The following is a 106,019-nucleotide window of genomic DNA, read 5'->3' on the forward strand; positions in this document are numbered from 1 at the left end:
CAAGGGAGAAGTCTTGCTCACATGGCTGTGAGGACCTGAGTTGGAACTCCCAGAATCTAGACCAGAAAGTCACACATGTAACTCCAGTGATGGGAAGGCATAGACAGGAGGATCCCTGGGACTTTCTGGCTAGTCAGTATAGCCAAATCATCAGGCTCCAGATTCAGTGAGAGGCCCTATCTGAAAAAGTGAGGTGGAGAGTGATTGAGTAAGACACATACACACACACACATACACACACACACATACACACACAGCAAACATACAAACATACACATAAAACGTAAAACATGAAACTCTTTTTGGACTAACACAGTTTATTCTGAAAACTTAATTTGCTTAAGAGGATCTTGCAATAGGGGAAATATGACCTTCGCTTGTCCTACCCACCTATTGGTTATAGTCTACCTGGGTAGGATAGCCTAGTCATTTCTTGAGACTAAAACCCAGCCAGCACTATGGACAATCCAGTGCAAAGTCTTAGCCTTCAAAGGACCATAAAGGGAGGCATAGTTTTTCTGAACTGTGTTCTATTTTCTAATGATAGTTTTAAATATGAAGAGATGTATACAGTGACTAGCTGCAGAGGTAAAGGCAGACATTATGTACTGGAAATACATCCTGAAAGCCTCAGCACTCTCATCCTCATACACATTTATTGAATCATTTACTGCATGTCTTAACAACTTTCTATAAATACTTAGAGTACACAGATGAATCACAGCCAGACAGAGGACAGAGGTGAGTTACAGCTGGAAGCTATTCTGGTTTCAGTCTGAGACAAGGTGATATTTATATCACACTTAATTAAAATTAGTCACACAGGTGTTTGAAACACATAGGCTTAATATCGATGTACTTACCCTTTTCTGTGTCCCTAAAGAGTCAAAGTTCAATTGTAGATAACAGCAAAGAAAGTATTAGACTTAGAAATAAATACAATCTTGCTATTGATCTGATACCAGCTTTAGTGCAAAAGTTTGGGCTCTGAGAATCCCAACAGCATAGGCTGAACCAACCATCTGTATGTGATAATTAAAGAGATGATTAGAGGCAAAGGACAAAGAGGGGAGGTTTGATCAAGGAAGCTATGATGAAAAAACAGACAAAGGGGTTCATTGACAAGTCTGTTAACAGTAGCTTTGAGATCATATGAATGTGTTGTTCACATGTGTGTGTGTGTGGGTGCCCTTACCTTTGTGAATGCATGTAGGTTACAGGTCAACACCAGGTGTCTTCAGCTATGGCTCTCCACCTTAGTCTTTGAGGCAGGGTCTCTCACCAATTGGCTACACTGGCTAAACAGCAAGCCCAGGGATTCTCCTGTCTCTTTTTACATGGGTGCTGGGGAAGTGATTCATGTCTTCATCCTTTCACAGCAAACACTTTACTCAGTGAATCATCTCCTCTGCTCCTGGGCCTTGAGATTTTATAGAAAGAAAATCAAAGGATGATGGGTTTAGGGGATTGTGCTGGCTAGTTTTTAATGACAACTTGACACAAGCTAGGATCATCTGGAAAGAAGGGACCTTAATGGAGAACACTGCTGCCAAAGGATTGGCCTGTAGGCAAGCCTGTAGTACATTTTCTTAATGAGTGATGTGGGAGCATCCAACTCACTTTGAGTGGTGTTACCTCTGGGAAGGTGGTTCTGAGTTGTATAAGAAAGGCTGAGCAAGCCATGAGGAGCAGGAAAGTAAGCAGTGTTCCTCCACGGCCTCTGCTCCATTTCCTGCCTCTGGATTCCTGCCTTGTATTCTTGTTCTGACTTCTTTGGATGGTGGAAATACTCTAAGCTGTGAGATGAAACTCCTCCCCAAGTTGCATTTGCTCATTGTGCTTTATCACAAGCAATAGAAACCCTAAGGCGGATATGCATGATAGGCAGAAGGGTAATCTTGGCCAAACCAGTGATGTAAATAATCCTATTTTAGTTCTGCAGGGGCTCTAGAAAAGCTGTTGTTGTCGTCATCATTTGCATTCCCAAGAGATGATTGCTCCTACTCTGAGATACAGCCTCACCATCAGAGATTCTCTCTCTCTCTCTCTCTCTCTCTCTCTCTCTCTCTCTCTCATGTGTTTGCATCTGTGATCTGTCCTGTAGATTTCATTGCTGTTTGAATGTAGCTTTGTTATTTCATGCTTATCAACCCATCACATCCTTCTTATATTCCAAGGTAAATGCATGGGAGAGTAACTCAGAAGGAAAAAGTTAAAAGGCACAAACTGGACAAAATGGAGTTGGTTAGGCCAGTACCCAGTGCTCTCCCTTAGATCCTTCTGATCCTTGCATCTGGTGACATAAGCATTGCAATCAGCATGCTATTGCTTCTCATTTAAATTGATACCTTCTGTGCTATGTGACCCATGGGAAGCATTGACTTCCACTGGCTGAGTGAATTGCCTTCAGTATGGCAGGGGAAGCATTACTCTGAACAATCTGCATGTTACATCCAAATCCCAGAAGTTACAATCTTTTAAATATTTTTTTTTTACCTCTGTATGCATGCATGTTGTGTGCACCAATGCATGTGTGGTGACACACATGTTGGTAAGAGCATGTACACATGTGTTCAGGGTGCTTGTGGAAGTTCAAAGTTGACAAAGTCTCCCTCAGTCCCTCTGCACTTTAGTGAGGCATAGAGATCACCAAATGAACGGTCTAGCCAGTCAGTTTGCCCAGGGGATTCCCTGTCCATGCCTCTCTAGTGTTGGGATTATGGGTGGCCATCATGCCTGCTCATCTTCTAATTTCATTTTGGGGCTCTGAATTCTGGCTCTTAAGTTTGCACAGTGAGTGCTTTGTCCACACAGCCTTGTCCTCGTCCCATACATCCCAACTGTGCAAAAATATCCAAATAAGAGCAGGATGGTTATCTCACGAATACAACCGTCCAGTTCTTCTGTGAGGTAACAGCTTAGCGGGGCATGCTAGTGAAGGATGATAAACTCAGCACTTGGAAGGCAGTATCAGGGATTCCAGGATATCCACTGCCATCTAGTGAGCTTGAGGCCAGCCTGGGGTATATGTGGGTATATGTGGCACTGTTTTAAAAACAACCAACTCGCCAACCCAACCCAAAAGTGAAACAAACAAAAACACACACATACACACATAAATACTCTTGCTTTTGTCTATTTTGGGAAATGATTTTTGAACTTTGGTGGATAGAGGAGAAAGAGCATTTTGATGATTTCACAGAGACCCCCATACATGAAGACAATCAATGCCATCTTGATTTCTACATTTTCTTCACCAAATCAATTGGCTTCTGGCATCACGGGACACAGACTCCTAATGTGCTTCATATCATGCTCCACTTATGGTTTCATCTCTTGATACAGCCCTTAGAATGATGGGTTTTTCTGGCTGAAAAAATCCTTTCTTTTTCAGTTTTAAAGGGATCTGCAACAGTTACACAAACACAGTGAGAGCCAAGCAACGAAGCATCACCAAGCACAGAAGCAAGGAAGAGATTCATCAAGGACAAATTTGCTTTATGTGCACATGAAAATGACCTTTTCCCCAGTTGTTATTCCATAGGAACCAAGATTTTAAATACTTGGGGTCTGGGGATAAAACTCTGGTCTTCATGCTTATAATGCAGGCATTCTTGTGAATGAACCACTCTTCAGCCTCTGCATTTAGAATATATACATATACATACATATATATAGTCTATATATAGAGAAAAAATATAAATATATTTATATTTAAAGCAAAAGATACAGTGTCCCAAAGTGGAGGCTGTAAACCTCAACAGTTATCACAAAAGAAATTACTTGGCTCATGGAGTAAATTAAAAAGTGAGCAAGCATATACTTCTCTGCATATAAATGGCCCAAATTAAAAAAAAAAAAACCAAGCTGTATGTAACTTAGTGAGGAAGCACACTGACCTGAGTTTGCTCACAAGGTTGGAAGGAGAAATTCTGCAGGACTCTGACAAGAGCGACTTTCACATTCAGGAGCGCAAACCTCATGCCAATGCAGTTCCTGGGTCCACTCCCAAAGGGCTGGTATGTGTAAGGATTGATTCTGTCCTGGTTCTTCTTGCTGAACCTGGTCCCATAGGAGTAGATGAAGACAAGTTAACAAATCATAAAACCCCACAACAGTTCCTGTTTGATATTTCTTAGATAACCACAAGCAATAGTAGGCAGGGTGCTTGCCTGGGCTGCTTGTCAAAATTCTGCTGGGGCTTTTAAAGGTTATTTTTGACAGCTTCTTAGTTGTATACAATACACTGTGATCCCACTTCTTTCATTCCATTCTTCCCAACTAGTCCCCTCCTACTTTCCTGCCTCTTTGTGTGTGTGTGTGTGTGTGTGTGTGTGTGTGTGTGTGTGTGTGTGTATGCTTGCATGTGTGCACATGTGCAAGTCTTTTATAGGAAGTCATGGATGCTGTGTGTTTAATTCTATAGCACACCTCCCCACCCTCTAGCCACCACAATCTGTCCTCCTTGTCTTCCATGATGTTTCTTAGGCATTGGAGTGAGTGATATACTGTAGAAATTGTAGGCTACAGGCCTCTCCCTTTGTCTTTACCATGGAGAAGCTTTAAGTCACGTTGAGATGATGTCAATGCTGTTCAAAAGAACATTTATTTATTATTTAATTTTTGAGATAAGGTCTCACTATGTGGCTAGTCTGAAACTATGTAGCCCAGGCTGGCCTCAAACTCACAGAGATCCACCTGCCTCTGCCTCCTGAGTGCTGGGATTGAAGGTGTGCGTCACCACACCCAGTTTAAGAAAATTTATCTTGAAACAAGAGGGGTGCATTTGGCCCAGTGATGTGCGCATATTCTGACACAAAAGAAATGAGACCAGTAGAACGAAAGCATGTTCTTGCCTCTACTAACACTTCTGGTCACGTGTTCTTTGGGCTCCGAGGATAACACACCTGCCACTATTGAAAGTTGTTTGTTTTCCATTTGCACTCTATAGTTCTCTCCACTCCTCTCAATTCTTCTGTTTTTGACCACCTTCCTTGTGTTTCTTTTCTTTTTGCTAATGTCCTTCCCCTCACCCTCCCTCCCTTCATTCCTTTCCTCCTCCATTTCTTCCTCCCTCTTTCTCTCTACCTCCCTACATCTCCTTTCTTTTGTTTGTTTCTCTTTATTCTCCTCCATCCATCACTCCCTCCCTCCCTTCCATCTCTTCTTTTCCTCTTCCTACTTCCTTTCCTTCCTTGTTGAGTATTTAAGTCGATATCTTACAAAATACCCAAAATCACTCCAGTGTCATATCATCAAAGTTTTTCTTTATATGTTTCCTTGGGTATAAAATTCCAGAAGAGTAGTCACATTTTATTTAAATTTGATATCATTTAAATATTTGAGAAGAATAGTGATTTTAAGGTGGGTGATAATTGTAATGTGGTTATGTATTTCAAACCATAATTTATATTTTGAAGAAAATTCTGAAGTATTTATGAGTTGTATGTTATATATACATAATACACACACACACACACACACACACATACACACACACACACCACATGACAGTTGAGAGAGAGAGTTTTTGAAGACATGTGTGGAGCAGCTGACATGGGTGAATGGTTGATAGACACACAGAGATCCATTTAGAGTGCTAAGTATATAATTTTTATATATTACTCTGTATATAATCTTTATATATTATTCTTGGGCACTTGTCAAACATTCTCTCTAGTGGACATATATTAATATTTGGATTTTATCAGTTTTTAGAGTAGTCTTTATACAAATAGGCATGTGTTTCACTATTAAAAAATTCAACATAAATAAAAATCAGTGGTTTGTGCTCCTATAATCATAACACTACAGATGGAATTGCTGAGGCTGGAGGGAACACAGAAGTCATATGGAATGGACCAACCTCGATTGACTCCCTCAGTAAATATGGTGGCAACAGGCATGCCACAGCCGCTAAGGCATATATTCTGACAGCAGAAAGTCCACAGTTAGGGGTCAGTACATATCTGGATCATAGCTCCTCTGACTGGCTAGCCTCATTGCTAAGACCTCCATTCTCTGTTTTGGTTACCAACAGGAGATCAAGAAAATAGTATTTTTAGACTTAAAATTTAAGTGAAGTCTGGCTGTGGTTTCAAAATTTCCAGAAGAATCTGCTTGAGGCATCTCCAAAGAAGGATGTCTCAGGCTTCTAGACAAGAAGGTGACTTGGCCTTGAAGAGTCATTAGTATAAGGGAGTTGTCTAGGATGACAGCTAGAGACAGGACAGTGAGGACCCACGGGCTCCTCTATCTTCAGCAGGGATGCTCTAAGCTTAATGGAGGAGGGCCTCCAGGCCCATAGTGACACCATTACAGTCATAATAGAAGATCCAGGAGGCAAAGTCTAGTCAAATGGGAGATGTAGATGCTCTCTAAAGATGATGGGGACAGTGAATGGGAATGGCAAGGAAAGCCTGAGGTGAATGAAAAGCATAATTCATAAAATAAGATAGTGCTGAGGAAATTATGGCAGATGTTATACTTTCCTAAAAATTTACACAGACACACAGATAGGCAGGCAGGCAGGCAGGCAGAGAGAGACACACAGATGACTGTTGTTACTACAAATATGTCTTCAATACCAAGAAACACACCATGCTTGGACTAGTCCAGTTCTGGGTAGTTTCTCTTTCCCATATCTCTGTACCTTTCAGGGCGGAACTCCTCAGGCTCTGGCCAGCACTTTGGGTCTCTGTGAAGAGCAAAGGTTGGTACAACCACCACAGTACCTTTGGGAATGAGCATCCCATTGATTTCAACATCTTTCTTACAAACTCTCTCGAGTCTTCCACCAACTGGATATAATCTGAGAGTTTCATTCACCACCATGTCCAGATACTCCATCTCTACTAGGGCATCATAGGTGACAGTTGCCTGAGGAAGGGGAAGGGAGAGTGAGGTGGAGGTGATGAGGGAAAGGGAGAGAGATTCATAAATTAATATTTTGAATTAATTTTCATCTACAGAGTACTACTGAGGTGTTTGGAACTCCACAGAATAACTCCTATTTGATAAAGAACCTTAGCATTTTTTTTTGACATAGGGTTTCTCTGTGTAACAGCCCTGGCTGTCCTGGAACTCTCTCTGTAGACAAGGCTGGCTTTAAACTCACGGAGATTCCCCCATGCTCTGCTTCCTGAGTGTTGCTGGGATTAAAGGCATGCACCACCACCACTCGGCTACAAAGCATTTTAATATCTCACATTTCTCAACCTGTTCGATAGCCCATTGAGAAGTAATCCTTTAGGATAATGCCAAACCAAGGGCCTTGAATCCTCAGCATTACCATGTACTACTTTTTTTTATTTCTTATGTCAGGAACCATAACTAATAGATTATGACAGTTACATTCAATAACAATATGCCACAGTTAGTGTTACCTTTCACACATATGCATGAAATTCTACAAAATACAGATGATAGCAAATCTCTATTTTAAAAAACTTTATTTTTATTTATGTGCATGTACCTCTGTAGAGGTTTGTGCATGTGAGTTCATGTGCTCTAGGGGCCAGAAGAGGATACCAGAGCCCCTAGAACTGTAGCTACGCATGGTTGTGAGCCTCCTGGTGTGGGTGTTAGGAACTGAACTCAGGTCCTCTGAAAGAGCAGTCACAGCCCTTAACTGATGAACCATCTTTACAGCCTTTAAGCAAATCCCTATTTTTATTTAGTTATAAATATCTTGCATGGTCATTCTTTCGATTATGTAAAAGATTTAGAAACATTAGATCAGATAATCTTTGATAGCTACTATTGCTCATCAAAGAAGCTCCTCTTTACATCAAATGGATATCATCACAGGAAACCTCAACTGGACACAATACAGAGATCAATGGATCATGCACCAACAGATATGTCTACATTACAACTCCTGCTTTTACAGCTCAGGGAACATGGAGAAGAGGAGGGAGGTGGAAAGATTGTAAGAGGAAGTCTGCTGTGAAACAATCTCTCTTAGAAATGGGTGCATAGAGAAGACCAGAACAGTGGCAATATCAGTGGATATGTTAATGTGGAAGGAGATAATTTCACATGGTCCCACTCCTAAACAAAGAACTTCAGGCAACTAATGACTCTTGGAGGAGGGACAATTAGCCTCTCTCAGGGATGAGCCCACTTATTGGTTGTCCAGTGCAGAGTGGTTAGCCTTGAAACCATATACACACAACAAAAAAAAAATGGACTCAGCAGGTTGTGTGTGTATATGTATACACGCATATATACACATGTGTATACACACATATATGCATATATGTGTGTGTACATATATACAAACATATGTATATATTTGTATAACAATAATAATCAAAAAAGTGTTATCGACTTGAGAGTGGGAGGATGGGAGAGGTTTGAGGCATGGGCTGGAGGGAGGAAAGGGCAGGAGGAAAGTGATGAAATTCTATTTCAATTAAAATAGTTTAAAATTAAATAAAAACATGCAGCATGGCTGTACAGCAAAAAGATTTAAGTGATCTGAGGAGGTATTAATAGTCTTTTCTGTACTACAGATGACAAAAGACAGATACAGTCATTGCCATCAAAATGCTCAGTTCCAATCCTGGTAAAAATCACAATGAGAACAGGATCCGTCCCTCAGCTCCATTCTCTGTTGCTGGTCCAGTTTGCTGGTTGTTCTTTCAGGGCTTGCCTGTGAGCTCTGAAGAGAATGATAAGCCAAACAAACTGCCCCACAGACCAGGTAACCTTACACTTCACAGTCTTCCAGTTTGGGCAGAGATGTAAAGCCCAATGTGAGAAATATGTGATTATTACTTTATGGGACTTTTAGACAGACTATAATGTAGGGTTAAGAGCTTGACTCAGGCCACCTTTGAGCAGATAGAGATGTGTGGGGCAGAGCTAAATCCATCTGCTTAGCCCAGTCCAGCCAAAGCCAGTCACACCCAGCCAACAGCAGGCAACAACACACCCCACAACATCAGCAGAGCTGACTACCAAGACACTTGACTCACCAAAGCTCACACTTTCATCCACTGCTTTTTTTGTGGTTGTTTCTTGGTATTTTTTGGTGACAGATGATGGATAAATCTGTACCAACATCTATCTACAAAAATGTATTAATCCTAAAAGTAGTACCTGATACCTATTTCCCATTGATTTATCTTTTCATATCTTTCTTAAATAAAGCTGGTAGAAGAGTCAATGTTTATGGCCCCATGCAAAGATTCTCACCTAATGTGATAAGGAGCCATACTTGCCAATACTTCTCTCCACTGTCCTCTCCAGGTCCCATATCCTCACCTTATTGGGTAGAGCAACATCAATTTTATCTTGAAGTTTCTTCTGGACATCAGGGTGAGTGGCAAGCAAATACATAGCAAAGCAAAGAGTACTGCTAGTGGTCTCATAGCCAGCAAAAATAAAGAAAACGGATTGGGCCACAATCTCCAGATCAGATAAACCTGAAAGGAAAGGAAATACATTTCATTTCATTTATTTTTTAAATTGATTGATTGATTGATTGATTGATTGATGTGCATGTAGACTCCAGCAGGCCAAAGGATGTGTTTAGAAGTCAGAGGAGAAACTTGCAAGAGTGAGTTCTCTTTTTCTACCATTTGGGTCTTGAGGTTTGAACTCAGGTCTTTGGGCTTGGCAGCAAGTGCCTTTACCTGCTGACCCATCTCATAAGTCCAGGGCATACATTTTAGGTGAAGGAGATGAGTATAAACCATGGTTTAGATGAGGAACAACCCAAAGAAAAATCACAAATCTCTACAGAGAACATGAATAACAATTCAGGATCATATCGGGTTTTTATTTCCTGACAAGGGGGTAAAATGGAAAAGTCACTTTTAATCCAGTTTCCCTAAGGTATACATTCCTCTTACCCATCTGCTCCTCATCCCAACATTCTCATCAGCACCATAGCTGTGCAATCAGGAGAGAAAGCATGTCCAAGCCACTGCAATTTTGTGGATGTTTTCCTCTGTCACTTTCCATGTTATTTCCTTGTGACAGGACCTTTTAGTGACCAGGAAGCTTGCCTTTTCAGCTGTACTGGTTAGGCAGAGAATTTTAAGTTTCCCCCTGTCTCTACCTTTAAATGCATGGGGACACATGTCCAGCAACACCTGCCTTTTTATGTGGTTGCTGGGGATTCAAACTCAAGTTCTTGTGCCTGTGTAGTAAGCGTTCTTAACCACGGAGCCGTCTAGCCAGCCCCAAGAAGTCTATCTTTAGAAATAAAATAGAGAATAGCATTCTCCCTTAGGAAAAATTAAATTTCTGGCTGTCAGGTATTTTCTCACAGCAACAAGAAAATAACCAGTGTGTGAAAGTAGAGCATGGCTGCAAAAGCTTCATAACTCTGCTCTCTGTTGGGGTCATCAAGCAGAAATACAAAGCTGTTTAATTGTAATAAACACTTGGTTAGCTTAAGAAAGGAATCAAGAGTTCATATGAAAGGGCTTCTACACTGGACAAATGTTGAATCTGTGTGTCAATAAAAATTATGATGGTAAGGGAACAGGATTGATGTATGATTATGTTGGAGAGAGAGAGCTGTAGGAGAAGTTGGAGGATAAGAGAAGGAAGGGAATAAGGAAAGAAGAAACAAAAGAAGGAATGTGGGAAGAAAGGGAAAAAAAGAAAAGGAATGAAATAAAATGACAGCAGTCTCTCCCTACCATGGGACTCCTGGTTGCACAGGGCAGGATGGCACTAGGAAGCCATCATTCTTCAACCGTCACAGCGATGGCTTCCTCAAAAGCCACCCATGACGGGATAATGAAAAGCTAGTAAGAGTAGTGGGGTATGTGTTTAGTTCCAAGGCTTTCTCTACATTTTCCATATCAACTACACAGGAAATCAAAGCTTGGCTATAAATCAAGAGCTGGACAAGCATTCATCCCAGGTTTCCAGTGACCATCACCACTGTGGGGCTGTTCCTCTCACTGGATGTCTAGATACAAATGTCCAAGCAGAGTTTTTGACTCTGGGTCTAGATGAGGCCCAGATGGTATCTATTCTGTGGCAGAAGATCCAGAGACCATTGATGACCTCCAGTCCTGAATTGCATGCTTATGGCTGCCCTTCAGGCTTTGAACACAGTAATAATCCTGTGCTTCTAGCAAGTTCCTCTGGCTGAATATACAACATCCACAAATATGTTATTCTGTAATCTGCAGACATCTTCATCTGCCTGAGAAGCCCCTTGCATATTTCCAGAACAAATATCTGTCTTCGTGGTTCCACATCAGTAGATAGGACTCATCTTTGCTTACCTTGATGAGACTCTTTGTCTTTGGAATTCTGGGAGTTGATCATCAGCTGAAGAAAATCCAATCTTTGCTGAAAGAAAGTAGTTTTGGAAGGTGCAAAGTCAGTTGTGTGGTCAGAGAGAGTTACAAGTGCATAAATAGCCATGCTTCTGAGAATAATATTTATTTAAGCCCAGAAATCTCACTAGGGTGCCAGAGCTAGAAGTAAACATGTATGTCCACATACCAGCTTTGAAGAGCAGAATTCTTTCTTGAGCGAACATTGGGTATGTGTCCAGTAGCCCTGGTCTTTGCTGTCCTTGCTCCTGAGTTCTTTGGGCCCTGAACAGTTCTGATCATCTCCTTCTCTTTACATGTGTGCTCACACAGGAAGAAGTTTTGTACTTCAATCTACGTCCTCCAATCTTAATCCTGAAATGTGTCCTTATGATGAAACTCGTGCCATTTCCAAATCTTGTCAGTAGTTTTGAGGTGAGCATCATGAAATATTCTGATAAGCTAGAATGCTATGATTCTCAGTGACATCTGGGGGATTGCCCAGTCCTACCTCTATGACCTATGGACTTCCATATTCTGGAATCCAGGCTGAATGTAACAAAGCCTGGATGCCTGGATAAGCTCAGTGCCCACTTCAAGCCACAAGCAGTTCAAATTTAGTTGAGGCCAGCCAGGCAGGTTGACACATACTTGTATTTCTAGCTTTTGAGTCAGGATGACTGAGAGCTAGAGGCCAGACTACATAGTTACACTGTGTTTCCAAAAATTAAAAAGTAAAAATAAAGCAGACTGAATGGCACCAGATAACTTACAATGGAGTGGGCCAACTTTTAACTGCTGATCTGTTTCTTCAACCCTCTCATCTCATTATTCTAAAAATTTATGTTAAAGCATACTTAAAAAATGAAAATTATACACATATACATATATGTAGTGCATGCTGTTCCAATCAAGTTAAACATATTTTCAGATGTTTATTATTCATTCATGATAGAACTTTCAAATTCCATTCCTATAATAGCTTTTGGAACTTTTAAAATGGCTTCAATAATCATGGGAGTACATATGTCTCCCATATAAGCTTATGTCATTATATGACTAGCAGGAAGATGACTGGATCATATGGGAGTTCTACTTTTTAGATTTTTGCTCATCTTTTACCCCTGGTAATCTTAACCCTGAAACCATGCAGCAGGCACAAATGATATCACCTTTTTAGAATCTAAAAGATCTAAGATCGCAGAAGACCTTAATACTTGAAGAAATGAGCCATTAATAATGATTGCTCCACTGGCATCTCCTGATCCAACACCAAAGTCACAAACTCTGTTCATAATATGTAACTGTAGTATAGGGTTGAGCTGGATACCCAGGAAAACTTGGACCATTGTTCAAGGACGATGTGTTTGCCAACCATGCATATGGTCTTGAGTTTTAGCCTCAGCGCCGAGGAAATTACAAACTTTAATTTTTTTAAATTTTACCCATAAAATTTTCCATAATCCCCCTAACTAATTTACATCCTCTAAAATGCAAGAAATTTTTTTCTAGCATGTGAATTTTTCATGTTAAAAATATTGTTTTATTGGCAGATCAATCATAATATGTATTGTTTGATTTTAAATGCTTTCTACTTGGCTTATTTTGTATCTGTATTCCCAACGCTTCATTTTCTTCAAAAATATAAAAATTTTCCTGTTCTTAACATAGTCTAATTATATGGAACATAAATGCACAAACAAACATCTTAACATTTTATCAATAAATGAACGACCTCGTGTGACCAGCTATTACCTTTTCTTTATCCTGCATGCGATTCTCTTTCATTTGTTTCACAGAAGTTTTAAAAAAGCTCATGACATCATTTGTAAACAAGCTCATGTTGAGTGCATCAAATACTGGGATAAGGAATAGAAAGAGTACTAGAGGGGAGAAAAGAGCAACCGTGGTGAAAATACAAATTTTATCCTGAATGATTACATTTATCCTGACATGCAGAACAGTGAAAGTTATCAGGATCTCAAGCAAGACTCTCCCTCTTGCCCAGGTTCCAGGCCACTGGCTGGGAAAGGGCATGTCAATGTATGGCCACTGACGTAGAGGTGATATCAATGGTGCCTGCTGCATGGTTTCAGGGTTAAATTCCTTGACCTCTCACCCTTGACATGTTGAACTAAGGTCTTTTTGGATAGATCAGACTTCAGTCCTGTGCTGCAGTTAATCATGCCGGAGAGATGACTCAGTGGGTAAAAGGCTTGCCTTGCAGATGTGAGGATCTGTGCAGAAATCATGTTAAAAGCCAAGTGCAGTACCTCAGCAATGGCAGCATGAGAGGTGGAGACAATGAATTTCTGGAAGCTCAATAGCCAGTTAGCCCAGCCTACTGAATGAAGTTCCAAGCCAGTGAGTACCTGTCTCAAGCAAGGTGGAAGGAATATAAGGAACGACATCAAAGCTTTTTTTTGGGGGGGGGGGGTCTAATCTGCATATATGTAAGAGAGAGAGAGAGTGTGTGTGTGCACATGCAGACACAGATGGACAGACAGGCAGGCAGATAAAGACAGACAGACATAGACACACACACACACACACACACACACACACACACACACACACAGAATGAGTTTTCAGGTTAGAAATATCACAGTCTGTGTTCTTTACCCGTCAGGGAATGAAGTCAGGAACTGACAATAGAAGAAAAGTTGGGGAGGTAATATGTAAATTATTCATCACCACACTCCTCCATAACCCAAAGCTCAAGAACTATGGGGCAATTCCAATTTGTGTTGAAATGGAAAGAGAAAAAAGACATGATAGAAACAACTAGTAGGGGCTGGTGAGTCGACTCCGCAGGTGAAATCATTTACTGTGGAAACTGACTGAGTTTGGTCCCTGGAGCCCACGGTAGAAGGGGATACCTGACTCCCACATCTTGCCCTCTGATGTTCACAAGTGTGCCTCCACTTACACATACACACAAATAATAACAACAGCAACACTAATAATATTACCCCCAATAAAGAAAATCCTTACGGAGACAAAGCAACATCCAGAAGAAAATTTGAGTGTTGAGAAAAAAAATTGATCTTAAATGGCAACACTGTAGGAGAAGTGCCATTAAGAGAGAAGAGCAAACACACCTCAGGCAGAGAGGGGACGGATATTACAGACCAAAGTGGAAGATAATAAAATAAAAAAAAACATAGAGGAAATCAGTGAGTAGAAACTAATAAAATAAAAAATAACATAGAGGAAACAGTGAAAGCGAAAGATGCTTCTTCAAAAGTATCTTCAGCAATAGTTAAATGTTAGCTGGGATTGTTCTAGAAATAGAGTGATGACTCAGATTACTAGTGTGCATAGTGAATGTTTTAAGGGAATCATATTGTTATTGAAAACACAAGGGCATATTAAGGCATTCTATTAATAACTGGAAGATAACAATCGCATAATTAAGCTAGAATGTACAAATTCCTAGAAATACACAAACTATAGAAACTGACTCAAAAATATTTGCACATCATACATGATAGACCTGTGATGTAATAGAATTAGTGATAGAATGCTGTCCACAAGAAAAGCCTAAGACCAGAAGATTTCAGCGGTGAATTCTCCCAACTCTTCACAGAAGATTCAATGCCAGTTTCCCCCAAACATTTCCAAAATACAGAAGAGAGGTAAAACATCTCCAAAATTCTCTACAGGGTCACAGTGCCCTAATCCCATAACCAAACTGACATCAAACTAATATTGCTTGTAAATATGGTTGCAAAATTCTCACCAAAATAATAATGCACCAAACCAAGTGACTATTATAATTCAAGAAGATTTATGTTACTGTAATCAAGTAGAATTCCCCCCAGGTATGTGCTGCTGTGTAATACAGCCATATCAATACAAATGAAAATAAGCAAAATGGCTTTATAGATGCAAAACATTCTGAGAAAGATTTATTTCTGGTGCGTGAGCCGGCTTTTTGGAGCCCATTCCCTATGGTGGGACACCTTGTACAGCCTTGATGCAGCAGGGAGGGGCTTGGACCTACCTCAACTGAATGTATCAGGCTTTGCTGACACCCCATGGGAGGGCTTACTTTTTCAGAGAAGGGGATGGAGAGTGTGTTGGGGGCGGGGAGAAACTGAGGGGGCAGTGGGAAGAGGAATGGGAGGGGAATCTGTGGTTGGTATGTAAAATCAATAAAAAAATTTCTTAATAAAGGAAAAAGAAAAAAAGAAAAACCAGCACTGTATTGTGATTAAAGGAATTTCCAGAATTAAAGGATTGTATTATATATTTCAAATTATTATTTATTATTTATTTATTTGTTTATTTATTTATTTTTGGTTTTTCAAGACAGAGTTTCTCTGTGTAGCCTTGGCTGTCCTGAAACTCACTCTGTAGACCAGGCTGGCCTCGAACTCACAGTGATCATCTGCATCTGTTTCCCAAGTGCTAGGATTAAAGGCTTGTACTACCCCTGCCCAAAACACTTGGCTTTATTTATTTATTTATTTATTTATTTATTTATTTATTATTATTTTGTAATTACATGTAGGTGTGTATATCCGTATGTGGGTTTGTGCATGTGAGTTCAGGTGCCCTTGTGTGAATTACAGATGATTGTGATTCATCTGACATGAACGCCAGGGACTAAAAACTTGGGTCCTCTGGAAGAGCAGCAAGTGCTCTTAACCACCGAGCCATCTCTCCAGCCTGAGTAAATATATTACATTAAACATTACTGTACAACTCACCATTTCCATTTGAGTATATGTCTAAAAGAAATGAAAACCGTTGCATAAGAATATTCAGAGCAACACTATTAATAACAGCCATAAGTTTGAAAAAATTTCAAGTGTCCTTTAATGACAAATTCAGCCACTAAAAGAAAGGGCATACTGAAACATCCTTCAAGATACAGGAACTTTTGAAAACATAGAGGAAACTAGACACACAAGGTGATAAATGATACAATTCCGTTTATAGGAAGTGTTGCTTACACCTGAGGAAGGCAGAGACCTGATGGCTAAATGTAGGGTTTCTGAATTGCCAAAAAGATTCCATAACTGACAATAGTGATGACCATGGATATCTTTAGATACACTGAAAGCTATGAATTGGCCTATTTTAGTGGACCATGTACAACGTATGTGAAATGAAGTTCACAAAACTCTAAGAAGGGTACCAGTGGGGGAGGGAGAGGAGGAGAGAGAGGAATGAAGGAATGAAAATGACTGAAATCCATTATAAAATGTGTGAAACTATCAATCAATAAACACGGAAGAAAACAGAAATAATGAAATGTTAGTTCACGTACTCACTGAGAGGAACAATGGATCGAAGAAATTAAGTTTTAAGAGCTTCTTCACTTTTTGTACAAAGGGATTTTGTGGGTTGTTGAGGGAATCGATGTTTACTCCGAATGATGTGCCAGTGATCACATCCATACTGTAGGCCCCAAAGATGCTGAATAGAGAGACACATGGAAATCAATGTCTATGCCTCTTCTTATTCCTTCTAACATATGTAATGCATGAAATGGGAGTAAATTCACAAGCCAAGGCAAGGCAGACACTGCCAGAAACCCTGCTCTGGTGAATCTAGGCCTCCCTCAGGCTTTTTGGTGAGAAGTTTATTAGATGACAGTGTTAACACTATTTTTGTGCTAGGTTGTGACATGGATATGGTGAGGGTTAGTTTTAGTTGTCAACTTGACACAATCTACAATTATCTGGGAAGAGATTCTCAGTGAGTGGTTGTCTGCATCAAGTTGGCCTTTGAGGGAGTCTGTGAGGTATTGCCTGGATTGCTCTAATGAGTGTAGAAAGAGCCAGTCCCCTTTGGGCAGCATCTTTCCCAGGTGTTGAGACCTTGACTGCATAAGGGTAGAAAAGGTTAAGCACAAATGTGAATGTATTTCTCTTTGTTCTTGACTGGGGATGTGACTAGGAGCTTCAAATCCCTTCCTTGTTTTCCCTGCAACGACATTGACTGAAACCTGGAACTGTGAGATATTATGAACCCTTTCCCTCTCTAACTTGTTTTCTTTTCAGGGCATTTTATCACAGAAATTGATATGAGATTAGAATAGATATCAGAAGAAATGGAGTCATAGAAAGAAAGAGACCTATAACAAGACAAATTGCAAAGGTGTGGGTAGAGTGTGGGAGATAATGAATGTGGAAGTACCATGCCTCACTAAGACAATGTGGAATGCTTCTCTATGCCTAGAGGACTAAGAAAGAGAACATTTGACGGGCATCAAGGTTGTTTCCAGGTTCTGGCTATTATGAATAGTGCTGCTATGAACATAGTTGAGCATGTATCTTTGTGGTATGATTGAGCATTCCTTGGGTATATGCCCAAGAGTGGTACGGCTGGATCTTGAGGTAGATCAATTCCCAATTTTCTGAGAAATCTCCATACTGATTTCCACAGTGGTTGTACAAGTTTGCATTCCCACCAACGGTGGAGGAGTGTTTCCTTTGCTCCGCATCCTCTCCAACATAGACTGTCATTAGTGTTTTTGATCATAGCCATTCTGGCTGGTGTAAGGCGGTATCTCAGAGTCATTTTGATTTGCATTTCTCTGATGATTAAGGATGTTGAGCATTTCTTTAAATGTCTTTCAGCCATTTGTGATTCTTCTTTTGAGAATTCTCTGTTTAGCTCTTTAGCCCATTTTTTAAAATTGGATTGTTCAGTATTTTGATGTCTAGTTTCTTGCATTCTTTATATACTTTGGAGATCAGTCCTCTGTCAGATGTGGGGTTGGTGAAGGCCCTTTCCCATTCTGTAGGCTGTCTTTTTGTCTTGAGAACATTGTATCAGGTATTTCTGCACCACTGGTATTTGTGCCCAAAGCCAATTCATCTTCCGTACAACACATAACAACTGTTACTAATTCCCTGGAGCACATCCCATGCTCAAGGTACCAATAGATCTGCTCTTCCCCAGCCCTGGGGAGCTGACATTGCTTCAAAGGCAGAAGTATTGGTGTAAGTTGTGAAAATCAACAATATTCCTGGTAAAACACAAAAATTCTCTCCCCAGACACTAGAGAGAAACCTCTACTTATGTGCCCACATGTTCCTCATTTACCAGGAGGGTTGAATATTGTTACATTAGTGTTTCTTGAATAACTCAGAAAGCCTGAGTTTATCCAAGAAAATGATCGCAATACCTACAGCCTTACAGGTACTGAACTTTTTATAAATGGGATAAAAAGGAAGTAGCAGGTTGGTTACATATTCATCTATTGACCCTGGGTGCAACTTGCATGTATATGCACCTGCTCCTGTTGGGTGTGTGTGTATGCATGTGTGTGTATTTATGTGGGTACACTTGTACCATGGCATCCATCTAGAGGACAACTTGGAGAAGTCAGTTCTTTCCTTCCTGTATGTGGGTCTTGGGGATGAAACGCAGGTCCTCAGACTTAGTGGCAAGCTCCTTTACACCCTGAGCAATCTCACTGATCCTAGGGAAGATTTACTGCTTCACTGATATTCTTCATAAGCCCATGATGAGATATAAATTGCTCTAAGTTCTACATTTTAACTTCCCTGGTATACACACAGTGTCCTAATATGAGCTGAGTGCTTTCTCTGCTGTCTATTTTCCATGGACTCTACACTAACAAATGTAAATATTTGTTTTTTCTAAACTATCTATTTTGTTTTCTAGAATTTCCCAAATAACAATTATTAGAGAGATTAACCATGGCTTCCATATACAGAAGTGATATCCTTTCATCTATAGCCATCCTACCTTCTCCTGGGATATGCTCTTTTTCTTGAATGGCCTATTACAGTCATAAGGCTTGCTACAGAGAGGTCTCCAGTTTCCACTGGTCTCAACCTCAGCAGAAGACTGAGCTGTTGTAATCAGTTGTAACGCCGACAGCTCACTCCTGTCTGGTTCCTGAGGTGACTTAACAGTGGGGACTTCAGCATTCCAGTAGGCAGTTACAATGTCTACTAACAACTATTGTGATTTGAATATGAAATGCCCCCCATTGGCTCATGTGTTTGAACACTTGGTTCTGAGCCCATGGTACTGTTTTGGAAGGCTCTGAACTTTAGGAGGTGGAGCCTCACTAGAGGAAGTAGGTTGCTACAGCCAGATCTTGTGTCTATATAGGCTGGGCTTCCTGTTTTTTGAGTGTTATATGCAGTGTCATCAGCTAGCCTCCTGCTCCTGCCACCATGTCTTCCTGCCATGATGGACATGTAGCCCCACAGAACTGTAAGCTGGAATGAAGCCTTTCTCTTTTGCTTTTGTTGGAGTATTTTGTCACAGCAACAGAAAAGTAGTTGACACAACAACCCAGGCCCCAACGATTGTACCAGTACTTACTCTTTCATGATGATGGGATCCCCATTCTCTGCTCCATGCCTCATGTTTCTCACCAACAAGTCTGTATACTGGTTAATGATGGGGAACATCTATACATAAAACAAAACGACATCCATAGTGATCTGAGGGGGCTCAGTTCCCAGTGGACACAGCTTTCCCAAGGACAAAGCAAGAAGTCCCATTTACATGAAGGGACATTCTTAGGAAGTTTCAACTCAGAGGACACTGCTTGGAAAAGGGCTGTGATCTACCTACCCCCAGGATCTGCTTTTCATGTTTCCATTGAAAAGCTTATTACTTCATTACCTCCTTGAGCTTTCCACTGGTGAAGGTTGGAGACAGCAATGTTCTTAATCTCTTCCATTCTTCATTCTCAGATAAGGTGATTGCTTTTTTCAAATACCCCACTGGACCTAAACCCTAGAATCCAAAGCAAAAGAGATATTGTCATACGTAAGTTTGGAGAACTCTACAGAATCTTCACCAACCCCACATTTGACAAAGGACTGATATCCAGAATATATAAGGAACTCAAGAAAGTAGACATCAAAATGCCCAACAGTCCAATTAAGAAATGGGCTATAGAACTAAACAGAGAATTCTCAACAGAGGAAACTCAAATGGCTGAAAGACATTTAAGGAATTGCTCAACATCCCTAATCATCAGGGAAATGCAAATCAAAACAACTCTGAGATACCACCTTATGCCTGTCAGAATGGCTAAGATCAAAAACACTGAAGACACCTTATGCTGGAGAGGATGTGAAGCTAGGGGAACTCTCCTCCACTGCTGGTGGAAATACAAGCTTGTACAACCACTCTGGAAATCAATATGGAGCTTTCTTAGAAAATTGGGAATCCATCTCCCCCAAGATCCACCTATACCACTCTTGGGCATATACCCAAGGAATGCTCAACCACACCACAAGAGCACTTGTTCAGCTATGTTCATATCGGCATTGTTTGTAATAGCCAGAACATGGAAACAACCTAGATGCCCTTCAACTGAAGAATGGATAAACAAAATGTGGTACATATATACAATGGAATACTACTCAGCAGAGAAAAACAATGACATCATGAGGTTTGCAGATAAATGTATGGATCTGGAAAAAATCATCCTGAGTGAGGTAACCCAGACTCAGAAAGACAAACATGGTATGTACTCACTCATAGAAGGATACTAGATGTGGAACAAGGATGACTGGACTGCTACTCATATCACCAGGGAGGCTACCTGGAAAACAGGACCCCAAGAAAGACACAGGGATCGCCCAATGACAGAGAAATGGAGTGAGATCTACATGAACAGCCTGGACATGAGTGGGGGTAGTGAAGGGCGAGGGTCAAGGGAAAGAGAGCTTGGGGGAGTGGGAGTTCCCAACTGGATCAACAACAGAGAGGGAGAACAAGGAATAGGAGACCATGGTAAATGAAGACCACATGAGAATAGGAAGAAGCAAAGTGCTAGAGAGGCCCACAGAAATCCACAAAGATACCCCCACAACAGACTGCTGGCAATGGTCGAGATATAGCCCGAACTGACCTACTCTGGTGATGGGATGACCAAACACCCTAATTGTCGTGCTAGAAACCTCATCCAACTACTGAGGGATCTAGATGCAGAGATCCACGGCTAGGCCCCGGGTGGATCTCTGGGAGTCCAATTATCGAGAATGAGGAGGGTTTATATGAGCGAGAATTGTTGAGACCAAGGTTGGATAAAGCACAGGGACAAATAGCCAGACGAATGGAAACACATGAACTATGAACCAATGGCCGAGGGGTCACCAACTTGATCAGGCCCTCTGAATGGGTGAGACAGTTGATTGGCTTGATCTGTTTGGGAGGCATCCAGGCAGTGGGACCAGGTCCTGTGCTCATTGCATGAGTTGGCTGTTTGAAACCTGGGGCCTATGCAGGATCGCTTGGCTCGGCCTGGGAGGAGGGGACTGGACCTGCCTGGACTGAGTCTACAGGTTGATCTCAGTCTGCAGGGAAGGCTTTGCCCTGGAGGAGGTGGGAATGGGGGGTGGGCTGGGGGGAAGGTGAGGGGAGCGGGAGGGGGGAGAACAAGGGATTCCGTGGCTGATATGTAGAACTGAATTGTATTGCAAAATAAAAATAAAAATAATTAAAAAAAATTAAACAGTTATCATTTATTTAAAAACATTTGTGACTGTATAGTTAGTTAATGTAACATGTTCAAATGAACATTTGCCTCAAATGCTTCAGCCCCTGGGAGGTTTGAGGTGACACCCAGTCAACACATGTGGCTTTAGAACTTTATAATCTAGCGTCCTTCTTCTACAGAAGTTCCACATAACAGGGGAAACCACTGCCTCAGGGGGACTAGATAGCAACAAGACCTGGTACATCCTTCAAGTCTGCACCAAGTAGGAAGGAACTGATGGCAACTGGTGGCCTTGTAAAGACAGGCCAGTTATTCATTTACACATACTCATAGGAAGAGCTTCTTGATAAAGGGGTAATAAAAAGTGATAAAAAAAAATTTTCAAAGTGTTATTGAGAAGACAATAACAGTATTTGAAAGAATCTAGGCATTATTTGGAAGAAATAATGTAATTCTATGTAAGTTTTTTCTTACTGATTTTCTTTAGGTATAGTTGATCATACTTTCCACCTCATGACAGACTTGGCACTACCTCCTTGAACCTTATGCTTATGAAAACACACGCTTTGTACAAAAATGGATATTTTTGTCATTCTGTATTTTAAAATGAACACATTTTGTGTTTGATGTCTATCCCTGAAAAATGTTTACCTATGATATCAAAATTGAATTCAACATAATAAATTTAGAGAAAAATCATTGTTTTTAGTGTTTTTCATTGTGTGCATGTACACGTGTGTGTGTGTGTGTGTGTGTGTGTGTGTGTGTCCATGCATGTACATGCAGAGATAAGAGGAGGACGTTGGGTGTCCTGCTCTGTCACTTTGCCTTATTTCCTTGAGACAGGGTCTCTCACAGAATCTGAAGCTCACTGTTTCATCTAGGCTGGCTGGCTGTGAGTTCCTGGGATCCACCTGTCTCTGTCCCCATGTGGCCATGCTCAACTTTTTTTTTTTAATGTGAGCGCAAACACGTTTGTAAGATATAAGATAAGTAAACAAATATTCGGGTACATTTCTAAGGCAAGTGAGAGTAGGCAAGACTACATGAAACACACAACCACTTTTACAACCGACCCAAAGAAATGAAATACTAGGGGCTAGAGAAATGTCTCAGTGGCTAAGAGTATTAATTGCTCTTTCAGAGGACCAGGATTTGATTCAGTCATCCTCATGGCAACTAGTAATCATCTTTAACTAGTTCCAGGCATTTTGATGATCTCATCTAGTTCCATAGACACTCAGTATGCACATATTGCAATCAAGACACCCATACACATAAAATAAAACAGTAAAATAAACAAATAAAAGAAGATGAAATACTTTATTATGATTCTAACAAAAAAAATGTACTGTATGCTGGAAGCTGTAAAAATGTTGGTAAAAGAAATCAAACAAATTTGAAGGAATGGAGGAGCACATCATATTTTCAGACCAGACAACTCTGCCAGGGGGATGGCTCATCAGGTAAGAGAACTTTTTTCTCTTAAGTATTGCTGCCGTGCTCGCTTCGGCAGCACATATACTAAAATTGGAACGATACAGAGAGAAGTATTGCTGCCTGGGGGTTAAGCCCCCAGGAGCACATGGCTCAAAGGGAATCCACAGAGTGGGCACATACTAGACTTTTCTATCTGAGGGGGTTAGGGGAAAAGACACTTACACTCTCTCTTGATAGTTTCCTCCCTTATTCTCTATTCTTCATTCTGTGTTCCACATTCTCTTTTCTTATCTCTATCCAGGGATGTCCCTTCTGTTTCTCTTGATGTTTTCCTTCTCCTCCTTACTCTCTTGAAGTTATCCTCCTAATTCTCTCTTTTTTGATGCTTTCCTTCTAACTTTCTCATTCTTGATGTTTTCCTTGCAGCCCATTTTAACTCTCTCTGACTCTATCTCTATTCTTTCCCCTACAGCTTATATATCTCAGCAAAATCTTTCAGGCAATATAAAAATTACAGTGTAGTTACATTCTGTTTTTCAAGTGAATGAATACAAGTAAATAACAGCCTGCTTTCCATATCCCAAACATGATTAAACATCTTACGTATTACAGGAGAAAAACAAATTATTTCAAGAACCCTTGTACATTCATACCCAAGCAACTTTCTGTAGATTAACTGTGTAGGTAAGCAAGATATTCTTCTCAGTCAGGTCTTTTATTGGTAAGCTGCACTTTTTAGTTATAAAGAAAGGGCCAATTACTTTATTACTTACCTTGAAAGGTAATCTTATAAGGAATCTTAAAGGAATCACAAATCTAAACTTTTATATATAAAAAAAAATCAGTCAGCTCTACTTTAAATCTTTAGGGTGCATACCCATTCATCAATAGTTTTTTATATCAAGAGATTGAGGGAAAATGGGTATAAGGAATTAATTATCATTTTTGTTTATCAACCAATTCTAGCAAGAAAAGTGAGTGAGCTAGTAATAAATAGGATGCTTTGTATTTGTTCTCTGACTCTACAGTATCCCTCACCCTTTATAAAATTTTAGATTATGTTCTTGGAATTTTCACCTTAAAGCTACTATTAAAACATCTGATCCAACCTGAAGTTATTATAAGGCTTTGTTTTAGGAAATGATGCACACTGAAACCTGTGTCTTTCAGCATTAAGACTAAAGGAATTCAAGCCAATCTGGCTCCTGGGACTCAATTGCTTATCTTAATCATTAACTTGAGCTAAAATCTATGCAGCTCCTTAGGTGAAACTCATAGGCCCTAGATGTGTAACATTTACTTGTATATATTTTTATTCATCAAACTAACATTATTATTATTATTATTATTATTATTATCATCATCATCATCATCATCAATTAGACAGTATAGCTTAGGAAGGAATCATCTTCACAATAATCCACAATAAAACTGCCCAGTAGAATGGGATGTTTCTATGAGATAAACACACTACATTACAGGCAGTGGGGATCTCCCCACACCCATTCACACCATACCAGACACCAGAGAAAGATGGCAGTGGAAAGCATGTAATGGCACAGCAGAAACAAAAGACATTCTGGAGTCTGTGGCCTTGGGGCCTTGCCTATCCAACTTTCACCCATGCGGGAGTTGCCTCCTGGTGGGCTGACACCTTGAACTTCAGTTGCTACCTGCTGCTCCTCTGATGTGGCCACTGACACTCAAGCATGAGGACCCAAGTTTGAATCCCCAGCACTCACATTAGAAAAAGTTGGGCATGGCTACAGGTGCAATAAATACAGTGCTGAGAACAGAGACAGGTGGATCGAAATAGTTCACTGGTGATCAAGCCAAGATGAAGCAATGAGCTTCTGGTTCAGTGGGAGACCCTATTTCAATAGAGTAAGGCAGGATGATAAAACTGGACACCCAATGTCCTACACTTATGTCTGCATGTGCACACATGGACACATGCATGTAGGCAATACACGCACAACTCAAAGTGCTAAGAACAGTGATTTTCTCCATATTTATCAAAAGATTTAATTCAAGTGTTGGTAAGTGGGATTTTCATGTGTAGACATCAATAAAGCTTATTCTGAATTTGCATGAAAAGACAATGAAAGAAGGGTAGGTAGGAAGGATTCTGAAAAAAAAAGAGGAACCAATTGTTGTACCTCATGTGGAGTCACAATGCAGTTACAATAATCAACTGTGTGCTGTTCTGGGAGGGACAGACACAGGGCTATAGTACATAACAGTGAATGAGTAGTCCATCCACAGACGCAGCCTCAAATGATTTTCATTCTTTCTTGGTCCTCAATGCAATTATTAAATCATTGGCTTAATGAATTTACTCTTGGTAGTCTAAACTGATATGATTTTACACCAGAATGTTTTCCTACACCAGAATGTTTTCCCTATTGATTTGTATGTGTTTATGTGAGTGTGTGTACTTTCTTTTTTTTTTTTTTTTTTTTTTTGGTTTTTTGAGACAGGGTTTCTCTGTGTAGCTTTGCACCTTTCCTGGAACTCACTTGGTAGCCCAGGCTGGCCTCGAACTCACAGAGATCCGCCTGGCTCTGCCTCCCGAGTGCTGGGATTAAAGGCGGGCACCACCACCGCCCGGTGTGTGTGTACTTTCTTATGAATGAGTGCACATGTGTGTGTGTGTATACCATGAAGTGTGTAGAGACCAGAGGAGAATCTTTGGATGTTGATCTTCACCTTTCCACCTTGTTTGAGACAGTGTCTGCTGTTTCCCAGTGCTTAGGCCAGGGCAGCTAGTCTGCAAGTTTTCACAAATTCTGTCTCTACTTCCATTTCTTCATAGGTATGTACTGGGAGTACAGATGTATATGCTACTGTGTCCATCTTTTACATGGGTTATGAGGAGCTGAACACAGGCTGTGTTCTAACTGCTTTTATACATTGATCCATCTTCCAAGACCCCAGGTACTTTTTCCCCACAGGTGCAAAAGTGATTCAATTATGTCAGAAAAACTGGAAACATAACACAAAATAGATCACAGATTAAAACTTAAAACTGTGAAGAAGTTTAAAGAAAAACAAGCAACCAACAAGGCGGTTTATGGGAAGAATTTTCAGACATGCTACCAAAGCATAATCCACAAAAGGAAAAATAGATGTATTTGCATCCTTCAAATAAGATTTTTTCCCTCCTCTTACAGAAAGATTCCCATTAAACAAACATTAGTGAAGATACGCTGGAAATGAACTATTGTATCTTACTGGTTAGAATGCTAATCTGTGCAGCCACCATAGAAACCAGTGTAGAGAAATGTCATAAGCCTGAACATTTAACTATTACACAATTCATTACACTACGGTTGGGTATAAAAGTAAAGAAATTGAACTCAGTGTACCACAGAGATACCAGTGCACTCATGTTTTTTGGTTTTTCTATTCATAATAGCCATGGTGTAGAATCAGCTTAGGTACTGTTCTAGTTTGCTTTCTGTTGTTGTGACAAATGCCATGACCAGAAGCAACTTGTAGAGGAAAAGGTTTATTTTAGCTTACAGGTTGTAATCCATCACTGAGGGAAGCCAAGTCAGGAACTTAAGTCAAGAGCTTGAAGTAGAAACCAAAAGAGGCATGCTGCTCACTGGCTTGCTCCAAGGCTCATGTTCAGCTATCTTTCTTATATAGTCAAGGTCATTCGGCCTAGGGATGGTACCACTCATAGTGGGCTTCACCCTCCTAAATCAGTTAACAATCAGGAAAATGCCTCACAGACATGCTCATAGGCCTATTGGACAGAGAAAATTCTTCAACTGAAGTTCCCTTTTCTAGCATATGTCAAGTTGACAATCAAGATTAGTTATTACAGGTGCCCATCAATAGGTGAATGGATAAAGAAAACGTGACACACACACAAATGGAGTTTGTTTTAGTCATAAAGAAGAACAAAATTATGTTATTTGAAGGAAATTAGATGGAACTGGAGATCATCATGTTAAGAGAAACAAGCCAGATTTAGAAAGTATCACATTCTTCTTCTCATATGCAATATCTGTATTAGACTGTTTAAATGCCATGGAAATAGAAGGGGTATATTTGGGAAGAAGATCAGAGGGAGAGGGAGATATAAGATGGTAATGGAAAGATGTTTATAAAGTACATTATATACGGTAAGAAACATCATAAGAAAACTCATTATTTTGCATAATAAATGTATGCTAATAATGAAGAAAATAAGCATAGATTCCCATTAAGAAGAAAAGACAAGCTGTACATGGCCACTCTATCAGCTTAGCAAGTGGGAGCCTCATCAACACTGAAGGAACAGTTCTGTCTTGTCTGTTGGCTGTTATAGATAGGTACACATGTGTTAATTTTGTATGACATTACACATATACACACACACAATAAAGGCACATAAAATAGATGATAATTGAATAATATATATGGATTCTATCAATTTCCTGTCACAGAAACATACTAAATTTACAGTTACTACAGATATTACCATGGGAATAAATGGAGGAAACATAGATGGAATCTTCATGTACATTTTTACTCAATTCCCTATGAAGTTAGAATCACTTCACAATAAAAAACCTAATGCATGAACATGGCACTGGGGAGATGACTCAGTGGGTAAGAGCGCTTGCTTGGTGAGTTCAAATCCCAAGCACCAACTTCAAAAGCTGCGTATTGCCACACATGCCTGTAATTTCAGCTGTGCGAAGGACAGAGACAGGAAAATGTCAGGAGCTTTGGGCTGCCAGATTAGCTCCAAGCTCAGTAGAGACTCCATCTTAAGGGCGTGAAAAGTGATAGAGCAGGTCATCTCATATGCTTCTCTGGCTTCCTTATGTGTTTTGGGCAGGGACATCTATACACATGTGTGCATATACTGCACATCTACTACACAATACTATACACACCCCTCACATGCCCCCCTCCACACACACACACACACACACAGACACACACAGAAAGAGAGAGAGAGAGAGAGAGAGAGAGAGAGAGAGAGAGAGAGAGACCAAAAAAACCTAACAAATGTGTGAATACATGAATAGATGCTGAAATAATTAAAAAATAGATGCTTACCCGACGGTTTGTGAAAGTAGAATAACATTCCTTCACCAGCACTGTTTTGATTATGTCTGGATCCATGATAGCCAACACAGGCTGTCGGCCCTCATAAAACCTGCATTGGCAAAGCAGAATTCAATTCTGGATTCAATTAATAGTTGAAAGGATTCAACTATTCTGTTCCTGGCATGCCCAGAACCCAGATACTGATCCAGATGTTACAAGATCCATAATCCAAATTGTGCAATACACAACTATATGAGATCCTAGTTCAAGTCAGGAATTCTGACCACATATCACATGTGTCTCATGAAATGAAGTATAATGTAGCTCATTATACACAAAATAGTTCTACAAAGAGATCACAGTTAGAAATAAATGGGAACATTTGTTAAGTCTGGGTGGTGTATACATGATATTGAATTGAATAGCCAGATACTGGGCAGAAAATCAAGTGAGCCATCCCTGGACCATTAAGTCTGGGAGAAAAGTAAAAAATGCAACTTTTTTTAGACTAATTTAGTCTGTGAACCAATGGTACCTGAAGACATATGGGACCTGTGTATAAAAGCATTTAAAATACATACAATCATAAATTCAACTCAAGAGGCTATGGGCTGTGGATGTCTTCCAGGCACTGAGGTACGTGATGATTTCAAGTAAACGAATGGAAGTTTCCAGAACACTTACCCCCATATTTTCCCATATTTTTTATGGCATTCTCTGTCAAACTCCCAAAATCCCTGGAAAGAGAAAGAAAATGAAAATGCATTATTATTATTTTTACATTTATTTGATGTGTGTGTGTGTGTGTGTGTGTGTGTGTGTGTGTGTGTGTGTGTTTGTATAGAACAGAGGACCACTTCTGGTAGTCAATTCTCTCCTTCCACCACATGGGTTCTAAGGATAAAACTCAGGTGGTCAGGATTGGTGGCAGACACGTTTACCAGTTGGGCCATCTTGCTGCTCCTGCCTCCTATTTTAAGTAGACTGTCCTTATCTCTAATTGGGATTATCTATATCTAAATGATTTGAATCTTACTAAATCAGGCTAACTATCCATCATTGGCAGTAAGAGGAATGTTGTTGTTCCTAGGTGTATGAGTGAGAGGGAGAGAGAATATAGGAGATGTCTGAAATGGGGGAACTTGTAATCATTCACATTTCCCCCCCAACATTGTACATGCATGGCTGCTTACTCTTGTCTATGAATAATAGTGAATACGTTGTCTCTTTAAAGTGTGTTTGCTTCCCCACATGTCATCCTTAAGTGTGCAAGGACTCTAAGTCATTCCTTTCTTAGGTGTAAGAGGAAACAGAAGCTAAGAAAAATCGAGGGAGATTCCCAGGAACAGGCATCATTGTTTATCTCCATATTTAGAGTCCTTTTTGTTTACCTCATAAGCTCTCTCTAGAACACCAGAGAAATTAGAAACTGGAACAAACTCCGGGCCTCTTTTAATCTAGAGAGTGGGTAAGTCTCAGGCATGTTGTTGATTGAGAAAACAAGCAAGGGAGGAATGACAGAGACCTTGTTTCCCAGGGTCCCTACTGAACACAGAAAGGTGGAGAGATGTCATAACTACAGGAAACAATGTAATTTAACCGTTTTCTTTGACTTTATACTTCTGGTCCTAGTTTGTTTTAATTATCAACTTGACAGAGCCAATAATATGAGAAGGGAGTCTCCACTGAGAGATTTCCAAGATCAGATTGGCCTGTGGAGCCAATGTCTATGGGGGCTTATCTTGATGGTTAATTGATGTCAGAGACCCTGCTCACTGTTCCCATTCCCTGGGCAGGTAGTTCTGGGCCGTATAAGAAAGATATCTAACAAAAGCCTGAGAGTCAGGAAGCAGGTTCCTCCATGGTTTCTGACCCAGTTTCCTGGCCTGATATCTGTCAATGATGAATCCCAACTAGTAAGATGAAAGAAAACCTTTCCTTCAAAATGTGTTCACAACATTTTGTTTTAAAGATTTATTTGTATCTTACCTGTATGAGTGCTTTGCCTGCATGTATGTGTGTGTCCTGTGTGCAATCCTTGTGTCCCATCAGGCAAGAAGGTGTCAGATACCCTGGAACTGGAGTCACAGACGTTGTTAGGTGCCATTTGTGTGCTGGGAACCAAACTCAGGTTCCCTGTAAGAGCAAATGTTCTGAACCATCTTGCCACCTCCCTTGTTCAGAATGGTTAATTCCAGCCACAGAAAGGAAACTAGAACACTTTCAAAACTGAGAAACGAAATGAAGCAAAACTTCTGCCAAGTTTCAATTGTGATGTTTTCAGCTGTGGAAACAAAAGTGGCCAGTGAGATGGCTCAGTAGGTGAAGGCATCTGCCACCCACGCTTGTTGACTTGAGTTTGATTCCAGTACCCACAAGGTGCAAGAAGAGAATCAACTCTCCTAGTGATTATCTGACCTTCATGTACACACACACACACACACACACACACACACACACACACACACACACACACTCACACACTCTAAATAAACAAATGAACGAACAAACGAAGGAACAAACAAACAACTATGTGTGAACTTAAAAAGAGGTTCCAGAGGCATTACTGTCCCTTGCTAGAATATGTACTGGAAAAAAAGCAAACTTTTTTGAGGCTCACAAATCTGAACAAGTCCCCAACACGAGGTCTGAGCTGATCAGCTGCACCAAACCACGTCCTCCAAAGACAATAATAGTAAAACCTGAGAACTGTCACCCAAGATCTGGCCTTTCTAATGAAAGGAACTAAGCTAGTTTTGGCAACCTCAATAATCCAAGCAGAGCACTCAGTCAACACTTACATTTCGGTATGCAAGAATATTTCCCACGAAAGGCAGTGGTTTGGGTCCAGAAATCCCCAAATTCTTAAAAGTTCCATGTGTATAGGTTCCGTATCTGTAAAGTGGGAGATCAAGTTCTTAGGGATTGTCACTGTATATTGTGCAGGCTTATCAGTTACACACACACAGGAACTATAACATTCAAGCTGGAGTGGGGGATAACATGGAAGCAACAAATAACAACAAAAACTTCAACAGCAGCAATTATTTTTGATCTTCATTTTTAACTCCACATTTATCTGAGAGACTCCCCAGGCCCACAAAGGTTAACTCAAAAAGTAGATGAATTGTTTTGGCTCTAAGTCCTACAGTGAATTATTTACAAATGTCCCCAAACATCACTGTTAATGTGAGATTCAGGCTAGAATACTTCTACATAGTTTCATTTGATCGTGTCATTTAGGAAACTGGACGCCAGTGGGTCTGCCCTTCTGATCTTCAGTGGGGGGGCTGCAACCCAAAAGTGTATCTGAGACTTTGTCCTTGAGAGGAGAGGAGTATTTTCTTACTTTCTCCTAACTCAGTGGTTTTCAACCTTCCTAATGTTGTGACCCTTTAACACAGTTCTTCATGCTGTGGTGACCCCCAACCATAAAACTATTTACTACATTGTAACTGCAGTTTTGATACTGTTATGACTATTAATATAAATACCTGATATGTAGGGTATCTGATATGTGACCCCTAAAAAAGGGTTGCTTGATCCCCTAATGGGGTCACGATCCACAGGTTGAAAACCACTATCCTAACTCATACCTGAAAAGAGTTCATGCCATCACTGTCCCATTCTCTTCCTTATCCACCTACACTGAAAAACTCACATGACCTGATGGACAAGCACAGCAAAAACTGTTGAACTGAAAAACAAAAAACCTGCTCGCTGAGTTTATTTCGAACCATACGTACAGTCTGTCCCATGTATTTGCTTATGCCTTAGGCTTACATTCCTGACACTTAGAAACAGATGAAGTCACTTCACACAATTTGTTGTCACAAATACTGAGAGCAACAGCCCCATTTTAGCCTTCTGAAAGAAGGCTGCTGGCATATCTCACTGAAGTTTTAGGATCAAATAGAATGAAATGAAACCTTTCAAATAATTGTAAAACATGATCAAATGGGAAAGATGTTGCCATGATATCTTAAATATTTTTCTCCAAGAATAAAACCATGTTCGAAATGTCTGTTTCCATATTACCATGAGTGTTTATCACTTATTAATATTAATTGGTGATAGAAATCAAGTGTGATGTGTTTGGTGAGGAAGGAGCATCTACTATCCATGGACTAATAGGTGTGTCTACACACACACACACACACACACACACATGCGCATGCACTTGAATGCACACACACACAGAGACAGTAGAATGAGCTGTCTACAGTGGTCTAGGTCACATGTTTGTTATCCTGGGACTCAGGATAACTTCCTTCTTCACTTGTACCCTTATGAAGGCATCCCAATTAGAAAGGAAGTACAGAGATAGATGTTTTGACTGATACTCCCAGTGGAACATAGAGGGAAAATATTTAAAATCAAAATTGTTTCAGAGTGTCTGCCTTTTGAGGATGCCAGTAGATCTCATAGCTGGGGAGGAGTAACTCCTTATACAGATGCTATGAACTTGAAGGGAAACCAGGAAGGGAAAAAAATCAAAGTCGGGTCTCCTTTGCCCTAAAGATTCACCACTTAGCAAATAATTCTTCACATTATAAAGAAGAACCAAGTTTGGGATACTTAAGGATGAGTAACAAAAAAAAAAAAAAAAAAAAGGCAATCTGAGCCTACCACAGAGCCTGGGGTATACTAGGGGCATTGCATAAATGGTCTTAGAGGTGGGACAAGGGAGCAGAAACTAGGTGAAGATGACACAGAAGCTCCTCCCATCCCCACAATCCCGAGACTTTGCAGAAGCTCCTCCCATCACAGTGACCAGCTATTTGTAATCTGCTTCTGCTGAGCTCTGGTTGGTTAATCTGGGGAAAAACCAAGACTCAATCAGAGGATACCCCAAGTCTCACTGAGGTCATTCTATTCTTCTATCCACAGAAAGTGGAGTTTAGTATAAGGGGAAGGCCTGCTTATCCCCATGGAGGGATTTGCACAAGACCAATAGCAACACTGTAGATCTTAGCATCCCACACACTGAAGCAACATCCCCTTATTTTCTCTTTGGATTTTCCAAAAAGGTAGAGGAAATTATCCAATTTGCATCCCCAAGTCTTGATCACCGAGGAGAGGAGCCTGAGCAATTTACTCACAGGTAGAGGAGCACCAGGCTGGTAACCATATCCAGGTTTCCGTGGAAAAGTTTGGGATCAGATCCATTGCCGCTTTCTTTAATCAAGTCTCTCTTTTGTGCTTTATTCTCAGCTGTGTGCTGCACCTTGCAGGTCTGAGCCTGATGAGCTCCCTTCCCCACCCAGCTGTGACTCAAGGAGGCCAGCCTGCAGTGCTTAAGGACTGGGAAAGGGGTTGGGCTGGCCTTGCAGCCAATGAAAACACCACTGTGCTCCACCCACAGTTCCATGAGTCAGGTGCACTCTCCTCCTCAGCAGTTGGCAAACATGTGTCCACTTGGATCTTTGAATTTGTCTGATAGAAAGATCAATTTAAATACAACCTGTAGCTAGAGTTTTCCTGCCTGGCCCACAGTCAGGGCAAATCTCTTTCACCTGCCAGTCCCACAGCCTCTCAGACCCGACCAAGTAAACACAAAGACTTATGTTGCTTTCAACTGTATGGCCGTGGCAGGCTTCTTGCTAACTGTTCTTATAGCTTAAATTAATCCATTTCTATAAATCTATACCTTGCCACGTGACTCGTGGCTTACCGGCATCTTCATATGCTGTTTCTCATCTTGGCGGCTGGCAGTGTCTCTCTGACTCAGCCTTCCACTTCCCAGCTTTATTCTCCTCCTTGTCCTGCCTACACTTCCTGCCTAGCCAATGGCCAATCAGTGTTTTATTTATTGACTAATTAGCAACACATTTGCCATACAGAACATCCCACAGCAACAACCTATGTTATCACTGGGTCTAAAGGTTATTGCTTCGTATCAGAGACTCATGTGAAGTTATTGACTTTAACTTCCTGTAGTCTGTCCTTTTGCCCAGGGCTGTTTTTATTTCTCAGTCCTTGAAATTCAGTCAAATGAGCTATATCTACAGGTATTTTTTAATTCACTTCCCTCTGCCTACAATATCCTCTGTCTCACAGAAGACCCTTATTCATCCTTCAAAAATCCATTCTTTAAAAACCCATCTGGTAGAATCCTTCCTCACCAACCTCATCAAACAATAGAAATACTCAGTCTCCTGGAGAAGCTTTATTATGTCCAGGAAAACAATTATATTTTTCTCCCTCCAAGAACGTTATTGGTTTCCATACATGTTTCCATTATCAAGTCATAAGTTTCTGCAAGACATAGTCCGGCTATGACTCTCTTTTATGTCTCTAGTCCCCTGTAGAATGCTTACAGAATGCAACAGATGAAGTTGTCTTCTCTGTGTCCATTCCCATGAATGTTTGGTGATCACTTTGTGTCCCTATGTCATAGAAACAAGAGTGTTGAGCTAGACCCAGTCTTTTTCCTGACATATGCAGGCAGATCTGTCTTGGAGCTGATTGCTACATCAAATGGAGCTGGAGGGATGTCTCAATACTTTAGATTACTGTCTGCTCTGCCAAAGGACCAGGTTCCAATTCTCAGCACCCACATGGAGACTTAACAACGGTGTGAGAGGGCTGCCCATCATCCTCACATTTCCCCAGAGTGCTCTTAAGTAGGATCAGCAGGAAATATTAGATAGAAGGATTTAGAGGGAGGAGAAACAGATAGAAAATACAGGATAGCCACGAGAGGGCCTGGAACCTATTCCATCAGGCCCTGACGGTCTCTGCCCTAGGGTATTTATAGAAATGCCAAGGGGTGGAGCCAAAGATCTCCCCTCAGCATAGCCAAGTGCAGACCATCTCAGACACCTGCACTCAGGCCCGTGGTCCAATCATCCACTCTATGCAGACCTGTTGGGTAAAGCCCCTAGGAAACCTGAAAATGGTCTCCCACACCATGTCCTGTAACTCAACCTTCAGTGGATCCAACTCCCTCTCTGGCTACTATGGGCACTGCACACATGTGATGCACAGACAGACATGCAGACAGAACACCCATATACATAAAATAAAATAATTAAATAACCCGTGAGTATGTATAGATGTGGTGTGTGTGTCTATGTTCACAATTGTAGGGGTGAGGGAATAAGGATTATACAGATTCCTGATAGACATACAGATAGGAAAAGGTGTCACAGAAATATGATAAAGATGGCAAATATCTGGCTTCTTTCTCACCCTCCTGATATGAAACAAAGACCTAGAAGGCTTTACAACAAGTTGAAAGGTAGGACTAGGGTAAGTTTACCCAAAATTGTAAGCCTTTAAGCTTCCCCCGCTTTTTTTGTTTAAATTACCCAATTCTAAATTAGGGGAAGAACCTAATTCTAGCCCACCCACAGCCTTTCAAGCCCCCAGCTCTCTAGGGGATGCTGGACTTTAGCTTCCTGAGTTCCCTTGTGTTTCCAGGGTTCTTTCTCCGTGCATGCCATGCTGCATCTGTACTTCTTCACCTTCAATAAAAGTGGTTTTCAACTATTGACTCCACTTGCTGGGCCTGAGATTTTCCCCATTGTTACCTGTCATGCTCCCAACTCTCCTACCTTCTAAATCTTTTAACTGTCAGACAAAACAACCTGATCTGGAAACCTCGATGGTACTAGGGGTGCGTGTGAGTGTGGGTATGTGCAGTGCACATGTGTGACTGTGCATGTGGAGGCTGGAAGTGGACAGCAGACATCCTCCTTGACCAACAGCTCACCTTATATATTGAGTCAGTCTTTCTCACTTGAAACCCGAGCTTGCCAGTTTGGTTTATCTAATTGGCCAATTCACTCTGCTGTTCCCCTGGCTCTGCCTCCCACACCGTGGGATTACAGGCAGTCCACTATGCCTGCCAGACATTGTGTGCAGACAGTCGAACTCTGGTCCATATGCTTTCATAGTAGGCACTTTATCTACAGAATCATATCCCCAGTCCTCAAGTTAGTCACATTCTTTTTTTTCCCATTCATGATACATTTGTTTATGTTTCATTCTTTTATTTTTTATTTGTCTATTTATTTTACATACTAGTTGTAGCCTCTTTCCTCATCCTACCCTTCCAGTCCCTCTCCCCCACTCTCCCTCCCACCCTACAATCCCCTCTTCTTTTGTCTCCAACCAGGAAAGGTCAGGTCTCCTACGAATATCTGTAAAACATGGTTAACCACATTCTTAACCAAGGGGAAACTGTGGTCTATATGCATGTTATGTGAGAACAATCTACTTTCAATTTTTAAAAAAGAAATAAAATCTTTTCAAATTCTGTAGGTTGTCATTTTATCTTATTGACCATGTCCTTTGCTCTACAAAAGCTTCTCAGTTTCAGGAGGTCCCCTTTATTAATTGTGGCTCTCAGTGTCTGTGCTACTCGTGTTATATTTAGGAAGTGGTCTCCTGTGCCAACTTGTTCAAGACTACTTCCTACTTTTTCTTTTATCAAGTTCAGTATAACTGGACTTATGTTGAGGTCTTTGATCCACTTGGACTTGAGTTTTGTGCATGGAGATAGAAATGGATCTATTTGCAATCTTCTACATGTTGACATCCAGTTATGCCAGCACCATTTGTTGAAGATGCTTTCTTTTTTCCATTGTACAGTTTTGGCTTCTTTGTCAAAAATCAGATGTTCATACATGTGCAGATTAATGTCGGGTCTTCAATTCAATTCTATTAGTACACATACTGGTTTTTAATGCCAGTACCAAGCTGTTTTATTACTATAGCTCTATAGAAGAGCTTAAAGTCAGAGATCGTGATGCAGAGCCTGGTACATTCAGTTGAGGCAGGTCTAAGTCCCTCCTCCCTGCACCAAGTCTGTGTAAAGTGTCCCACCATAGGCACTAGGCTCCAAAAAGCTGACTCATACACTAAGGACAGGTCCCGATCCCACTGCCTGGGGGCCCCCTAAACAGTTCAAGCTAACAACTGTCTTGCCTATCCAGAGGGCCTAGTCCAATACCACGGGGGCTCCTCAGAATCGGGGGGGGGGGTTGGTGAGGAAGGCTGGGGGGGGAGTAAGGAGAGGGGAATCTGTGGTTGGTATGTAAAATGAATAGAAAAATCTCTTAATAATTTAAAAAGGAAAAGAATGAGAAGCTCTTTTACCATCTTCTAGAGACTCAGCCTCTTGATAACACCCCTTTCAGCTTTTTCTTCTAGCCCATCTCTGTTTCTTTGTGACTCTATCCACCAATATATAGAACCTCCCTCTTCCAGGAACCCACAGCTGCCACTCTAGGCTGGGACTCATGTAGGGAACACCCATCCTTCTTCCTGTCCCCCCTTCTGGTATCTCATTTTACACTTAGTCCGGCTGCAGCCTGTTTGCCAGAGACCTTCCTCCCAGCCCATCTCCATCCCTTTGAGACTAGGTTTGTTGTTCTGGTGCAGATCCCAGACTCTCCTTTAGTTCTGGCTCCTCTCTGAAGTTCCCTCTAGCTTATCTCCATCCCTTTTTGACTCCCCACTGACCTGGAGGACAGCTCTCTACCGGGGTCACTGCTCATTAATAAATACCAATATTAATGGTCTCAGTTTTCCCAATAAAAATTAACTGTCAAACAGATTGGACTAGAAAACAGAATCCATCTTTCTGCCACATCTAAGAAACACAACTCACCATCACAGACATCATCTTAGGGTAAAAGGATCGGGAAAGGTATTATAAGCAATTGAACCAAGAAGCAAGCAAGGGTAGCTATTTTAATATCTGAAAAAAATAATTCAAACCAAAATTAATCAGAAGAGATAAAGGACACTGCATACTTATTAAAGGAAAAATCAACTAAGAGGATATTATAATACTAAATATTTATGTATTAAATGCAAGATCACCCAAGTTCATTAGAACAAAAGAACAGTACTATAATTAAAATCACATATTGACCTTCACACAGTGGTAGTATTAGGTAAGATGATGTCTGCCAAGTTTCTCTTCAGATAAGTTAATTAGTAAGCATTTTGTGCTTCTTAATAGGGAAATAATAAGCATGATGTAAATATTCTGTTTCTTGACAAATTTCCTTTACTATTTTTTGTTTTTGTTTTGTTTTGTTTTTGTTTTGTTTTTCAAGACAGGGTATCTCTGTGCAGTTTTGGTGCCTATCATGGATCTCGCCTTGTAGACCAGGTTGGCCTTGAACTCACAGAGATCTGCCTGGCTCTGCCCGCCCTGAGTGCTGGGATTAAAGACATGTGCCGCCACCCCTACCCAGTGCTTTTTTATTTTTATTAAAATATTTTTTCATACAATATATTTTGATCTTATTCTTTCTCCTGCCCATTCCTCCCAGATCTTTCCCACATTCCTACCCACAAAACTTCATATTCTTTCTAAAAAAAAAATCAAAACAGACAAATAACTTAAAAAAAGCAAAATCAATAAAACAAAAATATCAAAACAAAACAAAAATGCACAAAAAGGAAATAAATATAGTCCTTTGGTGTTGGCCAGCTACTCCTGAGCATGGGGCCTACATTGGAGTGTGGATGATCTTGATTTATCCAATGACAGCCCATTGAAGAAAATTGATTTTTCTATTCCTAGCAGGTATTAATTGCAAAAACCTGTGATTAGTGATGGGACTCTGTGTCCACTTCATGGGACCCTGTGTGTCCACTTCCTGTTCTCAGAGCTAGAACCCCAATTGGCTTGGACCTATGTAGGTCCTATGCATGCTGCCATATTTTTTGTGAGTTCAGTCCTGTTGTGTCTGGAAAACAGTTTCCTTGGAGTCATTCACCAACCCTTGCTCTTACAATCTTCCCAGATCCTTTTCTCCATAGATCCCTGAGCCTTTAAAAAGGGTTTGATAGAGCTGGAGAGATGGCTCAGTAGTTAAGAGCACTGGTGTTTTTCCAGAGGACCCAGGTTCAATTCCCAGCACCCAAATGGCAGTTCACAATTGTCTGTAACTCCAGTTCCAGGAGAACTAACACCTTCAAATCAATGTACATAAAATAAAGTCAAATAAATTTTTTTTAAATGCCGGGAGGTGGTGGTGCATGCCTTTAATTCCAGCACTCAGGAGGCAGAGCTGTAGCAATAATGTCCACGCTACCACCACCTGTTCACCATGTCTGAGCGAGGGGCTGTGGATCGAAAAACAGAGACAAAAGACAGCGGGTCATTCGCCTCAGCAGAATGCCGAATGCTGAATGCCGTTTATTGAAAGAGGGAGGAAACCTTAAATACAGGCTTACAGCACAATGGGAGAACCCCAGAGGGCAGAAGTTCGCTACTGATGTTTACAATCTTGCATCTGTGAGACCAAAATGAGCCATCTTAGAAATAAGACCAGAATGCTTTCACTCTAAAATTAAGGCCTAAGATTTTTCCTTTTGGGAATAGGCCATTAGTTACTGAAACCAGTCAGTTCAGATTCCAGAAACCAGGAAGTGTAAAAGTACAGAGTCACAAGATAGTCACGAGGTAATGCCTGCCAGACTATGGAATGTCCTCTCCCTGGTTTCCAGCGTAACTGACCATAAAAATGCCCCCACCTGAGGGCAGCCAATGAGAAATGGTGGTGGGCAACCACTCCCTTAGAAGTAATTTCCAGAAGCCCCTAGAAGCGAGCCAATCAGAATTGTACCCGTACTAGCACCCCTAAACGATGTAACCTTGTGACTTTTCCCTTTAAAAGCTGAGCTTGCAGATAGGTGGGCGCTTCCTCCAGCCTCCACTGTGTCGGATGTATTGGACGAAGTCCCTGCCTAGGCTTGTATTGCTTTGGATATCCAGAATTAAACCATGCTTTTGCATTCCGGCATGCTTGTCTTTGGTGGTCTCTCTGGGGGTCACGATCTGGGCACAACAGCATCTAAGCTCTATTAAGCCCAATATGCAGGATACACAAACAAGGAACCTCCCTTAAGCATTCAGGAGGGTGGAAACCGGCAGGGAATTAGCATAGGGAGGACATCAAGGTCAAGGTCGGCAAGCAAGGCGGCAGCTACCAAAAATGGGGGCCAAGGCCCTACACAGAGCCAGGTGGATCTCTGTGAATTCGAGGTCAGCCTGGTCTATAGAGCAAGATCCAGGACAGGCTCCAAAACTACACAGAGAAACCCTGTCTCTAAAAAAAAAAAAAAGAAAGAAAGAAAGAAAAGAAAAGGGTTTGATGAAGACATGCATTTAGCAGTGAGTGCTCCAAAGTTTCTCACTTTATCAACATTATCCAGTTGTGAATCTTTTTGTTAATTACCATCTACTGCAAAACAAAGTTGAATTAAGAGAATTATCAATGCTCAAATGGATATAGCAATATGTCATTAGGAGTCATTTTATTGCTATATTTCTTTAGCAGAATAATAATATTTGCTTTTCCCTTAGGCTCATGACCTATCTGGTCTCACGTTCTTGGCTATTTTAGCAGTGGCAAGTGTGGGTTACATCTCGTAGAATGGGGTTTAGTTCCAATCAAAAGTGTGTGTGTGTGTGTGTGTGTGTGTGTGTGTGTGTGTGTGTGTAAAACTAGACATCACTTGCCATAAAATGAAATCTTCAGTGCCAGGAATGTGTTACATCTAATCTATTTTTGGATAAAGGGGTCTCATGGAAACCCCCAAACAATCTGGGCTATTGACAAGGCTATGGGTTGTTCTCCACAAACTAATGGTAAGGCCCTATTGCTGAAGACAACACCTACATAACCTGCTGAACATGAAGAAAGAGAGCCTTGACCCCCTACTGACTAGTGTTCATGGTACTGGAAGACACTCTGTACACTACAAGAGGAGAAAGGTAAACACCAACCCAGCTACAAACCCTGTGATCTATAATAGTGCCCTGCCTGCAAGACACACTGCTGTAGTAGTGGCACAAAGTTGTGGAGTAATCAGCCATTATCTGATTAGCTATAAGACCCACTCCATGAGATGGAACCTTTGACCAACACTGTCCACGTGACCAAGAATCTGAGACTAGATAGGCCATGGACCTAGGGGAAAACCAAACACTACTGTTCTGCTAAAGGAACATACCAATAAAATGACTCCTAACAACATTCTGCTATACTCATAGATCAATATCTCACTCAGCTATCATCAGAGAAGCTTCCTCTTGCAGTAGATGGGAACAAATATAGAGACCCACAACTAGACAATGTTCAGAGAGTGAGACCGTGGAACATTCAGTTCTGAATGGGATGTCTCCATCAAATCCCTCCTGTCAGGGTTCAGGGCACTCTCCGGAAGAGGAGGCAGAAAGATTGCCAGAGCCAGTGAGAATGAAAGACACCAAGTGAACAAGGCCGTCTGGACACAACAGGACTGATGCACACATGAACTTGTAGAGTCTGGCAGCGTGTACAGGGACTGCACAGGTCTAAGTCAGATGAAGTCTGAGCTCTGAGAGGGGAAATGGACTTGAGCCACCATTCCTAACCTAGAGCCATCTCCAATTGGTAACTGCTTCCAAGTGAAAAATTAGTTTTCTCCAAAAGAGTCTCACTGCCACGCTTAAGGGTGGCCTTCATGCCAAGCAGTACATGGCCAACCAACTCAATGGTGTTTTTAGAGGAGTTTTTGTTTGCTTGTTGTGTCTTTGGGGTTTTTTTGGTTTTTTTTTTTTTTAACCTCACAGTGTTTATCTGGGCCTTTTTTTGTCCTTACAGATCTTTTTCTTATATATTATGTTCTCTGATTTTGTTTAATGGGTTTTCTGTGTGTTTGAATATGTGTGTCTCAGAGTCTTTTGTGGGTTTGTTTGTACTTTTTCTTTGGCTCTTTTCATTCTGTTTGTTTTTATTTTATCTTATTATGTGTGTTTTCAGATTCCTACTTGTATTGTAATGAGAAAGAGAAAGAAAGGGTATAGATTTGGGTAGATGGAGAAGTGGAGAAGATCTGGGATAAGTTGGGGGATGGGAACTATAACGACAATATATTGTATTAAAAACTCTATTTTCAATAAAATAATTACCAAAAATGTCAATGATAGGACAAGGCTGAAACACTTCCAAATTAAAGAAGGTAAATGAGACATTAAAACTAAATTCATTGCTTGATACTGGATTGCATTGTGGACCCACTAAGGATATAATTTTGATAGACAGTAAGAGTGTAATGTTGTTTGTGAATTAGACGGTAGTGTGATAAAAAGCATTTGTAATGTAATTTTAAGGAAGGATGCTCTTCTTTTTTTAGGGTCTACATATTAAAGGATTAGGAGATAATAGGACATTATGTTTTTAAACTCCTGCCAAAACCTTCAGAAAAACAATGTACATAAATACACACAGGAAACAAAGAACAAATGTAGTAGTAAAGTGTTACAGCTGAGGGATCTGTGTCAAGTCTATACAGGTGGACTTTGCAGTATTCTTGCAATGTTTGAAACTATTTCTGAGTAGAGAGTTTCAAAAGGATGCTGTATTATTCTCCCAGGGACCCTAGTCACTCAAAGAGTGTGCAGGAAAGGCCTACAGAAAAGTGAAATTGGTTTGCATGTGATTTATAAAGAACTATCAGCGACAACAGTCAAAATGTCATTGCTGTGGGTGAGCAGTGACTGCTAATGGATACTGAATATCATTTTCTATTTCAGGACAAACACTTTTAAGAATATGACTGTAGGCTGTTAAATGACCCCAAAACGACAGTGGAAAACATTAAGCTATATGTTAAGGAACTTTTATGGCAATAAAAGCATGAAAAAACAACATCCATAAGAGTTATTTTATTTCATAACATTTATCCAAATCTGCATTGATTTGAGTGTGTTTAGTTCATTTCTGTTTTCCTTATGAAAAGTAGAGCTTCATGAAAACAAGGTTTCAGAATCTCTCTTCTCATTAGCGCTTGCCACATGCCCCAAACACTTAGGACATAAAATGCCATTAAGAAGAATTTCTGCCCATGTATCTTATTTTCATCATATATATATATATATATACATATATATATATATATATATATATATACAGTGCCTTGCCTGTATTAACCCTGAAAATTCCATGTGTGTGTGCAATGTGTTTTTATCTTTCTTTTTTTGCTTTAATTGATTCTTTGAGGATTTCACATCATGCAACTCGATCCCATCCATCTCCACACCCCACCCCCAAATTCGCCCTCCGCCCCCATGCAACCCTCCCAAAAAAACCACACAAAATTTAAAAGAAAAAAAACAAAAAACAAACAAACAAAACAAACGAAAAGAAACGACAAAATACAAAACAGAAAGCAACAACCAACCAAAACAAAAAGGAGAAGAATCTCATCGTGGAAGCTTTGGTGTAGACCGTTGAGTCACACCATTTACCCTTTAGTCCGTTCTTCATAACTCGCAAGTGTTCACTGCCGTGAGTCATTGGTCTGGCTCAAGGCCCCTGGCTTCTGCTACAGCCTCAATAATGGGCTCTCATTAGAGCTCCTCTTGGATATCCTGTTGTCCTGTGTCATAGGGATCCCTCAGTTTTGGATCTGTAGGTCCGTCCCCTTCACATGCTCTAACAGTTCAAAGACAAGGTGGATGTTACAGTGTGCCAAATCATAGCCCTGGTTCTGGACCTAGGTAGTAGCTAGGCTGGTCAGCCCACCAGCTTTCCCCAGTTGTCACCAGCCGGGGCGAGCTCTGCCTCAGCTAGTTCACCCAATGCAGCCTGCAAGAGGAGTGGTACCAATTCTCTTCTCAAGCCCTCAGGTCTCACTCACTGACGCTCAAACGATCAGAACCAACTCCACTGTCTTACTCAGGCAAGGTGCAGGCCCTCTCTCTTGGTTGTTGTAGGAGGCATGGGGAGATGGGGAGCAGTCAGCTCTCCTGCTCTCATGCCCTCAGGGCTGGCTCACCTTCATCCCCAACAACAGGGTGAGCACTAGTGTACTGTCCTGGCAGGGTGCAGGAGCTGCTCTCCTGTGTGCTGAAGCTGGTGAGGGACAGGGCTACTTCTCGTACTCTCATGACCTGGGTACCAGCTCTCTCTCCTGCCTCAGACAGCAAGGGGTGGGGAGGGAAACTTTTCCTCACCCATGCCACCACATGGCAGACAGGGGAGGGGGAGGGGCGGGAGCGGACATATCACCTATGCTGTTCTCAGGGCCAGCTCACCTATGTCCCCGATAACAGGGTCAGCTCTAATGTGCTGCCCAGGTGAGGTGCCACACCAGTGATGAGAGGTGGGGCCTTCTTTCCTGATTGAAGGGAGCCAGCTCTCCTGAGACAGTATCCAGCAAAGGACAGAGCCAATGAGGGGCAGGGCCAGCTCAGGAGAGCCCTCAGATTTCAACACACTTGGTTACCTTGACCCCTGTGGTGACATGAGCCATGGACATCAACACAGACCCTAGCAGCAGCAGGACCACAGACCTAGACATGGCCCTCAGCAGCAGCTGGGACCTGGGCATTACCATGGCCCTGGTGGCAGCACTGGGCACCCAGATCAGTATGACCCTGATAGCAGCATGACCCTGAGACATCAACATGGTCTCTGGTGGCTGACCAGACTTCAGGCATCCCCATAGTCTTCAGCAATAATGGAAGCCATGGACATCAACTTAGACCCTGGCTGCTGTAGAGCCATGGACCCAGACATGGCTCTTGGAAGCAGACTTGGCCCTTATGACACTATGGTCCCGGGTGACAGCCCAGGCCACTCAGATCAGCAGTGGCAACATGGCCCTCTGACACCCATATGACCACAGGTTGTGGCCTAGACCCTGGGCTTCCCTGTGGCCTCTGGTGGCAACATGGGCCACAGTTCAACACAGACCCTGGCTGTGGCAGGACCATGCACCCAGACATGATCCTAGGTTACAGTCAGGGCTCAGATGTCATCATGGCCCCAGGTGACAGTGCAGGCCACCTAGTTCGCCATGTCCCCCACAGCAGTGTGGCTCTTGGACTTCAGCGTGACTCCAGGTGGCTGCCCAGACCCCCGGCATTGACGTGGTCTTCACTGGCATCAGGAGCCACAGACATCAAATCAGACCCTTTCTGCTATAGGGTCACAGCACAAACCTCTCCACCCTGTAAATGGAAGCTTCCCCTTCTCTCCAAGGTCCTGGAATGGTGTTTTTAATATACTATACTTTTCTTTCTAATGCCCTCCTGCCTTAACCATGGACTCAAGGTCCTTTTTCCTAAAAAATCCCCATCTCTATAGGGTAATTATGTGTCACCTTCCTTTGGGGATAAACAAGACTCTTGCCCTGTGGTAAAAGAAAAAATTCAAGAGACCAGTAAAAGTGAGTTTTTAATAAAGCTCTGGGCTGGAGAGATGACTTGGTGGTTAAGAACACTGGCTGTTCCTACAGAGGACCTGATTTGGGTTCCCTTCATCCACATGGGGGCTCACAACATTGTAACATTGATAGCATGACCATTTATGAGCTTAATTGCTTCCTTTACAGTTATCTCAAGTTGAACTTTAACTTTTCAGGGAAATTGAAAAAGATAAACACACTAAGACTGATAAAGGTTTTAGATTATATGGTTAATTTTAGCTCAAGGCTATAATTATCACCTTGTCTCTCTATCTGCAACCAAAATAGAATCTGGCTGTTAGTGATCTATGTCCTCTGTCTGTCTGTGAGACATCTGTTTATTCATAGCAGGCCATTGAAGGCAGACAGGGTGTGCAGTACAGAGGTAATCAGGATGTACTTCTGATACAGAGTGTCTGCATCTGCTCTTGCAGCTCAATTATTGATGTTCATGTCTTTTCATGTTTAAGGATACTGCCTTATAGGGCAAATTTCAAAAAAAGTATATCTCCTTTTATGACCCTTTGTAGACTAAGACCTTTTGCTCTGGATTGGCCACAGTGCTGGTCTCAAGAAATGACTAGACTATCCCACATAGATAGACTAGAGGCCTACAGATGAATAGGGCAGCTCAAGGCCTAACTATGCCTCATTACAAGATCCACTTAACTAAATTAAGTTTTGCAGAGTAAAATGTGTTAGTTCCAGAAAGGATTTATATTTTCTTATATGTATGTTAGTGTGTCTGTTGCATTTGTGTGTGTGTGTGTGTGTGTGAGAAAGAGAGAGAGAGAGAGAGAGAGAGAGAGAGAGAGACAGAGACAGAGAGAGACAGAGAGAGAGCAGAGAGAGAGACAGAGAGAGAGACAGAGAGAGAGACAGAGAGAGAGAGAGAGAGAGAGAGAGAGAGAGAGAGAGAGACAGAGACAGAGAGAGACAGAGAGAGACAGAGAGAGAGAGTATGTGTGTGTAAGTGTGAATGCACATGTATGTGACTGTGTGTGGAAGCCGACAGTTAAAATCGAGCATCTTTCTTTGTTCATTCTCCACATTTATCCTCTTAAGATTTATTTTATTTATGTGTGGTTTTTATATTTATGTGTGTGCAAGCATTTGCATATGCCTGTAGTAGCTATAGGAAGGGATAAGTTTTCTTGCAACTTAAGTTACATTTGTTGTGAGCCACCCAATGATGTGCTGGGAATTAATTCAGGTCCTACACATTGGCAACAAGTGTTTTTAACCACTGTGTGATCTCTCTAGCTCTTCCACCTTTATTTTTTGAGATAGGGTCTCCCATTCAACCTAAAACTCATCAATTACACTAGGCTGGCAGGCTAGTGAGCTTCAGAGAACTACCTGTTTTCACTCCTATCCCTGAAACTGCTACAGGTACACATTACCATGCCTAGATTTCTACGTGTGTTCTTTAGATCCTAAATCACATCCTCATGCTTGCATGGCAGACACTTTCTTTACCAACTGAGCCATGAACCTAGTCTTTTTCTCCATGTATCCATTGAGCAGTTATCCAACTTACTATGTAGCCTAAGATGACCTTGAACTCCTAATACTCTGGTTCTTACCTCCCAAGTGTTGAGATTTTAGATGTGAGCTACAACCAGCATTACAGAGCACTTGGATCAGACCCAGCACCTCATGAATGTTAAGCAAGCATTCTACCAACAAAACCACATGTCTAGCCCCAATTAAAGCAATTCTAAATCTCTCTTCATATTCACTTTATAGACAATATTTCATAGGCGTTGTCATAGTTACTTTGCTATTGCTGTGAAGAGACACCATGATCAAGGCAACCTATAAAAGAAAGAGTTTATTACAGACTTGCTAATAGTTTCAGAGGGTTAGTCCATGACCATTGTGGCAAGAAACATGCAGCAGGCAGGCAGGCATGGTGCTGGAGCAGTAGCTGAGAGCTGACGTGTTGAGAAAACAACCACAGGCAGAGAGAGAGCCAACTGGAATGGCTTGGGCTTTTGAAACCTCAAAGTCTACCCTCAGTGATACACTTCCTCCAACAAGACCAAACTTTCTAATTCTTTCCAAACAGTTCCAACATCTAATAGCCAAGTATTCAAACTTATGAGATGGGGGCCATTCTTGTTCAAACCATCACATTCCTATGTCATAGTCTATCACAGAAAGAAGTCAGGTCAGGAACTCAAGAAGGGCAGGAACTTGGAGGCATGGAAAGTACAGGTCACAGAGGAACACTGTTTTCTGGCTAATTCCCCCTGGCTTGCTAAGTCTGCTTTCCTATAACACCCAGATGTAACACCACCCAAAATGGTCTGGGCTCTCCCACATCAATCACTGATTAAGAAAATACACTACAGGCTTGCCCACAAGCCAACCTGGTAGGGACATTTTCTCAATTGAAGTTTCCACTTCAAAAATGACTTTACTCTGCATCAAGTTAACATAACACTAGTTAGGACAGGAACTAAATGTACACTTTCCAAATGATGAAATAGAAATGGCTCAAAAAAAATCAAGAAATAAATGTTCAACATCTTTAGTCACCAAAGAAATACAAATCAAAACTACATTTTTTTTAATGCCACTAACATCTTTAGTAACCATACTATTTGGGCCCTGACTTTATATACATTTCTTTTCCTGGTCAAACTTTTCATATATTTACTTTTGTATCATATTCCTTGTTCTCCCAGTAAATCTGGCTAGAAGCCGCCAGCAGTAACCATGCCAACAAGCATAACACTGTGTTACTTTTCCCCTTTAAACTCAGCCTCCAACATTCTCGGGGCATGAAAAAAAATGCAGGCATGTTTGTTGCCAGCATGTAACACGAATGGCCTCTGATTCCCCACAAAGTTTTCATTTTCATCTGAAACATCATTAGCCAGGACTTTATGTCCAGAATGATGTCGTCATCCTTTGCTAAGACTGCAATCATCCATCAGTCTCCACTTACAGCAACCTAAGCGCTAGCTTCCTTTCCCAGGTTTTTCTTATTCTTCACAAACAAGTTTCACGAGTTTCTGAGTCTCACAGTCATGTATAGTCACAATAATAACCTGGCTTATTTATGCAAATTTTGTGTGCTATTTGTAGTAACATTTCAGGAGCATGAGAAAATCCTACAGGTAAACAACCTGGGAGACAAAAGATTTGTTTGAGCTCATAATGTCTGGAGTTCCCATTTGCTCAATCACTTTGGGTGCGTGAAAAGTCTGAATAAAACATCAAGGCAGGGAGCATGTGGCTTACCCAGTGGCAGGTGTGAAGGAGATTAGGGGAGAGACAAGGAGGAAAGGAACTTGAATGATCTGGTAGAAAAAGATACACCCTTCACAGGCAGAGCTCCAGCTGTCATTTCTAATACAGCTTCTGGAGCCTATATGGGGCAACAATTCATTTATCTGAAAGCAGAGGGGGGGAGATGGTACAGGGCGGGGGCAGGCATGTCTGTTTGACACTCCTTTCCCCCAAGTCTGTAGCTGGAATCATATTTTATTTTGGAGTCTTGGGCACCCTTGCATGCTATATGGAGTAACATCTGCCATAGACTGGTGGCCAGAGTGCTTCCGGTGCACCTCTCAACCCTTTCATACCCACTCATATTGGACATGAAGCCTTTTCAGAGACTTCACACTCATTGGTTAAGAATGTGGCTAACCATGTTTTAATGATACTCGTAGGAGACCTGACCTTTCCTGGTTGGAGACAAAAGAGGAGGGGATTGTAGGGGAGAGGGACTGGGAGGGGAGGATGAGGAAAGAGGCTACAACTAGTATGTAAAGTAAATAGACAAATAAAAACTAAAAGCATGAAACATAAACAAATGTACCATGAATGGGGAAAAAAAAGGATTATGACTAACTTGGGGACTGGGGATATGATTCTGTAGATAAAGTGCCTACTATGAAAGCATATGGACCAGAGTTCGACTGTCTGCACACAATGTCTGGCAGGCATAGTGGACTGCCTGTAATCCCAGGGTGTGGGAGGCAGAGCCAGGGGAACAGCAGAGTGAATTGGCCAATTAGATAAACCAAACTGGCAAGCCCGGGTTTCAAGTGAGAAAGACTGACTCATTATATAAGGTGAGCTGTTGGTCAAGGAGGATGTCTGCTGTCCACTTCCAGCCTCCACATGCACAGTCACACATGTGCACTGGACCTACCCACACTCACACTCACCCCTAGTACCATCGAAGTTTCCAGATTAGGTTGTTTTGTCTGACAGTTAAAAGAATTAGAAGGTGGGAAAGTTGGTAGCGTAACAGGTAACAATGGGGAAAATCTCAAGCCCAGCAAGTGGAGTCAATAGTTGAAAACTACTTTTATTGAAGGTGAAGAAGTACAGACGCAGCATGGCATGCACAGAGAAAGAACCCTGGAAACACAAGGGAACTCAGGAAGCTAAAGTCCAGCATCCCCTAGAGAGCTGGGGGCTTGAAGGGCTGTGGGTGGGCTAGAATTAGGTTCTTCCCCTAATTTAGAATTGGGTAATTTAAACAAAAAAAAAAAAAAAAAGAAAAGCTGAAAGGCTTACAATTTTGGGTAAACTTACCCTAGTCCTACCTTTCAACTTGTTATAAAGCCTTCTAGGTCTTTGTTTCATATCAGGAGGGTGAGAAAGAAGCCAGATATTTGCCATCTTTATCATATTTCTGTGACACCTTTCCCTATCTGTATGTCTATCAGGGATCTGTATAATTCTTATTCACTCACCCCTACAATTGTGAACATAGACACACACACCACATCAATACACACTCACGGGTTATTTAATTATTTTATTTTATGTATATGGGTGTTCTGCCTGCATGTCTGTGCATCACATGTGTGCAGTGCCCATAGAAGCCAGAGAGGGAGTTGGATCCACTGAAGGTTGAGTTACAGGACATGGTGTGGGAGACCATTTTCAGGTTTCATGGTGGTTTTACCCAACAGGTCTGCATAGAGAAGATGATTGGACCACGGGCCTGAGTGCAGGTGTCTGAGATGGTCTGCACTTGGCTGTGTTGAAGGGAGGTCTTTTGCTCCACCCTTTGGCATTTCTATAAATACCCTAGGGCAGAGACAGTCAGGGCCCAATGGAATAGGTTCCAGGCCCTCTCGTGGCTATCCTGTATTTTCTCTCTGTTTCTCCTCCCTCTAAATCCTTCTATCTAATATTTCCTGCTGATCCTACTCAAGAGCACTCTGGGGAAATGTGAGGATGATGGGCAGCCCTCTCACACCGTTGTTAAGTCTCCATGTGGGTGCTGAGAATTGGAACCTGGTCCTTTGGCAGAGCAGACAGTAATCTAAAGTATTGAGACATCCCTCCAGCTCCATTTGATGTAGCAATCAGCTCCAAGACAGATCTGCCTGCATATGTCAGGAAAAAGACTGGGTCTAGCTCAACACTCTTGTTTCTATGACATAGGGACATGAAGTGATCACCAAACATTTATGGGAATGGACACAGAGAAGACAACTTCATCTGTTGCATTCTGTAAGCATTCTACAAGGGACTAGAGACAAAAGAGAGTCATAGCTAGACTATGTCTTGCAGAAACTTATGACTTGATAATGGAAACATGTATGGAAACCAATAACATTCTTGGAGGGAGAAAAATATAATTGTTTTCCTGGACATAATAAAGCTTCTCCAGGAGACTGAGTATTTCTTTTGTTTGATGAGGTTGGTGAGGAAGGATTCTACCAGATGGGTTTTTAAAGAATGGATTTTGAAGGATTAACGAGGGTCTTCTGTGAGACAGAGCATATTGTAGGCAGAGGGAAGTGAATTATAAAATACCTGTAGGTGTAGCTCATTTGACTGAATTTCAAGGACTGAGAAATAAAAACAGCCCTGGGCAAAAGGACAGACTACAGGAAGTTAAAGCCAATAACTTCACCTGAGTCTCTGATAAGAAGCAATAACCTTTGGATCCAGTGATAACACAGGTTGTATTTAAATTGATCTTTCTATCAGACAAATTCAAAGATCCAAGTGGACACATGTTTGCCAACTGCTGAGGAGGAGAGTGCACCTGACTCATGGAACTGTGGGTGGAGCACTCTGGTGTTTTCATTGGCTGCAAGACCAGCCCAACCCCTTTCCCAGTCCTTAAGCACTGCAGGCTGGCCTCCTTGAGTCACAGCTGGGTGGGGAAGGGAGCTCATCAGGCTCAGACCTGCAAGGCACAACACACAGAGCTGAGAATAAAACACAAAAGAGAGACTTGATTAAAGAAAGCGGCAATGGACCTGATCCCAAACTTTTCCATGGAAACTTGGATACTCCTGGTTACCAGCCTGGTGCTCCTCTACCTGTGAGTAAACTGCCCAGGCTCCTCTCCTCAGTGATCAAGACTTGGGGATGTGAATTGGATAATTCTTTCCTCTACCTGTTTGGAAAATCCAAAGAGAAAATAAGGGGATGTTGCTTCAGTGTGTGGGATGCTAAGATCTACAGTGTTGCTGTTGGTCTTATGCAAATCCCTCCAAAGGGATACATAGGCATTCTTCTTCTACTAAACTCCACTTTCTGTGGATAGGAGGATTGAGTGACCTCAGTGAGACTTGGGGTATCCTCTGATTGAGTCTCAGTTTTTCCCCAGATTAACCAACCAGAGCTCAGCAGAAGCAGATTACAAATAGCTGGTCACTGTGTATGATAGGAGGAGGCCTCTTCTGCAAGGTCTTGGGATTGTGGGGATGGGAGGAGCTTCTGTGTCATCTTCACCTGTGTCCTCTGATGCAGGAGATGTATAGTGTTGCCCTGTGTGCACATGACTAGTTTCTGCTCCCTTGTCCCACCTCTAAGACCATTTATGCAATGACCCTAGTATACCCCAGGCTCTGTGGTAGGCTCAGATTGCCTCCTTTTTTTGTTACTCATCCTTAAGTATCCCAAACTTGGTTCTTCTTTATAATGTGAAGAATTATTTGTTTCTAAGTGGTGAATCTTTAGGGCAAAGGAGACCCGACTTTGATTCTTTCCCTTCCTCGTTTCCCTTCAAGTTCATAGCATCTGTATAAGGAGTTACTCCTCCCCAGCTATGAGATCTACTGGCATCCTCAAAAGGCAGACACTCTGAAACAATTTGGATTTTAAATATTTTCCCTCTAAGTTCTACTGGGAGTATAAGTCAAAAACATCTATCTCTGTACTTCCTTTCTAATTGGGATGCCTCCTGAGTCCTAGGATAATAAACATGTGACCTAGACCACTGTAGACAGCTCATTCTACTGTCTCTGTGTGTGTGTGCATGTGCATGTGAGTGCATGTGTGTGTTTGTGTGTGTGTGTGTGTAGACACACCTATTAGTCCATGGATAGTAGATGCTCCTTCCTCACCAAACACATCACACTTGATTTCTATCACCAATTAATATTAATAAATGATAAACACTCATGGTAATATGGAAACAGACATTTTGAACATGGTTTTATTCTTGGAGAAAAAATATTTAAGATATTGTGGCAATATCTTTCCTATTTGATCATGTTTTACAATTATTTGAAAGGTTTCATTTCATTCTATTTGATCCTAAAACTTCAGTGAGATATGCCAGCAGCCTTCTTTCAGAAGGCTAAAATGGGGCTGTTGCTCTCAGTATTTGTGACAACAAATTGTGTGAAGTGACTTCATCTGTTTCTAAGTGTCAGGAATGTAAGCCTAAGGCATAAGCAAATACATGGGACAGACTGTACGTATGGTTCAAAATAAACTCAGCGAGCAGGTTTTTTGTTTTTCAGTTCAACAGTTTTTGCTGTGCTTGTCCATCAGGTCATGTGAGTTTTTCAGTGTAGGTGGATAAGGAAGAGAATGGGACAGTGATGGCATGAACTCTTTTCAGGTATGAGTTAGGATAGTGGTTTTCAACCTGTGGATCGTGACCCCATTAGGGGATCAAGCAACCCTTTCCTAGGGGTCACATATCAGATACCCTACATATCAGGTATTTATATTAAGAGTCATAGCAGTATCAAAATTGCAGTTACAATGTAGTAAATAGTTTTATGGTTGGGGGTCACCACAGCATGAAGAACTGTGTTAAAGGGTCACAACATTAGGAAGGTTGAAAACCACTGAGTTAGGAGAAAGTAAGAAAATACTCCTCTCCTCTCAAGGACAAAGTCTCAGATACACTTTTGGGTTGCAGCCCCCCCACTGAAGATCAGAAGGGCAGACCCACTGGCGTCCAGTTTCCTATATGTAGAAGTATTCTAGCCTGAATCTCACATTAACAGTGATGTTTGGGGACATTTGTAAATAATTCACTGTAGGACTTAGAGCCAAAACAATTCATCTACTTTTTGAGTTAACCTTTGTGGGCCTGGGGAGTCTCTCAGATAAATGTGGAGTTAAAAATGAAGATCAAAAATAATTGCTGCTGTTGAAGTTTTTGTTGTTATTTGTTGCTTCCATGTTATCCCCCACTCCAGCTTGAATGTTACAGTTCCTGTGTGTGTAACTGATAAGCCTGCACAACATACAGTGACAATCCCTAAGAACTTGATCTCCCACTTTACAGATACTGAACCTATACACATGGAACTTTTAAGAATTTGGGGATTTCTGGACCCAAACCACTGCCTTTCGTGGGAAATATTCTTGCATACCGAAATGTAAGTGTTGACTGAGTGCTCTGCTTGGATTATTGTGGTTGTCAAAACTAGCTTAGTTCCTTTCATTAGAAAGGCCAGATCTGCCGGGCAGTGGTGGCGCACGCCTTTAATCCCAGCACTTGGGAGGCAGAGCCAGGCGGATCTCTGTGAGTTCGAGGCCAGCCTGGACTACCAAGTGAGTCCCAGGAAAGGCGCAAAGCTACACAGAGAAACCCTGTCTCAAAAAACCAAGAAAGAAAAAAAAAAAAAGAAAGAAAGGCCAGATCTTACGTGACAGTTCTCAGGTTTTATTATTATTGTCTTTGGAGGACGTGGTTTGGTGCAGCTGATCAGCTCAGACCTCATTTTGGGGACTTGTTCAGATTTATGAGCCTCAAAAAAGTTTTGCTTTTTTTCCAGTATATATTCTAGCAAGGGACAGTAATGCCTCTGGAACCCCTTTTTAAGTTCATACATATTTGTTTGTTTGTTTGTTTGTTCGTTCATTCATTCATTCATTTGATTAGAGTGTGTGAGTGTGTGTGTGTGTGTGTGTGTGTGTGTGTGTGTGTGTGTGTACATGAAGGTCAGATAATCACTAGGAGAGTTGATTCTCCTCTTGCACCTTGTGGGTACTGGAATCAAACTCAAGTCAACAAGCGTGGGTGGCAGATGCCTTCACCTACTGAGCCATCTCACTGGCCACTTTTGTTTCCACAGCTGAAAACATCACAATTGAAACTTGGCAGAAGTTTTGCTTCATTTTGTTTTTCAGTTTTGAAAGTGTTCTAGTTTCCTTTCTGTGGCTGAAATTAACCATTCTGAACAAGGGAGGTGGCGAGATGGTTCAGAACATTTGCTCTTACAGGGAACCTGAATTTGGTTCCCAGCACCCACATGGCACCTAACTCCAGTTCCAGGGGATCTGATACCTCTTGCCTGCTGGGACACAAGGCTTACACACAGGGCACATACATACATGCAGGCAAAGCACCCATACACATAAGATACAAATAAATCTTTAAAACAAAATGTTGTGAGCAGTGCAAATTAGGGAAGGAAAGGTTTTCTATCATCTTACTGCTTGGGATTCATTATTGACAGATATCAGGCCAGGAACCTGGGTCAGAAACCGTGGAGGAACCTGCTTCCTGACTCTCTCAGGCTCTTGTTAGTTATCTTTCTTATACGGCCCAGAACTACCTGCCCAGGGAATGGAAACAGTGAGCTGAGTCTCTTACATCAATTAACCATCAAGATAAGCCCCCATAGACATTGGCTCCACAGGCCAATCTGATCTTGGAAATCTCTCAGTGGAGACTCCCTTCTCATATTATTGGCTCTGTCAAGTTGATAATTAAAACAAACTAGGACAGGAAGTAAAAAGTCAAAGGAAATGGTTAAATTACATTGTTTCCTGTAGTTATGACATCTCTCCGCCTTTCTGTGTTCATTAGGGACCCTGGGAAACAAGGTCTCTGTCATTCCTCCCTTGCTTGTTTTCTCAATCAACAACATGCCTGAGACTCACCCACTCTCTAGATTGAAAGAGATCTGGAGTTTGTTCCTGTTCCTAGTTCTTCTGGTGTTCTAGGGAGAGCTTATGAGGTAAACAAAAAGGACTCTAAATATGGAGATAAACAATGATGCCTGTTCCTGGGAATCTCCCTCGATTTCTCTTAGCTTCTGTTTCCTCTTACACCTAAGAAAGGAATGACTTAGAGTCCTTGCACACTTAAGGATGACATGTGGGGAAGCAAACACACTTTAAAGAGACAACGTATTCACTATTATTCACAGACAAGAGTAAACGGCCATGCACGTACAATGTTGGGGGGAAGTCTGAACAATTTCAAGTTCTCCCATTTCAAATATCTCCTATATTCTCTCTCCCTCTCACTCATACACCTAGGAACAACAACATTCCTCTTACTGCCAGTGATGGATAGTTAACTTGATTTAGAAAGATTCAAATCTTTTAGATATAGATAATCCCAATTAGAGATAAGGGCAGTCTACTTAAAATAGTAGTCAGGAGCAGCAAGATAGCTCAATTGGTAAATGTGTCTGCCAAGAATCCTGACTACCTGAGTTTGGGCCTTAGAACCCATGTGGTAGAAGGAGAGAATTGACTACCAGAAGTGGTCTTCTGTTCTACTCTGTTCTACACACACACACACACACACACACACACACACACACACACCAAATAAATGTAAAAATAATAATAATGCATTTTCATTTTCTTTCTCTTCCCAGGGATTTTGGGAGTTTGACAGAGAATGCCATAAAAAATATGGGAAAATATGGGGGTAAGTGTTCTGGAAACTTCCATTTGTTTACTTGAAATCATCACATACCTCTGTGCCTGGAAGACGGTCATAGCCCATAACCTCTTGAGTTGAAGTTATGATTGTATGTATTTTAGAGGCTTTTAATACACAGGTCCCATATGTCTTCAGGTACCATGGTTCACAGACTGAATTAGTCTGATAAAAATTGCATTTTTTACTATTCTCGCAGACTTAAAGGTCCAAGGATGGCTCACTTGATTTTCTGCCCAGTGTCTGGCTATTCAATTCAGTATCATGTATACACCACCCAGACTTAACAAATGTTCCCATTTATTTTTAATTGTGGTCTCTTTGTAGAACTATTTTGTGTATAATGAGCTACATTATACTTCATTTCATGAGACTCATGTGATATGTGGTCAGAATTCCTGACTTGAACTAGGAGCTCATATAGTTGTGTATTGCACAATTTGGATTATGGATCTTGTAACATCTGGATCAGCATCTGGGTTCTGGGCATGCCAGGAACAGAATAGTTGAATCCTTTCAACTATTAATTGAATCCTTTCTGCTTTGCCAATGCAGGTTTTATGAGGGCCGACAGCCTGTGTTGGCTATCATGGATCCAGACATAATCAAAACAGTGCTGGTGAAGGAATGTTATTCTACTTTCACAAACCGTCAGGTAGGCATCTATTTTTTAAATTATTTAAACATCTATTCATGTATTCACACATTTGTTAGGTTTTTGGGGTCTCTTTCTCTCTCTCTCTCTCTCTCTCTCTCTCTCTCTCTCTCTCTCTCTCTCTCTGTGTGTGTGTGTGTGTGTGTGTGTGTGTGTGTGTGTGTGTGTGTGGAGGGGGGCATGTGAGGGGTGTGTATAGTATTGTGTAGTAGATGTGCAGTATATGCACTCATATGTGTAGATGTCCCTGCCCCAAACACACAAGGAAGCCAGAGAAGCATATGAGATGACCTGCTCTATTACTCTCTCATCCCCTACTGAGCTTGGAGGTAATCTGGCAGCCCAAAGCTCCTGACATTTTCCTGTCTCTGTCCTTCGCACAGCTGAAATTACAGGCATGTGTGGCAATACGCAGCTTTTGAAGTTGGTGCTTGGGATTTGAACTCACCAAGCAAGCGCTCTTACCCACTGAGTCATCTCCCCAGTGCCATGTTCATGCATTAGGTTTTTTATTGTGAAGTGATTCTAACTTCATAGGGAATTGAGTAAAAATGTACATAAAGGTTCCATCTATGTTTCCTCCATTTGTTTCCATGGTAATATCTGTAGTAACTATAAATTTAGTATCTTTCTGTGACAGGAAATTGATAGAATCCATATATATTATTCAATTATCTATTTTATGTGTCTTTATTTTATGTGTGTGTGTGTGTGTGTGATGTCATACAAAATTAACACATGTGTGCCTATCTATAACAGCCAACAGTCAAGACAGAACTGTTCCTTCAATGTTGATAAGGCTCCCACGTGCTAAGCTGATAAAGTGGCCATGTACAGCTTGTTTTTTCTTCTTAATGGGAATCTATGCTTATTTTCTTCATTATTAGCATATATTTATTATGCAAAATAATAAGTTTTCTTATGACATTTCTTACCATATATAATGTACTTTATAAATATCTTTCCATTACCATCTTATATCTCCCTCTCCCTCTGGTCTTCTTCCCAAATATACTCCTTCTATTTCCATGGCATTTAAACAGTCTAATGCAGATATTGCATATGAGAAGAAGCACGTGATACTTGTATTTCTAAATCTGGCTTGTTTCTCTTAACATGATGATCTCCAGTTCCGTCCAATTTCCTTCAAATAACATAATTTTGTTCTTCTTTATGACTGAAACAAACTTCATTTGTGTGTGTGTGTGTGTCACATTTTCTTTATCCATTCACCTATTGATGGGCACCTGTGATAATTAATCTTGATTGTCAACTTGACATATGCTAGAAAAGGGAACTTCAGTTGAAGAATTTTCTCTGTCCAATAGGCCTATGAGCATGTCTGTGAGGCATTTTCCTGATTGTTAACTGATTTAGGAGAGTGAAGCCCACTATAAGTGGTACCATCCCTAGGCCAAATGACCTTGACTATATAAGAAAAGTAGCTGAACATGAGCCTTGGAGCAAGCCAGTGAGCAGCATGCCTCTTTTGGTTTCTGCTTCAAGCTCTTGACTTAAGTTCCTGACTTGGCTTCCCTCAGTGATGGATTACAACCTGTAAGCTAAAATAAACCTTTTCCTCTACAAGTTGCTTCTGGTAATGGCATTTATCACAACAACAGAAAGCAAACTAGAACAGTACCTAAGCTGATTCTACACCATGACTATTATGAATAGAAAAACCAAAAAACATGAGTGCACTGGTATCTCTGTGGTACACTGAGTTCAATTTCTTTACTTTTATACCCAACAGTAGTGTAATGAATTGTATGAGAGTTAAGTGTTCAGGCTTATGACATTTCTCTACACTGGTTTCTATGGTGGCTGCACAGATTAGCATTCCAACCAGTAAGATACAATAGTTCATTTTCAGCGTATTTTCACTAATGTTTGTTTAATGGGAATCTTTCTGTAAGAGGGGGAAAATCTTATTTAAAGGATGCAAATACATCTATTTTTCCTTTGTGGATTATGCTTTTGTAACATGTCTGAAAATTCATCCCATAAACCTCCTTGTTGGTTGTTTGTTTTTCTTTACTAAACTTTACAGTTTTAAGTTTTAATCTAAGTCTGTGATCTATTTTGTGTTATGTTTCCAGGTTTTTTTTTACATAATTGAATCATTTTTGCACCTGTGGGGAAAAAGTACCTGGGGTCTTGGAAGATGGATCAATGTATAAAAGCAGTTAGAACACAGCCTGTGTTCAGCTCCTCATAACCCATGTAAAAGATGGACACAGTAGCACACACATCTGTACTCCCAAAACACACCTATGAAGAAATGGAAGTAGAGACAGAATTTGTGAAAACTTGCAGACTAGCTGCCCTGGCCTAAGCACTGGGAAACAGCAGACACTGTCTCAAACAAGGTGGAAAGGTGAATCAACATCCAAAGATTCTCCTCTGGTGTCTACACACTTCATGGTACACACACACACACACACACACACACACACACACATGCACTCATTCATAAGAAAGTACACACACTCACATAAACACACACAAATCAGTAGGGAAAACATTCTGGTGTGGGAAAACATTCTGGTGTGGGAAAACATTCTGGTGTAGAATCATATCAGTTTAGACTACAAAGAGTAAATTCATTAAGCCAATGATTTAATGATTGTATTGAGGACCAAGAAAGAATGAAAATCATTTGGGGCTGTGTCTGTGGATGGACTACTCATTCACTGTTATGTACCATAGTCCTGTGTCTGTCCCTCCCAGAACAGCATACACTCTTGATTATTGTAACTGCATTGTGACTCCACATGAGGTACAACAATTGGTTCCTCTTTTTTTTTTTTTAGAATCCTTTCTATCTACCCTTCTTCCATTGTCTTTTCATGCAAATTCAGAATAAGCTTTATTGATGTCTACACATGAAAACCCCACTTACCTACACTATCAGAATTGGATTAAATCTTTTGATAAATATGAAGAAAATCACTGTTCTTAGCACTTTGAGTTGTACGTGTATTGCCTACATGCATGTGTCCATGTGTGCACATGCAGACATAAGTATAGGACATTGGGTGTCCAGTTTTATCATCCTGCCTTACTCTATTGAAATAGGGTCTCCCACTGAACCAGAAGCTCATTGCTTCATCTTGGCTTGATCACCAGTGAACTATTTCGATCCACCTGTCTCTGTTCTCAGCACTGCATTTATTGCACCTGTAGCCATGCCCAACTTTTTCTAATGTGAGTGCTGGGGATTCAAACTTGGGTCCTCATGCTTGAGTATCAGTGGCCACATCAGAGGAGCAGCAGGTGGCAACTGAAGTTCAAGGTGTCAGCCCACCAGGAGGCAACTCCCGCATGGGTGAAAGTTGGATAGGCAAGGCCCCAAGGCCACAGACTCCAGAATGTCTTTTGTTTCTGCTGTGCCATTACATGCTTTCCACTGCCATCTTTCTCTGGTGTCTGGTATGGTGTGAATGGGTGTGGGGAGATCCCCACTGCCTGTAATGTAGTATGTTTATCTCATAGAAACATCCCATTCTACTGGGCAGTTTTATTGTGGATTATTGTGAAGATGATTCCTTCCTAAGCTGTATTGTCTAATTGATGATAATAATAATAATTTTAGTTTTGATGAATAAAAATATATACAAGGAAATGTTACACATCTAGGGCCTATGAGTTTCACCTAAGGAGCTGCATAGATTTTAGCTCAAGTTAATGATTAAGATAAGCAATTGAGTCCCAGGAGCCAGATTGGCTTGAATTCCTTTAGTCTTAATGCTGAAAGACACAGGTTTCAGTGTGCATCATTTCCTAAAACAAAGCCTTATAATAACTTCAGGTTGGATCAGATGTTTTAATAGTAGCTTTAAGGTGAAAATTCCAAGAACATAATCTAAAATTTTATAAAGGGTGAGGGATACTGTAGAGTCAGAGAACAAATACAAAGCATCCTATTTATTACTAGCTCACTCACTTTTCTTGCTAGAATTGGTTGATAAACAAAAATGATAATTAATTCCTTATACCCATTTTCCCTCAATCTCTTGATATAAAAAACTATTGATGAATGGGTATGCACCCTAAAGATTTAAAGTAGAGCTGACTGATTTTTTTTTATATATAAAAGTTTAGATTTGTGATTCCTTTAAGATTCCTTATAAGATTACCTTTCAAGGTAAGTAATAAAGTAATTGGCCCTTTCTTTATAACTAAAAAGTGCAGCTTACCAATAAAAGACCTGACTGAGAAGAATATCTTGCTTACCTACACAGTTAATCTACAGAAAGTTGCTTGGGTATGAATGTACAAGGGTTCTTGAAATAATTTGTTTTTCTCCTGTAATACGTAAGATGTTTAATCATGTTTGGGATATGGAAAGCAGGCTGTTATTTACTTGTATTCATTCACTTGAAAAACAGAATGTAACTACACTGTAATTTTTATATTGCCTGAAAGATTTTGCTGAGATATATAAGCTGTAGGGGAAAGAATAGAGATAGAGTCAGAGAGAGTTAAAATGGGCTGCAAGGAAAACATCAAGAATGAGAAAGTTAGAAGGAAAGCATCAAAAAAGAGAGAATTAGGAGGATAACTTCAAGAGAGTAAGGAGGAGAAGGAAAACATCAAGAGAAACAGAAGGGACATCCCTGGATAGAGATAAGAAAAGAGAATGTGGAACACAGAATGAAGAATAGAGAATAAGGGAGGAAACTATCAAGAGAGAGTGTAAGTGTCTTTTCCCCTAACCCCCTCAGATAGAAAAGTCTAGTATGTGCCCACTCTGTGGATTCCCTTTGAGCCATGTGCTCCTGGGGGCTTAACCCCCAGGCAGCAATACTTCTCTCTGTATCGTTCCAATTTTAGTATATGTGCTGCCGAAGCGAGCACGGCAGCAATACTTAAGAGAAAAAAGTTCTCTTACCTGATGAGCCATCCCCCTGGCAGAGTTGTCTGGTCTGAAAATATGATGTGCTCCTCCATTCCTTCAAATTTGTTTGATTTCTTTCACCAACATTTTTACAGCTTCCAGCATACAGTACATTTTTTTTGTTAGAATCATAATAAAGTATTTCATCTTCTTTTATTTGTTTATTTTACTGTTTTATTTTATGTGTATGGGTGTCTTGATTGCAATATGTGCATACTGAGTGTCTATGGAACTAGATGAGATCATCAAAATGCCTGGAACTAGTTAAAGATGATTACTAGTTGCCATGAGGATGACTGAATCAAATCCTGGTCCTCTGAAAGAGCAATTAATACTCTTAGCCACTGAGACATTTCTCTAGCCCCTAGTATTTCATTTCTTTGGGTCGGTTGTAAAAGTGGTTGTGTGTTTCATGTAGTCTTGCCTACTCTCACTTGCCTTAGAAATGTACCCGAATATTTGTTTACTTATCTTATATCTTACAAACGTGTTTGCGCTCACATTAAAAAAAAAAAGTTGAGCATGGCCACATGGGGACAGAGACAGGTGGATCCCAGGAACTCACAGCCAGCCAGCCTAGATGAAACAGTGAGCTTCAGATTCTGTGAGAGACCCTGTCTCAAGGAAATAAGGCAAAGTGACAGAGCAGGACACCCAACGTCCTCCTCTTATCTCTGCATGTACATGCATGGACACACACACACACACACACACACACACACACACACGTGTACATGCACACAATGAAAAACACTAAAAACAATGATTTTTCTCTAAATTTATTATGTTGAATTCAATTTTGATATCATAGGTAAACATTTTTCAGGGATAGACATCAAACACAAAATGTGTTCATTTTAAAATACAGAATGACAAAAATATCCATTTTTGTACAAAGCGTGTGTTTTCATAAGCATAAGGTTCAAGGAGGTAGTGCCAAGTCTGTCATGAGGTGGAAAGTATGATCAACTATACCTAAAGAAAATCAGTAAGAAAAAACTTACATAGAATTACATTATTTCTTCCAAATAATGCCTAGATTCTTTCAAATACTGTTATTGTCTTCTCAATAACACTTTGAAAAATTTTTTTTATCACTTTTTATTACCCCTTTATCAAGAAGCTCTTCCTATGAGTATGTGTAAATGAATAACTGGCCTGTCTTTACAAGGCCACCAGTTGCCATCAGTTCCTTCCTACTTGGTGCAGACTTGAAGGATGTACCAGGTCTTGTTGCTATCTAGTCCCCCTGAGGCAGTGGTTTCCCCTGTTATGTGGAACTTCTGTAGAAGAAGGACGCTAGATTATAAAGTTCTAAAGCCACATGTGTTGACTGGGTGTCACCTCAAACCTCCCAGGGGCTGAAGCATTTGAGGCAAATGTTCATTTGAACATGTTACATTAACTAACTATACAGTCACAAATGTTTTTAAATAAATGATAACTGTTTAATTTTTTTTAATTATTTTTATTTTTATTTTGCAATACAATTCAGTTCTACATATCAGCCACGGAATCCCTTGTTCTCCCCCCTCCCGCTCCCCTCACCTTCCCCCCAGCCCACCCCCCATTCCCACCTCCTCCAGGGCAAAGCCTTCCCTGCAGACTGAGATCAACCTGTAGACTCAGTCCAGGCAGGTCCAGTCCCCTCCTCCCAGGCCGAGCCAAGCGATCCTGCATAGGCCCCAGGTTTCAAACAGCCAACTCATGCAATGAGCACAGGACCTGGTCCCACTGCCTGGATGCCTCCCAAACAGATCAAGCCAATCAACTGTCTCACCCATTCAGAGGGCCTGATCAAGTTGGTGACCCCTCGGCCATTGGTTCATAGTTCATGTGTTTCCATTCGTCTGGCTATTTGTCCCTGTGCTTTATCCAACCTTGGTCTCAACAATTCTCGCTCATATAAACCCTCCTCATTCTCGATAATTGGACTCCCAGAGATCCACCCGGGGCCTAGCCGTGGATCTCTGCATCTAGATCCCTCAGTAGTTGGATGAGGTTTCTAGCACGACAATTAGGGTGTTTGGTCATCCCATCACCAGAGTAGGTCAGTTCGGGCTATATCTCGACCATTGCCAGCAGTCTGTTGTGGGGGTATCTTTGTGGATTTCTGTGGGCCTCTCTAGCACTTTGCTTCTTCCTATTCTCATGTGGTCTTCATTTACCATGGTCTCCTATTCCTTGTTCTCCCTCTCTGTTGTTGATCCAGTTGGGAACTCCCACTCCCCCAAGCTCTCTTTCCCTTGACCCTCGCCCTTCACTACCCCCACTCATGTCCAGGCTGTTCATGTAGATCTCACTCCATTTCTCTGTCATTGGGCGATCCCTGTGTCTTTCTTGGGGTCCTGTTTTCCAGGTAGCCTCCCTGGTGATATGAGTAGCAGTCCAGTCATCCTTGTTCCACATCTAGTATCCTTCTATGAGTGAGTACATACCATGTTTGTCTTTCTGAGTCTGGGTTACCTCACTCAGGATGATTTTTTCCAGATCCATACATTTATCTGCAAACCTCATGATGTCATTGTTTTTCTCTGCTGAGTAGTATTCCATTGTATATATGTACCACATTTTGTTTATCCATTCTTCAGTTGAAGGGCATCTAGGTTGTTTCCATGTTCTGGCTATTACAAACAATGCCGATATGAACATAGCTGAACAAGTGCTCTTGTGGTGTGGTTGAGCATTCCTTGGGTATATGCCCAAGAGTGGTATAGGTGGATCTTGGGGGAGATGGATTCCCAATTTTCTAAGAAAGCTCCATATTGATTTCCAGAGTGGTTGTACAAGCTTGTATTTCCACCAGCAGTGGAGGAGAGTTCCCCTAGCTTCACATCCTCTCCAGCATAAGGTGTCTTCAGTGTTTTTGATCTTAGCCATTCTGACAGGCATAAGGTGGTATCTCAGAGTTGTTTTGATTTGCATTTCCCTGATGATTAGGGATGTTGAGCAATTCCTTAAATGTCTTTCAGCCATTTGAGTTTCCTCTGTTGAGAATTCTCTGTTTAGTTCTATAGCCCATTTCTTAATTGGACTGTTGGGCATTTTGATGTCTACTTTCTTGAGTTCCTTATATATTCTGGATATCAGTCCTTTGTCAAATGTGGGGTTGGTGAAGATTCTGTAGAGTTCTCCAAACTTACGTATGACAATATCTCTTTTGCTTTGGATTCTAGGGTTTAGGTCCAGTGGGGTATTTGAAAAAAGCAATCACCTTATCTGAGAATGAAGAATGGAAGAGATTAAGAACATTGCTGTCTCCAACCTTCACCAGTGGAAAGCTCAAGGAGGTAATGAAGTAATAAGCTTTTCAATGGAAACATGAAAAGCAGATCCTGGGGGTAGGTAGATCACAGCCCTTTTCCAAGCAGTGTCCTCTGAGTTGAAACTTCCTAAGAATGTCCCTTCATGTAAATGGGACTTCTTGCTTTGTCCTTGGGAAAGCTGTGTCCACTGGGAACTGAGCCCCCTCAGATCACTATGGATGTCGTTTTGTTTTATGTATAGATGTTCCCCATCATTAACCAGTATACAGACTTGTTGGTGAGAAACATGAGGCATGGAGCAGAGAATGGGGATCCCATCATCATGAAAGAGTAAGTACTGGTACAATCGTTGGGGCCTGGGTTGTTGTGTCAACTACTTTTCTGTTGCTGTGACAAAATACTCCAACAAAAGCAAAAGAGAAAGGCTTCATTCCAGCTTACAGTTCTGTGGGGCTACATGTCCATCATGGCAGGAAGACATGGTGGCAGGAGCAGGAGGCTAGCTGATGACACTGCATATAACACTCAAAAAACAGGAAGCCCAGCCTATATAGACACAAGATCTGGCTGTAGCAACCTACTTCCTCTAGTGAGGCTCCACCTCCTAAAGTTCAGAGCCTTCCAAAACAGTACCATGGGCTCAGAACCAAGTGTTCAAACACATGAGCCAATGGGGGGCATTTCATATTCAAATCACAATAGTTGTTAGTAGACATTGTAACTGCCTACTGGAATGCTGAAGTCCCCACTGTTAAGTCACCTCAGGAACCAGACAGGAGTGAGCTGTCGGCGTTACAACTGATTACAACAGCTCAGTCTTCTGCTGAGGTTGAGACCAGTGGAAACTGGAGACCTCTCTGTAGCAAGCCTTATGACTGTAATAGGCCATTCAAGAAAAAGAGCATATCCCAGGAGAAGGTAGGATGGCTATAGATGAAAGGATATCACTTCTGTATATGGAAGCCATGGTTAATCTCTCTAATAATTGTTATTTGGGAAATTCTAGAAAACAAAATAGATAGTTTAGAAAAAACAAATATTTACATTTGTTAGTGTAGAGTCCATGGAAAATAGACAGCAGAGAAAGCACTCAGCTCATATTAGGACACTGTGTGTATACCAGGGAAGTTAAAATGTAGAACTTAGAGCAATTTATATCTCATCATGGGCTTATGAAGAATATCAGTGAAGCAGTAAATCTTCCCTAGGATCAGTGAGATTGCTCAGGGTGTAAAGGAGCTTGCCACTAAGTCTGAGGACCTGCGTTTCATCCCCAAGACCCACATACAGGAAGGAAAGAACTGACTTCTCCAAGTTGTCCTCTAGATGGATGCCATGGTACAAGTGTACCCACATAAATACACACACATGCATACACACACACCCAACAGGAGCAGGTGCATATACATGCAAGTTGCACCCAGGGTCAATAGATGAATATGTAACCAACCTGCTACTTCCTTTTTATCCCATTTATAAAAAGTTCAGTACCTGTAAGGCTGTAGGTATTGCGATCATTTTCTTGGATAAACTCAGGCTTTCTGAGTTATTCAAGAAACACTAATGTAACAATATTCAACCCTCCTGGTAAATGAGGAACATGTGGGCACATAAGTAGAGGTTTCTCTCTAGTGTCTGGGGAGAGAATTTTTGTGTTTTACCAGGAATATTGTTGATTTTCACAACTTACACCAATACTTCTGCCTTTGAAGCAATGTCAGCTCCCCAGGGCTGGGGAAGAGCAGATCTATTGGTACCTTGAGCATGGGATGTGCTCCAGGGAATTAGTAACAGTTGTTATGTGTTGTACGGAAGATGAATTGGCTTTGGGCACAAATACCAGTGGTGCAGAAATACCTGATACAATGTTCTCAAGACAAAAAGACAGCCTACAGAATGGGAAAGGGCCTTCACCAACCCCACATCTGACAGAGGACTGATCTCCAAAGTATATAAAGAATGCAAGAAACTAGACATCAAAATACTGAACAATCCAATTTTAAAAAATGGGCTAAAGAGCTAAACAGAGAATTCTCAAAAGAAGAATCACAAATGGCTGAAAGACATTTAAAGAAATGCTCAACATCCTTAATCATCAGAGAAATGCAAATCAAAATGACTCTGAGATACCGCCTTACACCAGCCAGAATGGCTATGATCAAAAACACTAATGACAGTCTATGTTGGAGAGGATGCGGAGCAAAGGAAACACTCCTCCACCGTTGGTGGGAATGCAAACTTGTACAACCACTGTGGAAATCAGTATGGAGATTTCTCAGAAAATTGGGAATTGATCTACCTCAAGATCCAGCCGTACCACTCTTGGGCATATACCCAAGGAATGCTCAATCATACCACAAAGATACATGCTCAACTATGTTCATAGCAGCACTATTCATAATAGCCAGAACCTGGAAACAACCTTGATGCCCGTCAAATGTTCTCTTTCTTAGTCCTCTAGGCATAGAGAAGCATTCCACATTGTCTTAGTGAGGCATGGTACTTCCACATTCATTATCTCCCACACTCTACCCACACCTTTGCAATTTGTCTTGTTATAGGTCTCTTTCTTTCTATGACTCCATTTCTTCTGATATCTATTCTAATCTCATATCAATTTCTGTGATAAAATGCCCTGAAAAGAAAACAAGTTAGAGAGGGAAAGGGTTCATAATATCTCACAGTTCCAGGTTTCAGTCAATGTCGTTGCAGGGAAAACAAGGAAGGGATTTGAAGCTCCTAGTCACATCCCCAGTCAAGAACAAAGAGAAATACATTCACATTTGTGCTTAACCTTTTCTACCCTTATGCAGTCAAGGTCTCAACACCTGGGAAAGATGCTGCCCAAAGGGGACTGGCTCTTTCTACACTCATTAGAGCAATCCAGGCAATACCTCACAGACTCCCTCAAAGGCCAACTTGATGCAGACAACCACTCACTGAGAATCTCTTCCCAGATAATTGTAGATTGTGTCAAGTTGACAACTAAAACTAACCCTCACCATATCCATGTCACAATCTAGCACAAAAATAGTGTTAACACTGTCATCTAATAAACTTCTCACCAAAAAGCCTGAGGGAGGCCTAGATTCACCAGAGCAGGGTTTCTGGCAGTGTCTGCCTTGCCTTGGCTTGTGAATTTACTCCCATTTCATGCATTACATATGTTAGAAGGAATAAGAAGAGGCATAGACATTGATTTCCATGTGTCTCTCTATTCAGCATCTTTGGGGCCTACAGTATGGATGTGATCACTGGCACATCATTCGGAGTAAACATCGATTCCCTCAACAACCCACAAAATCCCTTTGTACAAAAAGTGAAGAAGCTCTTAAAACTTAATTTCTTCGATCCATTGTTCCTCTCAGTGAGTACGTGAACTAACATTTCATTATTTCTGTTTTCTTCCGTGTTTATTGATTGATAGTTTCACACATTTTATAATGGATTTCAGTCATTTTCATTCCTTCATTCCTCTCTCTCCTCCTCTCCCTCCCCAACTGGTACCCTTCTTAGAGTTTTGTGAACTTCATTTCACATACGTTGTACATGGTCCACTAAAATAGGCCAATTCATAGCTTTCAGTGTATCTAAAGATATCCATGGTCATCACTATTGTCAGTTATGGAATCTTTTTGGCAATTCAGAAACCCTACATTTAGCCATCAGGTCTCTGCCTTCCTCAGGTGTAAGCAACACTTCCTATAAACGGAATTGTATCATTTATCACCTTGTGTGTCTAGTTTCCTCTATGTTTTCAAAAGTTCCTGTATCTTGAAGGATGTTTCAGTATGCCCTTTCTTTTAGTGGCTGAATTTGTCATTAAAGGACACTTGAAATTTTTTCAAACTTATGGCTGTTATTAATAGTGTTGCTCTGAATATTCTTATGCAACGGTTTTCATTTCTTTTAGACATATACTCAAATGGAAATGGTGAGTTGTACAGTAATGTTTAATGTAATATATTTACTCAGGCTGGAGAGATGGCTCGGTGGTTAAGAGCACTTGCTGCTCTTCCAGAGGACCCAAGTTTTTAGTCCCTGGCGTTCATGTCAGATGAATCACAATCATCTGTAATTCACACAAGGGCACCTGAACTCACATGCACAAACCCACATACGGATATACACACCTACATGTAATTACAAAATAATAATAAATAAATAAATAAATAAATAAATAAATAAATAAATAAAGCCAAGTGTTTTGGGCAGGGGTAGTACAAGCCTTTAATCCTAGCACTTGGGAAACAGATGCAGATGATCACTGTGAGTTCGAGGCCAGCCTGGTCTACAGAGTGAGTTTCAGGACAGCCAAGGCTACACAGAGAAACTCTGTCTTGAAAAACCAAAAATAAATAAATAAACAAATAAATAAATAATAAATAATAATTTGAAATATATAATACAATCCTTTAATTCTGGAAATTCCTTTAATCACAATACAGTGCTGGTTTTTCTTTTTTTCTTTTTCCTTTATTAAGAAATTTTTTTATTGATTTTACATACCAACCACAGATTCCCCTCCCATTCCTCTTCCCACTGCCCCCTCAGTTTCTCCCCGCCCCCAACACACTCTCCATCCCCTTCTCTGAAAAAGTAAGCCCTCCCATGGGGTGTCAGCAAAGCCTGATACATTCAGTTGAGGTAGGTCCAAGCCCCTCCCTGCTGCATCAAGGCTGTACAAGGTGTCCCACCATAGGGAATGGGCTCCAAAAAGCCGGCTCACGCACCAGAAATAAATCTTTCTCAGAATGTTTTGCATCTATAAAGCCATTTTGCTTATTTTCATTTGTATTGATATGGCTGTATTACACAGCAGCACATACCTGGGGGGAATTCTACTTGATTACAGTAACATAAATCTTCTTGAATTATAATAGTCACTTGGTTTGGTGCATTATTATTTTGGTGAGAATTTTGCAACCATATTTACAAGCAATATTAGTTTGATGTCAGTTTGGTTATGGGATTAGGGCACTGTGACCCTGTAGAGAATTTTGGAGATGTTTTACCTCTCTTCTGTATTTTGGAAATGTTTGGGGGAAACTGGCATTGAATCTTCTGTGAAGAGTTGGGAGAATTCACCGCTGAAATCTTCTGGTCTTAGGCTTTTCTTGTGGACAGCATTCTATCACTAATTCTATTACATCACAGGTCTATCATGTATGATGTGCAAATATTTTTGAGTCAGTTTCTATAGTTTGTGTATTTCTAGGAATTTGTACATTCTAGCTTAATTATGCGATTGTTATCTTCCAGTTATTAATAGAATGCCTTAATATGCCCTTGTGTTTTCAATAACAATATGATTCCCTTAAAACATTCACTATGCACACTAGTAATCTGAGTCATCACTCTATTTCTAGAACAATCCCAGCTAACATTTAACTATTGCTGAAGATACTTTTGAAGAAGCATCTTTCGCTTTCACTGTTTCCTCTATGTTATTTTTTATTTTATTAGTTTCTACTCACTGATTTCCTCTATGTTTTTTTTTATTTTATTATCTTCCACTTTGGTCTGTAATATCCGTCCCCTCTCTGCCTGAGGTGTGTTTGCTCTTCTCTCTTAATGGCACTTCTCCTACAGTGTTGCCATTTAAGATCAATTTTTTTTCTCAACACTCAAATTTTCTTCTGGATGTTGCTTTGTCTCCGTAAGGATTTTCTTTATTGGGGGTAATATTATTAGTGTTGCTGTTGTTATTATTTGTGTGTATGTGTAAGTGGAGGCACACTTGTGAACATCAGAGGGCAAGATGTGGGAGTCAGGTATCCCCTTCTACCGTGGGCTCCAGGGACCAAACTCAGTCAGTTTCCACAGTAAATGATTTCACCTGCGGAGTCGACTCACCAGCCCCTACTAGTTGTTTCTATCATGTCTTTTTTCTCTTTCCATTTCAACACAAATTGGAATTGCCCCATAGTTCTTGAGCTTTGGGTTATGGAGGAGTGTGGTGATGAATAATTTACATATTACCTCCCCAACTTTTCTTCTATTGTCAGTTCCTGACTTCATTCCCTGACGGGTAAAGAACACAGACTGTGATATTTCTAACCTGAAAACTCATTCTGTGTGTGTGTGTGTGTGTGTGTGTGTGTGTGTGTGTGTGTGTGTCTATGTCTGTCTGTCTTTATCTGCCTGCCTGTCTGTCCATCTGTGTCTGCATGTGCACACACACACTCTCTCTCTCTCTTACATATATGCAGATTAGACCCCCCCCCCCAAAAAAAAGCTTTGATGTCGTTCCTTATATTCCTTCCACCTTGCTTGAGACAGGTACTCACTGGCTTGGAACTTCATTCAGTAGGCTGGGCTAACTGGCTATTGAGCTTCCAGAAATTCATTGTCTCCACCTCTCATGCTGCCATTGCTGAGGTACTGCACTTGGCTTTTAACATGATTTCTGCACAGATCCTCACATCTGCAAGGCAAGCCTTTTACCCACTGAGTCATCTCTCCGGCATGATTAACTGCAGCACAGGACTGAAGTCTGATCTATCCAAAAAGACCTTAGTTCAACATGTCAAGGGTGAGAGGTCAAGGAATTTAACCCTGAAACCATGCAGCAGGCACCATTGATATCACCTCTACGTCAGTGGCCATACATTGACATGCCCTTTCCCAGCCAGTGGCCTGGAACCTGGGCAAGAGGGAGAGTCTTGCTTGAGATCCTGATAACTTTCACTGTTCTGCATGTCAGGATAAATGTAATCATTCAGGATAAAATTTGTATTTTCACCACGGTTGCTCTTTTCTCCCCTCTAGTACTCTTTCCATTCCTTATCCCAGTATTTGATGCACTCAACATGAGCTTGTTTACAAATGATGTCATGAGCTTTTTTAAAACTTCTGTGAAACAAATGAAAGAGAATCGCATGCAGGATAAAGAAAAGGTAATAGCTGGTCACACGAGGTCGTTCATTTATTGATAAAATGTTAAGATGTTTGTTTGTGCATTTATGTTCCATATAATTAGACTATGTTAAGAACAGGAAAATTTTTATATTTTTGAAGAAAATGAAGCGTTGGGAATACAGATACAAAATAAGCCAAGTAGAAAGCATTTAAAATCAAACAATACATATTATGATTGATCTGCCAATAAAACAATATTTTTAACATGAAAAATTCACATGCTAGAAAAAAATTTCTTGCATTTTAGAGGATGTAAATTAGTTAGGGGGATTATGGAAAATTTTATGGGTAAAATTTAAAAAAATTAAAGTTTGTAATTTCCTCGGCGCTGAGGCTAAAACTCAAGACCATATGCATGGTTGGCAAACACATCGTCCTTGAACAATGGTCCAAGTTTTCCTGGGTATCCAGCTCAACCCTATACTACAGTTACATATTATGAACAGAGTTTGTGACTTTGGTGTTGGGTCAGGAGATGCCAGTGGAGCAATCATTATTAATGGCTCATTTCTTCAAGTATTAAGGTCTTCTGCGATCTTAGATCTTTTAGATTCTAAAAAGGTGATATCATTTGTGCCTGCTGCATGGTTTCAGGGTTAAGATTACCAGGGGTAAAAGATGAGCAAAAATCTAAAAAGTAGAACTCCCATATGATCCAGTCATCTTCCTGCTAGTCATATAATGACATAAGCTTATATGGGAGACATATGTACTCCCATGATTATTGAAGCCATTTTAAAAGTTCCAAAAGCTATTATAGGAATGGAATTTGAAAGTTCTATCATGAATGAATAATAAACATCTGAAAATATGTTTAACTTGATTGGAACAGCATGCACTACATATATGTATATGTGTATAATTTTCATTTTTTAAGTATGCTTTAACATAAATTTTTAGAATAATGAGATGAGAGGGTTGAAGAAACAGATCAGCAGTTAAAAGTTGGCCCACTCCATTGTAAGTTATCTGGTGCCATTCAGTCTGCTTTATTTTTACTTTTTAATTTTTGGAAACACAGTGTAACTATGTAGTCTGGCCTCTAGCTCTCAGTCATCCTGACTCAAAAGCTAGAAATACAAGTATGTGTCAACCTGCCTGGCTGGCCTCAACTAAATTTGAACTGCTTGTGGCTTGAAGTGGGCACTGAGCTTATCCAGGCATCCAGGCTTTGTTACATTCAGCCTGGATTCCAGAATATGGAAGTCCATAGGTCATAGAGGTAGGACTGGGCAATCCCCCAGATGTCACTGAGAATCATAGCATTCTAGCTTATCAGAATATTTCATGATGCTCACCTCAAAACTACTGACAAGATTTGGAAATGGCACGAGTTTCATCATAAGGACACATTTCAGGATTAAGATTGGAGGACGTAGATTGAAGTACAAAACTTCTTCCTGTGTGAGCACACATGTAAAGAGAAGGAGATGATCAGAACTGTTCAGGGCCCAAAGAACTCAGGAGCAAGGACAGCAAAGACCAGGGCTACTGGACACATACCCAATGTTCGCTCAAGAAAGAATTCTGCTCTTCAAAGCTGGTATGTGGACATACATGTTTACTTCTAGCTCTGGCACCCTAGTGAGATTTCTGGGCTTAAATAAATATTATTCTCAGAAGCATGGCTATTTATGCACTTGTAACTCTCTCTGACCACACAACTGACTTTGCACCTTCCAAAACTACTTTCTTTCAGCAAAGATTGGATTTTCTTCAGCTGATGATCAACTCCCAGAATTCCAAAGACAAAGAGTCTCATCAAGGTAAGCAAAGATGAGTCCTATCTACTGATGTGGAACCACGAAGACAGATATTTGTTCTGGAAATATGCAAGGGGCTTCTCAGGCAGATGAAGATGTCTGCAGATTACAGAATAACATATTTGTGGATGTTGTATATTCAGCCAGAGGAACTTGCTAGAAGCACAGGATTATTACTGTGTTCAAAGCCTGAAGGGCAGCCATAAGCATGCAATTCAGGACTGGAGGTCATCAATGGTCTCTGGATCTTCTGCCACAGAATAGATACCATCTGGGCCTCATCTAGACCCAGAGTCAAAAACTCTGCTTGGACATTTGTATCTAGACATCCAGTGAGAGGAACAGCCCCACAGTGGTGATGGTCACTGGAAACCTGGGATGAATGCTTGTCCAGCTCTTGATTTATAGCCAAGCTTTGATTTCCTGTGTAGTTGATATGGAAAATGTAGAGAAAGCCTTGGAACTAAACACATACCCCACTACTCTTACTAGCTTTTCATTATCCCGTCATGGGTGGCTTTTGAGGAAGCCATCGCTGTGACGGTTGAAGAATGATGGCTTCCTAGTGCCATCCTGCCCTGTGCAACCAGGAGTCCCATGGTAGGGAGAGACTGCTGTCATTTTATTTCATTCCTTTTCTTTTTTTCCCTTTCTTCCCACATTCCTTCCTTTGTTTCTTCTTTCCTTATTCCCTTCCTTCTCTTATCCTCCAACTTCTCCTACAGCTCTCTCTCTCCAACATAATCATACATCAATCCTGTTCCCTTACCATCATAATTTTTATTGACACACAGATTCAACATTTGTCCAGTGTAGAAGCCCTTTCATATGAACTCTTGATTCCTTTCTTAAGCTAACCAAGTGTTTATTACAATTAAACAGCTTTGTATTTCTGCTTGATGACCCCAACAGAGAGCAGAGTTATGAAGCTTTTGCAGCCATGCTCTACTTTCACACACTGGTTATTTTCTTGTTGCTGTGAGAAAATACCTGACAGCCAGAAATTTAATTTTTCCTAAGGGAGAATGCTATTCTCTATTTTATTTCTAAAGATAGACTTCTTGGGGCTGGCTAGACGGCTCCGTGGTTAAGAACGCTTACTACACAGGCACAAGAACTTGAGTTTGAATCCCCAGCAACCACATAAAAAGGCAGGTGTTGCTGGACATGTGTCCCCATGCATTTAAAGGTAGAGACAGGGGGAAACTTAAAATTCTCTGCCTAACCAGTACAGCTGAAAAGGCAAGCTTCCTGGTCACTAAAAGGTCCTGTCACAAGGAAATAACATGGAAAGTGACAGAGGAAAACATCCACAAAATTGCAGTGGCTTGGACATGCTTTCTCTCCTGATTGCACAGCTATGGTGCTGATGAGAATGTTGGGATGAGGAGCAGATGGGTAAGAGGAATGTATACCTTAGGGAAACTGGATTAAAAGTGACTTTTCCATTTTACCCCCTTGTCAGGAAATAAAAACCCGATATGATCCTGAATTGTTATTCATGTTCTCTGTAGAGATTTGTGATTTTTCTTTGGGTTGTTCCTCATCTAAACCATGGTTTATACTCATCTCCTTCACCTAAAATGTATGCCCTGGACTTATGAGATGGGTCAGCAGGTAAAGGCACTTGCTGCCAAGCCCAAAGACCTGAGTTCAAACCTCAAGACCCAAATGGTAGAAAAAGAGAACTCACTCTTGCAAGTTTCTCCTCTGACTTCTAAACACATCCTTTGGCCTGCTGGAGTCTACATGCACATCAATCAATCAATCAATCAATCAATCAATTTAAAAAATAAATGAAATGAAATGTATTTCCTTTCCTTTCAGGTTTATCTGATCTGGAGATTGTGGCCCAATCCGTTTTCTTTATTTTTGCTGGCTATGAGACCACTAGCAGTACTCTTTGCTTTGCTATGTATTTGCTTGCCACTCACCCTGATGTCCAGAAGAAACTTCAAGATAAAATTGATGTTGCTCTACCCAATAAGGTGAGGATATGGGACCTGGAGAGGACAGTGGAGAGAAGTATTGGCAAGTATGGCTCCTTATCACATTAGGTGAGAATCTTTGCATGGGGCCATAAACATTGACTCTTCTACCAGCTTTATTTAAGAAAGATATGAAAAGATAAATCAATGGGAAATAGGTATCAGGTACTACTTTTAGGATTAATACATTTTTGTAGATAGATGTTGGTACAGATTTATCCATCATCTGTCACCAAAAAATACCAAGAAACAACCACAAAAAAAGCAGTGGATGAAAGTGTGAGCTTTGGTGAGTCAAGTGTCTTGGTAGTCAGCTCTGCTGATGTTGTGGGGTGTGTTGTTGCCTGCTGTTGGCTGGGTGTGACTGGCTTTGGCTGGACTGGGCTAAGCAGATGGATTTAGCTCTGCCCCACACATCTCTATCTGCTCAAAGGTGGCCTGAGTCAAGCTCTTAACCCTACATTATAGTCTGTCTAAAAGTCCCATAAAGTAATAATCACATATTTCTCACATTGGGCTTTACATCTCTGCCCAAACTGGAAGACTGTGAAGTGTAAGGTTACCTGGTCTGTGGGGCAGTTTGTTTGGCTTATCATTCTCTTCAGAGCTCACAGGCAAGCCCTGAAAGAACAACCAGCAAACTGGACCAGCAACAGAGAATGGAGCTGAGGGACGGATCCTGTTCTCATTGTGATTTTTACCAGGATTGGAACTGAGCATTTTGATGGCAATGACTGTATCTGTCTTTTGTCATCTGTAGTACAGAAAAGACTATTAATACCTCCTCAGATCACTTAAATCTTTTTGCTGTACAGCCATGCTGCATGTTTTTATTTAATTTTAAACTATTTTAATTGAAATAGAATTTCATCACTTTCCTCCTGCCCTTTCCTCCCTCCAGCCCATGCCTCAAACCTCTCCCATCCTCCCACTCTCAAGTCGATAACACTTTTTTGATTATTATTGTTATACAAATATATACATATGTTTGTATATATGTACACACACATATATGCATATATGTGTGTATACACATGTGTATATATGCGTGTATACATATACACACACAACCTGCTGAGTCCATTTTTTTTTTGTTGTGTGTATATGGTTTCAAGGCTAACCACTCTGCACTGGACAACCAATAAGTGGGCTCATCCCTGAGAGAGGCTAATTGTCCCTCCTCCAAGAGTCATTAGTTGCCTGAAGTTCTTTGTTTAGGAGTGGGACCATGTGAAATTATCTCCTTCCACATTAACATATCCACTGATATTGCCACTGTTCTGGTCTTCTCTATGCACCCATTTCTAAGAGAGATTGTTTCACAGCAGACTTCCTCTTACAATCTTTCCACCTCCCTCCTCTTCTCCATGTTCCCTGAGCTGTAAAAGCAGGAGTTGTAATGTAGACATATCTGTTGGTGCATGATCCATTGATCTCTGTATTGTGTCCAGTTGAGGTTTCCTGTGATGATATCCATTTGATGTAAAGAGGAGCTTCTTTGATGAGCAATAGTAGCTATCAAAGATTATCTGATCTAATGTTTCTAAATCTTTTACATAATCGAAAGAATGACCATGCAAGATATTTATAACTAAATAAAAATAGGGATTTGCTTAAAGGCTGTAAAGATGGTTCATCAGTTAAGGGCTGTGACTGCTCTTTCAGAGGACCTGAGTTCAGTTCCTAACACCCACACCAGGAGGCTCACAACCATGCGTAGCTACAGTTCTAGGGGCTCTGGTATCCTCTTCTGGCCCCTAGAGCACATGAACTCACATGCACAAACCTCTACAGAGGTACATGCACATAAATAAAAATAAAGTTTTTTAAAATAGAGATTTGCTATCATCTGTATTTTGTAGAATTTCATGCATATGTGTGAAAGGTAACACTAACTGTGGCATATTGTTATTGAATGTAACTGTCATAATCTATTAGTTATGGTTCCTGACATAAGAAATAAAAAAAAGTAGTACATGGTAATGCTGAGGATTCAAGGCCCTTGGTTTGGCATTATCCTAAAGGATTACTTCTCAATGGGCTATCGAACAGGTTGAGAAATGTGAGATATTAAAATGCTTTGTAGCCGAGTGGTGGTGGTGCATGCCTTTAATCCCAGCAACACTCAGGAAGCAGAGCATGGGGGAATCTCCGTGAGTTTAAAGCCAGCCTTGTCTACAGAGAGAGTTCCAGGACAGCCAGGGCTGTTACACAGAGAAACCCTATGTCAAAAAAAAATGCTAAGGTTCTTTATCAAATAGGAGTTATTCTGTGGAGTTCCAAACACCTCAGTAGTACTCTGTAGATGAAAATTAATTCAAAATATTAATTTATGAATCTCTCTCCCTTTCCCTCATCACCTCCACCTCACTCTCCCTTCCCCTTCCTCAGGCAACTGTCACCTATGATGCCCTAGTAGAGATGGAGTATCTGGACATGGTGGTGAATGAAACTCTCAGATTATATCCAGTTGGTGGAAGACTCGAGAGAGTTTGTAAGAAAGATGTTGAAATCAATGGGATGCTCATTCCCAAAGGTACTGTGGTGGTTGTACCAACCTTTGCTCTTCACAGAGACCCAAAGTGCTGGCCAGAGCCTGAGGAGTTCCGCCCTGAAAGGTACAGAGATATGGGAAAGAGAAACTACCCAGAACTGGACTAGTCCAAGCATGGTGTGTTTCTTGGTATTGAAGACATATTTGTAGTAACAACAGTCATCTGTGTGTCTCTCTCTGCCTGCCTGCCTGCCTGCCTATCTGTGTGTCTGTGTAAATTTTTAGGAAAGTATAACATCTGCCATAATTTCCTCAGCACTATCTTATTTTATGAATTATGCTTTTCATTCACCTCAGGCTTTCCTTGCCATTCCCATTCACTGTCCCCATCATCTTTAGAGAGCATCTACATCTCCCATTTGACTAGACTTTGCCTCCTGGATCTTCTATTATGACTGTAATGGTGTCACTATGGGCCTGGAGGCCCTCCTCCATTAAGCTTAGAGCATCCCTGCTGAAGATAGAGGAGCCCGTGGGTCCTCACTGTCCTGTCTCTAGCTGTCATCCTAGACAACTCCCTTATACTAATGACTCTTCAAGGCCAAGTCACCTTCTTGTCTAGAAGCCTGAGACATCCTTCTTTGGAGATGCCTCAAGCAGATTCTTCTGGAAATTTTGAAACCACAGCCAGACTTCACTTAAATTTTAAGTCTAAAAATACTATTTTCTTGATCTCCTGTTGGTAACCAAAACAGAGAATGGAGGTCTTAGCAATGAGGCTAGCCAGTCAGAGGAGCTATGATCCAGATATGTACTGACCCCTAACTGTGGACTTTCTGCTGTCAGAATATATGCCTTAGCGGCTGTGGCATGCCTGTTGCCACCATATTTACTGAGGGAGTCAATCGAGGTTGGTCCATTCCATATGACTTCTGTGTTCCCTCCAGCCTCAGCAATTCCATCTGTAGTGTTATGATTATAGGAGCACAAACCACTGATTTTTATTTATGTTGAATTTTTTAATAGTGAAACACATGCCTATTTGTATAAAGACTACTCTAAAAACTGATAAAATCCAAATATTAATATATGTCCACTAGAGAGAATGTTTGACAAGTGCCCAAGAATAATATATAAAGATTATATACAGAGTAATATATAAAAATTATATACTTAGCACTCTAAATGGATCTCTGTGTGTCTATCAACCATTCACCCATGTCAGCTGCTCCACACATGTCTTCAAAAACTCTCTCTCTCAACTGTCATGTGGTGTGTGTGTGTGTATGTGTGTGTGTGTGTGTGTGTGTGTATTATGTATATATAACATACAACTCATAAATACTTCAGAATTTTCTTCAAAATATAAATTATGGTTTGAAATACATAACCACATTACAATTATCACCCACCTTAAAATCACTATTCTTCTCAAATATTTAAATGATATCAAATTTAAATAAAATGTGACTACTCTTCTGGAATTTTATACCCAAGGAAACATATAAAGAAAAACTTTGATGATATGACACTGGAGTGATTTTGGGTATTTTGTAAGATATCGACTTAAATACTCAACAAGGAAGGAAAGGAAGTAGGAAGAGGAAAAGAAGAGATGGAAGGGAGGGAGGGAGTGATGGATGGAGGAGAATAAAGAGAAACAAACAAAAGAAAGGAGATGTAGGGAGGTAGAGAGAAAGAGGGAGGAAGAAATGGAGGAGGAAAGGAATGAAGGGAGGGAGGGTGAGGGGAAGGACATTAGCAAAAAGAAAAGAAACACAAGGAAGGTGGTCAAAAACAGAAGAATTGAGAGGAGTGGAGAGAACTATAGAGTGCAAATGGAAAACAAACAACTTTCAATAGTGGCAGGTGTGTTATCCTCGGAGCCCAAAGAACACGTGACCAGAAGTGTTAGTAGAGGCAAGAACATGCTTTCGTTCTACTGGTCTCATTTCTTTTGTGTCAGAATATGCGCACATCACTGGGCCAAATGCACCCCTCTTGTTTCAAGATAAATTTTCTTAAACTGGGTGTGGTGACGCACACCTTCAATCCCAGCACTCAGGAGGCAGAGGCAGGTGGATCTCTGTGAGTTTGAGGCCAGCCTGGGCTACATAGTTTCAGACTAGCCACATAGTGAGACCTTATCTCAAAAATTAAATAATAAATAAATGTTCTTTTGAACAGCATTGACATCATCTCAACGTGACTTAAAGCTTCTCCATGGTAAAGACAAAGGGAGAGGCCTGTAGCCTACAATTTCTACAGTATATCACTCACTCCAATGCCTAAGAAACATCATGGAAGACAAGGAGGACAGATTGTGGTGGCTAGAGGGTGGGGAGGTGTGCTATAGAATTAAACACACAGCATCCATGACTTCCTATAAAAGACTTGCACATGTGCACACATGCAAGCATACACACACACACACACACACACACACACACACACACACACACACACAAAGAGGCAGGAAAGTAGGAGGGGACTAGTTGGGAAGAATGGAATGAAAGAAGTGGGATCACAGTGTATTGTATACAACTAAGAAGCTGTCAAAAATAACCTTTAAAAGCCCCAGCAGAATTTTGACAAGCAGCCCAGGCAAGCACCCTGCCTACTATTGCTTGTGGTTATCTAAGAAATATCAAACAGGAACTGTTGTGGGGTTTTATGATTTGTTAACTTGTCTTCATCTACTCCTATGGGACCAGGTTCAGCAAGAAGAACCAGGACAGAATCAATCCTTACACATACCAGCCCTTTGGGAGTGGACCCAGGAACTGCATTGGCATGAGGTTTGCGCTCCTGAATGTGAAAGTCGCTCTTGTCAGAGTCCTGCAGAATTTCTCCTTCCAACCTTGTGAGCAAACTCAGGTCAGTGTGCTTCCTCACTAAGTTACATACAGCTTGGTTTTTTTTTTTTTAATTTGGGCCATTTATATGCAGAGAAGTATATGCTTGCTCACTTTTTAATTTACTCCATGAGCCAAGTAATTTCTTTTGTGATAACTGTTGAGGTTTACAGCCTCCACTTTGGGACACTGTATCTTTTGCTTTAAATATAAATATATTTATATTTTTTCTCTATATATAGACTATATATATGTATGTATATGTATATATTCTAAATGCAGAGGCTGAAGAGTGGTTCATTCACAAGAATGCCTGCATTATAAGCATGAAGACCAGAGTTTTATCCCCAGACCCCAAGTATTTAAAATCTTGGTTCCTATGGAATAACAACTGGGGAAAAGGTCATTTTCATGTGCACATAAAGCAAATTTGTCCTTGATGAATCTCTTCCTTGCTTCTGTGCTTGGTGATGCTTCGTTGCTTGGCTCTCACTGTGTTTGTGTAACTGTTGCAGATCCCTTTAAAACTGAAAAAGAAAGGATTTTTTCAGCCAGAAAAACCCATCATTCTAAGGGCTGTATCAAGAGATGAAACCATAAGTGGAGCATGATATGAAGCACATTAGGAGTCTGTGTCCCGTGATGCCAGAAGCCAATTGATTTGGTGAAGAAAATGTAGAAATCAAGATGGCATTGATTGTCTTCATGTATGGGGGTCTCTGTGAAATCATCAAAATGCTCTTTCTCCTCTATCCACCAAAGTTCAAAAATCATTTCCCAAAATAGACAAAAGCAAGAGTATTTATGTGTGTATGTGTGTGTTTTTGTTTGTTTCACTTTTGGGTTGGGTTGGCGAGTTGGTTGTTTTTAAAACAGTGCCACATATACCCACATATACCCCAGGCTGGCCTCAAGCTCACTAGATGGCAGTGGATATCCTGGAATCCCTGATACTGCCTTCCAAGTGCTGAGTTTATCATCCTTCACTAGCATGCCCCGCTAAGCTGTTACCTCACAGAAGAACTGGACGGTTGTATTCGTGAGATAACCATCCTGCTCTTATTTGGATATTTTTGCACAGTTGGGATGTATGGGACGAGGACAAGGCTGTGTGGACAAAGCACTCACTGTGCAAACTTAAGAGCCAGAATTCAGAGCCCCAAAATGAAATTAGAAGATGAGCAGGCATGATGGCCACCCATAATCCCAACACTAGAGAGGCATGGACAGGGAATCCCCTGGGCAAACTGACTGGCTAGACCGTTCATTTGGTGATCTCTATGCCTCACTAAAGTGCAGAGGGACTGAGGGAGACTTTGTCAACTTTGAACTTCCACAAGCACCCTGAACACATGTGTACATGCTCTTACCAACATGTGTGTCACCACACATGCATTGGTGCACACAACATGCATGCATACAGAGGTAAAAAAAAAATATTTAAAAGATTGTAACTTCTGGGATTTGGATGTAACATGCAGATTGTTCAGAGTAATGCTTCCCCTGCCATACTGAAGGCAATTCACTCAGCCAGTGGAAGTCAATGCTTCCCATGGGTCACATAGCACAGAAGGTATCAATTTAAATGAGAAGCAATAGCATGCTGATTGCAATGCTTATGTCACCAGATGCAAGGATCAGAAGGATCTAAGGGAGAGCACTGGGTACTGGCCTAACCAACTCCATTTTGTCCAGTTTGTGCCTTTTAACTTTTTCCTTCTGAGTTACTCTCCCATGCATTTACCTTGGAATATAAGAAGGATGTGATGGGTTGATAAGCATGAAATAACAAAGCTACATTCAAACAGCAATGAAATCTACAGGACAGATCACAGATGCAAACACATGAGAGAGAGAGAGAGAGAGAGAGAGAGAGAGAGAGAGAGAGAATCTCTGATGGTGAGGCTGTATCTCAGAGTAGGAGCAATCATCTCTTGGGAATGCAAATGATGACGACAACAACAGCTTTTCTAGAGCCCCTGCAGAACTAAAATAGGATTATTTACATCACTGGTTTGGCCAAGATTACCCTTCTGCCTATCATGCATATCCGCCTTAGGGTTTCTATTGCTTGTGATAAAGCACAATGAGCAAATGCAACTTGGGGAGGAGTTTCATCTCACAGCTTAGAGTATTTCCACCATCCAAAGAAGTCAGAACAAGAATACAAGGCAGGAATCCAGAGGCAGGAAATGGAGCAGAGGCCGTGGAGGAACACTGCTTACTTTCCTGCTCCTCATGGCTTGCTCAGCCTTTCTTATACAACTCAGAACCACCTTCCCAGAGGTAACACCACTCAAAGTGAGTTGGATGCTCCCACATCACTCATTAAGAAAATGTACTACAGGCTTGCCTACAGGCCAATCCTTTGGCAGCAGTGTTCTCCATTAAGGTCCCTTCTTTCCAGATGATCCTAGCTTGTGTCAAGTTGTCATTAAAAACTAGCCAGCACAATCCCCTAAACCCATCATCCTTTGATTTTCTTTCTATAAAATCTCAAGGCCCAGGAGCAGAGGAGATGATTCACTGAGTAAAGTGTTTGCTGTGAAAGGATGAAGACATGAATCACTTCCCCAGCACCCATGTAAAAAGAGACAGGAGAATCCCTGGGCTTGCTGTTTAGCCAGTGTAGCCAATTGGTGAGAGACCCTGCCTCAAAGACTAAGGTGGAGAGCCATAGCTGAAGACACCTGGTGTTGACCTGTAACCTACATGCATTCACAAAGGTAAGGGCACCCACACACACACACATGTGAACAACACATTCATATGATCTCAAAGCTACTGTTAACAGACTTGTCAATGAACCCCTTTGTCTGTTTTTTCATCATAGCTTCCTTGATCAAACCTCCCCTCTTTGTCCTTTGCCTCTAATCATCTCTTTAATTATCACATACAGATGGTTGGTTCAGCCTATGCTGTTGGGATTCTCAGAGCCCAAACTTTTGCACTAAAGCTGGTATCAGATCAATAGCAAGATTGTATTTATTTCTAAGTCTAATACTTTCTTTGCTGTTATCTACAATTGAACTTTGACTCTTTAGGGACACAGAAAAGGGTAAGTACATCGATATTAAGCCTATGTGTTTCAAACACCTGTGTGACTAATTTTAATTAAGTGTGATATAAATATCACCTTGTCTCAGACTGAAACCAGAATAGCTTCCAGCTGTAACTCACCTCTGTCCTCTGTCTGGCTGTGATTCATCTGTGTACTCTAAGTATTTATAGAAAGTTGTTAAGACATGCAGTAAATGATTCAATAAATGTGTATGAGGATGAGAGTGCTGAGGCTTTCAGGATGTATTTCCAGTACATAATGTCTGCCTTTACCTCTGCAGCTAGTCACTGTATACATCTCTTCATATTTAAAACTATCATTAGAAAATAGAACACAGTTCAGAAAAACTATGCCTCCCTTTATGGTCCTTTGAAGGCTAAGACTTTGCACTGGATTGTCCATAGTGCTGGCTGGGTTTTAGTCTCAAGAAATGACTAGGCTATCCTACCCAGGTAGACTATAACCAATAGGTGGGTAGGACAAGCGAAGGTCATATTTCCCCTATTGCAAGATCCTCTTAAGCAAATTAAGTTTTCAGAATAAACTGTGTTAGTCCAAAAAGAGTTTCATGTTTTACGTTTTATGTGTATGTTTGTATGTTTGCTGTGTGTGTATGTGTGTGTGTGTATGTGTGTGTGTGTATGTGTCTTACTCAATCACTCTCCACCTCACTTTTTCAGATAGGGCCTCTCACTGAATCTGGAGCCTGATGATTTGGCTATACTGACTAGCCAGAAAGTCCCAGGGATCCTCCTGTCTATGCCTTCCCATCACTGGAGTTACATGTGTGACTTTCTGGTCTAGATTCTGGGAGTTCCAACTCAGGTCCTCACAGCCATGTGAGCAAGACTTCTCCCTTGCCCTGATTTTATACTTTAAATGTATAAAGGGTATTTGAATTTGGGCAAGCTCATTAAGTCATCAAAAGTTAGGACACAGTAATCTCTCCTTGTTTTCTTGTACTTTGTGTACTTTGGTTGGGATTTCCATACAACAGTGGCATTATTTGACTCTTGATTTGTCCCTGATAAGATGAGACCAAATATCAGTTCTAGAAGTCACAATGTGGGATGTTCTGGGGGAGGAATCACCGACAAGAATCTGACTCTCAACCAAATTTGCTGCTGCAGTCTTGAATCTCACTGCTTCCTACATTGACCTTAGTGAGGGAATGTGATATTCTGACTGTTAGTTTACCACAGCAATTCTAATTTTTAAAATATATATTTTATTTATACTTTGAGTCAATATATGTGGATAATGGAAATGTGGTACAATGGAATACTATTCAGCTATAAAGAAAAAGGAAATTCGCAAGTAAAAACGTGGAACTAGAAAATACTAGGTTGAGTGAGATAACTTAGACCCAGAAAAACAAACAGTATATATGCTCAATCACCTGCAATTCATAGAAACATACCCATGCAGGCCACACTAAAGGAATTCAGTGATTGCATTTATATGTTGATTCATTTATATGTATATGTATTTGTAGCAACAATGACTAAAGATGATGAGGCCTTGAATTTGGAAGGAGCAAGAGAAGAGAAACTATGTAGTTGTATTTTAGTTGATAGATAGATAGATAGATAGAGTTTATATATAGAAAGAGAGTATATATGTGTGTGTGTATATATATATATATATATATATATATATATATATATATGAGAGAGAGATGAAAAAGATAAAATAACAATAACAAATCCACTTTAGTCAAAATTTGATCTGGAAGAGTCCTTCTTCACCAATCTCATCAAACAGAACTGCACTACTTTATCCCCTGAACAACTTTCATTATGTCCAGTGCAAAATTCTATTTTTCTCTCTACATCCAAAAAGCATTATCAATTTTCATGCTTTCAAGGAGCATTATAGATTTTCATGAGTGTTTGCATGGTGAGATCATAAGCTTGGATATTATTCTCAGCTTTGTCGATGTTTCCCAGTAGAGTACTTTGAAAGAGTTGGGGATCTGAAACTCTGGTTGAAGTTGGTCATCTGCTTGTCCTTTTCCTGTGAACTTTTGGTGACCACTTCATGACCCTTAGTTATTAACAAAAGGAGAAGGGTTAACCAGACCTCAATCACCTTATCAACACATTCAGGCTGATCTGTATGGAGCTGATGACTACACCAACCAGTATCCATTTATATTCCTTCTGATGCATCCTATGAGAGAGTCCAAGTGGAGAAAAAGTTAGCCATATTATTATTTTTATTGAAAAAAGGGTAGGTGTGTGTGTGTGTGTGTGTGTGTGTGTGTGTGTGTGTGTGTTATACGTGTGTGTGTGCACTCACAAGTGTGGGTATATATTATGTGTATATATATATATATGTTTAGGCCAGAGACAGATTTCCAATGTTTTTCTCAATTAGTTTCTATCTTATGTATTGAGGCAGGGTCTCTCACTTGCGCCTGGAACTTACCAACCCTGGCACTTGAACTAGCCAGTTTGCTCTGGGGTTCCTTTCTCTCCATCTCCCATGCACAGGAATTCAAGCAGGCTACCATATCTGCCTCATATGTGTGCAGTGGATCTGAATGGCAGCCCTTATCTTGCTCTGCAAGCATGTTACATTGAGCCATCTTTCCAGTCCCCAAATTAGCCAAATTCCTAACTAAAAAGCATCCTTGTCTTTGAAAAGACTTCACATCCAAGATCAACATACATGGAATGACTAAAGAGAATAGTAACCTGAAAGGACAGATGGACCACAGATACTTTGGCCAGTAATCTATGAAAGGTGTCACCACCACATGTTGCAGTAGCACCCATGCTACCACCACCCGTTCACCATGTCTGAGCCCTGAGCTAGGGGCTGTGGATTAAAAAAACAGAGACAAAAGACAGCAGGTCATTTGCCCCAGCAGAATGCCGAATGCCTTTAATTGAAAGAGGGAGGAAACCTTAAATACAGGCTTACAGCGCAATGGAGGAACCCCGGAGGGCAAAAGTTCGCTACCTAATGTTCTACATTCTTGCATCTAAGCTGTTTACAAAAAATGCAGGATACACAAACAAAGAACCTTGGTGAGCATTCAGTAAGAAGGAAACCCACAGGGAATCAGCATAGGGAGAACATCTGGTCAAGGTCGGCAAGCAGGCAACAGCTACCCAAATTGGGGGGGCAGAGCCCTACAACCACAGACAACACACAGGACACCCAGGACTTCAAAATAAAATGCAATAAAAATGATTCCAGCTCTAGTGTTGGGGAAAGGATTGTCAAAGAAAATATTCTCCTGCTTTGTGATGGGTGTCTGATTATACCATGGGCACAGAGCAGTCTCTGAGAGGTGGTTTAGAAAAGCCTGCCAGAATTTTTACAGTTGGGGTCCTGACTTTGAAGGGTGTATTTTCTCTCATCAGATCCTCTAAGTTCCTCAGTTTTCCACTTCCTCTCCTCATCTCCTTCCCAGTTACCATTGAGTAAATGGTTTTTCTCAACCGTATACTCCCTGTCATGATGCTTTATTCAGACTGACCACATGCCCACAGCAATGGAGCCAATCACCACAGACAAAAACTTCTCTTTAAAATTTATTTTTGGTTTAGGGAATTTAGTACATGAACATGATGAAATCCAATCATCTATAACCCCCTATTTCTCCCTTCCAGCTCCTCCATACCTCTCCAACATGTCTTCCAGCCAACTTCATATCTTATTTTTGTTAATGCCCCAATAACTCCATTTAGTGATGCCCATAAATGAATGCATGTGGAGCCATCTACTGGAGCATGGAGTCCTCACAGTGACCACTTCAAAAGATGTCCCCTAGAAAACATCAACTGCCAGCAGCTCCTCCATGTGGAAGGAGGTCTAGAGACAAGCCACCCCATCTGTGCCAGAATTTTGAGTGGTTTGATCTTTGGCAGATAAACATAGCTGTGAGCTCATAACTGTGATAGCCCTGTCACATTCAGAAAACAGCATTTCTCAGCATTCCCTTGGCTCCTAGATTCTTCCAGCCTCCCTTTCCACAGGACCAAGGAAGGTTGAACACTTGGTCTCTGTTTCTTAGCACTTTGACCAGTTCTTCATCCTCCATTGACTGCTGCCCACTGCAGGAAAAACTTCTCTGATAAAGTATGAAAGTGTCCTGAACAGACAAATTCATAGAGACAGACAATCAATACCATTTGTGGCATACATGATGATAGTTTTTAATTATGGAGGAATCACAAGTGTAAAGAGAGACAGTCCTGGGCACACTGGGACAAACAATCACTTTAACTGTGGGATTCTCCCAAGTCTACTTTGGATAGATTCTTCATGTTTGTTTCCAGGAGTATTTGTGGGTTTTGTGTTCTCATATGGTCACAGACCACACACACACACACACACACACACACACACACACACACAAAACGTAAAAACTCAAAATCAGAAACCATAATAAACAAGTAAAAGACCAGTAAGGTTTAAAAGAAATGCCAAGACAAAGAAATATAAAATTAAAAAAAAAAACAACTCCAAAAATACCATTGAGTTCACTTTACATTGGCCATCTACTGCCGGGCATGGAGCCTGCCCTAAAGTGTAGTTTGTATGCCCAATGAGACTCCTTAGAGAAACTAATTTTTCCTTTGTGAGCGGTTGTCAACTGGAGCTATCTTCTTGGTTAGGGATGTGTGTGTCCACTTCCCCATCTCAGCACTGGGCTCTATTTGGCTTAGACCCTGGGTGTGCTGCCACAGCCTCTGTGAGTTCATTTGTGCATCAATCCTGTTGTGTCTGGAAGACAGTGTTTCCTTGCTATCATCCATCCTCACTGGCTATTACAATCTTTCAGCCTCCTCTTCCACGTAATTACCTGTGCCCTGAGGTTGAGGGAGTTGATAAAGACATCTCATTTAGGACTGAGTGTTCCAAGATCTCTCACTTTCCACACACTGTCCAGTTGTACATCTCTGTATTAGTTCCCATTGGCTGCAGGAGAAAGCTTCTCTAATGATAGCTGAGTGAGACATTGATCTATGAGCACGGCAGAATGTTGTTAGGAGACATTTTATTGCTGTGCTCCTTTAAGAGAACAATAGTATTTGGTTTTCCCCGAGGTCTATGGCCTATCTAGTCTCAGATTCTTGGCCACCCAAACAGTGTCAGGCCTGGGTTCCATGTAGTGGGTAGCCATTCCAACCTTGATCTGGAAGTTCCAACCTCCACTGAGGCTTCGGTAACTGTCATGCCTACAAGGCAGGGCCAAGAGAGGACCCTGTAGACCTGAGATCCAGATGCGCCGGCTCTCTTGTTTCCTGGACCCTGGACGCTGGAGGTAGACCGAGCAGAGTTCTCCAGAGAACACCGCCGACTGCAACACACCTTTCCCAGACCCTGCAACCTACCTATCCCTTCACTTGTAAGTTACGCTACTAAATAAACTTCCCTTTTAACTATGTGGAGTGGCCTTAATAATTTCACCAATAGTTCCATCTCATGGAGTGGGCCTCAAATCCAATCAGATAGTGTTTGGTTACTCTCGCAATGCTTGTGCCACTACTCCATCAGTGCATCATGCAGACAAGTCAACACTGTAGAGCAAAGGGTTTGTAGCTGAACTGATGTTTACCCTTCTTCTCTGGTGGCATACAGGATACCTTCCAGTACCATGAACACTGGTTAGTAGGGGTAAGGGCTCTAGTTAGGCACCAGTTTGACTTCTCTATGTTCAGTGGGATATATAGGTGTTGTCTTCAGCAACAGGGCCTTACCATCAGTTTGGGAGTCACGAAGATCTTAATGCTGGATGTCTCACATCCATTTTTTCCTGTGGATCAGTGTGTGGATTTTCTTTTTTAAGCTGTAGCTTTAATGAGATATAACCCATAAGCTGTAGAATTCACTTTAACAGTTAATTGAATCCTTCTTTGATGCACTGAAAATTATATTTTGGAGTATATCAATTTCCAAACACTTATGAATTTCCAAATTTTCTCTCTGTTATTATTGCTAGTTTCATCCCACAAGAGTTGAAGGAGTCATTCTGTGCTGTTTCTGTCTTGACCACTGTTTCTTGAAAAGCATGGGTGATTACAGCACTTGACTATGGTCTTTATGCAAAGAGAGACCATCACAGGATGTAATAGGGTGAGAGGTCAGTGATATAATCCTGTTCCCTTCATCACTTTAAAGATGCAGAAGCATCCACTCATTTAGCTGTGTGGTGGCCTATGTATGATATGACTTTGTCAGCCAGTGGCCTGGAACCTGAGCAGAGATTACAGGAGCACTCCTGGTGGGGGTCTTAGGACCTCTAACTGTCAGGTTCCACCCACAGAATACTCTAATTGCCCTAAATGCTGAACCCTGCCTCCATTCTACAGAGTAAAGAGCCCAAACTCTGGACATGAAATCTCGCAAATCTCCACCCTGAAAAGATCCACCCTCTTCCCAAGGAACTCTATATAAACCTTCTATCCTGTTCAGTTTGCTACTGTTTCTCCCCCCCACCCCCAGCAGAGGCAACCACTCTCTTGGGTTTTTTTTTCCCCTCCCAATAAATCTCTTGTGTGAGGTTGGTTGTTCAGTGTGACTTTGTGATATTCCTTAGTTCCTGGCTGCCAGGATACCTTTCATTCTGAGCTGTAATGCTTACATTTGGTTCCTTGTCTCAGATAGTCTCTCCTAGTGCCTGCAGTCTAAACTGCACTGGGACCCAATCCCTCATCTCCAGTCCACCCGCCACAGACTCACCTTCTGGCTCACTGATCGCTCAGCACTCCAGCCACCAGCAGTAACTAGGTAGGTTTCCCCTTTGGTCAGTGTAGATTTTTCTCCAAGTCTGGGATCCAGCACCCCTCTGATACTCTTGGAGGCGGAGGTACCCCCAGCCATGGTCTTTAAGGCTATGGCTGGCCCTCTTCACCTGATCCTCCCATCCCTCTTAGAGCTGCAATCCTGCAGTTTTCTTAGGCCAAACCAGGCTATTGCGCCCCTTGCTGTCCTCTTCTCCCACCTTCCCTGGAGCTGCCAGTAATCCCACAGCTCCTTTAGCCCCTTGTAGCTTTTGTGACCCCATTATCCAACTCTTTCCTGTGGATGAGACCCCTCCTCCTAGAGCTCAGTGTTTGTTTTCACCTTTTCACCTCTATGAAAGCCCTGGTACCAGGCACCAAGACTCTCTGCTGGCTTAGCCAGGCTAAGCCCCTGACTCCCATTGAGTGTGGTGATGACCCACTGAATGTCTTGGTCCTCTTTTGGTCCTCCCTTGGTCCTGGGGACACCCACAACTACAAACTGCAGTGACATTTTCCTTCTCTCTCATCCATGAGACTGTCTTCAGCATTCTCTCAATCTCCCTTGAGATGCCTCTTAGAAAACCTCCAGCTTCTCTATCTGACACCTGATCTGAAGGGCCCTAAATTTATTCATTTTTGCAATCAAATTTGGCTTCAGTACCCCTTAGATAATCAATCCAAGGGGCCACCTAATGGCACTTTAGATCCTAATATTATTTGGGACCTTTACAAATACTTTGAACAGCGGCTGGAGAGATGGCTCAGAGGGTAAGAACACTGACTGCCCTTCTAAAGGTCCTGAGTTCAATTCCCAGCAACCACATGGTGGCTCACAACCATCTATAATGAGATCTGGTGCCCTCTTCTGGCATGTAGGCAGAACAACTGTATACATAATAAATAAGTAAATCTAAAAGGAAAGAAAAAAAACTTTGAACGATGGGGGAAATGGAAAGAGATTCCCCATTCCCTATTTCTCTGCTCCAAGCCGTTTGTTTTTGTCTAGTCTCCCATGTAGACAGAAAGACAGACAGACAGACAGACAGACACACACACACACACACACACACACACACACACACACACTGTAAATGCCCTGTCTTTTAAGTTACTGCAGATGGATCCGTAAGTTGGTTGCAAAGTGGTCGCCAGGAGCGAGACCTAGCAGCAGGGGGAGAAAGCAAAGGAGTAGGCCAGCTGCAGCATGCACACACCCTGTACACACTCTTCACTGCTTGGTGCTTCTCTCGGATCACTCCTGGATCATCCTCTGTCTGTAACCAGGACTCAAAAATTTCCTATCCCTAAGCCTTCTCTGTGGCCCACAGCATTTGTTCTCAGCTTACGAGATTCAGTTCTATAAGGATTCAAGTGTCTTTTAGGTATGAGTGGCATTAGACTGTTGTTTCATGCCGTCCCACTTGAATTTAAAATCTGGCTCTAGAGTTAGGGTATGGCTCCCTCTCCTCTAGACCCAAGCATGCTTGTTTAAAGGTTTCTTCCAAAACCTTTGTCCTACATCAGGAGAGCCATCTGCTGTGTGACACAGAAAGGACAGCAAAACAAAACAAAGGGACAGACTATTCCCACTGGGGACTATTGCTACTCATCTCATACTCTTTTGGTTCTAGTTTAACTCTAAAAATTTTGCTAAGGTATAAATCTTATCTCAAGATTTATAAAACTAATGTGAAAACTTTCTGTACCTCAAGATGTGTAAGAATACTTGGTATAGTTAAAACCCTATAAAATCTGTAACAAAAGAATCTAACACCAGGATTGATAGTTAAACATCTATACATAGTTAATCTTAAAGGGAACATGTAGCTTGCTGCTACCTGAGCTGCTTTCCCCCCACTGGGATGGAGGTAGCCACGTGGCTGTCAACCATCTTTGCTAGGGGTGGAAAGGATGGACTTTACCATGTGACCTCACTCCCATCTTGATAAAAGTGACCACAGGACATGAGAGAGGCAGCCGCTCTCCTGGATTCCTCCCTCCCAATAAATCTCTTGAATGAGTTTTGGGTAAAGACTTTCTTTCACTTGAGTGGAGAGGAGCAGAGAAGTAACAATTTTTGCAGGAGCAGAATTGCTACATCTCTGCAGGGAAACCCCATTTGAAGAGGGGAACAGAGCTGAGCTGTAACAGCTCTCTTGGAGAGAACAGGATTGCTACATTCCTGCTAGGAAACCATCCCGCACTAGAACAGAGCTATAGGTACAGCCTGGCTTCCAACAGCCAGGAAACCTTTCTCTTCAGAGATGTAGGCATACCCTAGCTTTTGACAGCCAGGATACCTTTCCCTTCAGAGCTGTAACACTTAGAATTGTTGTGTGTGTGCGTACACACACACACACACACACACCAGAACCATTAGGAGTCATTTCATCTTCCAATGTGGGATCTGTGGATAAAACTCAGGTCATAATTTCTCTCCAATTGTCTTGCCTTTACAATTATAATGAACCTATCTCCCAGGTCTCTGAAAACTTTTATAAACAGTAAGCATTGACTATCTCCCCACCATTATTTAGGAAGAATCTGAAGAGGAAAATTAAGGGAGAAGTATTGGCAATGGATGCTAACTCACAGAAATAGAATGTTGGTCCAGCTATATCTATTATTATCAGATAATACCAACTGGGAAATGTCCATTAAACAGCAGTGACAAGGTCATAGAATCAGTTACTAGTGTAGTGTTTAGATAGATATCTGATATTGATGGACGTGCTCTGGCCTGGCTCTTGGCTGAGTGAGACTAGTCTTGGCTGAGCTGACTTAGCTCTTCCCCACTCATCCTCACACACCTCTCATAGACTTAGAGGTGAAGACACCAGAGTGTGAGCCAGGATGTTTTGATTAGAAGCCAAATCTTCGGATGTCAACTCTTGCCTCCCATCTTGTTTGAAAAACAGTCTCTGGTTTTCATCATTGTAAATGCCAGGATGCTTGGCCCTCAAGTTTCTGGGCATTCTCCTGTCTTTGCTTCCCATCTCACCATAGGAGCATTTGGGATTCCAAGTGTGTACTACCTTGTCTGATTTTATGTGGGTCCTGGTAATTCAAACACATCCTCGTGTTTACAAGGCAAGCACAGTAGACAGCAGAGAAGAGGCTGGGCTCATATTAGGACATTGTTTGTGCACTGGAGAAGTTAGAGTGTAGAACGCAGAACATCATGGGCTTACTAACAATACCAGTGAAGCAGTAAATCTTCCCTAGGAACAACGAGATCTCTCAGTAGGTAAAGGAGCTTGCCATCAAGTCTGAGGACTTGAGTTTGATCCCCAGGACCCATATGGTGTAAGAAGAGAACTGGTTGCCATGAGTTTTCCTCTGATCTCTGCATGCCCACTGTGATACAAGTATACCCACATAAACACACACACCCACAGAGAGTGGGGGAGGGAGAGTCAGGCAGAGAGACAGAGACAGAGACAACAACTCACATGCAAGATGCACACAAAGTAAATGAGTAAAAAATGGAAAACATTCCCCCACCATTTCCCTTTTTCCAAGAGCTCTGTGTGCAGAGCCCATGTTCTCAATCACTGTGCGCTATTATTCTGGCATAGTAAACAAACAGAACCAGTAAGATTATATGAGAGGTAGGAATAAGCTGTTTAAGTCAACAAACGCCTATGTTTATTTCTCCTATAAAGAATAACAAAGTAAAAGAAAAGTCTGTTCTAGGAACTATTTTTCTTGAACTATCTGAGACTAAATTGCCAAACTGATAGGTATAAGCTCTTAACATTCCTACAAACTAGTGGTATTAATTACTTACCTTGTAACTGCAACAAAAATGCCTGACCAAAAAAAAAAAAAAAAAAGTTTCACAAGCACGTGAAATCAGGTTGGAGTCTTTAAAGCAAGGGCCTGTCTGTTAGTTACTTTTCTGTTGCTGTGATAAACACCATGGCCAAGGAAACTTATAGAAGAAAGAGTTTGTTTAGGTTCATAGTACCAGATGGATTAGAGCCCATCATAGCAGGGAAGCATGGTAGCAAACAGTAGGAGCAGGAAGCTGAGAGCTGACATCTTCAAAAGTAAGCATGAAGACCAAAGAGGGAACTGAAAATGATATGAAGTTTATTTTCTTAAAGTCCACCTCTGGTGACTGTAGCTGAAGTTTTCCTGGTCCTACCCGACTCCCGTGGTCCCAGAGTCTCTCAGCTGCTCAGACCCAAATGAACACACAGAGGCTTAATATTAATTGAAACTGCTCAGCCATTAGCTCAGGCTAACTACTGACTGTCTCTTACACTTAAACTCAGCCCATTTCTGGTAATCTATATGTCACTATGTTTTCTGTGGCTTTACCTGTGTGCCATTACATGCTGCTCCCTAGATGGCGGGCTGGCATCTCCTTCTCAGTTCTGTTTTTCCTTCCCAGAATTCTCCTTGTCTGCTTATTCTGCCTATACTTCCTGTGTGGCTACTGGCCAAATGGCATTTTATTTATCAACCAATCAGAGCAGCATTATGGTGGTATTTTATTTGTACTGAAATGTGATTTTAATTGTATGTTAATAAGTAAAGTTGCCTGGGGGTCAGAGCTATTAGAGCCATAGCAAAAGCTGGGTGGTGGTGGCGCACGACTTTAATCCCAGCACTTGGTAGACAGAGCTAGGTAGATCTCTGTGTGTTCAAGGATACAGCCAGCATTGGAGACACATGCCTTTAATCTCAATCCCAACCATAGAAGACCTGGAAGTCTCTACAGACAGGCAGCGACGAGGCAGTCATGTGTTTGGGTTTACAACCAATGAGAAGGCAGAACAGAAAGACTATATAAAGACAAACACACAGGAAGTAGGTCTTTTTCGGAGAGCTCTCTTGGCTGAAGAGGATCGCTGAAGCAGGAAGGGTAAGACTCTTAGCTCTGACCTCTTGGCTTTCTTCTCTGAATCGGCTCTGTGTTTCTTATTTAATAAGATGGTTGGTTACATCTATATTTGGCGCCCAAAGTGACAAGAATCCATTAAAAACCGCTTGACTTGGCTTCGCGGCAGGTCCGGTTTCCTGCCTGGGCAGCCGGCTCCCTAGCCCAGGCCCAGATCAGCTTGGCCTCAGGCCAGACTGACCGTAGCCCCAAGTGGTTAGCTTAAAGCCAGTGCTACAAACAACTCAGGCCTGCCCTGCCGAACAGGGCCCCTGCCTGTAAAGCCAACACACGTGGTTGGAGCTTAAGGAAGCCAGAGCCAAGCCTTTACTCAGCTCAAGTGGGAACATGTGGCTGGATTCAAGCTCTTAGGCAGAACTTGTGGCTACACTTGCACTCCCTCTCTCTCTCTCTCTCTCTCTCTCTGGATTCACACCTCGGACACTAGGTGGCTGTTTTGAAATTCTCTCGGATTTCTACTGTTCTATGCAGACTTGGTAAGTCACTCAACATATCAGATATTTTAAAGGAAACTATTTAAAAGACAAATTTTTTCCACATTAAAAAAAAATGGGTTTTCTGTGTACATTGGAAGAAAATTGGGCTTTGTTTGCAATTTTAGGCAGTCTGACAATGGACCAACTATATGAGAAGATTAATGTTGATCAAATCATGCAGTTTATTACTATGCTTATCCTCATTTTACTATTTAAAAAGATAGTCAATTTAAGTGCCAGGGTGACAGCTTTAGAAAAACTTGTTAAACCTGTAAAAATTCAGACAGAAGAAATTAACAGTGAAGTTGTTTCAAGATTAGATCATAAGGTTACAGAAAGAAAGCCTGTTTTCACACAGTCACCCTTAATTTTTCCAGTAACTGTACAGCAGTTGCCTAATCAAATGACTACACAAAATATTTGGGCTCCAATTGAAATGTTAGATTTATGAAGGTTTAAGGAGGCAATAGTATCTTATGGCATGCATTCCCCATATGTAAAGCAAATGTTAAACTCTTGGTCAACATATAATAGGATTGTACTACAGGACTGGCGGGAGCTGGCACAAGCTGTTCTTGAACCCAGTCAAAGGCTTCAGTGGCTAACTTGGTTCAAGGATGAAGCTAAAAACATAGAAAAACAATGGAGGGATAAAGGAATACAAGTCTGCCAGGATCATCTTATTGGAGAAGGTCAATATGCTTCAGTAGAAACACAATGTTTATGTGATGTCCAAACCCTAATTTAATGTCGAACAGCAGCCTTGAATGCATGGGACAGAGTTAAGGAACCAGGGAAAAAAAACTGAGTCATTTACAAAGGTTATACAAGGCCCAAAAGAATCTTTCACAGATTTTTTACAAAGACTGGCTTCAGCAGTAAAGAGAATGGTCCCGGATTCAGAAGCTAGTCAGATAATAATTGAATCTTTGGCCTTTGAGGATGCGAATGCAGCATGCAAAAGAATAATCAGGCTGTTAAAGGCAAGATCTGTACCTTTGGAAGATTGGATTAGAAACACGGTTAATGTTGAGGCTCATGACCATGATGATATGTGGGTAGGAGAAGCAATTTCAAAAGGTTTGAGGAATGTTAGATGTTTTGGATGTGGAAAGCAAGGACATTTGAAAAGGGACTGTAAACAGGTCATTCCTAGAAACAATGTTTCTTCAAGGAACGATGGCAACAGAATGCCCCTTCCTTCTGGAGTATGCAGAAGGTGTGGTAAGGGAAAACACTGGACCAACGAATGTAGATCAACAAGGGACAGACAGGGTAATCCTTTGCCTCAGTCTTCGGGAAACTCCCAGAGGGGCCTCATGCAGGTCCCCATAGCAAATCCAGTTCAAACCTTTCCTGCAGTCGTAGAGGAAACCCCTACTCAGAGCAATTAAATAACCAAATGCCTATTGGAATAAATCATGCTGGTCAGGATGATGAAACAGAGAGAATAGAAAATTTAGGAGAAAACATACAGAAAAATTTTTGGCAAACTTCTATTAATGAACAAAAACCAAAATTAACGATAAAAATAAATGGTGTTTTGTTGTCTGGTAGACACAGGTGTGGACATTACCATAATTGCACCAGAATTTTGGCATCCAACTTGGCCTCTTCAGGAGGTAAACTTTCAACTGTTAGCAATTGGGACATTATCTCAGGTGAAACAGAGTGCAAGATGGCTTGAATGTATAGGTCCAGAAGGACAGAGAGGAAAATTAAAACCATATGTAGCTAACATAGTTATGAACCTGTGGGGTCGAGACTTGTCGCAACAATGGAATACTCAGATTAACATCCCCCCAATCTCAGAAACAAATCATAAACTAGCACATGTTTCTGAGAGAAATATTAGAAGACATTATTCTGAGTGGTCACCAGCCATCCATATTATACAAGAACAGGGCACAACAACTGATGATCTTCCAAAGACACCAACAGCTCTACCTTTAAAATGGTTAACAGACAAGCCTGTATGGGTCCATCAATGGCCTTTAACAACAGAGAAACTACAGGCTTTAGAAGAGCTCGTACAAGAGCAGTTAAATGCTCAGCATATTGAAGAATCAACCAGCCCTTGGAATTCTCCTGTGTTTGTTACTAAAAAGAAATCTGGTAAATGGAGAATGGTAACAGACCTTAGAGCAATTAACAAAGTAATCCAGCCAATGGGCTCTCTACAATCTGGAATTACTTTGCCTACTCTGTCACCAAAAGGATGGCCTCTCATAGTTATTGATTTAAAAGACTGTTTCTTTTCAATACCCTTACAAGAAAAAGACAGAGAAAGATTTGCTTTCACAGTGTCTACTTATAATAATTCTCAACCGGTTAAAAGATTTCAATGGAGGGTCCTCCCACAGGGAATGTTAAATAGTCCAACTCTGTGTCAATATTTTGTACAACAGCCATTGGAAGTGATACGTAAAAAATTTCCTAAATCTATAATTTATCATTATATGGATGATATTTTACTAGCTGACTCAAGTGCAGATACTTTAGAAAGAATGTTTGAAGAAGTAAAGAAAATTTTGCCTTGCTGGGGATTACAAATTGCTCCTGAAAAGATACAAAGAGGAGATTCTATTAATTATTTAGGATATAAAATAGAGCTACAAAAAATTAGACCCCAAAAGGTGCAAATTAGGAGAGACAGACTACAGACTCTTAATGACTTTCAAAGATTATTTGGAGATATTTCTCATCTATGAACTATTGTTGGGGTAAAAAATGATGAACTGAATAATTTGTTCAAAACCTTAGAAGGTGACAAGGACTTAAATAGTCCAAGAGAATTATCACCTGAAGCTGAGAAAGAATTGGCCTTGGTAGAAAAGAAAGTACATGAAGGGCACGTGGATCGTATTGATCAAAAGCTGGATTGCATTTTGGTTATTTTACCTTCTAGGCATTCTCCTACAGGAATATTAATGCAGAGGAAAGATATTATATTGGAATGGATATTTTTACCAAATAAACCAAATAAAAATTAAAAACTTATGTGGAAAAAATCTCTGACTTGATTTGGAAAGGAAAATTGAGATTTCATCAATTAGCAGGAATAGACCTAGCAGAAATTGTCGTACCTTTAACTAAGGAGGATATTGAAAAATTATGGACAGAAAGTGAACCTTGGCAAAGAGCTTGCAGTAATTTTTTGGGAGAAATTAACAGCAAATATCCCAAAAGCAATAGAATTGATCTTATAAAGAGAGCTGACTGGATCTTGCCTCGAATTGTGAGGAAAAAACCCATATCTGGAGTTCGTACATTTTATACAGATGCCAACAAACAAGGAAAGGCAGGTTACAAATCAGAAAATTTAAGTAAAGTGGTTCAAAGTCCTTATAATTCAGTTCAAAAATCAGAATTGTATGCTATTCTGTTGGTATTAATGGATTTTTCAGAACCTCTCAACATAGTAACTGACTCTCAGTATGCTGAAAGAGTAGTATTACATATTGAGACTGCAGAATTTATCCCTGATGCTTCAGAATTAACTTCACTGTTTATTCAATTACAAGATACAATCAGGAAAAGGAGTAATCCTTTATATATAACTCACTTTCGATTCCATACTGGTCTGCCAGGCTCTCCAGCACAAGGCAATGATGAGATTGATAAATTACTGATAGGAAATGTGCTGGAGGCCTCAGAATTTCATAAAAAACATCATGTCAATAGTAAAGGTTTAAAAAAGGATTTTTCCATAACCTGGCGACAAGCCAAAGAAATAGTAAAGAAATGTCCTACTTGTTCCTTCTACAATCAAACACCATTACCAGCAGGATGTAACCCAAAGGGTACTCAAAGGAATGAAATCTGGCAGATGGACATGTTTCACTTTGCAGAATTTGGAAAATTGAAATATGTACACCATACCATTAATACTTATTCAGGATTTCAATGGGCAACTGCTTTGAGTTCTGAAAAAGCTGATTCTGTAATCACTCATTTGCTAGAAGTTATGGCCATCATGGGTATACCTGAACAAATCAAAACTGACAATGCTCCATCATATGTCTCTGTTAAAATGATACAGTTTTTTGCTTATTACAATATAAAGCATATTACAGGCATACCACATAATCCTACAGGTCAAGCAGTGATAGAAAGATCAAACAGAACTCTAAAGGATATGCTAAATAAACAGAAAGGGGTAACAAAAACCCCCAGAAATAGACTGCATAATGCTCTATTAACTTTGAATTTTCTTAATGCCATGAGAAAGGAACAACAGCTGCAGAGAGACATTGGATAATAGAAAAAACTACAGAATTAAATCAGCCTATATACTTTAAGGATGTGCTGACCTCAGAATGGAAACCAGGGTACGTGTTATGTTGGGGATGAGGTTTTGCTTTTGTTTCTACAGGAGAAGATAAGCTGTGGGTACCATCAAAATTGATAAAGGTTCAATTTGAACAAGAGAAACCTCTTAATTAGAGGAGGTGATAGTTCATCAACCAGCATGAACATCCAATTTAAACTAACTTATACCAGTAACACATGCCTTTTCATTTAATCAGATAATAACTTGCCAAAAAGGAACATCCCCAAAATTAGTCTTGGGGAAAGGTTTTTGTTTTTGTCTTTTAGGAGAATGAAGGTTAAGGAATCTGAGGAACACTGGACAAATGAGACAACTGAAGAAAAGGGACAAATCATCTATCTCAGGAAACAGAGTAAAACGGCGTATGGGTATATATTATCTAAAACATTTTTATGTCTTCCTAAATGTTTGTTTCTGCTTTTCTCTAAAGATTTAACACTATTGGTCTTCTAATAGTCCCAGTTCAATTAAAATTTAAAGCTGACTTTGGAGTTGGAGAATGGCTCTCTCCTTCTTTAAACTCAAGCATGTTGTTAAAAGGAAAATGCAAACTCCCTGTATCATGCCAGAAGAAAAGAGCCATCTTCTACTATGGGACAGGAGAAAAGCCAAATTAATTAAGGGACTATTCTATTACTAATCTCAACTCTTTGATTCTATTCTGATTCTTTAAACTTTTCTTAAAGTATAAATTTTATATCAAAATTTACAAGATTAATATATATAGATATATAGATACATTTTAAACTTTGTTAAGATATGAATGGTCATATAGAGTACTAAATAATTCTAGAAAAAAGTCTTCAATTAGCTGCATATATATGTCTTTGTGTTCGAGTCTCTTATCAGTTTTCTGCAGGAATTCACGGCCAGGCCTAACATCAACTGAAGTCTCTAGGAAGAAGATGGGGCCCCACAACAATAACAATTCCACGTGGACAATAATAATATCACTAAGCTGACAAACATCATCTATAGATCAGCTTTGAACTACAAGGTTCTCAGAGCAATTTTGAGATGACTAGATGAGATGATCCAGTCTCAAAGACTACTTGAATAAGAACTTGAGATAAACCCTGAACTTTGGCATTATACACAGACTGGATAATGAAAGATACAGTTACCTTTCCTAGAATTTGACAATTAACCTAAAATTTTTCTTTCAGGATAAAGATAACTTCACCCATACCCAGCAGGAAGCAATTTTAAGAATACGACGCCCACATTCCCAAAGAAGTGGTGTGGAGCGGGTGTTTTTTTGGTCTTTTTAATGTGTTTTGGGTCTGGGATAATTTTCATTGTTTAGGGGGGTTGGTTACAAGTTGTTGTCAAGGGTTAGGAAAAAGGCTAAGCAAAGGAGATTAGATTTAAGGTTCTTGTTTAAAAAAAGAGAAAGAAAGAAAAGAAAAGAAAAAAAAAGAAAAGAAAAGAAAAGAAAAGAAGAAAAAGACAATTACTAGTTTTAAATACTTTACATTGGATTGGATTGTTTTATATTGTATACAAATTATATGTATTGAAATTGATATTGTTAGAAAATGCTATATGTATATTTCTAATTGTACTTATACTGTTCATTTAACAATGCAATTTTCTGATCCTTGAATGTTATTATTACCAACTATTAGGATATAAAGAAATGAAAGTTAGTAGTTAGACATTACAATAGAATTTGTAGTCATATTAGATATGTTTTAAAAGTTGAGCAGATATATTTTAGACAGATCATCTTCAAACCCTTCAGAGATCTACAGAATATGGCATTTAAAATGTTTTAATAACTTAGAAAATTTTTCTTTTTTGAGACATGTCGGCTCCTGGCAGTACCAATCTACTTCAGAGAAAATATGGGCATTGAAGAAACTGCAATTGGAGTTAACTTTCATTGTGGCAAAAGTTAGCCATTGGACAACAAAGTTGTCCTCGAATCAACAGGACAAAATGGACAGATAGGACATGAAACAAAGGACTACTGATTCTTGCCAAAACAAGTGTGGTTATGGCTTTATCAAAAGGCATCTTCTGAGGCCAGGACAATATGGCACCATCCCTGAAGTGGCCTTCGCAATTCGGAAAAGATACAGTGCCCTTTTCTTCGAAGGCAACTGAACAGGCAGTGGGCCAAATGGCTTCTGATGTGCAATGGAACAGCAGCTGAAACAGTTATTCTTGAAGAGTAACTAAGCTCATGCCTCTCAATAGTAGACTGGCATTTAATAGAGGGATGTGGAGAAGAACAGGATGCTGAGATGAAGCCATATATACACAGCCAAGAAGAATGGACAGCTGAATTAAAAAAACACCAACAATTTCCAGAATTTAAAATCCTGAATCATGACATGACACTAGTGGAATTCAGGTGTTTCTGGTACATGGACTGCTCTCACCCAATGTGACGTTGAACTGTTGACTTTGTGTACATCCTACTTCACAAATGAGTCTGTCAGATACGCTAAGCCTATAGGCTGAAGATGATGCCCCAGCACTGCGAAGAAACCTCAGGTGACTGTCCAGGCAGCTGGCTGTTTCTGTCAACTCACAAATTTTTTGGAAGTTGCTTGCATGCACTTCCTGTTTTTATTTTTGTTGACTAATATTATTTCCTTCTTGGGTCTCTGAGGGAGTTGAAGATTAGTTAGTTATAGTTGAAGGTTAGTTAGTTATAGTTGAAGATTAATTAGGATAGAAAGTGAATTAGATACATTTTGGACTTACCAAAATACAATAGATAATGAAATTATTTTCTCTGAATCTGTCAAATACAAATGGACCAGACATTGTTTAGGTATTTATTACTTGTATATATTGTATATAGTTATTGTACTTTTGTATATAGTTTTTCTTATGTTAGTTATAAACTTTTTCTTTTTTTTTCTTTTTATTAAAATAGAAAAGGGGAAATATGGTGGTATTTTATTTGTACTGAAATGTGATTTTAATTGTATGTTAAAGTTGCCCTGGGGTCAGAGCTATTAGAGCCATAGCAAAAGCTGGGTGGTGGTGGCGCACGACTTTAATCCCAGCACTTGGTAGACAGAGTTAGGTAGATCTCTGTGTGTTCAAGGATACAGCCAGCATTGGAGACACATGCCTTTAATCTCAATCCCAACCATAGAAGACCTGGAAGTCTCTACAGACAGGCAGCGACGAGGCAGTCATGTGTTTGGGTTTACAACCAATGAGAAGGCAGAACAGAAAGACTATATAAAGACAAACACACAGGAGGTAGGTCTTTTTTCGGAGAGCTCTCTTGGCTGAAGAGGATCGCTGAAGCAGGAAGGGTAAGACTCTTAGCTCTGACCTCTTGGCTTTCTTCTCTGAATCGGCTCTGTGTTTCTTATTTAATAAGACGGTTGGTTACATCTACACAGCATATTCACAGCATACAGAACATCCCAGAGCAAGTGACACACTTCCTCCAGTAAGGATGCATCACCTACTGCTCCTCAAACATCACCAACAACTGGCAAACACGTGTTCAAAAGCCCAATATTATGAGGAATCATTCCCATTCAACCCATTACAGGCTGATATGAGGACTCTGGTGTAGATGGGGTCTTGAGATGACTCACAGTGAGGAAAAACTGAACAGGGAAGGAAGGAAAGGCTGATAAAGATGTGAAGCTCTGCCCCTCCCTCATAATCTACAGGGAGTTAATAATAGCTCAGGGAGATACATTTTCTTCAGTGATGTAGCCCACTGGTAAGTGGTCCATGTTGCTGTAAATGACCCCTTATCTTTACTACCCATAAACAACATTAATTAACTCATACACCCAAAAAGACAGGAAAGTAGAAAGGGGAGCTGGTTGGGAAGAGAGAAGGGATCAGTACGATGGAAATAAATAAAGTCAAAATATATTAAACATGTGCATAATATGCCATAATGAAACTCATTTTTATATACAATTAGTATAAGCTAATAAAATGCATAAATAAACTGAACAACAAAATAAACAATAAAAATAATAGATTTTGACTGAGTTTATCAACCCATGCTATTGTGTATTTATTTTTTTCTGAAATGAAAATTTTATCCAAGGAGAAACTCATTAAGATTCAGAAGTAAATGAGGCTTATCAGACTCAATAAGTAAATAAAACTCACAAGTCTCTAAAAGTTCCTGAAACTTAGAAAAGTCATAGGCTCCCAACTCCCAGGTTGTGTAGGTAGTAGGATTATAAGGAATTATAAGGGAACTTCAGGGATGTAGCTTTCTTGTATCAGAGATGCAGCAGTCTTCAACCAAGACTCAGAGATGGAGCTGTTTTTTAATTGCCTTTGTGTATGTAAGCAAGCCCTCATTCATGCTCTTGTAAGTATCCCTAGAAATTCACTGGTTCACTAAGCTAGACTGGAGTGGAATCATTCCTTTGGTCTCTCTTTGGTGCCATATCTGGAGTAGATAGTTATTCCTTCAAAACTCTCTAGGAAAAATCAACACCATTGACTTCTCAGTTTAGAAATTAATTGTAATACGCTGCAAATAAAAATATTTGGTAAAAATTTAGTCATTAGTTTACAACCTACAGCTCTAGAAGATCTAGCTAACAAGGAGGACCCAAAGAGGGACAAATGGATCACCCTGGGAAGAGGAAATAGATGAGATCTCCATGAGTAAACTGGGAATGAGGGGTGGGCAATGGAGGGTAGGGGACGGGGGATGAGAACATAAGGAAACAGGACGGTCGAGCTGGAACAGAGATGGAGTGGCAGAGCAATAAAAGAGATACCATAATATAGGGAGACATCATGGGGATAGGGAAAAAACGGGTGCTAGGGAAGTTTCCAGGAATCCACAAGGATGACTCCACCTTAGACTACTAACAATAGTGGAGAGGGTGCCTAAACTGGCTTACCCTAGTAATCAGATCTGTGAATATCCTAACTGTCATCATAGAGCCTTTCTCCAGTAACTGATGGAAACAGATGCAGAGATTCACAGCCAAACACCAGGCTGAGCTCCAAGAGTCCAGTCAAAAAGAGAGAGGAAGGATTCTATGAGCAAGGGGCATCAAGATCATGATGGGGAACATACAGAGACAACCAAACCAAACTAGTGGTAACTCATGAAATTAGATCACCAGCTGTGGAGCCTGCATGGGACTGGACTAGGCCCTCTGCATAATTGAGACAGTTGTGTAGCACAATCTGCTTAAGGGGCCCCCTGGCAGTAGGATCAGAATCCATTCCTGGTGCATGAGCAGGTCTTTTGGAGCCCACTTCTATGATGGGACACGTTTCACAGTCCTGAGGCAGGGAGAGGGGCTTGGACCTGCCTCTACTAAATGTACCTCCCCAT

The 106,019-nt window shown here is 40.8% G+C and overlaps 2 pseudogenes; one reads left to right on the forward strand and one right to left on the reverse strand.

Moving 5' to 3' along the window:
- Positions 1–3,165: 3,165 nt before the first annotated feature.
- Positions 3,166–33,402, reverse strand: LOC131901575 (cytochrome P450 3A9-like; annotated as a pseudogene).
- An 18,275-nt stretch (positions 33,403–51,677) lies between these two features.
- LOC131901579 (cytochrome P450 3A9-like) lies at positions 51,678–81,951 on the forward strand (annotated as a pseudogene).
- Positions 81,952–106,019: the final 24,068 nt, after the last annotated feature.

Source organism: Peromyscus eremicus, unplaced genomic scaffold (genome assembly GCF_949786415.1).
Source record: "Peromyscus eremicus unplaced genomic scaffold, PerEre_H2_v1 PerEre#2#unplaced_113, whole genome shotgun sequence".
Taxonomy (NCBI): Eukaryota; Metazoa; Chordata; class Mammalia; order Rodentia; family Cricetidae; genus Peromyscus; species Peromyscus eremicus.